This window comes from Musca autumnalis, unplaced genomic scaffold (assembly GCF_047663935.1).
Source record: "Musca autumnalis isolate F117 unplaced genomic scaffold, ASM4766393v1 scaffold_3, whole genome shotgun sequence".
NCBI classification, from domain to species: Eukaryota; Metazoa; Arthropoda; class Insecta; order Diptera; family Muscidae; genus Musca; species Musca autumnalis.
In genome coordinates, this window is record NW_027411866.1 from 76,761,652 (window position 1) to 76,905,830 (window position 144,179).

The 144,179-nt window shown below is 36.5% G+C and overlaps 1 protein-coding gene and 1 long non-coding RNA gene across 3 annotated transcripts; both read left to right on the plus strand.

Moving 5' to 3' along the window:
• Positions 1–44,476: 44,476 nt before the first annotated feature.
• Positions 44,477–97,803, plus strand: peb (zinc finger protein pebbled). Of its 2 annotated transcripts, XM_073971842.1 has the most exons (4): positions 44,477–44,649; positions 44,787–44,922; positions 90,195–91,068; positions 91,196–97,803. In XM_073971842.1, the coding sequence occupies exons 3-4, from the start codon at positions 90,283–90,285 to the stop codon at positions 96,197–96,199; spliced, it is 5,790 nt and encodes a 1,929-aa protein (XP_073827943.1). In that variant the 5' UTR covers positions 44,477–44,649; positions 44,787–44,922; positions 90,195–90,282; the 3' UTR covers positions 96,200–97,803. The 2 variants fall into 2 exon arrangements, with proteins under 2 accessions (XP_073827943.1, XP_073827942.1); XM_073971841.1 differs by lacking the exons at positions 44,477–44,649; positions 44,787–44,922 and adding an exon at positions 84,835–86,202.
• An 11,053-nt stretch (positions 97,804–108,856) lies between these two features.
• Positions 108,857–111,664, plus strand: LOC141399128 (uncharacterized). The gene is made up of 2 exons (XR_012411776.1): positions 108,857–109,170; positions 110,450–111,664. It is a non-coding gene; the product is annotated as an uncharacterized lncRNA (long non-coding RNA).
• Positions 111,665–144,179: the final 32,515 nt, after the last annotated feature.

Sequence of the window (144,179 nt, forward strand, 5' to 3'; positions counted from 1 at the left end):
AAAGAATTCAAGATTGGTTGTCAGAGTTTTCCTAGTTTCCTAGTAGAAACCAAAATTTCTATAACAGAAGTCAGACGATTGGACGCCGAAATTAGTCTATTGATAGATGCACGATTGGGCGACAGAATTTGTCATTTACATACACGCGATTGGGTTCTAGAATTTCATCATGGATAAACTCACTATTGCTCAGCATTATTTCTCTATCAAGAAAACCACTATCGGCCTTCAGAAATTCTTTGTGATAAGATCTACGATAGGACACCAAAATATCTTTAGGGAAATAACTACAATTTCTTTATGACAATAACAACGATTGGACACCTGACACCAATTGAAAAATTGAGCATATTCTGACACCGCAGCGTGATAAGAGGCCCAAAAAGAAGACACGCGCCTCGTCGTGTTTTCCTTCTAAATTCTACCCGTAAATATGAAAAATACTAGTGGATAACGCCATGATATCCAACGTACCCTCTGCATAAATCAATTCTCTATTAATCCCATTTTCCTTTCATAAATTACTCAATAAAATTGGAGTGGAAAATTTTGAACTTTTGTGAAGTAAGAAGCAAAGGAAATGTCCCCAACATTCCATGTAAACAAAAAAATGAAATGTTAAGATATTTCTAAGGTTTTATGATAATATACTCTTTCTTCACTGAATTACATAACATTCACTGTAGTTGTGAGTTATTTGATAAATGATACATCCAAAAATTTATGCGATTATTAATATATCCATTATTTTGAACATATTATTATTTTGTCAAAAAAGTTCTGAAAACAAGCGTAAATTGGTCAAGAAGTCTTACGTCATTTTAAATAAAAAATAGCAATGCAAATTTTTTCATCGGTAATATACATATGTCTAAAAAAAGTTTACATCATTGCTAAATAAGAAATTTTCGCTAACATGAACTTTCAAAATTTTTGTCATGTGGGCCCCCCCCCCCCCCCCCCCCCCCCCGAAATGAAATCCTGGCTACGTCCCTGATTCAACTCTAGATCTCACAAAAGCTGTGTAAATAACTTTTAGAGTGCAAGGATCAGTAAAGTCATTACAATTTCTCTTAATAAATGCTAACATTTTATAAGCTTTCGGAATCGATGTGAGGCACAAACGACATGGCTCAATCGAAAACAACCCCAAGATCACGAATAGTTTCAACTGTCGCCAATGTATGTTCACCAAGTTTAAAGCGGTATGAAATAGGATGATAGGATTTGTTATATGATATGTGAAAACATTTAGAGATATTTAAAGGTATTCTATTCAAAATGCACCATTTGTATAGATTATCAAGATCAGCCTGCAGATAAACTGCATCCAATAATGAATCTACTTTAGAAAAAATTTTCAGATCGTCTGCGTAAAGCAGGAAATGGGATCTGAAGAAACAAGAAGAAATATCATTAATGAACAAATTGAAGAACAAGGGACCTAATACGCTTCACTAAATGTTGCAAGATTTGTAACTGTGGATCTGCCAGTGAAAAATTCGTGTTGTTGTGGAGAAATAACCGATTTCGTTAAGAAAAACAGCCTTTTGTATACAATACGCTCAAATAACTTTGACACGCAGGATAATTTAGATACAGGCCGGTAACAAGAAACATCATGTTTATTGCCGCTTTTAAAAATGGGGGTGATTGATGCTGATTTCCAGCAGTTTAAAAAAAACACCTTCTTTGAGGGACAAATTGAAAATATGCGTGATAGCAATGCACAGACTATTGTTGAATTTTTTAAGGAGGAAATAATTAAGACCATCGTCATCAATTTTAGTGTCGTTCATCGATCCATGAACGACCCGATCGGCCCACTCCTTCTGGTACATCTCCCACAAAAGCTCGAAAATGTACGGAAAAATTGTGCGCACGATAACTCTTGGGGGAAGTAACCGATTTGGCCCATACTTTGCTCATCGTGAAACTTCTACCAGACTTAGATGAGGTTTCAATATGGACTCAATTGGTCCACCCCTTCAGGTACCTCCCACACAAAATTTCGGTAAAGTTCAGTTTAGGACCTGCACTCGAATCGCCTTAATTTTTGTTGTAGCAACTTGTAATCACTACCCCCCATACGACGGTACAAGTTTCATCAGGCGCAAGTCCATACTTCCTGAGAAAATAGCCTGAAAGTTGCAAAAAACGCCTATGACACCGTGTGTATTGGTTGGAGCGCAAGATAACTCTCGAACGGATCTACCGATTCGGTCTCAAATTTAGCCTTCGTAATATTTTGTCCAAACTTAGTTTAAGTTCTAAGATAAGCCATATCGGTCCACTCCTACATGTGCCTCCCCCACAAAAGTTTAAAAATGTTCGGAAAACTTGTGCGCACGATAACTCTTGAAGGGTGTGATCGATTTGGTCCATACGTTACACATCATAATATATCTACCAGATATAGAATAAATTTCGAGTATTTTCACTTTAAGACCTGCTCTCGAATCACTTTGATTTTTGTTGAAGCAACTTGCATTCGCTGCATCCATTAAGACGGTTAACGTTTTCTCAAAGGCAAGTCCATACCTATTTAGAAAACAGGCCGAAAGGTGTAAAAACCCCCTATGATACCACATGGATTGGCTGGAGAACAGAATAACTCTCGAACTGATCAACCGATTTGGTCCAAAATTTGGCCTTTGTCATATTTTGTCCAAACTTAGTTTCAGTTCGAAGATGGGCAATACCGGTCCACTACCTCCGGTACTTTCCCCAATATTTAAAAAAATGTCCTAATATTTTGTCAAAATTTAGTTTAACTTCTAAAATGGCCCACATTGGCCCTCTTCTTAGGGTACCTCCCCCACCCCAAAAAAAAATTTAGCCACAAAAATTCAAAAATATCCGCTTAAATTGTTCGCACGTTAAATCTCAAAGGTAGTAACCGAAACCACCGCATAAGTGCAGTTTACGGTCTGTTCGAAGATCATTTGGAAATGTATACCAATGCTGTTAGTTGTGGCCCTGTTTACAGCGATATTATGTTTTCCGTGGACAAGTACATGTTTCCTGGAATACTGGTCCAAAAATTATACGATGAGCCACTGAAATGACTAGTGGGCGCTATAGATAAGATATGATAAGATATGACTCCCAAAATAAAATCCACTTCCATAATGGATTTTGTCGGTCCATTCCTTCAAGTACCTTCCCCGCAACACGTTTGAACTTTAATCCTAATCCATATTGTTATCGGCAAGTTCAAATGACCAAAAGGCGCCAAATTTCTGAAAAGACCCTAAATACGTTCGATCCGTCCATAGATGAAAGTTTCAATTCACATAAGCTGAGGGTATATCTCTGTCGGCAAAGCCGACTGATACTTGTTTACTCGTTTATCCTAAAAAACTTATATATCTGTACCGCTAAACAGGTGGTACGAGTTGTAAGGGTTCTACCCAACAAGACCCAGGTTGGCTTAGTACAAGCCGTTCCCAACGAAGAAACGAGCAAGTGTGTTTTCTCAAAGGTCTATATGACTGCGTCTTTTAGCTAAAGGCGCATAATGAAGAAAGCAATCAGGGCGCAATCGTTGTGCAGGGGTAACAAATATCTGTATATAGTCTCTGGTGAATAGTTACCAAAGGGTAGCTCCATTTATGCAGTACCTAAGTTCCTCCCTAACAAGTTTAAAACAAGACAATTTCCACCCAAACTTCTGCAGTTCTCTTCGTTTCCCTCTCGACGTTTGTCTTTTGACACTAAGGTCCATGGTTTTTCATTTATATCGCTAAACAAAGTCGTCGTTGTTCTTGTTGCTGTTATTATTGATTATTCTTACGGACATCTTATCTCTTAGTGAGTATTGAAAGGTAAGGGGTATCACCTTCACAACACAGTACAGCACCAAAACCTGGTGGCATCGGTAAAACAAACGTCCAAGGGACAATTTCCAATTTTATAATGTGTTGGGGTTTTTACCTGATCAATTAAAGTCAACAGCAACGGACGGTTATCAGCAGCCAGCGAAGTCAACATTATTGATTGCACCCCAATTATAATTCAGTCTAATCTATATTGGCACCAACCATCAACCACCACCCAACCAATCAGCCGAGCGGCCAACACAAAATAAAGGCGGTCAAATAAAAATGCATTGGTGGAAATGTAATCATAAAGACGACTTCTCAATAAATCTCCCCAGCCCGTCATCACCACCCGATTCTCTGTTTTCGCCGTTTAAGCGATATCAACGGGAATGATGACTTCTCGAAGATTATTGTATATCTTCACGATTGAATTTCGTGCTGGTGCCTTTCAATGTGTGTGTATGTGTGAGCACAGGTTCTTAATTACGTCTTGGATTTTTCGTTCCATTTCTGGTCATTTGAACAACAGAAAGGCACGTGTAGCTACATTCAGCTTACCTCAGCATTTGTTCATTTCTAAAAATGCAACGAAACAGAAAACTGTTAGTCGAGATTGTTGGCTGGGATAGCTGGAGGAGGGTTGTAGGAGATTTGTAGTATGTGTGATAGGAAAAGCTGCTCGAAAACAGAATAACGAAAACATTTTGAAACTATTTACGAGAAATTGATACATCACGATTTGCAAATAAGCGAAAGATTGAATTTTTCTTTTGTAAAATTTTTTGTTATATCGCTCATCCTGACATTGGTAAATTGAAATAAGACGGCGTTGGGGGGAACTATAGTCATAGGTAAAGTTTAGAAGCTTAAGGAAATATTGTTAGTTCGGGGTGACGTATTCCACACTCTTAACAAAGATGGAGATGGAAGAGGAGATTTTAATGCTATGATTGGGAGGGAATATGCATTTAAGGCAACGGTCGTCATGAGACAACATCCGATCACAATAAGAGGCAGACTTCAAAGCAGATTCAAACAGCTCGATATAGATAAAGCCACATGAGTGTCGCCAAGTGAATTAACTAAATTGGTCACAATGCCACGACGGCGGGTTCTTCGATACCGGATTGACAGGGAACCACACAACAACCGTGTGCGGCCGAATATCCGGGTTTTTTTTTTTGGTCGGCGCCGCGACTTGGGGTGTGCTCAGTTTGCCACAGTCAAATTTTGGTGAGATGCAATAGATGCCGGGAGTGGGTGCATAGGGTGTTTTCTGGAATCGTCCATACGAGAGACTACGACAGGGAATTATTGCTGTATGATTCACGATTTTTGCTATGGACTCCTAGGTAAGATAGTGGAGTTCATGAGTCGGAAGAATATCATAGTCGTGGCAGTTCCACGCCTATCTGCTACCTTCCATGATCTGTATTGAACAGACTGGTGCAATAGGAAAGCTAATCCCCCAACTACACTTCTGGTGTGGTCCTTCCTCAGTGCGGTGTGAGCATCACAACTCGAGCCTGGCTATAATACATGGAATATATCGTCACCATAAATGCCGGAAGACGTAACCCACAAAAATAAAACTTTACAGGAGAAGCAAAAAACGTTATAAAATTAAAAACTGTTTTATGGAATATTAATCTTATGAAGGCGAGAATATGGGATATTATCGATCATATACGAAGGGGAACTAGTTGTGAAACCAAAATCGCTGAAGTGCTTAGTTTTGAGATCCTCCATTACAACAAAATTGGCAATATTATCCCATTTTCCGAAATGCCATTTCATGAATACCATCGTTGTTTTTGAACGTAGAAGCTTGAAATTTTGCCAGAGCATGTATTTTAGCTTTATGTATCAGATTCCACCAAAAAACGAATTTCGATTTTCATGTCGGTTACGTCTTCCGGCATTTATGGTGACGATATGAAGGTAGCAATCAGGCGTGGGACTGCCAAAGTAGAGTTGCTGAACGTATACATCCCGCCGATAAATAGCTGTACCCAAGGCTCACATTAGCCCGCTTTTGGAAGGTCATAATCGTCTGGTCTTGGGGGTGATTTTAACGTTCATCATGAGTTATGGCATTCGGTCCTCGGAAATTACCAGAGGTTTATAGTGCTGGTTGAGCGGATTGATAGCTCTACGTTTTGTACTGCCAATGAGGACGCCACTACCAGAATTAGCGGAGGATGGTACAGTACGTCTGACATAACCATCGTGTCACCTGGTCTGAAAAATGACGTCACCTAGCAACCCGTCATTTCACTTGGATTAGACCGTCTCCCCATAATTGTCTATCAGCAGACCGCCCGACTTCATCACCTCCGAACACCGCACTTTCATCTGTCATAGAACTCTAATTGGCCTAGTTTCAGAGAGTTCACTAATCACAGCTTCAGAGATTTGTACAGCCCTCTGATGGTCGGGTAGCAGAAGGGACGTTCCGAAAAATCATCAATTCTGCAGCCGCTCGCTATATACCTGCTGGTCGAGTACCCGAAGTGCGACCAAACTTCCCAGCAGAAGCGACGGGACTAGCAAATAAGCGTGATGAGCATAGTCGTGCCAACCCTAGTGACCCCAGAGTCAGGGAGCTGACACCGGAATTTAATAGGTTGGTTGGTGAGGATAAGCGGAACAAGAGGTTAAATTATATAGGCAACGATTATGTCACTTTCAAATCCGCAAAATATGGAAAATAGGACCTCATCACGTTCGGCGACGTTACACTGACCGATCCGAAGAGGTGCCCAAGTTTTTTCAATCGACAGTTTGTAGCGCATCCATGGAGTGACAGGACAAAGAGAAGATTATTACATCGTATTAGATCTCTTTCTGCCGTGGATGACCACAATAATTTACAATGGATGATGTTGCGAATGAGACAAATCCTGGAAAAGACCCAAGAAATGCAGATCGACACCTTCCATCTTTTCGTCGATTATAAAGCAGCATTCGACAGCCCTATACGTTCAAAGGTGTTCCAAGCCATGTCTGATTTTGGTATTCCTGCAAAGCTCATTCGACTTTGTAGAATGACATTAACTGAGACGAGATCCTCAGTTAAAATTGGAAAGAACCTCTCCGAAGAGTTTACTACCAAAAGAGGTTTCAGACAAGGAGACGGCCTGTCGTGTGATCTATTCAACATCCTGCTGGAAAAGGTCATACGAGACGCGAAGGTCAAAAGAAATGGAACGATATACACGAACAGCCACATGTTACTGGCTTATGCCGACGACATTGACATCATGGGTCGATCGGTAAAGGAAGTAACTGACACCTTTGCAAAAGTCGAAAGAGAATCTGCTAAAGTTGGTCTGGCAGTAAACGGCGTAAAAACCAAGTTGATGGTATCGACGCGTAATATGTCCATAAACACCGCACCATCTGTGAATGTTGGTACCTATAATTTTGAGGTTGTAAAGGACTTCGTATACCTCGGCACCGCCATAAACACAACAAATAACATCAGTTGTGAAATACGAAGAAGAATAGTGTTGGCTAACAGATGCTACTTTGGGCTGAGTAAGCAGTTTAGGAATAAAGCCACCTCTCGTCAAACAAAAATAACACTGTACAAAACACTGATACTACCCGTGCTAATGTATGGTTCCGAAGCATGGGTACTTGCTCAAGCAGATAAGGCAGTGCTTTGTGTGTTTGAGAGAAAAATTCTTCGAAAGATCTACGGGCCAATCTGTGTTGACGGCGAATATCGGCGTCGTATGAACATCGAGCTGTATCAACTATACAATGACATCAATATAGTTGAACGAATCGAGATACAACGATTGCGATGGCTAGGCCATGTTATAAGAATGAGTGATGATGAACCCGCTAAAAAGGCGTATAAATACGGGCCGCATGGAGGTTCTCGCAGATCTGGAAGGCCAAAGCTTCGTTGGAGCGAACAAGTGAAACGAGATATCACAAAGCTACATATCCCAGATTGGGAAAATACAGCAGCAAACAGAGAGGATTGGAGATTTTTTCTTAGTTCGGCTTATGGAACAAATGTTCTGTAAAAGGCCAGCTAAGTAAGTAAGTAAGTGATGTTGCGAATGTTCTCAGGATTGCGAAATCATCCAAAGCGTTATACCCTGATCTTATCTCCATGGTTATGTCGAAATAACGAAATGTGCCGGGTGTCGAGTACCTCACTAAAATTCTTAACCTGTCGCTAGCCACCCACATCGTTACCGAAGTCTGGGAAAAGGGCAGGGTGGTCGCTCTACTGCAGCCAGGCAAGGATGCCAGTAAAGATGAATCGCACAGACCAATAGCAAAGATTATTGAACCGTTAGTCCTCCCCAGCGTCAGAAATAGCTATACAGCAGGGGTTTCATAAGAAGCACTGCACGCCATCTCCACACATATTTGTCGATGGCTCAACCAGAGCAAGCCGTGGGACAAAACAGTGATGCTGGGGCTTGACTTATCAAAAGCCTTCGATACCGTCAAGCACTCCACACTGTTTGAGGACATTGAGCAGGCAACCCTCCAGCCAAGATTGAAACTATGGATAATCAATTATATGTGTAGACGCCAGTCGTACGTGGAATTCAGGAACAAGAATTCCAAGCCCCGTATAGTGAAACAGGGAGTTCCCCAAGGTGGTGTGATATCTCCGCAACTGTTTAACGTCTACCTCTCCTGTATTCCGCCGCCACCAGAGATCTGAGATCGTTACGTATGCGGATGATTGTACGATTTTTGGCGATAGGTACCTTCCTTGATGTCATTTGACATATCACATTTTTACACGCGATGAATATGCAAATATTCGCCACTAAATCTATGATCACTCTGTTCGCCACATGGAAGGCAGGGTAGTCCTGTTACTGAAACCAGGGAATGACATAAGTAAAAAAGTCACTTGAGGTCTTATTTCTCCCGTATCTTGGTTTAAGTTACCAATTGCCGTGGAATTGGGTCTGACCAACCCAGGTTGTCCAAGAGTCAGGAAACGGACATCTGAGATCAATAGGTTGGTAGACCAGTACAAATAAATCGCTTTCAGTCCCTGCCAGGAGAAACGACAGGACATCTGTCATATTTGGGTAGTAAAACGATAGGATGATGAGTTTCGCGTCGCATTATAGTTCTTCAAGCCGAAGATAAACCTACACAGTTCTCCTTTGCTGAAGTTGCAGAACTTATTCGGAAAGCAAAATCATACAAAGCCATTGGCCCAGACACTATTCTAGTCTGAACCTGGGTTGAATACTTCAACAAGCTGCTCAATTTTTAGTTCCCGAAGCTTAAACAAATGGGGAGGGTGTTCCCGCTACGGAAAGATGCAAGAAAGAGAGAATCTCAACGGCAGTAGCAAGGACACTTAAGACTTTATTCCTCCTGAGTCTTAGAGGAAGTTACCAAAATGCCAATCACCACCTAACAAGGGTGTTTCCATGTTCTTCATGATCTAGAGGGAGAGGAGCCCAGCGATACAAGTGAGAGCCACTTGATCAACAAGCGACACAAGACAGCCCCATCTTAAATCGTAATGTGAATAGTGTGCTGGGAAACTATCCATCACCCATCGCATTTGAAAAAGTCCATCACCCGTGATGGACAACAGTAGCTTATCCACTCAGTGTGATTCAGAATCGTTATTGCTCAACAACAACAAAAGTTATTTGGTTAAAAAAATTTTGCGAGAATACTATTGCAAATTGATGTCTAATAGTGTCGTCAAAATGCCGCGTCATTTGAGAAGTGTTTGAGAGTACTGTGCGCTCCATTGATGTAGATGATGCAGGTACTTAAGGTATTTGTGAAATGTGTTCAAGCGACAGATACTTGAATCCGGCACGTAGTTCAATGTGACTTTCGTTTCAAAATTAATATAGGTGGGTAACAGGTAAAGGGGAAAGGCAACCCCCCTTCATTTCCTCTCACATGGATTTCAAATCTATCTTCAATTTTTAACAAACAAAAACTGGAACAATTGAAGCATTATTCACCCTTTTCTATGATTGGAATCATGCAATAAGTAGAAGTTCTTCTTCTCAGGTTACTTATCGAACAAAAGTTTTGTTTTTGTTCATTGGCTACTCAAATCCCATGAGCTTGTTCTGATAAGATATCTGAACTACTGGCATTTGAAATTTGTTGTTCTTGTTTTTCATTTCATAATAATGATGATGATGACGATCACCGTCATCATCGTCATCATAGCTTAGTAATGATACACCACATTTTTTGTTTATTTTGAAAATTTCTTATATTTATTTTATTTTAACTATAAATGTTACCGCTTAGTTTTCGTAAGACCCCAATGACTACCGGATAGCAAATGATTTCTCAATAAAATCGATGAGAACTGAATTCAATATTTTATTTTGGGGTAGCGCAGCAAATTTTAGCCTCATTGCCACAGTCTTTGCCCCTTAATGACGGGGATTTTTTCTTAAAGTGGTCTTCGATAATATCTGTCAATTAGGCGATAGCTAACTTTGCTCTAGTTATTGTTGCTGTTTTTTTCGTTCTGCTCTTCTATTATTCATTTTTATTTTTGTTATTTGCCAAATGATTTAGAGGCATAAGGGAGGTAGAAAAGAAAACATGTTAACAATTGTCGTCATATGAATCGAACGAAGACAACTTCACTGAAAACAAAGATTTGTACGAGATTAGAAATTGATACCAAAACAAAGACAGCGAAAGAAATGAATCGAGAAAGAAATGAAATCGCGTTAAAAACGATTGCGTGATAAATGGAGTTAAAATAAGTGAGAACGCAAAAGCTATTGATGTGTGTATGGATGTTGCAAAGAGAGTGGGAGCCAGCATAAATGAAGATGAAGTAGAAGAAGCATTTTTCGTAAACAAAAGGGAAAATGTCAATGCAGAAACTAAAGCATCTGTTATTGTGAAATTCGCCAATGCAAAATCGAAGAAGAAGCTTATGGAAGCCAAATCAAAATTAAAAACATTTGATGATATGAAAGGAGTATATGTTAATGACTTCCTTAGTAGAGAATCGTTGCAATTATTAAATTACGCAAAGTCGTTGAAATCGGTAGGCTACAAATTTATCTATGCCAAACATGGTAACATTTTTGCAAAACGAGATGTTAATTCCAATGAGATACGTTTGAATAATATGAAAGAGATTAACAATATTCTATGTAAAAGAGCCGGAGCAGTATCTTACCAAAGGAAGATTGATGTAAATGAGGAAGAAATGAGCACTGATGAAGATTGTGAAGAGGATGGGCCTTTTGCGTCACCAAATTAATAAATTAATGCTCTTATATAAATATTTTGCAATGTTTTAAGTTGTTTAAATCAAATAAAAATATTATGGATTTAAATTATTTTTCAAATATAAACACATTTAATCAAAAATCATATGTATTAAATAGCAATTTTTTGAATTTATTATCTTTCAATGTCAGAAGTATTTCTTCCATAAACAAGTTCAATGAATTTAAAAGACTTATTGCTGAACTAGTTTATGTTCCTATGATCATTGCAGTCCAAGAAACATGGTTCAATAGTAAGATATCAAATATATATGCAATGGATGGGTTCAGAGGAATTCATTGTTGTAGGGGCGATTCATTTGGAGGTACAACAATTTATATAAAAGATCATATTAACTTTGAAGTTCTTAAAAATCAAAGCGATGGTTTTGTCGATGCTATATCTATATCTTTGCCAGATATAGTAATTAACAATAAACCTTTGATAATTTTTTCTGTTTACAGGTCGCAAAAGTGTACCATAAGAAGTTTTATTTCGAAGTTAGAAACATTATTATTGGAAATTAACAATTCTCCATGCATTTTTATGGGAGACTTAAATATAAATCTTTTGACTGATTCTATTCAAAGGAAATGCCTTATCGACACTTTTTCGACTGTGAATTTAGATCCTTGTCACACTCATATAACTCGTCCGTCCAGCAATTCTTGCTTGGATTGTGTTTTTAGTAACATAAATACAATGTTGTCGGTGTTTTCTATTGAAAACCATTTCGCTGACCATAATTTGATTGTTAGTACACTGAAGTTATCAGTGCCTGAATTAGTGAATGTGTATAAAAAATATAATAAAATAAATTACGATGATTTTGGGAAATTTTTGGACGCTCATCTAAATGTTGATGAGTTGAGTGCATGTTCTGAAATTAGTAAAAAACTTATAGATACTTTTTCATTGGCACTAGAGAAGAGTTCAACCAAATCTGAAAGGCATGTAAATGTTAAAAGGGAAATCAATCCGTGGATGACTGATGAGTTGGAAGGTCTAATTGAATATAAAAAGAAACTTTTATTGAAAAGAAGGCAAAATAGAGATAACATTTTTATAAATAATTCATTGAAGGAGATAAGCAAGGTTATAAAGAGATGTAGTAAGGATTTGATGAACAATTATTATAAATATAATTTAGAGAAATGCAGTGGAGATATAAAAAAGACCTGGAGGTTTCTGAACAAACAGTTAGGCAAGCAAAAATCAAGTCTACCCACCATTGTGATGGAAAATGGTGTTCGACTGATTTCTAATGAAGAAAAAGCTAATGGTTTTATTCAATACTTTTTGAATTCTATTCATAATTTACGCTCTAAAATGCTATCCTTTACAACTGATGATATAAATTTGTTTGGAACTTTGGTGCCAACAAATAAAAAATTTTATTTAGAACCGGTTTCCTCTGACGTTACAGAAAATGTCATAGAAACATTGCACAAAAATAAAGCTCCGGGTTTCGATGGAATTACCACGAAATTAATCCTAACCAGAAAACATGCTGTTGCTCATATTCTTACCTTGCTGTTCAATGTTATGCTTAATGAGTCTATATATCCCGACATATTAAAACTTCAGAAGATAACACCTATACCAAAAATTTCTAATACGCAACTAATCCAACATTTTCGTCCTATTTCTACCCTTTCTATATTCAGTAAGGTAATAGAAAAACTTATGTATACTCAGCTCACCGATTTTCTCGAGAGTAATAACGCAATGTTTGAACGCCAATATGGGTTCAAGAAGGGTACAGGAACCAATGAATGCATTGTTAATGTCATTGATTGTATATGTGGTGGATTGGATAGTGGTCATAGAGGGGTAGCAGGTGTGTTCTTTGATCTATCTAAGGCATTTGACTTAGTAGATCACGACATACTCATTAAGAAATTAAGTATCATTGGACTTTCTTCCAACACGTTAATGCTGTTTAGTAGTTATTTAGATAACAGGAAACAGTTCGTTAAAGTTGACGAGGTTATGAGCGAAATGTTACCAGTTTCATGCGGAGTTCCACAAGGTAGTGTACTCGCACCCTTATTGTTTAAAATTTACATTAACGACATTCAAAACATCAAGTTTTATGGCAAATTATTCATGTTTGCGGATGATATTAGTCTATTTTATGACTACAATTATACAACAGTGTTACAAACGCAAATAGAATATGATGCATCCATTCTGTGTGAGTATTTACGACTTAATAAACTCCTATTAAATTCAAGTAAAACTAAGTTTGTAAGATTCAGACCTTGTGCGCCTAAGATTGAAGATATTGTAAGGGTAAATATAGATGGCCATGTGATTACGGAGTCAAAGAGTGTAAACTATCTAGGATTGGACTTGAATCAAAATTTACATTGGGACAGCCACATTTACAATATTAAGTCTAAATTATCATCCGGTATTGACATATTGTATAAGTTCAAGAACAAACTAAGTACTGATATAAAAATGATGATGTATCGGTCCCTTGTTCATTCGCACCTAACATATTTGCCTATGGTATACGCTGCGAAAAGTTCAACTTCTCTTAAAGCACTTCAGGCAGCCCAGAATACTGCATTAAAAGTTGTCTTTAATCTTCACAGAAGACATTCCACCTTAGATCTTTTTAAAAACTATGCTATCAATGTACTACCAATCAAAGGTTTATATAAACAACAAATAAACATGTATGTGTTCAAGTCTATTAGGGGAATTGGTTCCCTCACAACAAGCTTTAATCGTAATATAACTATTACACATCGTATGACCAGACAATCAAGGAATTTAAGTGTCACTCGCTGTCGCTTAGAACTAACAAAACAACGCATATCATACATTGGTCCTACGGAATATAACTCTCTACCCGTTTCATTGCAAGAAATTTCAGAATTTTCACGTTTTAAGACAGAGTTGAGAAACTATCTAATTGGTAATGTAGAACTACTTCTGACATTATGAACATATTTTGTATACAATTTTAAACAAAAATCTTTAAATTGTCAATAATATAACTATATATGCTTTTGTATTCTTTAAGTTATAAACATTGTAATATAGCCAGCTTGCCTCTTACAAGCCTTAATGGCGCTGAGGCGAAATTATATTGTAAACTTTTTATATGGAATAAATAAATAAAAAAAAATAAAAAAAAAAAAAAGGTTCGAGTTTAACCCTTTATGTAAAATAAGATGGATTGAATGAGGTATGTATGTAGATGTTCGGAAGTCCCATCCCAACATAGCCAATAGCCTGATAACTGTTTTTTCCGATATATCAGAACAATTATAAAGTAATACTCAAGCCATACAAACGGCAGCAAAATCTTCTCGTAAATTCCAAAATTCTTCCCCAAGCGATCCATGATAAGTTCATCAATCCTGCTACCGAAGAGAATCGCTCAACCAGGTTGATCTGCAATTTGTACCAAAACACGAGAGAGGTAACACTGTTATTTGCACGCATAGATGGAATATTGTTGAAGCAGAGAAGGAAGAAATATAATAAATTCCAAAATTCTTCCCCAAGCGATCCATGATAAGTTCATCAATCCTGCTACCAAAGAGAATCGCTCAACCAGGTTGATCTGCAATTTGTACCAAAACACGAGAGAGGTAACACTGTTATTTGCACGCATAGATGGAATATTGTTGAAGCAGAGAACGAAGAAATATAAGGCGACGTAGTGGATGAAAGGTGCCATTCAACAGCCCTGACCGTATTTAAAATAACCAAGCCCAGGTCTAATCGTGGTCCCTCTTTTATCTTAAAAAAACATATGGTCTAATGCGTCCATCAACGCCATCAGCACCGAAGTGTGAGCACCAAGTACTCCCTACGCATTTGGGGCGGATCCTATCTAACACTGCAGCCTTTCTGTGGGTCATGCACCCGGGTGAAAATGCAAACCACAGCCACCGCGATGCTCCCAACAGGGGCCTGAACCATACTGTCGGGCTAGATCTCAAGCATCTAGGGGATCCTGACACCCGCGGTACCAGAATACAGCCTCTGGTCAGGCTCCGTTATATAAAAACCTACTACCAGTTGAATTCCAAATAGTTCGGGACCAACAGAGAAAAACTTCTACAGACTTCGTAGCCAAGACTAGTATCAGTTGGACTCAGGAGTCCGGGACTGGTGGCCCACAGAATATAGCCTCTGCCCAGCTTCGTAGCCAAAGACTACTACCAGTTGGACACAAGAGTCCGGAACTGGTGACCCACATAATAAGGTCTCTGCTAACCTCTTAGCAAAAAACTATTAACAGTGGATTCCAAAATGCCCGGGATGGTGGCCCACAGAATATAGCCTCTGCCCAGCTTCGTCGCCAACGACTACTACCAGTTAGACTGGGACTGGTGGGCCAACAGTTGGAAAATTCAACCTTCACAATGAAACATCTGACAATGGAATGAGGCTAATAGTATTCGCAGCGGCAAAAAACATGGTAGTTAGCAGTACCTGTACCACGCCCTTTTTGCATCAAAGGTATGTATCCGATTAAACGTAGCAAATAAAGTACTAACAGTCACAACACGGAATTTGGACATTTGTAAGCTGCAATCGCAACAGATAGACACCAATCCCACGACAGCAGGTTCTTTAGTACCGTATTAAGCCGGATAGATTTCGCCCAGCGGCTGCCAAACCAGCATTTAGCCTTCGCTTCTAGGTACGTTTCAACAACAGATAGACAGAGCATATTCCACTCAACTGGTTCAATTGCTTAATCAAAACACTCCTCATTCTTATAAAATATCCCTCTCCATGCAAAATCCATACATGGATATCTCCACCAAGGAACCCATGGTATGACCAGAATTGTCATGCTTCTACCGAATCAGTAGCAACTCGTAGCACACGAGCAAGTTATCGTGAGAAAAGGAGAGATGAGAGACATTTTTTTTCCACAGGAAAAAGAGAGAAATGGAAAGCGGGAATGTTAGAAAAATCGAGATGTACAGGAGGAACCAAAATAGAGTCCGAAAATTCTACCAAACAGTGAAACATAAAACTGATGGCTTTGGTACAGGCACATCCTCCTGTAGAGACCAGCAAGGTAATTTGGTATCTGATGCAGATAGTGTGCTCAGGATATGGAAGAAACATTTTTTCAAACTGTTGGTATCCAATAGAATCGAAGACGACGAAGATACCGCAGATCCAATACCAGATAATAGTATTGAATGTATGTATACTGCCCGGTCAATATGAGATAAAGACAGTAATAAACCGGCTGAAGAATAGTAAGGCAGCAGGAGCCGATGGCTTACCAACCGTGCTGTTCAAAAGCTGAGGCGACACGCTGATAAGGTGTATGCATCAGCTGGGTAGCACCATCTGACAGGAAGAACCACCATTGACTAAATATTTATCCTGCGGCAGATCATGGAAAATACACAGAAATCCAGATCGATACTTACCATCTTTTTGTCGATTATAGAATAGGTATTCCATGATATTTCAAGTCATGTCTGAATTTGGCACCCTCATCCAGCCCTCAGTTAAAATGGGAAAGAGCCTCTCAGTACCTATAGAGATTTCAGACAAAGATCCAGCCTTTCGTGTTATTACTTCAACATTCTGCTCGAAAAAGTTATTAAGTTAAGTCAAAAAGTTACTCATGCTAATGTATGGTTCCAAAACGTGGGTACATGCGTAAGCAGATAAGTCAGCGCTTGGTGTGTTTGAGAGAAAAATTCTTCGAAAGACCTACGGGCCAATATGTCTTGAAGGTGAATATCAACGTCGTATGAACCACGAGCAGTTTCGGCTATACAACGACATCTGTATAGTTAAACGCATGGAGATACAACGATTGCGTTGGCTAGACCATGTCATAAAAATGAGCGATGGTAAACCCCCCTAAAAGGTGTAAAAAACGGCAACACGCAGAATTGGAAGTCGAAGACTTCGATGGATTAAACAAGTCAACAATATATAACACTCTTTGTATATCCTCAGCCTTTAGGTTATACACTTTGATACGACCAACATTGTGCCTCATCGAAATAATGGTGTCAGATCCAGCTTTGATTTTATCGCCCCATCTAAACATGGTTAAATATTGACTTTTTATAGCAATTCGGGGCTTTATCTCTGAAATCAATGCGAATCTTCTTCTGACCTCTATTTGTAGATAAGGACAAGAATAAAATATTTGGTGAAATAGTGAACTCGAAAAACAGCATTACTGGCCTCAAATTTTATAAAATATCGAAAATTTTCATAATTTGTATACATTTCGCACCATATCTCCAAAACCGTTATTTTTCTTTATGTTTTCTTTAGGAACAATATTCGCTGGAATGTAATACACAACTCTTCAGAACATGCCATTTGTGTAAAATGCATCTATCACGTTGTTTTTAGTATATTTTTCAACGAACATTTAATAAATAAGTCAATAATGTGGTGAAATTCGAAATGAGACAATAAGCTGTTGGTGTGAACTGTGTTTGAAATACGTGTTGTAAAAGATATGATGCAAAATACTGCTGAAAAAACACGAAGTAAGCATTTTGGAGTTTCAGAATGTTCTGAAGAATTGCTGAGAACTTTATTTGGAATATTTTTGCAAAAGGTTACATGGTTCAACTCCCAATAGTTTAGCTGATACTGACCAGAATTTCAGCAATTATGTAAAATTATCTATATTTTATCGATTTTGATGCCATAGATGGAGGTTTTCTTATGTGGTCTGTTCAAAAGATAAGTTCTACTAGTTTAGGGCTACAATATTACCAAATATAGCAAGCCCAGATTCCTAATCGTTTCTGAGATAAAGGTCCGATAAATGCAAAAAACTGTAGTTTTAGCCCGGTTTAGATGAGGCCATAAAATCTTAACTGGACCTGACAGGACAAAACCCTACTAGAAGTTGTTTGAATTTTCAGTGTTGCATAGTGTAATTCGTGAACGGATCAACCGATTTGGTTCAAATTGTAGGTAAGATAGGCCATATCAGTCCACTGCTTCAATTACCTCCCCACAAAAACTCAAGAATTTTCGTTTGTTTTGTTTTTTGTTGAAGTTCAATCTCATTTCGATTGTTTGAGTGGAGTATTCCCCCATTGGCTCAACTTCATTTATTACCCTCTATTACAGAGAGTAATGTTTTTCAAAACGAACTGACAGTGTTGCAAAATTTTACTGATCGCTACCAATATCATGATTTCATCCCGGCGAAGGGAATTATCAATTGGCTTCTCAGTTTTTGAAAAACATTACTCTCTGTAATAGAGGGTAATAAATGAAGTTGAGCCAATGGGGGAATATTCCACTCAAACAATCGAAATGAGATTGAACTTCAACAAAAAACAAAACAAACAAAAAACAGCCGAGGCACGGGCGAATTGGAGCTTTGTTAAAAACAAAAAAACAAAATTCCAATAAACAACCTCACAGGCAACTGTGTTGGTGTTCTTTTCAACTCACAGAATTCGAAGAATTCTTAGTTGATACGTGCTGACATGTTGCAAAATATTTTGATTTTGGTGTTTCTTTGGAAAAGCCGAAAAGTGAGTGTGATTCTCATTCATATGGGAATACTAGACACTTAAAGAGTTCGGTTTTTCGCTAAAAAAGGCATCATTTCAAAAACTGAGAAGCCAATTGATAATTCCCTTTCGCTAAAATGGCGCGCACGGTAACTCTCGAAGAGAGTGACCGAATTGGTCATAACTTTGCACATAGTAATATGACAGCCAGCCATAGATCAGATATGGACTAACTTGGTAAACTCTTTCGTGTACTTCCCGCACAAAATACAAATTAACAGCTCGTTTCGGATCGTTTTGAAAAATTTTACAACATGTTCCTCTTGCGGGCCATGTTACGATGGCGCAATTTTTTGGACGCAAGTTCATAGTTCCTAATATAATGGCCAAAAAGCTCCAAAAAAGCCTGTAACATAACCCTCAAAGGGAGAACCGATTTGGCCCAAACGTTGCTCATCGTATTATTTCTTATATATTTGGATTATGTCCGAATATTGACTACATCGGACCACTTTTTAGGTACGTCCCCCACAAAGTTTAGAAATAGTGCAATTTAACGACTCGTCGGGGATCGTTTTAAATTTTTCTATACTTCTTGAAAATTGTCCCAAAATAATCCCTTAGACGTCAGCAGTTTTATTTTTACTTCTTTTCTTTAGGTTCGAGGCTGACGGTATATCTCTGTCCGCTCAGCTGACTGATACCTCCTTACTTGTTTGCCCTTAGAATATGTTTGCTACGATAATACTCCCACCTTCTGTGTTTGTGAACATATCGATTTATGCAGGAAGTGACCCATGGGGCCCATTTCATATGATTTCTTTGAATCATTTAATGGGTTAATGTTGTTTTATTCTATATCTGAAAAACATACATAGATACACATCAAAAGATAAGAACCAAATTCAATATCTCAAACATGTGATATTTTTTCTTCTGTCCAGAAAGAGTGAGGGAGGCAGAATTTTTTTCTATTCAATTAATTTCATTTTGAAATTAAACAATGAATAGTTTTCATTAAATCCGCATTTGCTATAATGACAAATTATATAATTACCTATAGAGAATTGAATTTTCTTTAGAATACTTTTTGGTTTTGTTTTCACCGAAGAATCGGAAACACAATTGAAATGCTACATAATTCAATTCTCAATTTTTATTCATAGCAAAATGCATCCGAACATGCTTAATTTCTTCAATTGAGACATGTTTTTAAAACAGTTCTTTTCAAAACGGCAATAGGAAGACGAAATAAGAAAGGTGCTTGTTTATTCGGAAACATTAGAGTACGCTACAATTGCCATGCATAAATAATATAATGATATAATTTAAACTTCATCTAAACATCTATTTGTCATTGGAGACTTGTTTTACCTCAGTCTCAGTATTTGATATCCTTCAAGTCTTTAAAACCACAACTCATAGCTTTTGTACATCCCCTAGTCCCAAACGGATCTCCAAACTTTAAACACCTCAACATTTTGAAAAAATGTATTGAAAGCTGAGACGAAAACATATTTTTTTAATTTTTATGGGGGAGTTGTGTTGTTCATCATTTATTATTTTTCAGACTAAATGATGCCATTACGTAGTCATTAGAGAAGACACGTAAAGTTAGATAAAAACAAATATAGAAAACGTTGAAACATGATTTGAGAACAGGTAGCTAGACGGACGGAATATTCATTATCCGTCATTAGCGAACAATTTATTTGCTTTCAAAGCTGTTATTGTTTTGTTTGCCGGTATTGCTTGCTACTGTTACTAGCGCAGGTGGCGCTTAACTAATTTTTTGTTGTTTATTCATATGTATGTAATGATTTTTTATTTATGTCTTGTTTTTTATATGTCTCACTTTACAAGTTTCTAAAAATCAACGTTTTTGTCTAAGTAAATTGTCTTAAATAATTTTGTCATTTCAAATTGTTAAACTGAGAAAATTTTGAATTGGGAAAATTTATATCAAATAATGACTTGAACTTTACATGTAGGTTTTCTAATCTTTGATAGTCCAAAACAGATCGAATACCGGCTACACCACAGATACCTTTTCCCAAAACATATGGCCTGTCGCGAATTTTTAGACCTTTCGAGCATTTATCTTAACGATTGTGAACGTTCCTAATAAGTTCTTATCTTTTCCTAATAAATTTGATTTGAATTAAAGCGCAAAAGTGTTGAACTTTTGCGGAGTAGGTACATGAACGAATGGGCCAACATAGTCTATTTTGAAAGCGGATCTTTTTTTGGGATTCATTCCCAAACATTTACAGCGCACCAGTAATTTTAGTCGGTCAGGACTAAAATTTTAACAATATCGATAGTTGTTAAAAGTTACAGAATAGGTCTACTGGTGCCACAATGGTGATATCTGACGAGCTGTGCAATGTCCTCTTATCCTCGTAGAAAAGTCTTCATTCACCGTGCAAAGTTGCTCGTGCTATCAAGTTGCTCGACCAGCGCTGTACCAGTCTGGCGAATATCTAGGCCGGAATGCCAATGCTCATAATGGACATTGAAGTCCCCAGTCACCAGACGGTTATTGCCCTCTAGAAGCATCTCTACCTCATATTCCAGGTATAGGTCACTAGAGTCAAGCTTAAGCAAGATAGGTCTATACTGAACACACTGGTGTATAAGGAAGGGCAGTCCTGGGGTTCTTCTCTTTATAGGCAGGTGCGGCTCAAAATAACTCTGAGCAAGCATTCCGGTATATATTGTCGTTCTAATCGTAAAAAAATACACGAGCAAAAACACATAATTATGTTGATTGAGATTTCCTTCATTTTAATGAAAACTGTGAATACGTATGTATGTATATGCACATATGTATGTATTTATATACATACCTGCTGGTGATCTAACACATAACTTATTTGACAGCTGAAGGTGGGTTTCCCAAAAAATAAAATTAGAACAATATATTCTGATATCTCAAAAACCTTTCATATAACTTCACATCTATTTCAAATGTTAAACATCTGTACAATTGTATGTATACAGCCATATTTTGACTACTGTTTTATCTGCACCCGTTCTTTGCTGCTGTTGTTGTTCTAACGTTCTGTTTTTGATCATTTTTATCACAAAACTGTTATCGATAAAATAATTTGTCACAACATTTTACACAGTAGAATAATTCGTAAACGAAAAAAGAACTCCTTATCTAACCCCCCGTTTACACATGCAAGTGGCAGTTCGAAAAACACAAATACACTCACACATATTCATTGCCACACCAAATAACAACCTCACTGCCGACAAAATTTTCTTGTCAGTAATCAATGTAAGTGCTTTGAAAGTAACTTCAATTTTTTTCCGAACGTCTACACATGCAAGTGTCAGTTCGAAAAAATTGAAGTTTCGACTATAATATGTATACACAACTGTCTGTAAGTTACTTGCATGTGTAATCTTTGGGTAAGGTAAATGTATGTATGTACATACATATGTATGTAGGAGGTATCAATTATAAAATTCTTTCAGTCATACAAGTAAATAATAATTAGAAATTGTCCAAAGAAACTGTTTATGATGCACACACACAAACAAACATTTGTACAGATATTTTGGATATGAACTAAGAAAAATAGTCATCGTCATCATTGCTCTTTGCCCGGATAAAATTCGGTGACAAAGTCCAAAAAGTGATTAAATTAAATAGTGTTCGTGGGTACGAAAGTGTAAACAATCGGAATGGCCGACGCCATCGGCGGGATTCTTTTTTTTAAGAATAATATGTGTTTCCCCTACCTAGATACATATATATATATGTATATTGAAAGACATTTGTTTGCTGGATCTTATTATATTGTTAGATCCGAATATAGACGCTGCAAGCAAAATATGATTCCTGTGATCATATTATTTTCCTGGTTGCAACTTTTAGTCCAGCGTTCATAAAGGAATAAACAAAAAAATTGGTAGTTTAAAGGCTATTGATACAATAAATTCATCTCCTAAAATTTGGTTCTAAATAATGTCGAAAAATAATAATTTAAACCAAACATAAATCCAAAATCAGAAGTTAACAAACTCTTTCATAAACCATTGAAACCCATTCGAAACCCTGAATTCCCAAAACAAAATGGCTGCGTAATTTATTTTCACATACCCCAGAAGAGTACAGTTCTCTCAAATGAAGCAAAAGCTGTTAATGATTTATTTCAATTTTATACCATTTATCAATTTTGTGATGTTAGACCGATGATAAATGGGCCAAGATTAAACCTATCATTTCATTTAAAATTAAAGGTAACCGTATTGTTGTTGGCGTTGTTTCTTTCATTAGAAATATCAAGCTCTTAGATTGGAATGTTCTTCGTTCATTTCCTTTGCTTCAATTGAAGTGCAATCTCTTTGTTGGTTGGCTGGTTCGTTGGCTACTTTATCATCTGATAAAGCAGAAATTTCTTTGGTGTTTAAAGTACTTAAGGTCTTGAGATTCGTTTCGATTTCTTCAATAATATTCTTTATTCAGAGTAAGACGTTTTCAGAAGAGAAGAAAAAAAAAACAAAAATGATTAGATATGAGGGACACGAAATGAATTTTTTTGGTGCGGAATAAAATGATCGTTTTTGTTTTCTTCTTCTAACTGCCTTGTTGTTTTGGAATTTAGCACGTGAAGCTCTCTAGCAAAGAAAGCTATTGACGAAGTCCAGGCAATTTATCAATGCTGCTGCTGCTACCAATGATAAGTTATCTACAAAGATTTGTCATAGCTATTTTTGGTCAGGTGGTGGTGTTGGCGATGTGGTCAATCATCTGTCGACATCTTGAAATATTTTGATGAAATAATAAACAACAAAAAACAAAGGAATTGATAATGGGTGGGGTATTTCCATGGTGGGCTTTTGGTCTTTTTTATTACATATGTATATGTATACTCCATTTATCTTTGTTACTTAGTGGCCTAATTTACTTTAATCTAAAATGTGGATAAAACTTCATGTGTGTCCATAATAAAACGTGGATCACGTTCAAACCTACAATACGAGGGGCACTAGAAAACCTTCTGGCCTAGGCAACATGTAGTGTCGCCAGGCGTCATTTGACATTTGTTTTGAAAGTTTGACTGCTTAACCTAAATAACGAAGGGAAGTACACAAATATTTAACCAACCTACCGAAACAACGCTCTGTGAGCGTCCGTATTACCCAAATACGTTGAGTCCCAAATCACATTTTAAACACAAAATCCGCGACCGAAACTTATTTAAATGTTTTCATTCGTAAAACAAATAATTTTCCTTTGCAATGAATTGTATTTAATGTTTTACTGGGCTTTTGTTTTTAAAATACAAAACACACACACATACAAACAATAACGTTCTGTCAAAGTTAAACTTTTTCAACATACAAAAAGTATACGCTCGACGTATTTCGGTAGTCCTCATAAGAGTACATGTGTTCTACTTTTTTCACCACACACGCCCTGGGTATACCGCCGTATATAGGTATGGGCCTGACAGTTTTTAGTCTAAGTCCCAATTTACATTAGGCGAGTTTACTTGTAGCAATTGTCAGTTTGTGGGTGAGAGAGGGTGTTGAGAGGCAAAGGGTTACCACCTCACCTCTCTCTCCATCAAACTGACAATTGCCGCAAGAAAACTCGCCTAATGTAAATTGGGACTTACTAGACCAGACAGTTTGTCTTCAAATACAACTCTGATTTACTAACACATACATACATTTGTCGGCCAAAATTTTTTCACAGACAGTTGGGTTAACAAATCTTTGACATTTTTGTAAAAATAAGAGAGATGATAATTGAAATTTGTTGAAAACAAAAACATATGTGAACGGAAAACAAAAAGAAATCGGTCATTTTATAACTGTTTTTGCAGTTGTCGGGACGCCTACGTCACACAGGCAAGTTTTGAAATTTTGACAATCAGAACATGAAGTCAACTGTCCTGTCATGCGTACTGAGGACAGTTTGACATATGGCCATGTGTTGGATTGTTTGGGTTCACTTTGCAAAAAAAAAATGGAATTTACTTTTGAACATTTTCGTCCCATCATTTTTCACTACTTTCGACGTGGATAATCACGGCATGAGTTCATCGATCAAATTAAATATTTGTATGTCGATAAAGGAACATCCTATAGCACAATGAAAAACTGGTTTAATGAATTCAATCGTACCCGACACTCGCCAGAAAACGAAGGTCTTGAGAGTCGTCAAAAATCGGCCTTTGGGCCAGAAAAAACATGGCGATCTTACATTATCCATTCACTCACGGCTTATTTTTTCTGGCACAACGGCCGTTTTATGGACGACCCTCACTAACTTTTTTTTGGCCACAATTGAATTCATTAAACCAGTTTTTCATAGTGCTATAGGATGGTCCTTTATCGACATACAAAGATTTAATTTGATCGATGCATCTTGTCGTGATTATCCACGTCGAAAGTTGTGAAAAATTATAGGACGAAAAAATTCACAAGTAAATTACATTTTTTTTTTTTTTTTTTGCAAAGTGATCGTATGTCAAACTGTCCTGAGTACGTTTAGCCTAAAAACTGTCAAACTTTGCAAAAACGTCAAATTGCATCTGGCAACATTGCTAGGCCAGAATCTTTTTTAGTTCCCCATCCCTTTATCCATGTCCGTCCGCCTGTCTATCAATTTGACTGTTTATAGGGCATAATAATAGGCCGTTTACATATAACCGGGTTAACCCAGTGGGTCTGGGTTTCAAATGTCATTTCCATTGTGTATACTTCAAATAAATCCTCATAAAGAAGGTTAACCCTGCAAAAAACTATAATCTAAACGCCGTAACACTCTCGGACGGATCAAGCGATTTGGTTTCAATTTTGGATCTCGTAATATTTCGACCAAACTTAGTTCAAGTTCGATGGTAGTCAATATCGGTTCAATCCTTCTGGCACCTGACTTATAAGAACGATAATAGGCAATATCGGTTCGATGATAGGCAACATCAAGTTTGATGAAAGACAATATCGGTCCAATCATGGTGTAAGAAAGAAGGTGATACAATAATAGCAACCTATGTCTTCATTTGCTGTCAAAACATATTTTTAATCAAAAATAAATAACAAATATTTCGCTTCTATAAAAAATATCTGTGTACAACATCTTTGTTTAAGCTTCGCGAATAATATTTTAATGTTTTCTTCTAACTTTTGTGGATATTTCGCGCAAAAAAAAATTTGACAGCAAATGAAGACTACAACCTAACGTCAACTATTGGATCACCTTGTTAAATTCGCCTTGGGTCCAATCCTTCGGGTACCTGACTTACGAGAACGATGACTTACGAATGGAGTATTCGATTTGGCTGGAATTTTGTACATCGTCAAATTTCTTCCAAACATGTGTACATCAATTTCAAAGATCGGGTTAAGGCCTCCACTTTACAGCGATATAATGTTTTTCGTGACAAGTTATGGTGACAATCTTATGGTGACTAAAATGGCTAGAATCCACTTCCAAAATTGACTATTTCTGTCCATTCTTTAAGGTACTTTACTACTACTTTAATCCAAATCAATTTTATTAGCCAAACCTAAGCATTCATTCGGAACGTCCACAATCGTTAAGATATATACCCCTAAAGTTTCGATATTAATGTCGGCAAGTACATACGGCTGATGGTACATCCCTATCGGCAAAGCCGACTAATGCTTTTTTACTTGTTTTCAACAAGATAAATAAGCAAAATAAGCAGAAATATCTTAAAGTTATAGATTTTATGAGCCTAGAAGTAACGGCTACCATGGTCAACATGGAGTACTTCGCATCTACCCGCATAGAGTCTTTAGTTGTCCGAGTAAGAAAATATTTCATGAGTAATTACAACAAATGTATTTTGTTAATGTTTCAATATTTGTTCAAATTTGTCCGACCCACATTCCAATCTTTATCGCACCACTACATTTGACATTTAAGAATCCGCCATAAATATTGCTTCCCCACCCAGATCGGAAAACCCCGTCGTGTTTAGTTGTAATTATTTTTCAAGTATTTGCAAAAGATGTTTCACCATGTCACGTTTCTAACTCCACACACATACCCAGAATCTTGACATTGTTTTGACTTAGTGAACTAATTTTTGACAACTCATTCAATAAACAAGAATCCACTCCTCTCAAATGAACCGACACCGACGATTATGATTAGGTGTCATTTAGTGAGAAATCATAAAACAAAAATTAACGAAAAGGGAAATTAAAACGTAAATTTAAAGACCACAACCAACACGTGTTGACTAAGCTAATCAATATTTATCTATATATTTTGCTTTTCTTTTTTAAGTTATATTCTGAAGGGGATTTTATTTTTAGGTTGTTCTTATCATCTTCATCAACAGTTAGAGTTAAAATTACTTTTAATAAAAAAACTTTGTGAAGAAATGAAAAAATCATTTTGACGTCATATGCAATTGAAGTCATAGCTTTGGAGTAACTGCATCGGCTAGGTAGAACATTTTCGTCAACTAATAAGAAACTTCCGACAACTCTTTACACCATCGTACATCATGTCTTTGTTTGTTTAAAATGTCTGTGGTAAATTTTAAAACCATGAACCACAGGATCTATAATTTTAAAGCTACTGTTCAATCACAAAAAGGGTACGAGGTCTGCACGAAAACTATCTTACCAGCCGTCATTTGTTTTTTTTTTGCATTTGACAGTTTTTAGCCTATACATACTTAGGATAGTTTGTCATATGACCTTGTGTTGTGTTGTTTACAGTGACTTGAAAAAATCAATTTGCAAAAAATAAAATTTACTTGTGAACATTTCCGTCCTATTATTTTTCACAACTTTTGACATGGATAATCTCAGAAAAAAATTAAGCCGTGCGTGAAAGGATTATGCAAGATTGTCATATTATATAACGTGAGATAGAGGCATCCTTGGACATTTCTTCCACCAACTAACATTTGATAATGCACGAACACCTGTAGTGCGATTCTCTAATTCATTTTTTGAGTTACCGACAATTGTCGGTAAAATTAAAATGCTTATAATTTTGGTAATTACCGATGTTTTTCAGAAAGTTAGCGACGAATAAAAAGCAGTCGTAAAGTTCTACCGACAGCAAGAGTGTTTTCAACTTTTATTTGAACTTTTCATTCATAATTTTGCGTTTTAATTTTACCGATTTTTGTCGGTAACTCAAAAAATGAGTTAGAGAATCGCACTACTGGCCGCAAAAACGGATTTTTCTCGTTAGATCCAGCAAAATTGGACAATCGCCCAAAAAGAAGCTCTTGTGGATTGATGTTAAGAAATTGTGAATAAAAACGATCGCGGTGCTTCAAAGGATGAACGTCACAGACGGCGAATCTTGGATCTGTGCTTAGGAGCCCGAAACAAAATAGGAGTCGACCGTTTAGGTCTTCGAAAGCGAAATAAATCCAACGAAAGTTGTTCATGGAAGAAGCACTTCGAAGCAAATCGTCGCCTGTTTCTTCTGCAAAACTGACTGTGTGGCGACTATACGGCTTGAGAAATATAGGACGGTTAATTCTGAGTGGTACCCTATAATTTGGGTCGATCGGTAAAGGTAGTAACTGATACCATTGCAAAAGTCGAAAGGGAATCTGCTAAAGTGGGTCTGGCGGTAAACGAGGGGAAGATCAAGTTGATGGTGTCTAAAGAGATCGGACCAACTGTTGACGTCTGTTCCTATAATTTTGATGTAGACTTCGCGTACCTAGGCACCGCCATAAACACAACAAACAACATCAAATGTGAAATAAAAGGAAGAATTATATTGGCAGTTTAAGAACAAAGCCACATTTCGTCAAACATAAACAACGCTTTACAAAACACTGATACTACCCGTGATGATGTATGGTTCCGAAGCCTGGGTACTTGCGCAAGCAGACAAGACAGTGCTTGGTGTGTTTGAGAGAAAAATTCTTTGAAAGATCTATGGACCAATCTGCGTTGACGGTGAATATTGACATTGTATGAACCACGAGCTGCATCTGCTATACAACGACATGCGTTTAGATAAACGTATCGAGATGCAACGATTGCGTTGGCTAGTCCATATCATAAGAATGAGCGATGATGAACCCGCTAAAAAGGCGTATAAATACCTGTCTCATGGCGGTGCACGCACAATTGGCAGGCGGCCTAAACTTAGATGGAGCAAACAAGTGGATGAATAGATGAAAAGGCGCGGTATTCCAGAAAGCGAAGCAGTAAGCAAATAGAATTGGAGATCTTTTCTTAGTTCGGCTTATTGAACAAATGTTCTGTAATGGGCCAGCTAAGTAAGTAAGTATATCAAAAAAAAAAAAAAACAAGTGGTCAACGCTTTTCGTCGCCAGAAGATGCTGTAAAAGCCTTCAAAAATCATGTTTTTGAGAGGAAAAAGTGATTCAATAATTTGTTTGAGCGCATGAAAAAGCGTATAAACCATGCTGGAGAATACTTAAGAAAACAATTAAACTATTTTTGATTGTAAATATTCGCGTTTTCATTGTTAGTTATCATTCATATGTTTTCCAATTTTCGCAAGCTATTTGGTGGCCCAACAAATTGCTGTTAATACTACGAGTTAATATCACCAGAGATAAACGATTATGCCAATCTACCCATGTGATGTAGCTTGACATTTTCTTCCAAGGTCAGTTTTCATTTCTTTCATTTCCAATTTGCTACATATCTTTGTATTTCTTTTTCATTCTGGTGCAACAATTTATTTTTTCTGACAGACAAAACATGCCAAAAACCTCCAATGCTATTGTCAACGGCAAGGCATGTGTCTCCGCTACTCATTGTTCCATTATCCATCCGTCTAATGTTTGCACTTTTTTTGTCAAAGCCATTATTTTCCAAATAATGACTAAATATGCCGTAGCTTAATTAGAAAACAAAACCTGAGATAAAATTAGTCATTTGATGCTATTGACATGATATTGACTTTTCATAGACACGAGCAAGTGCAAAAAATTCCCCCAATCCGCCTGTATCTGTTTGCCGTACGACGATGCCATCATCACACATTTTGAGAAGTATTTACTTAAGTGTTCCACATTCGACAAGATTTGCGATGTATTCATTTAATTGACATCAAATTTGGAAAAATAAAATAAATAAAAAAAATAAAAGGTTGAATATGATCTGAGTGATAAAGATGTTAGCAGGCACAGTGGTCGGGTAGAGAAAATAGTTTGAAAACGATGAAAACAACAAGTAAGGAAAAGATCAAAGTCGAGCGTGGTCGACTATATGGTACCCGACACCACTGTGAATATATAAAATATAGATTTATGGGAGCTATATCCAAATATCAAATATAATTTGACACATTTATTTCTAGACCATATACGGCCACACATTCCGAACTAAAAAAGTTTCTGGCCTAGGCAATACGCAGAGCTGCCAGACGCCATTTTACATTTCCATTGAAAAGTTTGACATTTTTGAGCATAACCGTTCTCAGTACTGTTTGACGTACGATGTACGTCCACGTGTTGAGTTGTTTAAAGTAACTTTGAAAAATCACTTTGCAAAAAAATGAAATTTAGTTGTGAACATTTTCGTCCGATCATTTTTGACAAATTTCGACATGGATAAGCACAGCAAGAGTGCATCGATGAAATTAAATCTTTGTATGTCGATAAAGGACCATGAATTCAATCGAGGCAGACACTCACTAAGAATCGATGGTCGTCCAAAAACGGCCGTTGTGCCAGAAAAAATTAAGCCGTGCGTGAACGGAAAATGCAAGATCGCCATGTTATATACCGGGAGATAGAGGCATCCTTAGGCATTTATTCCATCAAGTAAGCTTTGATATTGCATGACTGGTTTTTACTCAAATGGAAAAAATCGATGTCGGATTTTTTTAGTTTCAGATTTTAAGATTGCCAAAGTTTGACCACAGGCGGAATATGTTAACACGTGCCACAATCGAACGAGCTTTAACCAAATATAAACCGATTTAAATATAATTTGGCACATAGCGTGTATGGTGCTTCAAATACCTTAAATCGGCCGAAAATATTTAGGTGAGCTATATTCAAATCTGAACCAATTTTCACCAAAAGCAATAGCGTTCTTCCTATGGCTATCCGAAAACAAATGTTCCGCAAACGCGTCTGAACCTCGTCTTAAGCCTAAATGTTTGAACTTTTGTGAAGGAGGTACCAGAAGAAGTGGGACGACCTATTGTTGGTGACGTAGGGTTTGTACAGCTTTAGGATAATTCGAGCTTTAGGTAAAAATTATACTGTCTGAATATGAGTCGCTAGGACTATCTTCTGTAAAAACTTCAAAACTTATCTTAAACATGTCCCTCAACTAAACATTTTGAAATTTTGTGTGGGAGTCCATATTCGAACATATTTTAAGTGTGAAAGATACAATCAAAGATTAATTCAATGTCAATCACTACCTTCGATAGTTATAGTTATTGTATCCAACAATATATTTTGTGTCATTATGTTTCCTGATTAAAAATATATGGTTGAAACAACAATATATACTTTCAGATTTTTAAAATACACTATTTTGTTCTTAGAATATGATTGCTCCTACAATATCTATTCTCTGCGTGTGGTGACCGTTGATTTTTTAGGACATTATCTCACTAAGGACTTGCCTCCGAAAAAAACATACAGGTGTGAAATATGCCACGAAATACTACGGTGCAAAGTTTAAACCCAATCAGTAAATCCTTTCGAGAGTTATCCTGCACACTATTTTAGCGAAAAAATGCTAACTTTTGTAGAGGAGGTACCCAAAGTGGCACATATGGCCCACTTCGTTCAAAGAAGTATCAGTCAGCTGTGCCGACAGAGATACAGTAGTTTTGATTTTACTGCCAATCGTTTTAGTGCGAATTTGATTTTTCCGCCAAAAAACTAAAATATTTGTATTTTTGTCAATTTTTTTAAAGCAAATTACACTTTTAACTGCCAATCCTATAACTGCGAATTGTATTTAACTACGAAGAATATTTTGATAGAATAACCCAATTTCATTGAGAATTTTGTATTTACCAGCCAACAACAACATCACGTCATGCGACAGTTGCCAGTCGTTACTCGTGATAATTTTTACACAATCGATGATATTATGAGTCGGAGCTGTTTCTACGAACTTAGTTAGCTCAACTGAATTTCTTGAGTAAATCCCTAACATGGCACAATTAACCAGGTAGTGGCATCTTAAAATTTTGAATATGTTATGTCAAAACTTTCTTTATGTTGTTGGGGAAATTACAACAAAAATAATGTTTTTATAAAGGGATTTGACTTTTCATATTCGATCAGCTGGTGTGATGCCACTACCTGGTAGTTCTGCCATGATCCCTAATTAGAACAATAACAAGATTTTGAAAACATATGGTGAGCATCATTAGAAGTGGGTTGGTTTAGAAGGGCGGTTCCCCTTCAATAAATAAGCTGAAACAACAGTTAACAAAGATATAACGCTAATTTCAGATGCCTTACAGGGACTTCAGCAGAAATTTCATCACGCCATAACTCGGAAGTTTGACTCACGGCGGATCTGTCGTTCGGGATTCTTAATATACTCACCAAGGGCTTTCATCCCCAAAAGGAATTATCTCTGCCCCAGATTTTCACCTCCATTTTGTGTCACATTGTTATTTGTCTTTATCTTTGGTGGGTGAATCGGATAACTGCCAAACTACTGCAAAACTACTGTGTATTCTCAGCCTTGGACCTAAAGTAAAGAAGTAAACGCAACACTTCTGACGTTTATAGTTTTCTTTTTACCGTCCCCAACTAGGGCCGCATACACAACATGTTACCAAAAATTTAAAAACTATCCCAAACGAGTACCTGAAAGAGTGATCCATATATTCAATATTCGGACATAATCAGTGTCTGTATGATGTACCACGATGTACCACGTTTGGACCAAATCATTTTTTCCATTCGAGGGTTATCTTATGTACTACCCAGTTTAGTTGGTGCCGGCATGCTTTTATGGAGCTTTTGGGCCATTATCTCAGGATGTATGAACTAGCTCCCGAAAAAATTGCACCATCGTAACATGAAGATCTTGAAGCAAAAAAATCAAAAACGGTCAGACACGAACTATTAAACTATATTTTTCTATATTTCGGTTACTCCCTTCGTGCGCACCATTTCAGCGAAAATTTTTGAGCTTTTGTGGATTGGATACCGGAAGGAGTGGATCGATATTCGAACTTAAACTAATTTTGGAAAAAAAATATTACGATACCCAAAATTTGAACCAAATTGGTTGATCCGCTCGAGTGTTATCGTGCGCACCAGCCAGACCGACAGATGGACGGACATTACTAAATCAACTCACAATTTTGGTCGTATCAAAGTGTATATACCATTGTTAGCCTAAAGGCTGAGGGAATGAAAATATGGAAAATATCCCCTGTCAATTAATGACTTCGAGGCACTCGATGCAACTTTCGTTCAGAAACCATAACGAAATCGGCTGAAAAATATTTGAAAATTCTAATAGGAATTTATTTCCGACATTTCGCTCCGAACTTGGAGCAAAAACGCTTCCGAGTCAATCCGGTATCGAAATCTCCCTTGTCCCTTTCGGAATGTTTGTGGAACAATTATTATTATTAGTCGTGGTCCCTCGCATTTGTTTGACTCCTTTTCCAACCCTACGCTATTCCTGTAAGGAAGAAATAGCAGCCTTGTAGCTTTCAAAAACCTACGTCAGTGCTTAGATTTTACATTCTTTTTAAAGAAATAACTAGCTCCAATGATAAGCATTGTGTTTATTTCAACTGATTAGAAGATTCTTCTATTCCTCTTGCACCACTCTGTAATTCCATTTGCACGAGTCTCTAAATATTTTTTTTTTTAAATTTCAGACCACTGCACACTGGTCCCAAAATGCGACAAAAATCGAAAAATCGATACCAGCAAATCTCTGCGACAATTCAGCAAATTGTCTCTTAAAATATCATATTTGAATATACCATCACTGTTTTTGTAATTTATAACGGTATTTAACAAAACAAAACAGAAGAAGTTGACATTTACGTATGATCTCTTTAAAACTTTAAAAACATCAGTAAGGTTGTGACTTCTTACAAGGCAAGTAACTCAAAATTGAAAGTATAAAAATATTTTTTTTTTTCGAAATGGAAGTTTGTGTACAAGGTTTTCTAATTACTTTTACATAAAAATTTGTACACATTATTCGCATAAAATGTGCTGGAAATCACATTTTTATAATAATTTTTTGTGTTTTTTTTTCAAATCCTATAGATTGAAGTTGAGTTTTACTATCTTCGCCATCCTTCGCCACTCTCCAAATTTTTTGAAGAATGTTGGAAGTAGTGTCATGTTTACAAAAAATTTGGTTCCAGCTGCATATATTTGCATTTCCCTGTGTGACATTAAAAATACTGACGATGCCTCTGGTCGTTTCAGTGAATATGCCGTATTACTGTATTCTCAGTTTCTTCTTTGTTTTGTGTTTTAATTGTTTCTTTTGTTTTTTTTTTTCTTTAAAGATTTAGGCATTTTTGTTTTGGGATCTACTAATGAGTGTATTTTTTACGTACACTCTACGTATGTATAATATGAAAAACAAGTAAAAATGTAAATTTCGGTCGCACCGAACTTTATTATATCCCCTACCATGAAATATTCTGACCTCAAACGGAATAATTTGTTTCCTTTCCTGTCCCCGATATCAGTCGGAGACGTTTTTTGACCACTAAAGTGCAGTACACATTGTCAGTTTTGAATGTCGATTTTTCGCAATTATCGGTAACTGTCCAACCGTCCAGCAACCACAAACACTAGCAAGCACCCGCAAAGCTGTCAATCAAAACTGGCGATGTGTACCCAGCTTAAGAACTCCAAATAGCAAACTAAAACCATTTCGAACCGAAAATGTAGATAAAAACCTCAAAATAACTGAAATAGGGAGGTATCGTAATATGAGGGACCTAAGACCACAATTTTTGGCGCAGAAGGTTTTTGATCATTGAGAACTCCAAATAGCAAATTACAACCAATTCGGGCCGAAAATGTTGATAACATTATCAAAATACCTGAAATCGGGAGGTACCGTAATATGAGGGCTGTACCGAAACCTGGAGCTAAGACCGCAATTTTTGGCGCAGAAGGTTTTTGATCATTGAGAACTCCAAATAGAAAATTACAACCAATTCGGGCCGAAAATGTTGATAAAATCTTCAAAATATCTGAAATCGGGAGGTACCCTAATATGAGGGCTGTACCGAAAACTGGAGATAAGACCGCAATTATTGGCGCAGAAGGTTTTTGATCATTGAGAACTCCTAATGGCAAATTACAACCAATTTGGGTCGTAAATGTTGATACAATCTTCAAAATACCTGAAATCGGGAGTAACCGTAAAATGAGGGCTATACCGAAACCTGGACCTAAGACCACAATTTTTGGCGCAGAAGGTTTTTTACCATTGGAAACCCCACATACCAAAGTACGGCCAATTAGGGCCGAACATGTAGATAAAAGCTTCAAAATACCTGCACGCAGAGAAAAAATATTTTTTTAACTGGTGGTGGGCAAAATTTTATTTTGGCTAGCACCAAATAATTTTTGTGGAGCACATATTATTTTAAAGGCGATAATGTATATTGCCAATTTTGATTCTGTTCACCATATAAAACAACAACAAATAACAAAATCTTGATATATGGTAATATTTTCATAATTATCTGATGGTGAATCCAACCACAATCTGCTTAACTGTCTTCACTGCCAAAAGCAAATACATATTCTCTCATTAGTTGTTCCGTCGCTGAATAAAATGGTTGTACATTTTTTTTAATTTTCATTTGAAAGAATAATATAAATTAGTAAAAACAGATTCCAAACAAAAAATGAAATAGTTCGAGTATTTTTTGACGGTATTAATGACGACAATTTATTTGTGAATGAAGATATGAAAATGTGTAGAAAGAAAAATCAAAAAGTGACAAAAAGATATCAGTGCCTGAGTTGTGTTTCATTTTCTTTCACTTCTTAAAGAAAAATAATCTCCGAATGTTTCGTGCAAAATTTATGAATTATTTCATTTTGTAATTAATAATTAATAAAAATCGTATGCAAGTGATCGAAATAACAAAAAAAAAAAAGAATGTATGTATGTATGTATAACATAAACATCTGTTGTTGTTTCGTAATGTTCTCCAACATAAACATGTCTTCGGTATAGGTATGGAACAAACTGAGAGATAACAGAGAGAACTGCATAGTGTTTTTATAAGTGTGTTCTATATTATACTTATTTATTCTATTATATCCAAAGTGTTCTTAAATAAATAAAACTTTTTTTTTTAAAATATAGAAAAATCTTTTAATGGGCAATTAATCACCAAGGTCAGTATAATTCCAATAGAAATACTACTTATTACAGGCAACCACAACATGTTTCGGCAGCTACCACATCATTTTAAAATATTTCAAAAATTGTATTATTAAAATATGATAGAGTTTACCATATATCTATAATATATATTTTTATTTCAAAATATGGTGGCATGAATCATATTTTTTCTCTGCGTGTGAAATTGGGTGGTACCGCTACATGGGGTCTATAGGAAATGGACCCATATTGGTTATTTTTTGGCTAAACTATTTTTTACTTATTTTTAGCATATATTGAAAAAAATCAGATTGATCCGACGATTATAAATATTTTTGTCGCACCTTCCCACTGTGCACTGTGTAAGTCTGATACTCTTTCAATAGAAACGAAGTTGAGGTGTGATATCTCAATTTCAAACTCAAATAAGCATCATTAAACTGTAGAACATGTAATTTAGATTAGCATCAACATCTCATTATGTTGAAGATTGAAGATTTTATAATGAGTGATTTGGAAACAATGAGAAGTGTGATGTCAATTTAACAAATTCTAAGATAACGACTTTGCCAATTTTTTTAAGTTGATACACAACGAAAAAATTTTATTAACAAACGAAAAAATAATGTTTAGATAACTTACCCCAACTAGTAATCGACTACATCAATATTATAAACCAATAATTAAATCACACAGACCTCACATTACACGGCACTCTCAATAAATAATAATCTACTGTTTACTTTCGAGATTCCGATGCTGTCGCATTTGTCTTACAGAGTTGTGCAAATATTTATCAATTGATAGCGAACGCTACGAGAAAAGATTGCGTGAAATGTTTAGCCTATCTCTTGTTCGACTCATCTTCAGTGTCATTCATAAACATCCTTATCTCCCTTCGTTAACGAATATCAGAAGAACAGCTCTTGCAACATGACTTGGTTCGATTATTGTTTACGTAATGCATCCCATTCCCGGTAACGATCAAGGGATCGATGGATGGATCGTACCGGTTGATGTCTTTCAGTCTTGTTGCCATTTAAGTAATTTTTGTTGTATAAGGAAATTGTATTTCCTCTTGTCATATCTCCTCAGTACAATGGACATTGCTAGATATCTCGATTATCTTGAAATCGAAAAACAACACCAACAGCAATAACAAAAAATTATTAAAAGAAAGAACATCACACATGGGACGACTGGAGTGAGTGTCGCATGTTCAATGTGCAAATATTATGTACCTACGTTTGGTGTGTGTTTAATGTGCCAGCGATGCCGATCGATGTCCGCTCGGTGTATCTTCTGTCTGTCTGTTCGTCCAATATCTGTTACATTTATTTATTTAGAATGTTTTCTGTTGTTGTTCTTTCCATTTGTTTAAGAAAACAGTTTCATTGTTTTAGATCAGTCTGGAATTATAACAGACATCTCTGTACTTGGAAGTGTGTAGGTATCTTTTTCATAATCGATACTGATTGTGAAATTCCATACATTAGGGAAGAGGTGTAGTAGATATTCAAGTAACTTTGAAGTACATTTGTTCGTATGACTTATTAGAATATTTGGTTGTTGCATACTCTTGGTTGGCGTTTCAGACCATGAGAAAAGGAAAACGTTGCCCTACCAACATTAGATAAATGTCTAAAAAATTTCAAAGATGTTCACGGTGCTCTTGAACCACCTTTAAATGAAAATAGCTTACACCTGGGAAGTTTTTACGGATTCTGAAACTAAAAAGTTCATAGATGAGAAAAAATAAAAAACAAAAAAATCGCCGGAGCGCTTTTTTAATTAATCGCGATCAAAGTTCAGATATTTAGGTTTATTTTCGGTTTTCGCGATTTTGCTTGGAAACCTCAAATGGGGCTAAAGAAAATGCTGTGTTCCTAGGTTTAATCATTTTTGAGGTATAGAAGTTTAGGTCACATTCTTAGGGGTTTTTTGTTAGGTTTTCACGATTTGTTTGAAAACGGTAAGTCTTATCGAAATCTTATAGCTGTGAAAATTGTCAACAAGATTGGCTTTCGTAATTATACCATCCACCTCCATGGAGAGTATATTAAGTTTGTTTTTTCTGTTTATAACGCATTGAAATGTACATTTCCGACCCTATAAAGTTTGTATATTCTTGATCAGGTTAATGTCTGTCTCTCCGTCTGTTGTAATCACTCTAGCGTTAACAATAATTGAGCTAGAGCGCTGTATTTTTGCACCCGAGTGTTTTTTCTCCATAGGCAGGTCAAGTTCGAAGATGGGCTATATCGGCCCAACGTTTTGGTATTACCCCTATATAACGGTAACTTCCGATTTTCAATATTTTGGAGATTTTTGCTATATTTTTGACCGAACTACCTGCAATTTGACGTTTGATATTCTCAGTGGTCAAGAAACTTCTCCACTAAAAATCGTCAATATAGGACCATGTTTTGGTATAGCCCCATATAACGGTACCTCCCGAGTTTAGGTATTTTGAGAATTTTAGCTATAATTTTAACCGAACTGCCCGTAATTTGGCGTTTGAGATTCCCTTATATAAAACTTTTCTACCAAAAATTGTAAAGATAGGTAGACACTTTGATATAGTCCCATTTTGTAGATTAGATTAGATAATTTAGGCATTTGGGGTATCAATGATCGAAAAATGTTTTTAGTTAATTCTCTTTCGAGTTCAGCTGTTTAGACCTAAGAGGTACATTGAAAAATTAGGAATCCACCGAAGTCCCACAAATTTAACATTATGCTACGTTTCATAGGTGGTTAAAACCGATGATCAGGCATATTAGAATGCCATTTTTAGTGGGTGAACGAAGGCTAAGCTAGGTAACTAGTATTTATACCACAAATCATTCGAAAATTGTATATTCGAATTATTTATTTTATTTTAATGCCGTTATTTAATTCCAAACTTTTCCTATAGTCCGACTTATGGCAACCTTCCAATGATTTGTGGTATAAATACTAGTTACCAAGCTTAGCCTTCGTCCACCCACTAAAAATGACATTCTAATATGCTTGATGATCGGATTTAACCACCCGTGAAACGTAGCATAATGGTTGAATGTGTGTCTAAACAGCTCAACTAAGAGAAAGAGAATTAATTAAAAATATCACTTTAAAATGATCTTCGCCTTAATAAGGCAAAAAAATACTGTTTCCCCTTAACTTTTTTTTTTCCTTTTTTCCTAGGATGTACCATTTTTGAGTTATATAAGTTTAAGTTGGGAAATTGAAATCATGAAATCATCACGATACAGTCAGTGAATTGTCCCAATTTGAACTTCTATATCTTAAAAATGGTAAAACCTACGAAAATATGATAAAGGTCAATCTTGTAGATAATTTTAACAGTTACAATATTTTCTTTAGTTCCATTTTGATAGAGCTTGCGGTATAACAGCAAAATCCTAAACCGAAAACCTAAAAAACCACAAAAGTTTGAGGTTTGACAGCGATTTATTTAAAAATCGCTCCGGAAAATGTTGTAGCAGTGAATATTTTCTACAAGATTGTCCTGTGTGGTATTTTCGTAGGTTTTACCATTTTTAAGATATAGAAGTTCAAATTGTGACAATTCAAAAATGGTAAAACCTACGAAAATATCATGAAGGATAAATCTACTACAACATTTGCTTTAGTTCCATCTTGATAGAACTTGCGGTTTCCCAGTAAAATCGTGAAACCCTAAAAATGTGAACGTTGACCGCGATTTATTAAAAAAGCGCTTAAGCGATTTTTTCGTTTTTTGTTTTTTTTTCTCATCTATGAACATTGTAGTTTCAGAAATCGCAAAAAAATCCCAGGTATAAGCACCTTCTATTTAAAGTTGGTTGAGAAAATGACCCAGAAACCAAAAAACTCTGCTGGTACACACAAAAATGACTAGTGTGAAAGTTAACTCTCAAAGGTTTTTTTGAAAACCAAATTTACAAAAAAAGTAAAAATACAGCTGATTGTCGAATCTACCTTCTTTAAATGTGCCATGGGCCCGACCATGGCACAATTATCGTAAAATTTGGAATATGTTATGTCAAAATGTTCTTTAAAAATTTGTAGATTCTTGCAGCTTTTAACGGGCAATATTGTTTAAAAAAACAATTTTCCGAAAGAAACATTCCTGATAAATGCAACTGAAACATATAAAATTGCGATTCGACAAATCGATTCGAAGCGGTATCCATCACATACCAGATTGCTGTTGATGAGTATGTTCAGATGTATTAAATATATGTATGTATCAGTGGTTTTCTTAAAGCGTAGGATAGGGCGGCTTACGACAATTTTGAGTTATTGGTAGAACACAATTGTATTTTTGTATGCGCTCCAAAATAAAACGTTTTGGAGCTGTTTTCAAAAAGGGTGGGTATGATGATGCTTTCTTACTGCTTTCATTTAAAAATAAAATAAAACAGCGATCTTAACAAATGTCTCACAGCAAACGCCACAGCAATTCATCATTTAAGACACCTGAACAAATAAATAAATTAAATTTGATATTCTTTGCGACTCAAGTACCATTATTGCCAAATGTTGGCAATTATAATAAGTAAAATGTAGTTAAGTTCGGCCGGGCCGAACACGACCACGGATACCCCAAATGTCTAAATTATCTAATCTAATCTAAAAAATGTGTTCGGCCAGGTGAAAGGTACCACCTATGGGGCTTTTTCAAAGTGTGGACCTACTTTTACAATTTTTGGTGAAAAAGTTTTATAACTGGGTGACATAGGGGATGAATGATACCAAGCAACGGTCTTGACCGGCTTTAACATGGCAAAGCCCCTTGATCCCTCTTTCATCTCAAGTAGACACTGACCTCCCCGTGGTGTCACCTGGGGAGCTGCCTTTAACATCCGTCGAAGGTAGTAAGCTAACATGTGCCGCGCGTCCACCCATAAGAACGTTAAAAACTTGGGTTGGGTGTTGGGCCAGTAACTCAAAACACCGCCTACTATGAAAAAACAAAGAAAAAGAAGAAAAACACACCCCTCTAAAATTGACGAACCCCGCAGACGTAAAAATCCCAAACGATTACGCACTGTATTATAGCTGCCATGAAACGAAACATGAGCTAGGTGTTGAATTTATGGTAAATAGGAGGCTTAGAAATCTTGTCTCCAGCTTCACTCCTGTTGATGAATAAAAGCAAAGTTTTTTAACATAAGGCTCATCTGCGCCCATGCCCCGACCGAAGAGAAAGATGAACTGACCAAGGATATATTCTACGAGCGCATAGAGAGAGCATATGACCGCTGCCCTGGCCATGACATTAAGATTGTTCTAAAATTGGGAGAGAAAATATCTTTGGTCCCACGATCGGAAAGTTCAGCCTTCTTAAGGTAATATCCGACAACGGCTGATCGATTTTGCAGCGGCAATAAACATGGTAGTGAGCAGTACCAGATTCCAACACCTCGACATACACAAGGCCACGTGGATATCCCCAAATGGGAAAACAAGAAACCAGATTGATCATGTTGTGATAGACGGAAGACACTCGTCCAGTGTGTTAGATGTCCGATCGATTCGAGGAGCGAACATCGATTCGGACCATTTCCTTGTAGTTCGGTTAAAAATTGTAGCTTGAATCCTCAAAATACCGCAAATTGGCAGGTACCGTTATATGGGGGCAATACCAAACCATGGACCTCTATTGACTATTTTCGGTGGAGAAGTTTCGTGGCCTTTGAGAACCTCAAATGTCAAATTACAGCTAGTTCGGTTAGAAATTGTAGCTAAAATCCTCAAAATACTGAAAATCGGCAGGTACCGTTATATGAAGGCTACCAAAACTGGACCTATATTGACGATTTCTAGTGGAGAAGTTTCGTGACCACTGAGAACCTAGTTCGGTTAAAAATTGAAGCTAAAATCCTCAAAATACGGAAAATCGGGAGGTACCGTTATATGGGGGCTATACCAAATCGTGGACCCATAGTGATTGGAATATAAGTTTGTTGATCACTAAGAACCCTGAATGTCAAATTATAGCTAAATCGGTTTGAAAAGTCAAAATACATGAAATCGGGCGGTACAGTTATATGGGGGCTATACCAAAACGTGGACCGATATTGCACATCATCGAACTTGACCTGCCTTACAGCAAAAGTTGCATCTTCCCAAAATTTCAGCGTCCGTCATATGTTATGTCATATTTCTTCACAATAAGATAGAATATGACACAGACAACCTCGACGGATACATTCGAGTTCTGCGGATGATGATAACATGGAACATTTTCAAAATGAGTGTGAAAAACGTAAAAATTTCTTATAAAAACCTTGATGTTTTGTTCAATAAAATGATTTTTCCGCGAACAAGTCTGCCGTTTAAAGGTTTGGACATATGCTCCACATTTAGAGGAAGATAATCTGATATAGGTAAACATCCGCTATTTTAATACACTGAGGGACATTTTAGCACATTTTTCGAACTGAACACACCCTTTGGACTTTGTATTTTATATATGTTCTTATTTCGGCGTCAGCGACTGTTCTCAATAGTGTTATGTTTCAATAATAATGGACCAATAATGGTTATGCTCTCCATACCGGATTTTACGAATTAGTCGTTTTTTAACTGAACTCGCATATGTAAAAGCCCTGTTTTCGCGGGAAAACACAGTCATGGAAATTGAGGTTTTAGGTTGCGTCAGATTATCATATCAGATTATCTTCCTCTAAATGTGGAGCACATGTCCAAACCTTTAAACGGCAGACTTGTTCGCGGAAAAATCATTTTATTGAACAAAACATCAAGGTTTTTATAAGAAATTTTTACGTTTTTCATACTTATTTTGAAAATGTTCCATGTTATCAGCATCCGCAGCACTCGAATGTATCCGTCGAGGTTGTCTGTGCCATATTCTACCTTATTGTGAAGAAATATGACATAACTGCGCGACTCTTATTGATATTCCGAGATGTTTCAATTATCTGACACTTTAAACCCGTTTACGCTGTTATTTCGGCCTCCGCGGAATTATTTATATGGTTTTATTGGTGAAAAATGATTAGAAAGCCCAGCTTTATCGACTGAAAGAAAATTCGGCGTTAATATTTCCACAATTCGCGAAAATAAAGTGACTGTTCTATCCTGATGACCGAAATCAAATACCTATTTTTCATAGTACTATCGGAAAAATGATCAGAAAATCATTTCGCGAAAAGCTAGAAACATAATTTTTTCTGTGTTTGATCATAGGCTTTAAATCCCTACAAGATTAAAAACGTAGATTCATTCGCTTCGGGATATATAAGCTAACATTAACAGAAATTTAGGTGTTCTATTCTACTGACGTGGAGTGTATTTCTATTAATTGGCTTGTTCGGTAAATCGAATTATGGATGGGTTATCGATCCTAAATTGAAAGTGTCAGTGTTCACTTCAGCTGATAGAAACGATCGTGGAGTCTGCAGTGTTAAACCCAAGCTACATTAATAATTGAACCATGGTTAAATCTATAAGAACCATTCCTCAGTATCTTCCATTCCTTACATCGCCCATATAATTAGACATACGAATACAATCAGACATCACTCTTTGCCATAAGAGAAGTATCCATTTATCCCTGTGGAGATCTTTGTTGGAATTTCTATATTTCACATAGGCAACTCTATCTCTTGGGGATTTACCAATTTCCTTTTACCCTTGGCTTGTTTTATCAACAATAAAAAAACAATGCACTGCTCTGTTTGTTTCATCTCAATTTTGTTTGCTTTGTTTTTGCTTTTTCTCGCCATTTCCATTATCTAAATTCACAAAAGCCGAGAAGAATCATCATCAGCCATAAACAAAAGTGATAAAAACAAACAAAAAATAAACAACTACAAATACAATAAACGAATGAATCTTGTATTGACAGTTTTAATAGGGAACCGGGATGGCAATACTATGGGCACGCCAAGGGAAAAAATCCAAAATAATGTTGGTAATAAGGAAGTAGTGTTGAAACTTCTTCTTATCGCCATATTTATATAAATATAGGAACATACTAAGACAATATTCATTGAAATTTTGCTTGGCTGAAATAATGAGAAATGCTGAGGTGGGCGGTGTCCGACACACGTCCTACTGTATGTGTATCTCAATATATTTATAGTTATTCTGAGATAAGGATCCTATAGTGAATCCTATATAACTGTTAGAGTCATGTTTACATCAAATACGTTTTAGTTAAACTCGTCATTTGTATTATCACTTCAAACAAAACACTTGTACTCCTAAAACTGGTGTCCAAATCCAGTCCAAACCTACCCTTAAAATTAAAAAATGATTAATACACTGTAATATTGTAGGTTGGACATCAATGAATTATAACATCTCCGCCACAATAATTCAATCATTGTGGCGGCGTGAGATATTAAACAACATCTTTGACAACTCTACACAGCGCATCTCCGCATTATCTTCTTTATTGGCAACAGCAGAAACATCATCATCTTTAGTTACTAAAAGCTACAGCCAGCAGCAGTAACATCATCAGTTATTTATAAAAGTTTTCCTCAACTGTCGGGATGTGATAACAAATATTTTTGCCGACTCAGTTACCTTTGAAATTTTGAAATAGACAATTGTCTCTTTTACCATCAATTAAATCAAAGACATCTCCTTAGTTTGAAAATAATTTTTGAGAAGAAGAAAACTTCAGAATTCTTCTACACAACAACGAATTATAAGAATAATTGGTGTTAGAATCGTTTTAGTTGGAGTAAACATACATACATATGTTATTGGTAAATAAATTAAAAGAATTTAAGGGTATAATGGAAGCTTTCATCATCTTCGGATGAAGTTTGAAGGGGCTCTTTATTCAAGTCGAAGGACAGTTCTTAAATCATACAAATGTTTCAAATCTTCTTTTTTCTTGTAGAGGTGGCTTGGTCTATCAATATTTGAGATTCGAGCACCTGGCAGTGTCATTAATTGTGCAGAAACCAATTGCAACCCAACATGGGATACATTTATGAATATTTCGGAAGAAATCTATTCAGAGCAATTTGAACCAGGTAAGAGATTATCCTATCATTATAAATACACACATAGTATAGGTGTGATTATGTTTATATTATATTTCACAAGGCCAAAATGTGCCTCCTCGAAAGAACCCAAATATGTTTGGACGAAATACGTTTCAGACAATTTGGAAGCGATCTAGCAATGTCCGTCCGTCTGTCTGGCTGGAGCGCACGATAACTCTGGAACGAATCAACCGATTGGGTCCAAAAATAGTAATATTTTGTCCAAACTTAGTTCAAGTTCAAAGATGGACGATATCGGTTCACTCTTTCGGGTACCTCCCCCAAAATTTCAGTTCAGTGTAGTTTAAGATCTCCTGTCGAATCGTTTTGATTTTTTTTTTGCAACTGGTTGTGCCCGATGCCTTTACGAAGGTACACATTTTTTTAGGTGCAATTCCATACTTCCTGAGAAAGTGACCAAAATACCGTTAAAAATCCCTACGGCCACCATGTGCAGTTACTTATCGTATTATTTCGAAGGTGTAGCTTATCAGTCTACTCCTTCCGGTACCTTCTCCACAAAAGTTCAAAAATAATTGGTAAAATAATCGGGTGGTTAAGTCCGATCATAAGGTATATTAGAATGTTATTTTAGTGGACCCACGAAACCTAAGCTTGGAAACTAGAATTTATACGTAAATCAGTCGAAATCGTAGGTACGTAAGTAATTCCAAACTTTTCCTGTAGTCCGACTTGGCTGGTAACCCTATTTTTCGATGCATTACAACAAATACTATGGCAGTTTTTCCGCCTTCATTTGTATTTGTCCTTCTGTATCGGAAGATTTGATCATCAATATTTGTCATCAGAAGTTTTGACAAGTTGATGGTGCCTTAGAACGCTGAGACGTCGGCAACCGTGCCACCTGGTTGTCGGTGACCCAGGTTCGAATCCCAGCCTGTTGCTATGGGATGTCTGCTTGAGATATTGGCCCCGAAATTTCCCACTATTTAGGGTCACACCTTTATACACTTCTCGTATCTAAAATTTTATTATCCATACTTCTCCCGATAATGGCGCGAATGTTCCATTCGGATTGTTAGTGGAGTAAAATGCCCACTGTTCATGATAACTACGCCATAAAGGTGTACAAATTTACGCTTGAAACTTTTAAAACTTCTTTTGTCGCCTACGAAAATGCTCTTTCAAATTATATTACCTTTAGGTCCAACACTTACATATGTTGCTGTTTTTTGTGCCGCCATAGACTATGGGAATTTAGCTGTAGGCAAATTTGACTGTCTCTTTTTTACTTGTGCTTATTGGGAAAAGGATTTCGGTAGTGTATCCGTTATTAGATCTGGTCATATGTGGAGCTACTAGTATATCAACCTCATTCCGTTTTCTGAGGCTACATTTTCTGATATCTGGGCTAAAGAGTTATTATCTTTTTCAATTTTGGCATCAATATTACATATAATAATTTGTATGCCCAGATCAGGGTATAAGATATTTCTAGCCTCTCGTATTTATAATATATATTTGTATTGTTTATCCTCGGCTGGGTTGGGAAATGGTGTTGAAGGATTTAGGGATCACAATAATCTAGTCTTTTATCCGATACTGTGACATAAAACTCCAAGGGCACAACTTTCAATCCATTTTTGGGAATTATGACCGCATTTCAATAGGGACATAACGCCTAGGGGATTCAGCCGTGTTGTTTAGTTTATTAGTATGTTTTTTGTACCCTCAGCCTTTAGGATTTAGATGCTTATACAGTTTGATACAACCAAAATGGGCTTCACCGAATTAATGGTTTTAGACCCCAAAAAGACTTGGACGAAGTCCGTTTCTGACAATTTGGAGTCGATTTGGCAATATACGTCCGTCTCTCTGTTTGACTGGCTGGAGCGCACGATAAGTCTTGAACGGATCAACCGAAACTTGGCCCTCGTAATATTTGGTCCAAACATAGATCAAGTTCGAAGATGGACCATATCGGTCCACCCTTTCCCGTTCCTCCCTCATAAATAGTGCGCACGATAACTCTCGAAGGAAGTATCCTATTTGATCGTAATATTTCTACCAAACATAGATCATCTTGGAATATTGACTATATTGGTCAACTACTTAGGGTACCTCCCACACAAAAATTCAGTTCAGTACAGTTTAAGACCTCTTCTGGAATCGTTTTGATTCTTTTGCAACATGTTGTTCTCGGACCCCCTATTACGATGGTACAAGTTTTGTGGGAAAACGGCCCGAAAGCTGTAAATACCGCCTACGGCCTCAGTGTCTAGCGGCTGGTGTGCACGAAAACTTTCGAACCGGATACTGCGTTGGTCCGAACTTTGCATATCGTAATAGTTCTGTGAAACTTAGAAGATGGTTTTTCCGGTCCACTCTTTCCGGAAAAAATTTAAAGTTTAAAATTTTTCACAAAAATGGAAAGCCCGATATATCATGAACGGAGCAACCAATGTGGTCCAAACATTGGATCTTGTAATATTTGGTCCAAATTTAGTTTATGTTCGAAAATGGACGCTAAGATACCTCCCCACAAAAGTTCCAACATTATTGTTAAAGCGCAGTATAGGGTCTATTCCAGGATCCTTTTCAAATGAAGCCACTCCTTGTGGTCCCGTATACCAAAGTAAGATACATTTCTTCAGGTACCTCCACCGAAACAACTTTCATGCGTCCAAAATTCTGAAAACTCCCTACATACATAATTTTTTATCCTTTAGACACATTATCTCAGCGAAATGGCTGAAATTCGGCATTTTGTCTTCTATATGTCTATAGAATTTTCCCCCAGAAATTTGTAAGTATAGGTCCACGTTTTCATATAGCCCCCATAGAACGGTATCTCCCGATATTCGATATTTTGAAGGTTTTAGCCAAATTATCTCGGCGAATTGGCTGAAATTTGACATTAAGTCTTCGTTAGAGTTACAATACTTTCCTCCAGAAATTTTGCAATTCAGGTCTACGTTTTGATACAGCCTCCACAGAACAGTACTGTCGATTTTCGGTATTTTGAATACACAACATTATAGTAGGTCCAAAATATCCCTTGCACAAAATCAGACAGTTTAGGTCCACGTTTTGGTATACTCCCCATATAAGGCTATCGCCAAATGTACGTTTTTTTTTAAATTTTAGGCACATTTTCCTACCGACTGTTGATTGGAAATTTTGTGTTCCCAGAAGGTAGAAAACTTACTGGCAGATAACTATCTATATATGGTAAAAACCAAAAATGTTTCGCAATCGATGAATCCGAGTTTCACCCTTTCAGAATCCGCGAACTGCTAACATATTTTATATAGTATGACTGAAATTCTTTAAAATGAAGTGTTTTAGGAGGGATCCCATAATGTCGAACATTAAAAATAATTTAGGCGGAATCTGTGTTGGCATCAATGTAGAAAAATTAGTAAAAATGGGTTGAAGCCAGCAACTTTTTTATGTTCCCTTCCGATTTCTGGGTTAACCTTAAATTTTCCACGAGGAACATAATACTAGTGTATGATTTTTTGATATAGCCACTGCATCCATCCAAAATTGATGTTGACATTTTGAAGCCGGAATTTCGGGATTTTTTTAATTTTTTTAATAATCCGGACGCGCAACAAGTTAATATTTCAAACTCATAATACGATTAAGGAACTCGTGATTTTACATCGTTTAATGTATATCTCATGAGTGTGCTCCATACAGCATCCTAATAATTGGAGTCTAAAGACCAACATTTGGTGCATAAATTTTCTTAAACCTATTTTTTGCGTGTAAAATTTACAAGTGTCATTCAATTTCCTTTGAAAACACACGCCCCCCCCCCCCCCCCCCCCTTACTTTTTTAACACGACGGATCTAATGAGCCCTTCCGCGATCGAACCCATCCACTAAAATCGCGGATATAGATACCTTGAAAATAGGAAAATCAGCAAAAATATATTTTGACAAATACGCGTAATAAACCGCGATTTTCTTTAAAAAAATTTACATAAATGGAATCCTTTATACGCGATTATAATATTGTCATAACTAACAGACATACACGAGTAATATCTTACCCAAAATAGAATGTGGAGGCACATTCGCGGATCTTGAAGAATCTATTTGAAATTAGTGTACTTTTACGTATTTTTGATGGGTGATACTGAAACCGTATGCGCATCAAAATCGTATGCACATTGCGCGACTTTTATCCACTTTAAAGTTTTATGCATTGTGTCGCGGCACACTTTGGACGCTAAGTGAAGCATCGAAATATGCATAGATATTGAAAGAGATTAATTCGCTGTATCCAAAAACTGATGCGCATCAACTGATTTTAACTAATTCGCGATTAATATACTTTTTAATTTTCACATTTTTTGAATGATTGTAATTTCAATATTACTCTTAATTTCCATCCTTATGAGTTATCACAGTAAGCAATTAAGCTCTCGCGATGGTAAACCATATTTCTTGATGAAGTTTTAGCAGTTTACATTAATTTTGTATGGGATTTTAGGGAAATAGTCGGAGATCTCCCAAATATTTTTTTCTAATTTTTCAAATCAAACAAAAAATATATTTGCAACAATATTTTCCAACAATAAGTTTTTCTCTTTTGTTGTAGCTATAATATGCAATTTATGTACCCAATCTCTATAAATTTGGTTTCATATTTTTTTACACATTGTCTTGATTCCGCATATATTTTTTAATTTATTTTTTGAGGATTTTTACGGAATCTGGGACAGGATAATTTGTATTTACTTCAAGATTTTTTTGTTGTTTGCTGATTTTCCGCGAAAATAATAATAACTTTAGTAAATATATAAACATCTACGAACAGATATGGAATGCTGTTAACGATTTATCCATAAATTTACTCATAACAACAAATAATATATTTTTAAATATTTTTTCTTTAAATGAGAATAAAAACCGCTATAACATTTGCACGCAAAGTTACCTTCTTTTATTAACTTTGTATTTACTACTAGTTAATGTAATAAATAAATAAAACCGCTAAAAATTTTGCGCGCATCGTCCAATTTTGTGAACGCGAACAAATTTGAAACCAGATTTTTTCCTTAACCTCTATACCAAATATAGCAGATGTGCTCGCAAAAAAGAATTTTTAAATGGAATTGCAAAGGAATTTTGGTTTTTTTCCGTATGTATATCCAAGTTTTATTATAGCATCACAAACCGGTATTGCCAATTTAAAGTATTTCGAGTTTTTATTTTCAAATTTTCGAACAGAGATTGCTACAATTTGGTTTTGCGTTTTGTCAGAGGATTCGAAAGCTAATTTCGGAAAGTTGTAAATATGGGTCCATTTTTGGAAAGAACAACAGTGAAGTCCCATGAAAGCTCTTTTAGGTTTTTGTTACATTTTACTTCTGAAGTAAATTTAAGTCGGTAGTTTGGACTTTAATTGAATAGAAAACCTCCACGTTGAAAATGGTCAATATATAGGGATTTTCCTAGGAATAGGCCTTAACGTGTAGGAAGAGCTTAGTACTTTCATACTCGAAAGGAAATTAATTGTTATTATTTGTTTCAATACAGTTCGCGATGGAGGGTAAAAAAAGTTCGGCCGGCACTAACATTTATCGCTTTTTTACGCCGCACATTGGTTCAGAAATCGATTTCTGTCGTTACCGACTGTTAACTTCTATATGAGATTCGTAGTAATCATATTGAAACTAAGAAAACCAAAAAATTAGGTCATAATATTGGAATTTGGGTGAGTGGCGTACTCCTAAAGACGACTATTTTCCCATTTTGGAAATAAGTAATTTTTGGATATTTCTGGAGAAAATATAGCTTTTTCTATGAAACTATAGCAGGTATTGTGTTCATTCTTTTTTTTTTTTTGTTAAGTAGGAGGATTGTTGCATTTAATAACACTGTGAACCGAAATTTTGGGGCAGAGATAATTCCTTTTGGGGATAAAAGGAATATATTAAATATCCCGAAGTATATTAAGAATCCCGTGATGAAGTTTCTGCTGAAGACCCTGTAAGGCATCTGAAATCAGCGTTATATCTTTGTTAACTGTTGTTTTAGTTTATATATGGAATGACATGTCTTCAGTCAAATCGAATGAAGACTCGCTTCCTTCAATGTCCTTACCGTCCCTTTTTTTTAAGAACCGCTATAAAAGTACCACAAGATGACGTTTTTCAGCTTCCAAAGATGTCGCTCAGAAAATTTTAGGTACGTCTCTCATTGACAACTAATCGATTTTGTCGCGTTTTCATAGTCATTTTTGACATTTACCCTGTTTTGGCCTTACAGGCATAACACGGAAGTTCGACTCCCGGCGGATCTGTCCTTCGGAATTCTTAATATACTCACCAAGCGCTTTTATCCCCAAAAGGAATTATCTCTGCCCCAGATGTTCACCCCCATTTTGTGTCGCAGTGTAATTACCGTAGCGTTTATATGAAGTAAGCTATTTATTTTTTTTTTCAGGTACTAGTGAAGTTCCAGCTTATGTAGACTAGAACATTTAAGAAACAGCATGGAACAAAGTTTCGTTTTCGTTAGAGTGTCCTCTTTCTACCCGTCCGTCCTTTTGACACTTTTATAACTTTATAGAAATTACATTGGTAAAAATGTGTGTATTTTCCATACCGGTTCCCATGTTAATTATAGCTTACTTATACAAATTGACATTTTTAAATATATGTGTTATAGGTTTTATAAAAACCCAAAGAGAAATTTCTTAATTAGTAAAAAAATTTTAATTTTTTGAAAAAAGGTTGTAGAAACATTTTAATTATTTATGGTTAATATATTGGAGCATATGTGGTCTCTTCCAGAACCTGCAAGAATCCGCAAATTTTTACTACGTTAACCGTTTTTCCTTTAGAATATCGAAAAAAATAGTAAATATTTGCAGTTGTTGCACTTCTGGAACAGACATGAAAAACTCATAAACACTCATATTTTGATGGAATATACGAAGAAACTCAACATTTATTTTGACTTGTATTCCTCTGGAACTACTTAATCTAATTTCGTTTTTGATGCATTGGAAAGCTGATGGTGTTATCTGTCGAACAAAAAAGTTATAAAAATATCTCTATCCGTTTTCAATACCTGAAAATATTGTTATATGTCCATGACATATACAAGTTCTACCTCGACTTTAAAATGGTCAACACGCTGGGTAATCAGATTGTTTAATTTGAAATAGTTTTGTGCGTCTTAAATTTTATTTACAATGTAACGTATTCATGAGCCCGTGTTAAATATCTATTAAAATTTTAAAACGCACACATAAATTAGACTCTGAAGAACATTGTTAGAACAGAAGTCTAATTGAACGAAATTGTAAAAAAAAATAAATACACAAAACAAAAATAATACAATATTATTATGCAGCAAAAACAAATCACTAAACGAAATTGAAATTGAAACCGTTTCGATTTCAATGACGACGAAGACGATTCGAACACCACACACTGAACACACAACATATTGGATCTGAAATGAATTTCTAACGTGACTAAATTGAAAGGAGTTTAATACATTTAAGTAGCATAGCAATCAGCTGTTATAAAACTTGTTCAAAAAGTAATGTAATCCCATTCCACAATATCAAAGAAAACAAATATTGAGGATACAAGTGGACTCTGCTATACACTATATTGAGAAACTACATATATTTAAAGGAGTTATGGCTCAATAGTACGGATTTAACGAACCCACTGGGTTTCAAATGTCAATTCCTTTGCTTATTTATCAAATAAAAGAATCGAAACCAAAATCGTTTTTATTATTACAACATTTTTGCTATGGTGGACAATTTTTGTTTTGAAATAGAATTGACTAAATAAATAGAATCGACTAAATATTTTTCTAAAGAATAGAATTTTTTTGGTAAATCCATTAACTTTGGTTTGAAAGCATCATAGGGAAATTGGAAATTATTTTAAATGCCCAATTAAGCCGTGGTTCAGCTTAATAATGACATGTATCTACCTATTTACTTTTTTAATAGAGCCCATTTTTATATTTCCGCATAAATGTTATTAAGTGCTGTAAAGAACTGCAAGGCGGATATGTTGTTGATCTCATATGTATTATACTTGTTGATTTGGAAACCAAATATTTTGTTGTGTGACAAACTTTGATGCACAACAAACATCACGGTGCTCTTGAACCAACTTTAAATGTAAGGAGCTTACACCAGGGATATTTTTGCGGATTTTGAAACCACAATGTTCATAGATAAGACAAATAAAAACCGTTCTATGGGCCCATATCAGTTCTATCCATACACGAAGACGTGGACCTATACCGACAAATTTCTGATGGAAAGTTGTATACCCATAACAGAGACGAAATACCAAATTTCAGTTATTTCGGTTAGAGAATACGTCTAAAAGCTTCAAAATACCGAATATCGGGAGGTACCGGTCTATGGGGGCTAAATGACGTGGACCTATACTGACAAATTTCAGGTGGAAAATTGTATAACCCCAACGAAGACTAAATATCAAATTTCAGACATTTCGCTGAGATAATTTGGCTAAAACCATCAAAATACCGAAAATCGGAAGGTACAGTTCTATGGGGGCCATATCAAAACGTGCACCTACACCGACAGATTTCTGGGGGTTAGTGTGGTAGACCCAAATATCAAATTTCCGACATTTCGGTGAGAAAATGTGTGTAAACCTTTAAAATGCCGAAAATCGAGAGGTACTGTTCTATGGGGGCCATATCAAAACGTGGAACTATACTGACAATTTTTTGGGGGAAAGTTTAATAGCCCCAAAAAAGACTATATATTAAATTTCAGACATTTCGGGAATAAAATGTGGCTGAAGCCTTTAAAATACCGAAAATCGAGAGGTACCGTTCTGTGGGGGCCGTATCAAAACGTGGAACTATACTAGACAGAAGTGTTGTGGTCGCAAAGAAGACTAAATATCAAATACCAGACATTTCGGTGAGAAAATGTGGTTTAAGCCTTCAAAATAATGAAAATCGGGAGGTACAGTTATATGGGGGCTATATCGAAATGTGCATCTATATTGACAAATTTCTGGCGGATAGTGTTGAAGCCCCAAAGAAGACACAAATACCATGATTCAGAAAATTCGCTTAGGTAATGTGGCTAAAATCTTCAAAATACCGAAAATCGGGAGGTACAGTTATATGGGGACTATATCGAAAGGTGCACCTATACTGACAAATTTTTGTTGACTATATACTGACAAATATTTGTTGACTATATACTGACAAATTTTTGGGAAAAGTTTAGTAGCCCCAAAAAATACTAAAAAATACCGAAAATCGGAGGTACCGCACGGTGCTCTTGAACCAACTTTAAATGAAAGGAGCTTACACCTGGGAAGTTTTTGCGGATTCTGAAACTACAGTGTTCATAGATGAGAAAAATAAAAAAAACAAGAAAAAATCGGCGGAGAGGAGTGAAAATTCTCTCTTTATGATATTTTCGTAGATTTTACCACCTTAACTAACTTTAAATAAAAGGAAGTTTTTGCGGAAAAATCCAAAAACAAGAAAAATCCGTTGGAGGGATTTTTAATTAAATCGCGATCAAAGTTCACATTTTAAAGTTTTCGCGATTTTTCTTGGAAACCGCAAGTCCTAAAGAAATGGGGCTAAAGAACATGTTGTAGCTGGGAAAATTCTATAGAAGATTGATATGTGATTTGTTCGTAGGTTTTATCATTTTTGAGATATAGAAGTTCAGGTCACATTCTTAGGTTTTTTTTAGGTTTACACGATTTGTTTGTTTATCGAAATAGGACTAGAGAAAATCTTATAGCTGTGAAAATTCTCTACAAGATTGGCTTATGTAATTTTTTGAGATATTTCAGCTTAAGTTGGGAAGTAGCAGTCATTACATTGCTTTATAAGGAGGCGATACAGTCAATGCAAATTAACCCTCGTGTGAGTCATAAAAGGGTCTTTTTGGGTCCCTTTTTCCACAAATCTTTAAAATTTCCTATAAAATATGATCGTATCAGATCAAAATATTCTTGTTCGCCATAAAATTTTACTATAGGTCCTAGAATACATCAAAACTCTAAATTTTACCGAAACACCAACTTTTTCATCATTTATTGTGAAAATTGACCTTGAGAAAAATAAACAAATATGGACATCAATTATTAAAAAACGCGGACTTCGTTGGCGACACTAAACATTTTAAATTCGTTTCAAATACGTTTCATTACAATTACAAACAAAAAATATTTTAAACCCGTTGTTTATTTTGGCTATTATAATATTTAAAAAAAAAACAACTTAAATTATGAGAAAATTTTTTTTTTCCAAATAGGGTCACTTTGACCTGCTTTTATGCCTATGCCTACTTGTTAAACAAGAAGCGTATTTTTTCATAACTACACGCAGTGGGATCATATAAACAATATTTTACACTATTTAGTTTAAATTGATATAATAGTTTTTGGATTTTTGGCCAGGTTTTTCGGAAATTTGGCCACTGTGCATTGTGCAAAGGACAATCATGTAGAGAATTTTCACTGCTACAACATTTTTTTAGTTCCATTTAGATAGGGCTTGCGATTTCCCAGCAAAATCGTGAAACCCTAAAAAACCCTAAAAATGTGAATTTTGACTGCGATTTGTTAAAAAGCTCTCCGGCGATTTTTTTTTTTTTTTGTTTTTTTTTTTATTTTCTCATCTATGAACATTGTAGTTACAGAATCTGCAAAAACTTCCCAGGTGTAAGCCCTTTCATTTAAAGTTGGTTCAAGAGCACCGTAGCATTCAAATAACCTATGGCAAATAATAACATGTATAATTCTTTCTTTTGCTGTTTAACACTTTAATATTTGTTGTTGCAAACTTAGAAACCATTACCTCGGCATTGAAGCACCCCACCCACAACCATGCACCCAATCACCCATCTTCTTCACACTATAACCACCTTCAATGCCTATTCTTTATCCGCTTAAGCATTGCATGTCATTTCTTGTTTTACATTAATTTCCTTTTTTCAACAACAAAAAAGAAACAATAACAATAGAAATCATATTTCTGACAAACAGCAGCGTTACTGCAGCACAACTTCGTTGCCTGTTAACTGTCGGACCGACTAACTGGCTTGGCTGGCTGACTGACTGACTTTAAATGTTTGGATATTCATTCATTCATTGAATCACTTGTGTCAAGTTCAAAAAGCCAAACACTTAAAACGCTACATTTTACAATTAATTTTAGAAATTATTAAATTAATTGCAGTGCCAACAAAATCGTCATGTTCCAGGGGCGTAAGTTATAACATTGTCTTGGGAGGAAAACTTTAATATTTAAATACATACATATCGTCACCTGAAATGCCCAAAAATGTAACCCTCAACGTAACCCTTTGAGGGTTGCGTCTTTGGGCATTTCAGGAGACGATATGTATGTATGTAAGAATTATTAACACTCGTACATACATATCTGAGGTTTTCCTTTTAAAACAGCAAAAATCGCCTTATCGTCGGTGTCATGCTTAAGTGTTCCATACGCCATTTGCCTGATTCGAGAAAAACTCAAGTTAATGTTTAAGGCCATACAGGATAAAAATTGTGCAATAATCCAATACTTTAAGAGCTAAACTCATAGAATATATCAGTAGTCTATTTTAGTCAGATATCTGTGATAGTCTAGAAGTTATGGTCAATTTATATTATTGCAAAAATTTGCTGAATTGTTCCATGGAATCTTTTTTTCATGTTTTTGGCATTTTGTGTCACATGGATTTTTGGTGCGGAACAATTCGTTTTTGTCTCTTTTTGTTCCATACGCCAAACGACATGGATATGGAACTAAAAAGTTCAAAGTTGTTTTGTTCCATATGCCAGGCTTTATGGATATGGAACAAAACGACAAGATTTTTTGGGTCACAAGGGGGATATGGAACATACTGGCATCTGAATAACTCATAAACTATAAATCATAAATCTGAAATAGCATGGTTCAAAACCTTGTAAGGTACCTTTATCTCAAAATGTCAAAATAGGCGTATGGAACACTTAAGCATGACAATTCAATTGTGGTTCATCGTAGTTGTTGTTGTAGCAGTAAATCATATACATAGGTGTGTGGTCGTTTTAATACCCGACACTATAGTATGGAGGCTATATTAAGTTTCGCACGGCGCACAGTGGTTCAGATTCAAAATTCAAAAATTTTGTAACTTTTGAACGGATTGAGATATTTTCCTATTTTTATTTTTTTTTTTTGTTCGATAGATAGCACAATCAGCTTTCCGACGAGTACAGAGCGATCAGTAGGTGCAGAGGAATTCAAGGTCAAAGTTAAATTTTTGAGTTTTGTTTACTATTTTTCATTAAAATATGTGTGTTTTTGGGTTTTTTATACCTTTTGATATATTAAAAATGGTCAATAAAAAATAATAAATAAAAAAACAAACAAAAATTTGAAAAAAAAAGTTAAAACTATTTCAAAATTTTTTTTTCAAAAAATTTAAAATTTGTTCAGAAATTAAAGAAAATACTCTTTTGGTTTTCATAAAATTCATTCATACTTAAAAACTGTTGATTTGTGTAAAAAACTGTAATTAATATGGGAAACGGTATAGAAGAAACACATATTTTTACGCATGCAATTTCAATAAATTTAAAAAAGTGTTAAGCGGACGTAACGTGACGGGTACAAAAGTATATATGGACTGAAAGAGGACACTCTCGGACATCTTTCTGTGAATACGAAACCTGGTTGCTGTTGTTCCCTTAAAGTTGGATTTTCACTAGAATTTAGTACCGGAGAAAAAATAAAATAACTCACTACATGTAAATGCTACGGTAATTTATTGAAGCGTTTCTTAATGGCAACAATCCTACCTCATCGGCTTGTAGTAAATCAGCACCTGCTTCCTTATTTGTGCTCAGAACTCACCTTGATAAGGTGGTGTACACTCAAAACTGTGTTTTGGAATTGGTTCTGAGGTATCTTCATTGCCACATAGTGTTTCTTAATCATCAAATTACCCAAAATATTTAGCACTTGGACATCAAGCACCGGATATTTAAATTGTTTTCACATTTTTAATTATTTTCATTTTGCTACGCCACTGTCAAAACAAACATATGTATATATGTATGTATTTAGACATTGTTAATAGCAAATATAATTTTACGCAAAAGCTTGCCTATTTTGTTGCTCCGCATTCTGTAACAACAAACACCCTCCACACCCAAATGAAAGTAAAATGTCTATTGTTTTCCTCAGCAAAATCTCCCACAGTATAAAATTGAAGCGTAACAAAAAGCTTCAACAATTATGTTCAACTAATGGTAACAATAAATTACAACAAAAACAACAATTAAGAGTTGAACAAAAACGATTACATTTGTAAAAATTTCAATTTTCAAGTCCTTACATGAACTTTTTAACTGTAGAAAACATTACCCAGCAAAAATTCGGATCCGTTAGTCATTACGTAACCCATTACAAAGTTATGTAAACAAGCTTCTTTTCGCATTACAAGTAATCTGAAAAGTAATGGGTTACTTATTAAAAAATTTACAAGGCAAACCTACTTACTTTACTCCTCACTAAGTAATGAGGACGGTGGCACAGTGTGTGTGTGTGTGTCCGACTATAAATCCTAGGGTTGTGTGTTCAACGCTCACGTCGGCACGCGAGTTTTTGTTAATTAAAAAATAACAATTCGTGGTGCACATGTGCACTGCACATTTAAGTTCTTAAGCAACCCTTAATATTCGTGTGCGTGGCACAGTGTGTAGAGTCTTTGGCTAGAAATCAGAGGTTTCGTTGGTTCAATTCGGGCAGACAGCGAAATAAAATAAAGTAACATAAAAGTAAGAAGTGTGATGAAATTAAAAACAAATTCTCTACAACAACAGTTCTAAAAATAGAATTTTTTTCACCTTACTTTTCAACTTCTAGTGGCCACAGAATAACTAGTTATTCTAGTGGTCATAAAATAACTAGAAACTGAGTGCGACATGCCCTTGTAAAAATAATGGGGAAGAAAGGGGGTTTGTGAGTAGTTACGGCTGCCAAAAATCCCTTACAAAATCCATGATTTTGGGAGGACTTTTTTTGTTGGGTAACTTGGCCAACGGAAATATGATTGTATATATGTATATCATCAGCCCACGACTATGAAAAGACAAAAATGAATACTTGTAGTATTCCTTCAGTCCCTTCCGGAGATACTAAAACTGAAATCGTCAACGTTTTCATTTCGCCGGTCAATAGCATTTTCCACTTGCTACAAGAAGATAAAAAAATTTGTATCGTTTTTCTGTTTTGGGAGCGCAGGCCTGGACGTGGGAAAAGTCAGGACCAATTTATATGTGATAAGTTTGTTACAGCCGCATCCCCCACACTCAAACTTCAGTGAGATGCAATAGTTGCCGGTAGTGGGTATATCTCAGCCCCTAGTGAGGCATCGTCGTCTTCAGAATACGCGATTGCACTGATGCAAAATTATATCGTGTTGAGATTCATGGACAACGACAATGCCTTTTTTTCACAACGGATTTCCTTGATTGATCCTTATTCCTTTTAAAGGGGCAAATAATATCTTTCAAACTAGTTATTATTTTTTTAAATCGGTTAACAAATGGCTAAGTTATAGTGGTATAAGTCTGAAAACCCCACAAAAAAACTATAGCTGAATTTCTCACAAATTTCAAAATAAGTATTGAACAAAACAAAAAACGTTATATTTTTGAAAATTATGAGAAATTCAGTTATAGTTTTTTGTGGGGTTTTTCAGACTTAAACTGCAATAATTTAGCCATTTGTTAACCGATTTAAAAAAAATAATAACTTGTTCGAAAGATATTATTTACTCCTTTAAAAGGTATAAGGATCAATAGATATGTCCGTTTAAATTTCAAAATGTAAGAAACTACTTTTACCGTTATAAAAAATAAAACGAAGTAACCCAAATGAACTAAAGACATTGTCGTTGTCCATGAATCCCAACACGATATAATTTTGCATCAGAACGCTTGAATATTTTTCTGGTCAACTTTTGTAGCACAGTGTCATTTGTCGACATTTTTCGTAAAGTTTGCACCTTCTCAAGGCCAAAACTGCCCGAAGGAGCGTTCCAATGCTTTTGCGATGTATTAGAGAGTTGTTAATTACTGTCTTGGCTACAATTTTTGTCCTTGTTTTCGAAAATCTCAATGGTTTGGCTGTTATATGCCGAAATGTCCAAAAAACGTGGATAAAAAACTTAAAGTCAAAATCGGGAGCCTCGATTTTCACCGTAGACCTATGGTCTAGTGGACTATTTTGCTCAGTTCAATCCCTGGAATAAGAAACGCGAAGGGCCCATTAAGGTTTTCAAATCGCCCCGGCCTAGCATACACAGCACCCAAAACCAGCTGTTGTTGTTCCAATCCCCGAAAATGCATGCTTTTTGCAATTTAATTGCAATGGACTCCGACGTAATATCGAGGAAATAGTGGATTTCAGGTGTCGGAATAATATCATGGTAGCAGCGTTTTGGGAACCCAGCTTAACAACAGCTGCAGCGTACAGCGTTGTGATGGTAACAACTTGCTAAGGAATTATCGCACCAGAAGTGGAGATGGGGGATCAGCTTTTCTATTGCACCAGACCTATCTCGGTTGAGTTTGGCTCTACTGATCCGTACAGCAGTCAGGTGTGGCACTGCCAACCTGTCAACCTGTCAAACGCCGCTCTGAAAACAGCAACAGGATGCCTCTTCATGTCTTCAATGAACCATCTACAAGATTCTTCCAGTACAGCAACACTATGCCATGCTTTCGTTGCAGTACTTCCTCGGATGTTACCGTGAGATAATTTTCAGGGACACGTAGGGCAATAATCGTGGATTTTCAAAGAATGTTTTTGAGGGACAACCAGGACAATAATTTTCTAAAGTATATATTTGAGGGACAAGCAGGGTAATAATCGTGGATTTTTTAAAGAATATTTTTGAGGGACAACCAGGACAATTATCGCGTATTTTTCAAATAATATTTTTGAGGAACAACCAGGGCAAAAATCGTAGATTTTTTTATAGAATATTTTTGAGAGACAACCAGGACAATTATCCTGGATTTCTAAAGAATATTTTTGAAGGACAACCAACCATATGGTGGATATGTCTCCCCACCCAGGCACTTCAGAAGGTATCTTCATGATCTAGAAAGAGAGAACAACTAGATCAACAAGCCTATCAAGCAGTTTTAAATAGCATTCACACATGTGCAGTCGCAGATGCCATAAACAACTAACGCGTGAATGCGATTCTCCGAGGACATCCCCCATCTAACGCAGCTGAGGAGCGTCAGCTGCCACGCTCGGGATGGCGCAGCCGTCTGAATTCCTGTAGGACAAGCTACCACATTCCTACAACTGGAGATAGACCCAGTACAAGATTAAGCGGAAAAGCGAACATAGGAACATTAGACTGACCCAAATTTTTTTTTTAAACTCCTACCCCTATTTTTTTCCGTTTGATCCAAAAATCTTATATATGAAATGGCTATCGGTTAACGTTAACCCGTTGCACCCGAGCTATCTTTATTTCCATAGTAATTGTTATGGGACCAAACGTGCATTTTTACGGAAATTCTCTAAAGGCTGCAATAATGGTCCAATCGATGAAAAACCTTTGTTGTGGCTATATATACATAGCTATTTTTGGGTCGCCCTAATGTCCATACATATCAAATACTGTTACAACAACATTAAATGATTGATTTCAATGATTTTTTCCTCCTACTGTTCTCAAATAATTTAGAAACCATTTATTCCCAATTGCACGATGAATTTCGAGAATATTAAGAGTCGCCTATAAGAAAATTACAATGATGCAAAAATTATGCCAGGTAGACAGACACTATTACACTTACTTTCGCCATTGTGTGTCTGGCTTTCCGTCTGGACCATCATCATCATCTTGAACAACAGCTCACAAAACGGACATCCGCCACTCTTATCTTACTTTAAAAGTCAATTTTTGCAAAATCCCACTTCATAAATCGAAACCAAATCCCTGTAAATCCTTTGCTAAGCAGGTATGAATAATCGGGTGTTAATTGTTTGTTAATTTTGTTAAATGCAATACAAACAGACAAGGATACGCTCTCACTCACACACACAGGGACACACAAAAGAAAGAAAAAATGACCAGTCGGCGGCGCTTATTTGGCTAACAAAAGATTTCAACATCGAGATGATCAGAAGTGTCTGCCTACCAGAGGAAAATAATTAAAGAAAACAACACAACGCACACACACACAAATTATTACATCGTTAGTCATGTTAGGTTAGTAGCAGTTGTTGTTGTGGCAAATTGGCCATAAATATTTTGCCAAGTTAATTCCGATATAATGGGATTTTTGTAAATTCCCAACTAAATATCATTCACACACACAGCAAATACTTGGACTTCCTTCTCTCTCTTTCTGCCAGCCACCTAAAAATACCTGAAAATTCGGAAGTTGCCCTCATCTCATGTTGCAAGATTTTCAGTGTGGTGTGCCAATATTCAGGCCGCAACCATTAAGTGAAAGTGTTTCCTTCACTGTTTAGGTAGATTTATGTATTTTTGTGTCCTGCAGTCAAACCGATTTGTTTGTTGATCTTTTGGTTTTGTGAATTAATCGTTTTATGACCTGTGGTTGTTTTTCCCTCTCTCGCCGCCACTCATTTTCACTAATCTTCGCCGGGCAAATCCCAGACGTGGAAATAAGAAATTATTTGAAAAAAAAAACTGTCTTCCATAAGAATATTTCCGTTAACGTGAAAATTTGGATAATTTTTGGGAAATATCTCTGTTAATGGCAATATTTTCTTATTGCCATCGATCGACAAGATGTTGTTTGTTTGTCGACTTGGCCAATAAGCAAAGAAGAGGGATTGTTTGATATGTAAATATGTGTGTGTTTGTCTTATCATCATCATTAGATATTGGGTATTTGAAAACAAAAATAGCAAGTCTTCTCGTCCAATAAGTAAAACATGAATTTTTCGGGAATTTTCAAATGTTCGAAGAAGTTAATGGATTTCGTATGGAAGGGAAAACAAATATACATACATACTATGGCATTGTGGGTAATTGAGGTTGTTGTTTTTATAGAAAGTATCATGTGTCCTATTCTATGTACCGGATTGACCCCAGAAAACATGATCTCTTTCAAGGGTCGTCACCTCAGCAAGTACATGTTGGTGTTCGTCTTTATTTATGTATATTTTTGGAAGCGGAAAGCATGCTCCTCATACTTCGTGCCGGGGTAGAGAGTATCCCCAGACCATGATTTTGCTCCGTTTGTCTCCGCCTCATCCACTATAGCTTGGTTGTTGTTGTTGTTGTAAACAATTGCGAAAACGGCAAAGGGGATGAGATTTCCCGAAGAACCGAACACTGCTAAACCAACGAAACAGAAAACCGAACATTGGTGGCGCCGAAACAGAAAACCTGTAAGGAAAGGATCAATGTCGGGCGAGGCCGACTATATGGTACTCTACACCATCACGATTTCAATAGAATTTAGAGACATTTTTTCTAGACAAGATTTCGTCAAATTTTCTAAATTTCATCAAAATTTCTGAACAATTTTGTGTTAGGTGAACCAACCTCGCCTATATAGGCCCAATATTGATGAAATTTGAAATGTGTGACGGAATTTTCTCTAATGAAATCGGGCGAAAATATATGTGGGAGCTATATCCAAATCTGAACCGATTTCAATTTAATTTGGCAAATCTTTTTTAGAGCAAATTCCGTCACACATTTCAAATTTCATCAATATTGGGCCTACTTTGGCGAGGCGAACATACTTATGGGAGCTATATCCAAATCTAACCCGATTTTTACCAAATGCAACAGCAACAGCGTTCTTAAAATAAAAAATATTTTCAAACATTTTCAGCTGAATCGGATAATAAATGCGACCTATACGTTGCGAACAAAAATACATGAACAGACGGACGGACATGCATAAATCGAATCAAAATCGAAATTGGTGCATCTGGTTTCCTTTTACATGTTACACAAAGACATAATACCTCTTTCCACAATGTGGTGTAGGGTATAAAGTGCATCCCACCTGCAAATATGCCGAGTAAACTTTGTCAAGACCCCCTCAAGCAGTTCTGTCCGACCACTGAAACCCTGAAATGGCTGGGGACTCCGAACAGAAATCCCGCAAATTCCAGAATATGGAAATGGTAGAGGTTCGTCAGAAAGCCATCGAAGAAGTGGTCAACGACTAATTGGAAAACTTCCTTTAAGTTCAAGCAGTTCAGTCCGACCACTGAATCTCTGAAATGACTGGGGACTTCGAACAGAAATCCCGCAAATTCCAGAAGATGGAAATGGTAGAGGTTCGTCAGAAAGCCATCGAAGAAGTGATCAACGACTAATTGGAACACTTCCTTTAAGTTCATGAACTAATAAAAATAACCAGCTGTAAACTTAACGGGGACCTCTTAATATACCACTTGGGGCCCCATGCGAACTCGGCCACTCTCGGGAGGTAGTCAGCAGTAGGCAACTCCTTGGGAATATGGCAAACTAAAGTTGGTGAGGAAGGACGAAATCTCTCACCTGAAAGCGGAAGTGTACGTCAATGGGTATGACTGCAAACTCAACACGGAGCTCATGCTCAAAGTCTTTGGCAAACAAAATGAGGCTTTGGCAGTGGAGAGATGTGAAGTCATCTACAGGAAGGAGAAAGAGGAGGGCACTCTCCTTGTTGTTGTTGCAACAGTATTTAATATGTTTACATCTTCTTTTTTTCTTAATGTGACTCTGCTTCTGCTCTGGTGACTGCTTCGATGAGATGTAACCACAGATCTACTGGAGTTATATGAGTAGGTTTGACAGGGCAGTTGAAAATGTGTAGTGTGTCGTGCGGACCTGTGCCGCTTGCTGGGGAGATGTTTTGCACGTTGTCATCGATAGTAATCAGACGGCTGCACCATACCGAGCTTACGTGAGCCAAAACTACTCTGGTTTTTCGTGGTAGCTGCGATAGGTGGGGAATATTCTCCGAAGCTGCGATAGATGGGGAATATTCTCTGAGGACCGCATTCTCATGGTAGTTGTTTTAACCTGCTCGATATGCTTGTTGATCTAGGGATTCTCTCTTGCAACGTTGGACCTCTCTTTCTAGATCATGAAGACCTCTCCGGACATGCCTGGGGTCCTTTCCACTATATGGAGATTAGGATGGTATTACCCGAGCAGGTACTCCAACCAAAGCATAACATTGTGTAGCTGCGCCGCACAGTGGATCCACTTGTATGAAGAAAGAGGCCAAAAATATTTAGAGTGTAAAAATCAAGCCAATGCGCAGCTTTGTGCTGCTGCGAAGAGTGTTTTAAGAAACCACGAGCGTAACATCCTCCCCCCTTTCCCCTCTGGACGGGGTATACGGTAAGCATTGTTTTATGCTGTTAATACAAAATGACATGAACAAAGGTCCCGATTATCTTATGATGCAAAAATAGGCTTGGGGAAACAAAACCAATCTCCAAAACAACATAAAATCCAACCAATTTAGCGGATTGAAAAAATCAACATTTGTGTCTGAAAATTGATAAAATTTTTAAATAGAAAAAAAAAAAATAATATCCAAAAGACTAAGTTCATGGTGATTAGTAGAAAGAATTCGCACACGGACACATCATTAAATATACATAACTCTACTATTGAAAGAGTAAAATGTTTTAAATACTTAGGCGTTCTAATTAATGAGGAATGGGACAACAGCAAAGAAATTAAATGCAGAATAGAGATGGCAAAGGACGCGTTTTCCAAATATAAAAAAGTGTTAACACGCCATAACATAAACATTGAAACGAAGACAAGATTCGTTAAAAATTATATTTGGTCAGTATTGCTATATGCAGTTGAAATTTGGACCAGTCACGGAGGCCATAGGAGCCTATCGTATAAATACCGTGCTCAGAGATCCCTACCATCCGTGGCACCGTAAGAACAACAGCTGCCTAGACAAACGAGAGTTGTTTTAGGGTTGGTGTAGCCGCTTCTATTCTTACGTAATGCAGAACATTTGCCCAGCATCCAATAACGGCCACATCATACGCATTGGGATGAGATCCCTATCCATTTTCACCACCTTAATTTTACCAAGAAGTTGTAATATTGCAAAGTATCTTCCCGACCGTGGTGGATTCCCAGGCCAGGGATGCACTCATTTATAAGAGAGAAGTCTCCCTTGTCCCTTTTGGGATGTTTGTGGAACAGTTATTATTATCTTCCTGATAGCAGTAGAGTTCTTGATCCACCTCCTTGTAAGGTGTGGGCCAAGAGTTAATCCTTGACCATTTTCTCAATGGTTGTCTTTTTGAAACCTACCAGACCCTCTACTGATGTCGATTACTGCATAACACATCCGATCCTAACTATGCACATCGTAATATTTGTTCTAGACACATATCAGGTTCTAATATGAACTTGATCGGCCCAATCTTTCGGGCACCTGCCTCACAAATATTTATACCCAAAAATGTGCCTCATCAAAATAACATACTTGGGGTCTAGTATGTTTGGACGAAATTCGTTTCAGATCATTTGGAGTCGATTTGGCCATGTCCGTCCCTCTGTCTGTCCGTCTGGCTGGCTGGTGCACACTATAACCCTCGAACGGATCAACCGATTCGAACCAAATTAAGGGTATCATAATATTTTGTCCAAACTTAGTTTAAGTTCGAAGATGGACCATACAGTCCACTCCTTCGGGTATCTCCAACACAAAAGTTCACAATTTTTTCATAATATGGCGTGAACGATAACTCTCGAAGGGAGCAATCGATTCGGTCCAAAATTTGCAGATAGAGATCGGGTTCGAATATGGACTATATCGGTCCACTCCTTCGGGCACCTCCCACACAAAATTCAGACAAAGTAAAGTTCAGGAGCTCTTCTCGAATCGTTTTGAATTTTTTCTGTAGGTTGCCCTTGGGGCTCCCTTTACGACGGTACAATTTTACAATTGACCTAAAAGCTCCAAGAAACCCTAACGGCACAAACCAAAATGGAAAATCCGCAAAATAACTCTCGCAGGGAATACCTGATTGGTGAACACTTTGCACATGGTATTATTTCATCCAGTCATGTATCAGGTTGCAATATGGACCATATCGGTCCATTCCTTCGGAAACCTCCCAACCGAAATTCGGCATCGTTTTGATTTTTATACCCTCCACCATAATATGGAGGGTATAATTAAACTTGTCATTCCATTTGTAACACATCGAAATATTCATCGGAGATCCTATAAAGTATATATATTCATGATCAGGGTAAAATTCTAAGTCGATATAACCATCTCCGTCAGTCCGTCCGCCCGTCTGTTGAAATACATTTTTAAGATAGAGCTTTGTAATTTGGTATAGAAGTTTCAGTTACTCCTAGGATGCTTGGTATTGCAAATGGGCTATATTGGTCCACGTTTTGATAAAGCCCACATAGAACGGTAGCACGCGATTTTCGGTATTTTTAAGGTTTTAGCTTCATTAGCACACCGAAATGACTGGTACTTAGTCTTCGTTGGGGGTATAAAACTTTCCTCCAGAATTTTGTCGGTATAGGTCCACGTCTTCATATAGCCCCCATTCAACGGGACCTCCGGATTTTCGGTATTTTAAAAGTTTTTGCCTCAATATTCCTCCGTAATGGCTAAAGTTTGGGATTTAGTCTTTGCTGGAGATATAAAACTTTCCACCAGAATTTTGTCGCTTTCCCCCGGACCACATCCAGTAATTCTACTTCCTGTCCCAAATAATATACATATGTATTTGATGATTAACAAAAATGTGGGTCCTCTACAGCTGTCATATTCTATCTCCTCCTGTTGAATAGAACCTTATCAGGTGCTGATGTTGCTGTTATTGTTAGTGTTCTAATTTCTTAGAACATTTTGATAATTTCCCGCATATGGAACGTACCACGATTACCTGTTGGAAAAGCTATTTCCATTACAACAACATCTCGAATACCAACAAACTGAATCATTATTATAGTCACTACGTCTGGACGCATGTGTTCTTCACTGGCTGACAGACTGACTACTTAATTTCTTCTTTAAAATGTTGTTGTTGTTACATCATTACTATTGTTGTTGTTGATTCCTCTTTATGTTTTAATGTTTTCTTTTCAGTTTTCGTTTTTTCTATAAGGTTATCACCATAAGAAGACGCGTCACAGTTGACCGATCACCTTGATCGTTCGTTCGTTTCTTTATTTCATTCTCTTTTTCATGTTCACTGTTCGGTTCTTTCTTAAGTCCGTCTGTCCATCCGCCCGTCAGTCTTTTGATGATGGTTTTCTTCCTTATTTCCTTCCATGTAATGTAACATTCGAAGGCCGGGTAGTAGTAATGCTGGCAAGGTGTGCACACCTTTACGACAATCATTTATTGGTGTTGTTGCTGCTGCTTCTGCCTTTGTATCTCAAGAAGAATGCACGAATGTCGTCTAGGGGCATTGCCTCTGTAAGTGACAATAGGAAGTTCATAAAAAAGGGTCGTTTGGCCTTTCAGCGTTGGTGATGTTGTCCATAAAACACACACACATACATACACCTTTCTAAATCGAACGCATTTACATGCCAAAGAAGATGAAAAAGAAGACGAAGCCATGCACAGCCCTTACTAATTTTTTTCTTCACCAACGTCGAAAAAATGCAACAGACGCATAGATCGACCGCCGAATGTTTTTTTGGTAACGTCTGCTGTCCAACATTTTCCTTTTCTTCTATTCTCTGGACTATCCAAAATTCATTTTTTATCACCACAACCTAAACTTCTTTTATCGTCATCTGCTACAACCGAACAACATTCTAGGCTGTTGGTTGCGTCGCTGTTGATTATGTCCAGATGCAAATTAGTTGCACGCAGTTTCAGACGCTCAGCCACTCAGTTATTCCGTCTTAACCACCAAGAAACTATGCAGTCTGTCTCTGGAGTTTTGCTTGAATGATCCACAATGCTGTTGTTGTTGTTTCAATTGCCCTTAATCTATTTAATTATGCAAGAGTCGTTGGTTAGATTGTGTAGAGGGTGTGCTATTGCTGCTGGTACGACGGGGACCAGAAGATAAAGGAAACATTCCTTTGTAAGGTAAAAGTCCATTTCAAGGTATTAAATTTAGGAAGAAGTTTAAAATCGAAATATGTGCCTCATCGAAAAAATGGTTTTAGACCCCAAGTTTGTTTGGACGAAATGTGTTTCAGAAAATTTGGAGTTCATTTAGACATGTCTGTCCGTCTGTCTGTATGGCTGACTGGAGCGCACGATAACTCTCGAACGGATCAACCGATTCGGTCCAAAATTTGTCTTTCGTAATATTTTGTCCAAACTTAGTTTAAGTTCGAAGATGGGTTATATCGTCCACTCCTTCCGGTACCTCCCCCACAAAAGTTCGGAAAATTTGTGCGCACGATAACTCTTGAAGAAATTAACCGATGTGGTCCATACTTTGCAAGTCGTGTAATTTCTACCAGACTCATATGATATTCCAATATGCACTCAATCGGTCCACTCCTTCGGGTACTTCCAACACAAAATTTCGGAAAAAATTCAGTTTAGGACCTGCTTTGATTGTTGTTGCAGCTACTTGTATTCACTGCCCCCATCAGACGGTATAAGTTTGATTAGGGGCAAGTCCATACTTCCTGAGAAAATAGCCTGAAAGGTACAAAAACCCCCTATGACACCGTGTGTAGTGGTTGGAGCGAAAGATAACTCTCGAACGGATCTGCCGATTCTGTCCAAAATGTTGCCCTCGTAATATTTTGTGCAAACTTAGTTTAAGTTCGAAGATAAGCCATATCGGTCCACTCCTTCAGGTACCTCCCCCACAAAAGTTAAAAAATGTTCGAAAAAATTGTGCGCACGATAACACTATGCAACGTTTTGCAAAAATCTCCCAAATAAAGTTCTCAACAATTCTTTAGAACATTCTGAAACTCTAAAATGCTTACTTCATGTTGTTTCAGCGGTATTTTGCATCATATCTTTTACACCACGTATTTCAAACACAGTTCACACCAACAGTTTATTCTCGCATTTCGGATTTCACTACATTATTGACATTTTTATTAAATCGTCGTTGAAAAATGTACTGGAAACAACGGCATAGAGGCATTTTACAACAATGACATGTTCTGAAGAGTTGTGTATTACATTCCAGGGAATATTTTTCCAAAAGAAAAAATTAACGGTTTTGGAGATACGGTGCGAAATGTATAAAAATTGTGGAATTTTTGCATATATTTAGAATGTGAGGCAATAAATGTAGTTTTTCGAGTTCATAATTTCTCCAAATATTTTATTCTTGTCCTTATCTACAAATTTGCTTCAGAGATCAGAAGAAGATTCGCATTGGTTTCAGAGATATAGCCCCGAATTTCTTTAAAAACTCAATATTTAACCATAAAATCCGAGCTGGATCTGACACAACAAAACCCAACTAGGTTTTCTTGTTGTTTGGGTCTGTACTTTCAAAAAATCCTCACTTCGAATTGTTTGCACAAGATCACCTTAAAAATGTTGCACAGTGTAACTCTTGATGGGAGTGATCGATTTGGTCCATTCTTTACATATCCTAATATATCTACCAGATATAAATCAGGTTCGAATATGGACTATATTTGTACACTCCTTCGGGTACCTCCCACACAAAATTTTGTATAAATTCACTTTAAGACCTGCTCTCGAATCACTTTAGTTTTTGTTGAAGCAACTTGCATTCGCTGCCTCAATTTCGACAGTAAAAGTTATTTCTGGGGCAAGTCCATACTTATTGAAAAACAATCCGAAAGTTGTAAAAAAAAACGCCTATGGCACCATACATACCCAGCGAAAAGTTTGCCTCCAAAGAGGCAGTTAAATGATATGTACAAGTGATTTGGAAGTGCATCAAATTATGCATTTTCACTCATGATTTTTACAAGGGAGTGACCCCGGAAAGAGGCACTCCATTGCACCGCATTTTAACTGACCCTTTGGCATTGCATTTTAACTGAACCTTTGGCACTGCATTTTAACTGACCCTTTGGCATTGCATTTTAACTGACCCTTTGGGGTAGAATAGGAGGCAGTCCAGAGCACGTGTTTTGAATAACAATATAAAATGCATTTATTATTTGTGTAAAACAAAAATATTAATAACTTTATTAAATTAACATAAATTATGAAAATTCTCTATTGAATTCAATAGCAAACATGTGTGTTCCTTCGCTCTTTATTTAATCCAAGCTTAAGTGCTTTTGCTTCTTCTGCTAAATGGGTTTGATATTGTGTTCCCATCACCAGTTAAGATTTCGACATGTACTCCAACATCACCCCATTGGGAAATTTTCTTCTCGTGAGTTACCGGAAAAATGTTCACAAATTAAATATTATTTAGTTTGTATTAACAAATGTTTGGAAATGTTAACGCGATTATCTCTTTTATTCCGCTGCCTGTAGAGATGTATAAACTGATTTATGTACTACACGTAGGGATCTCTAACAACTGCTAATAAAATGTAGTGAACGGAGTGCCTTTTTCACGACTCCGTTTGCACTGCATCCGGATGCTGTTAAACTGTGAGGAATTGGAGTGCCTTTTTCACGACTCCGTTGAACTGCCTCCGGATGTTGTTAAAATGTGACGAATGGATGTGATTCTTTGGATTGCATCCAAATGCGGTTAAAATGTGAGGAATGGAGTGCCTTTTTCACGACACCGTTTGAACTGCATAAAAACATGCCGTGAAAGAACTAGTCTACATTGCACTACTTCCAATTTATTTTGCTGGGTATGTATGTAGTGGCTGGAGAGCTCGAACCGAATACTGCGTTCGTCCACACTTTGGATATTGTAATATTTATTCGAACATAAGATGAAATTCGATGGTGCTGCTTATAGGTCCACTCCTTCCGGTACCTCCCCCACAAAAGTTCGAAAATATTCGCTAAAATTGTACGCGCGATTTCTCATAGACGTGGCAATCGATTTGGTCCAAACTTTGGATCTCTAACTATAGTCGAAACTTAGTTTATGTTCAAATTTGGGCCCTATCTGTCCAATCCTTGTGGTACCACCCACACAAATATTCAACATTTTTGTGTGGTTAAGGGTCTGTTTGAGGATCCTTTGGATATTTTTACCGAAGGTTTCCCTAGTGGCCCTGTTTACAGCTATATTATGTTTTTTGTAGGCTATTGTGATTTTTGAGCTTTAATCCTATCCATACTTTTGTGGGTTCATACGCCCAAAATTTTGAAAAACCCCCTAAATACATAAGTTTTTTTGGGAAAAAAGTATTTCAATCCCCACAGGCTGAGGGTATATCTCTGTCGGCAAAGCCGACTGATACTTTTTTACTTGTTCTTTTGTCGCTATCCCAAAAAAGTAAAGTATTTTGCCCGGTTTACAATTAAATTGGAAACCTTTAAAATAAACGCTAAAAATGTAAACAAATAGGTTCTACTATTAATACATATGCATATAAATTTCTAATATTATTTTCATAACAATAATTATACCTAGATCCCTTTAATGAAGACACTATTTACAAGTGAATTCCTAAAATGTACATATTCATTTTTATGCATTTTTCCAATTTTAGTCAGTTCTATAAGGACTAATATTCCTCATAGAATCACATCTATTCAACCAATAAATAAAATATTTATTTAACTCATTTGTCGATCTTTGATCCTATTTTAAGATTTATAACAGTTTCGAATGAATGACCATTACATCCCCTTTATAAGGGTTAAAGGTTTATTAACCTTGGACATAATCCACTCTGCAAATATTCAGATTTGTGTATTAAATATCAAGAGTTAGAAAGAGTTGAGGGTTAATAGAACAAAAATGTTGGGTAAAAAATATCTAAAAATTTTACGAAAAATTCTACAAAATTAACTTCAAAATAAGAAGTCATGAAACTTGTTTTGACAATCTAGGTTAAAGATTGAAATGGGGTAATAATTATATTTTGTAACCTTTTTAACCACCGAGATGAGTTTTTAATCAACTAGGATAATTGTATTGGTTGGCGATAATTATAAATATTTATATATTTCGTGGACACTTTCTCTCTCCAACGTGAAAAGTGTAGTTTTTTTTATTTTCCTCAGAACCAAATAACTTCGGAAATAATTGCCAGAAGTCACATTTAAAATGTATTGGTTTTTGTAAAAAAACTCGGTGTTTTTCCTGGTATTCTCCATTGTTTTGAAATCAGTTTATACACGGGTGTTACTGAATTAACATCTAAAAAATATGGAAGAAAGAATTTAAGAAGTCCTCCAATTCATTAGTATGCAATTAACGTAAGTATGGTTTAGGTCTTCCCCCCATCCCCATGTTTCGTTTATTTCGTTATTTTTTTTATAAGAAACGGAAGTGCGACCTTTATGACCTTATCCCAAAACATCAATATTTATTTACTATGTGACGATGATGATGATGGTCTGACTGTACGTGTGTGCATGTAGTAGATAGAAGGTTATTAAATTAGGCCACACATCTAGCTGAAGGGTATTCATTGGATAGTAATGTTGTCAGACATTGCGAGCATGCATTAGACCAGCTTTATAAATACGATACATTGGTATAATATGTATGACTGTGTAGAAGCTCTTCCGATCGCGACAAATTCACTGATGAAAATATGAAGAAACTTGGAATCGGCATCAGAACAGAAAACAACGGTTTATAAGTCAATACTTATAGTTGGTTTTCAATAAAATATTATCCTTACTATTAAATACCCGGATACTCACAAAAAATGTAAGATTAAATTGATCATACAAATTGGGTCCAGCTTTCCAAATATGCAATTATTACTTTTTACTTTACTCAGTATTCTATTCTTCGTGTCCGACTTGCACACATAGGGTCTGTGCGATGACAAATCTGCTCAGCAAAAATACGTTTAAAATTTTGTTTAAATGAAAACTGTTGAGATTCGTCCCTTACCAACGAAATGGTATGGGAAATACTGATATCAATAGGTCTTTGACAAAGGTAAAATTATAGTAGACAAAGTGGTTTCAGGTCAGTAGTGAATGTTGAGTTTGGCAAGTTGTCTTATGCAAAACTTACTTCTGGACGCCAAGAGGACATCACATGCAACTTCTGATATAATCAAGACACCACTAACAGACAAAAATAAATGACACGGTGAAAAATCAACAAACGATAGTATTTAGAAGCTGTATTGCTGTCAGTAAAGGCCTCTCATAGATGACGAAGATGGAATCGGGCAGAGAAGCCTTGTGAGAAAACTAGAGAAAATATATCTCTATTTGATTCTGGGAGCCAAGTCGATCAAACAACTCTTCTCTCCAAAACCGGGGATGTGAGGATAATAACCATAACGTCTGATCAACCACATTTGTTGTGATTAAGGACTTCGGTCCGAAAACTTCAGTCCCGAAAATGACAAAATAACAAGACTCGAGGAATGAACAACAAAATAGTATATTAAGGAGCGTTGGTTTTTTTCATGAAGAAGCATGTTCGAGAGATCGCGAAGAAGCTAACGTCCAAAGAAATCAATGGTGTATCAATTTTTTTGGTTCATCTTCTTCGTATAGACAAGACCTCTCGACGGTTCTATATAGCGGCTCTATAGTATAGACCAGAAAACTTTCATATCGGTGCATTGAGTTATTTTTTTAAATGGATTTATGAGTACATTCCCCACCAAATTTAGACGATCTATGTGGAATATCACAATCCTTTAACAATTTACGACGTTTACTACATATTGTACGTTTACAAAATTCGACTTTCAATAAACCTAAAACTTTGTAACGCGGATGGTCAGTATTCTCTCTGACCGCATCCCTCGTTAAATTACAATATATTTTGGGAGTGGGTGCACTTAAAGCATAGTACACACGGTACAACAAAACTGACAGTCAACGTACTTTTCGGTAATTTTCTGGCAAATAAAAACTTTTTGTTAGCTAAAAATGATTGAAATACAACATTTAAGGTATAATTTAGTGATTAGGAAAGTAATTATTCAGCTAGACTTTGATATTAACGAAATAGACCTCGATGACTGTCAGTTTTGTTGGACCGTGTGTACTATGCTTAAGAGCCTGATCCGGACTCGCCGTGTGGTGGACTATAGCGATATGATCTATGTATGTCGAATCATTATGTCCGAACATAGGCCCCATTGAGTTACCTTCGTTGTACAATTACGAGACACCCTCTCAATCCCAAAACAGCAACAACAGACACAGCACCTAACTCCACATTAAGCTGTTCTGACTCTGAGGTTTTTTCAAAGAAGTCGTGGCCTTCAAGAGTCAGAAGCAAAAAGTCAAGAAAATACAGGATCCATGGGAAGTGTAACTTTCAAGGGTGATGAACTTAACGTGTAATTCCTGGCGACAAATAACTGTACATTACGAACTGTGACATTTCGTTCTTGGTAATGACCAGTAAAGTGAAACAGAGGAGTTTCTCAAGGAGGGGTGATATCTCCTTACTCATGCGAACGACGGCAGGATCTAGACAGTTTAATCAGCGAGCACAGGTGCAAGGCGATGGAACTGTATTCTGACCGCACAGCACTCAAAAGAGCGAAAACCATATATAACCATCGTGTCACCTGGACTGACAGAACATCAACTACAATCGTCTACATTAGCGTACCCAACTATGGTAAGCAGAAGTGTTTTCAGGGACATTACACTGTTCTAATCGCTTGACATATTTCAGCTTGTCTCACTTTAGACCAAATTTCCTCGCAGAAGAGGCGGGACTAACGTAAAAGTGCGATGTGCTTCGCCAAACCATCCCTAATGACCTCGGGCCAGGGAACTAACACTGAAAGAGCAGGTTGGTTGTTGGTCAATGACCATAAGCGAAATAGGATATAGACCAGCTGAAGTGTTACAACGTTGGAGAGGGAAAAAGTCATCTTTAGGAAAGGTTAAGTCGGTCTCGTACCTTGGAAAAAAAAGATTTTGTTTTCTCTGAAAGGTCACACCTTGGGCAATTTTTGTGTTGAAAAATATTGCACAGTGTTCTGGCAAATTGCTGCCTACGAAACACTGTTTTTACCACAGCAGTTTGCGGTGCCCACTGTAGCTCGAGAATGAATAAACCGATCAGTATATGTTTGTATGGGATCATTAAGAACCTAATAATCTTATCCTTAAGCGAAACGGAATTAAACAAGTAAAAAAGTATCAGTCGGCTTTGCCGACAGAGATATACCCTCAGCCTATGTGAATTGAAACTTTCATCTACGGACAGATCGAATCTATTTAGGGTCTCTTCAGAATTTTGTGGCTCTTTCTGCACATTTGAACTTGCCGACAAAAATGTGTATTAGGATTAAACTTCAAAAGTGTTGCGGAGGATGTTCTTACAGGAACGGACCGACATAGTCCATTATGGAAGTGGATCTTATTTTGGGAGTCATATCTTTTCGATAGATATCACAGTGAGTCATCGCATAAATTTTGTCCACGGAAGACATAACATCGCTGTAAACAGGACCACAACGAACCGCATCGGTATACATTTCCAAAGGATCTTCAACCAGACCTTAAACAGCACTTCGACACAAACGTTTAACTTTTGTGGGGGAGGTACCCTAAGGGCCGATATTGGCCATTTTAGAGGACCGAAAATGTCCCATTTTTGATGTTAAACTAAATTTGGACAAAATATTAGGAAATCCAAAGTTTGGACCAAATTGGTTGCCCCGTTCATTTTAGTGACATTTTTTTAAATATTTTAAATATTGGGAGGGGAGAACTGGAAGTTGTGGACCGGTATTGCCCATCTTCCAACTGAATCTAAGTTTGGACAAAATATGACGAAATCCAAATTTGGACCAAATCGCTTGATCAGTTCGAGAGTTATCATGCTCTCCATCCACTATATATGGTGTCATAGGGGTATTTTATAGACTTGCCCCTGAAAAAAACTTTTACCATCGTAATTGAGGCAACAAATTCAAGTTACTTCAACAAAAATCAAAGTGATTCGAGAGCAGGTGCTAAAGTGAACTTATCAGAAATGTTGTGTTGGAGGTACCCGAAGGAGTGGACAAATTTAGTCCATATTCGAACATGATCTATGTATATCTGGTACATATATTAGAACTAAATCGATCGGGTTTTCCAAACATTTTTGAACTTTTGTGGGGGAGGTATTACGAAGACCACATTTTGCACTGAATCGACACATCCGTTCGAGAGTTGTCTTGCGCTCCAACCACTACACATGGTGCCATAGGGGGTTTTGGCACCCTTCAGGCTATTTTCTCAGTCCGAACATTTTCGAACTTTTGTGGGGGAGGTACCGGAAGGAGTGGACCGATATAACCCATCTTCGAACTTAAACTAAGTTTGGACAAAATATTATTGGATTATCGTGCGCTCCAGTCAGCTAAACAGACGGACGGATGGACGGTCATTGCTAAATCAACTCAAAATTGTCTGAAACGGATTTCGTCCAAACATACTTGGGATCTAAAACCATTATTTCGATGAGGCATATTTTGCCCGTATGAAAGTGTATATACCCTCGTTAACATAAATACTGAGGGTAAATATTCATTCAAAAAAATAGTAAACTGTCAAAGTCAAAATATCGTTTTTGACTAAAAAAACGATCGTTTTTTACCATAAATCCGTCAAAAAAAATTAAAAGTCTCTTGCTTAAGGACGCTTAAGCTTTTTATGTGTATAATAATCCCACAAAAACATATGAAGATCGGATCATCCGATTTCGAGCTACAGTGGACACTGCATTCAAAAATGCAATTTCGAAAAAAAACGCGTTTAAAACTTCGATATTACATACAATTCACAATGAATTTTTCTTTTCTAACGCTCACCGTGGTGCAATGGTGTGCACACCCGCCTTGCACTCAGAAGGTCATGGGTTTGATTCCCCAGCTGAATACCCCTCAGTAATGTTGGCGACATTTCCAGAGTATTTCAGCCATGTAAAACTTATCTACAAGTGGTATCTCAGGACACGCCGTTCGGACTCGGCGATAAACTGTAGGTCCCATATCATTGAGCTAATATGAATCGTGGTGCACTCATTGATATGTGAGAAGTCTCCCTTGTCCCGCCTGGGATGTTTGTGGAACAATTATATTATTATTTTTTCTATTGTATTTAACACCTCGAAACCAAATCGACTTCGTGGTTCATCCTGCTTACATATATTAACGCTAACGAAGATCTAGATAATTTATCAATTAAATTAATTAATACAGAAAGTACCTCTTCTTCACTTTCAACTACAACGGGCTGGACACTAATGACATGTTTGTAACATACAAAATGGAGAGAGAGTTAGTTATCCCCCACCTTGCCACTAAGTATCCAATGGATACCCCGAAAGAAAAAAAACATGTGATACATACTAAAAAATAAAACATGCAGGTACATACACAGTTATCTCCAGGTGTAAACGCTCTCTCACTCGTCCATTCCCTTTATCACTCTTAGTTACTACTCTACTAGAATAATAAAATATTCTTCTTAAATACCTAGGTAGGGATTTTCTATTTCTCAAAAAATGCTGCAACTACTGCTGGTGGTGGTGCTAGTTTTTCTTTGGCCAGCCATTTTCCACTAACTTAGGTGAATAGAATAGAATGGGGACATACATAGCTACAGCAGCTAGCTGCTGCTGCCAGTATCAATAGCAGCAACAAATCCAACATAAATAAAAATCTCTGTTCGTCTTCGTTCCTCTTCATTGGCTAAACAACTTTTGTCGTTGTTGTTGTTGCTTTAGCTACAAATGTTACAGCAACAACAAGAACAACCAGTCCAATCTTCTTAGAGATTTTGTATTAATCTCTTCAAGTAGCCCAGCCTGCCAAGCAGCCAATGCTACTTCTTCTCTTGTTTGTTTATTCTTGTTGTTATTTCTGCTGCTGCAGAGCTGTTATATGTTTCTATTGTTGTTGTTGTTTCCCCCACTTTATTGTAAAATGAATAATCAATAAGGGGAAAACCATTGCCATGCCATCAGGTTTTTTAACAGTGAGTCCAAAACTGGTTTTCTAATGGGAGGTGTGTGTATGGGTCACGTTGTCTCGCATGCTTTGACTTTTTAGAATTTTGAGTAGATTATTATGTTCTGTAATGTCTGTACTAAAAGGAATGGAGGTTAATTTCAGTTTGTAGAACCTCAAACTAATCATTGAACATTCCATTAGTGATCTGTGAAAAATCTCGAAATGTATTTATGGCTTTCGCCATTGCAACATCTTGGATAGACTCGAATTCTGACTGCGCTTACGAAATTCTCCTTATCTCCCAACAGTCGACCCTGTTAGAAAGCCCGCTTAGCGTCCAAGATCTTCCCTCTACGAGCCCTAACCACTAATAATTCGTACACCAGGTATTTTTTCACTATTCAACATGAAATTTAATTGACATCAAATGTATGTCTAAAGAGAATAGATTTTCATAAATTTTTGTGGGATTAGTTTTTTAGACACATTAATGAACGGGTAAATTTTGTTCATCGATTGGAAAATAATTGTGGCCTGTAGCTCGATTTTCAGACAATTCGCTTTTGGCCTCCATACGAAATACTATGAAAAATAAAGAGCAACCAGAGGGCACGGGTTATCGTTAACCGATCGTCATAAATTTCTGTAGAAATCGTGTTTCAGCCACAAAAATGAACTGGTAGGGGGTTTCCGGCGATTGGACCACAATTGCGGCCTTTAGAGAATTTTCGTGAAAGTGCACCTTTGGCCCCATACAAATTACTATAGAAACAAAGATCGCTCGATTGGCACGGGTTAACGTTAACCGATCGCCGATAAATTTCATATATAAGGTTTTTGGATCAAATGGAAACAAATTTAGAGGGTAGGAATTCCAAAATAAGATTAAAATTGTTTTTTGGGCCGCCCTAATATACAGTTGCATTCAAAATAATAGGAGCGCCCATACAAAAAAAGAAATATGTCAAAAAATATGGTTAAACTTACCCATTTTGGTTTATTTTAAATTTGTGTAACATTGTTTGCATCCCAACAGTTAATTCATCAGCAGTAATGGGACAATCTGCTTTAAATTATTTACTGTTCACAGATTTTCATAAATTTTTGTGGGATTAGTTTTTTAGACACATTAATGAACGGGTAAATTTTGTTCATCAATTGGAAAATAATTGTGGCCTGTAGCTCGATTTTCAGACAATTCGCTTTTGGCCTCCATACGAAATACTATGAAAAATAAAGAGCAACCAGAGGGCATGGGTTATCGTTAACCGATCGTCATAAATTTCTGTAGAAATCGTGTTTCAGCCACAAAAATGAACTGGTAGGGGGTTTCCGGCGATTGGACCACAATTGCGGCCTTTAGAGAATTTTCGTGAAAGTGCACCTTTGGCCCCATACAAATTACTATAGAAACAAAGATCGCTCGATTGGCACGGGTTAACGTTAACCGATCGCCGATAAATTTCATATATAAGGTTTTTGGATCAAATGGAAACAAATTTAGAGGGTAGGAATTCCAAAATAAAATTAAAATTGTTTTTTGGGCCGCCCTAATATACAGTTGCATTCAAAATAATAGGAGCGCCCATACAAAAAAAGAAATATGTCAAAAAATATGGTTAAACTTACCCATTTTGGTTTATTTTAAATTTGTGTAACATTGTTTGCATCCCAACAGTTAATTCATCAGCAGAAATGGGACAATCTGCTTTAAATTATTTACTGTTCACACCAACATTATAAATCGTGTTTAAAGTTTTTGTCCAAAAAAATAGGAGTGTGGAAGAAATAGGACGATAAAAATAATTTTAGTTGAGTTTAGGATCAGAATTGTCAATATTTTAGCTAACAGTAGTAAATCCAATAGATTTTATGAGATTTGATTGTTGTTTGAAAACAAAAGTCCTTTGGAGGTAGCCAAAAACAGGCGATTGTCCTTGCAGAAATTTTTTCCATAAATTGAGCACTTATTGGGCAACTCAATGGATTTTGTAGACAAAAGCTTTAACGATTAGATTTGTTTGATGCTATGGATGTTATCTCTAACAATATATAATGATTGGTATCCATAAATTTGTGTATTTTGATCCTTGATCCAAGTTTAAGACAGTTTACATTACCCCTTAAGGTAAGGTTCGGCCAAAAAAAAGCGTATCTATAAGGAATTTATTTCCCAACCAAATAATATTTGGAAGTCCTTAGGGTGCTAACAGTGTGTATGCAATTACTTTTGCTTCTATTCAAAAAATGTTTAAAACGTGAACGGTTGAAATGTACTTTGAACCATTTAGTGATAGGCAGGCTGGGATTACACAATGGTTGGTATACGCCGTAATATATTTTTCAATATAAACTTACGTTTTTCACTCAAAACTACTTCATTTATGTTAGTTTATTAAAAAACTGTTTATTATACGATGCAAAACCTAATAAAAATAATCTTAGGTCAACTTCATAAGTTTGTCTTTAAAGTTTCCTTCTCAACAAAGCGTTTTGAAAAATGTCTCATATGTGCCAATCATCCAAATATTCAAAAATGAATCATATAATCAATTCTGCGTGCTGTTAAGATGCTAAGGACCTCAAAACATCACTTGATTGAGAAATCAATGCCTTATAGATATGTTTTTATAACCGATCCTTATGTAAAGAATTAATGGAAACCGGCTTTAACTTGGCTCAAGGATCAAAATGCACGAATTTCCGGGATACCGATCATTATATATTGTTCGAGATAACAGCCAGAGAATCAAAAAACTCTAAACACTAAAGTTCTGTCTACAAAATCGATTGAGTTACCCAAAAAGTGCTCAATTTATGGAAAAAATCGCTGCAAGGACAATCACCTGTTTTAGGCTACCTCCAAAAGAACTTTTGTTTTCAAACAGTCATCAAATCTCATAAAATCTATTGGATTCCCTACTGTCAACTAAAGTATAGACAATTTTGATCTTAAACTCAACTAAAAATATTTTTATTGTCCTTTTTCTTCTGCACTCCTATTTTTTTGAACAACAAATTTGAAGGCGATTTATAATGTTGGTGTAAACAGTAAATAATTTAAAGCAGATTGTCCCATTTTTGCTGATGAATTAACTGTTGGGATGCAGACAATGTTAAATAAATTCAAAATAAACCAAAATGGGCAAGTTTAACCGTGTTTATTCGACCATTCCCTTGGTGTGAATGAACACTCCTATTATTTTGAACACAGCTGTACATACTTTAATAACACTTTGTTGAAATAAGCTCTGTGTACGAATTAATTGTGGTTAGGGCTCGTATATACGGGCTATACGGCTGAAATTTTGTACACATGTGTATTTGGTCTGAACTTAGATCAAGTTCGAAGATGGGCTATATCGGTCCACGTTTTGGTATAGCCCCCATATAACGGTACCGTTCGATTTCAGATATATACAATTTATTTTGGACGCCATACCAACATGCCATACCAACATGCCCAAACCAAAAATATTTCCTATTTGTGCGGGAACATAATTCTTAGTTTTTTTGAACGTCTAACCCGTTGTTTACCATCACTTCCAATCAAATTTATTTTCGGTTCATCTTCCTATAAGATATATCGCCATCATCTCCCGGATATCGGTTTTGTGAGATTTTGCGAATTTTTTACCATTTTGCCGATGACGTTTGGATAATAATGAGACTTTCCTGGAAGATCTCCCTGACAGATCTCCCTGTTTTTCAACTAGACTGCGACCTCTCGAGCCCCAGATCACTCCTAATTCTTCGCGCAAAATGAAATGGATCCCGAGTTGATTATAACTTGGTGTGGTTGTTGTTGTAGCCCCTACAAGGTTTCCACGTATGTACATACATATGTATGTGGTTGGGAGAGAAGAGAAAAAGTAAAAGAAAAGCAAGAGAAAGATTTTGAAAAATTAGAGACAGTGACATTTATGAGAGCACTTCCAATCTAAGAAAGATTGCAGCTTAGATTGGATGTGTCCATAGCGCCACAGGTGTTAGATCTGTGACCTTGTTTCATTTGGGGCATTGGTTTGAAATTTCAGGATTTAATAGACTTAGGTACCGACATGAGTTGAGATAATGTGTATCTCGCTTCTCTTGGCAATTGTTTTTACTCGTCATTAATAGATTGGGGGTCTACCTCCAAGTGTTGTACACTGAAGTAGTGTGAAGTTGTTTGGAGGACTTTTGAATTGTTCTTTCGCAATTCGGATTCAGTTGGGGGAGTGTTTTTATCTTTGCGAAAATCATACCTAATAGGGGTTGATCTCTCAGAGGGGGGTTGAATATGTGTTGTAGTTAGGATGGTTCGTTTAATTTGTATTGTTTCGTTAAGAGGGTTCAGTGCCGTCTAAAATTTAGCATCTTGCATTCATGGTGCCAGTGCTCCTCTGGGGCTTTGGAATGGCAGCCTGTTGCTATCCTCAGCGCACAGTTTGTGGAGCGTTTGTGTGGGCGTTTGCTATTTAGTCCTTCTGCGATTTTCTTAGAGATCTCGCAGAGGGCTGTTGTCGTACTTCTCCCTGAGCGGAAGCCATGTGTTCAGCGAGTTTGAAATGCTCTGCGAAGGGAGTAAAATAGCCTCTAGCATTTTTATAACGGCGGATAAGAGAGTAATGAGACGGTAGGATGATCCTAAATGGGCAGGTTTCCCAGGTTTTGCGAGTGGTATATTTTTTCTCTGTTTTCCATATGTCAGGGATCCCTAAGGCCTGTAAACACAGGTTGCAGGTGTGTTTAAGGAATCGGATGTCGTGTGGTCCTGTGTTTTTTTTTTATCATTTTGGTCGCTAGGCTGTTCGGGCCAATAGCAGTGGAGACTTTAGCTACTTTGGTGGAGTTGGTTACTGCTTCTTTCTCCCTGGTCGGAAGCCGTGTGGGTGTTCAGCGAGTTTGAAATGCTCTGTGAGGTAAGGGAGTAATGTAGCCTCTAGAATTCTTATGACGGGGGATGATCCTAAATGGGCAAGATTCTCAGGTTTTGAGAGGAGTTTTATTTTTCACGGTTTTCCATATGTCAGGAATCTTTAAGGTCATTATGCACAGGATGAAGATGTGTGTAAGGAATCGGATTCCCTGTGGTCCTATGTTTTTTAGCAGTTTGGTCGTTAGATCGTCCTTTAGCTGCTTTGATGAAATTGGTTACTGCTTCTGGCGTATCACCTATTGCTGTAGTTTTTCGGGGTTTGCTTCGCGACAAATAATGATTTTTTTTATTTTATTGCGTTGAAAACAAAATGTTATCATCTACCAATTAAATTTTAAATACATAGATATGTAGATAAATTGTCTTTTACAAGAGTAGTACCCTATTTTTTATTCAGACTCTCTTGCTAGGAAATTAATTCCGATCATTATATGAAGTAAAAGTCTCGTTCCGTGGAGCCATTATTCAGATATTTTACAAACTTTTAGGCCAACCAAACTCCATATTATCCACCTCACGTAGTCTCGTAGAGTGTATGTAATTACGTGTACAATGTGTAGATGTGTGTGATTTGTCATTTAAAGGCAATAAGAAAAATCCATTAGATACGCATTTACAGACATGCGTATGAAGATGATGTTGTAATGATGACGATGTAGGGTCGCCGTCACCTCTGCTGCCGATGGTGATGATGCCTATGGCAACAAAAACAAAAAAACGCACACTCACTCATGCACACCCATTAAACTTCCTTCCAATAGAAAAAAGTTTCTTCATATCCCGCGAGATGTTTCTTGAGAATGAATAACAGCAGCAACAACAACACACTACCAAGAAAAACTATCTGCAAGATACTTTCTCATGAAACCACCACCAACCAGCATTTCCTACCAATACACTCTCACCACATCTCATTTAGATTTTTATTGTAGTAGTGAGAGATGAGGACGGACTCTTGCTCTCTTTGATTCGATTGCTTTGGGTTTCTTTCGGTTTCGTTTAACATCTTGATTATTGCTCTGCCCAGTGCAGAGCGAGTATCTGTGTGTGGTTGTGTGGATTAAATGGGGGTATGTATTGTGGTTTGCTGGCTCTGTCACTCATTTGTGAGCACCACCGCGCCACCAAACAAACACCCAATCATTTCAGACTGCTGCTATCCTCTTGGGAGATAATATTACACTGTTGTTGCTGTTGTTCTCCTCATCTGTTCTGTTGAGGATGTGTGTGCAGCAAAGGTGATAAAGGTGCTGTGCTGCTCTTGTTGTTGCTGCTGCTGCCGCTGCACTAATGACAGAGGGATTAAATTCAAAGATTACTTGTGTGGTGTTTGGAAAAATATTTCTTTAAATACAACTCCATATCAGCAGACCAAACTCAGTCGAGTTTCATCTGTCAAACACTAAAGGATAACTCAAACCAAAAAATAATTTCAAAACTAAGAACATAACTGTTTATAAAACAGCAAGAATAAAATTAATTTACTTATAAGGCAATACCACACACTCTCTGTGAAGAAAAAACAAATTACTCTTTTAGTTTAAGTCTAAAGAATATTAAAAAAAAAACAAAAAATACTCTCTGCAAACCTCCAAGAAACGAAAATTCAAATTTCGGTAGCCAGCAACTGAAACACCTCTTAAAAATAAAAAAAACAACAACAACACCAAATACTAAGAATAATACATCGTGTAACGGATACGTTGTTCAACAAACTCATTTAGTGCTGAGAGCAGATTTTTTCAACTACCACAAACAACAAGAACGTCGTTCGTTGTGCCACCATCCGTCCGCCGCAGCCATAGCGCGTCGTAACCTAAGTTCAGTTTGGATTTTAACAAGACCAATCATTAAGTGTGTGCTCGCGTACGGAGATACATCATAGAAACGGAAGAAACAAAGAAAAAATATCCGCAGCACGAAACCAAGAAAACGCTCCATACACTAAACTTAAAGAAAATTAACTTAAAAAAAGAATTACAAAAATAAGAAGAGCATCATTTCTAAGAAAATTAAAGAGCTCAAGAAAAATTATTTGAAAAAAAAGATTGCTCACAACGAATAATAGGAAGAAAGATAAAATTAAAAATAAGGGTGCAATAGTTATTAAGTGAAAAATAATAAAGATATCTATTTGAATAACAAAAATTTTTGAAAATAAATTTATGGTGCATTGTTTTAAAACACTACCTCCCACTCACCAAACAAATGTCATAATTAAATTATAACAAATTTGTGAAAAATTAATAAATAATAAACAATAATGTTGAAAGCCCAACTACAACAAGCGAATTTTGGATAATTTAAAACAAGTTCAAAAAATATTTTTGAAAAAAAATCTATTGTGGATTAACAAAAAATTGGAAAATTAAAAAAGGTAAATAAATTTTTGTGTTGACAAAATAAGAAAAGTCAAAAAAATCAATTTTATTTCAAAATAAAAATTGAAAGTGATTGAATAAAAAAAACTAAACTAAAATAAATTGATAATAATTATTTACAATCAATTAAATTATAATATAATAATTGTGTTCTGTCTGCCATTCGACCTGCCTTACTTTTGGATTTAATATTTATTTTTTACCTATAACAAATTTGGGTAAGCATTTTTTCTGTTTTTTCAAGAGGCAAAGTGTAGTATTGTTTATTGTGGTCTTAGATAAAGTACCGCTGGAAAAAAATTGTTTTTGTTTTTAATAATTATTTTTGTATTCTTATTATAATAGAAATATTTTAATAGGAATTTAGAAATATTTCAGTACGATTTTTTTTAACTCACATTTATTATTTTTTCGATTTATAAAAAAATAAAAATTTCCATTAAACCATTAGAAAATAAAAAATATTTTATACCTATAGGCATTAAAAATATTTCAATACGATTTTCGAACTAAGTAGTTTTACAACGTAAACTATTATTTTTTAATTTATTGAAAAATATAGATTTCCATTAAAAAAATATTTAATATGATTTGTCGATATTAAAAATATTTCAATAAAATGTATACAATCTCAATCATTTTTTTTTTTCAATTTATTAAAAAATCAATAAAGTTGGTATACGAAAAGTAAATTTATAATTTTTAGGGCCATTATTACATGTGTTCTTTTACTATGTGATGGATTTGAAAACGCAAAATAAAATTAGTTGGAGTCTTTAATTTAATTTTTAATTTTTACATTGAAAGTTAATGCCAAGAAGCTTCTCCTTGAAATTCAATCATCATTTTAACTTTAAGTTAAACGGAACGCTATAAATCTGTTCGGTAAATCCCAACTGTAACTAAAGACGACTTATAATAATGGGCGTTGATCATTTAAAGGTAAAGTTCTCTTTAAAATTTTTTAAAAAATTTTAACAAATTTATTGTGAACCAGGAAACTAAAAATTCCCCTTCGATAAGTTTTTAAAAGTCATTTTTATCTGCATGAATTTCAAAATTTCTCAAAGAAATTGAATTGGATTCCAACTTAGTCCACATTAAAATAAAATATCCACCTCAAATGCAATTTTATATAATTTTCAAAATTTCGGCAAAATAATTTTAACAAAAATAAAAAAATGTCTCTTTGGAGAAAATTAAAAGAAAAATCAAAAACTTCATCATATAATCATAAAATTTATTTTTAACCCATTCAGCGCCGAGAATTTTTTCGCTAGAAAACTTAAAAATTTATATGAAAATTATATTTTTAGAACTTTTCAAGCTTTTTTCAATAATTATATTTTTGCAACCATTTTTTTGTGGCGTTCAAACGACCAGTAGCTTTGTGTCGATTAAAATTTTGACAATTAATTTGAACAAAAAATATAAATGATCACTTTGGAGAAAAGTAAAAAATATTAAAACTTCAAATTCAAACACTTTATCATATAAACATCATTCAACATAAAAAATATTCACTTTGGGAAATTTAAATGAGATAAAGCTAATGATAAACTAATTTTAAGTAAAAATGTCCCTTACGGGAGAAATTCTGCGTGGTAGTTAAAAAAAAACCAAAAATATGTAAATCAAGAATTCCCATAGAAAATTCGAAAAATTTGAAATACCTATTAGGTGGCAAACTGAAAACATCATAAGGGCGCAAGTTGCGGAATAGCAATAATGTAATCGAGCTGTGATATGGATTTTTAGATCGTGTTAATTGTCTTATATATCATGTATGTAAAATTAGTATAAAATAAATGTATCGTGACTTAAAAAGTCGACAAATATGTGACGAAACGTCGGGATGAACAAGCAATACATTTCAACATAATTTGCTCTCTTTGATACCTAAGACGATTCAAATTCGTTCGAATTATTACCGAACTCCTATTGTTGTAGAAATTGTCTGTTTGATTGAAAACAAAAAATATTTTTCAAAAAAAAGAAATTTGTTAGTAGTTCGAACGAATTTGTATTCGAATCGTCTTAGTGAAACAGGCCATAAGGCTTAAGTAATTGCAATCGAGCTGGGATACTCGTTCTTAAGTCGTGTTAATTGTCTTATATGTTTCACTATTATAAAATTAATGTATCAATCAATTTCAGGCCTTATAAATTAGAATAATGTAATCGATTATCAAATTTTATATTTTAATCTGATAAACGTAATATTCAAACCTAATTCGCTTCAATCTCCTCGAAATTTGTTGGAATTGGTTTTTAGCAGGATTCAATACGCTAATTTTTTATTAATGCTCAAAATTTATTTTAACTAGGGAATCTTAAAAATATGAATGTTTTGTAAAAATTATGGACTCTCAAAGTCAACACTTTTAACAAAAACATTTTTTACAAAAATTAAAAAATCCAGTATTTTTATATATTTAACAAGCCCAAAAATATATGAAGATCAGCTCAATCGTTTTCGAATTACAGTTGGCACCGACATCTCGAAATCTCAATTTAGAAAATATGGGATCAAAATCAAAACAACTTAAACATTTTAAATGTAGAGAAAATGGAGGGCAAACGATATACATTAGAATACAACAGAGGATATCAAAATCGATAAACACACAAAAAGACAAAGAAGAAGATAATACTAAGCTTCAGTATTCAATTGCGGTAATGTCATTTAATTTTTTTAGTTACCAGAATTTCAAATAAAAACGCTCTTGATAAAGTTTTTATTGAAATAAACCACTTTATTAAGAAACTATATACTATCAGCTTTTAAAAATCTTAAATGGGTTAAATATTGCAGGAATTACAGCATATTTCGTAAAACAAGTAATTGAAACTCCATTACCACCTTAATTGGTACTCGGAAACGGTAAGAGAATACTATTCTCTCTCTTTCTAAAAATACTAAGCATCTCATTCAATCTATCTCACTGAACCTGCCTCCCAAGCCATTGAGAACAATTACACCAGCATTTGTTTTCCAATCGGAAATGAAAATGCCGACGGCAATTCAAATTCTCTACAATACAAAATCGGTATTTCTTGGGTAGAGATGAGAGCAGCCGTTGTTTAACTGCAATGTATTCTACAAATTCTGTCTAATAATTTACTAGATACAGTTCGGCAATAACCACAACAGGCTCTTCATTTGTCGGAAAAAGTGTGAGATCAAGGAGGAGAAAAACTCTCCGCAATTGGGAATCACAAATGTGATGAGTATTGGTTTTTGGAGAAATGAACTCTTATTAGAATTTTTTCACAGAATAGTAGCTCTCTCTTCTATTTGCAATAACTCGCAACAATGGTCATTGTTCGGGGGAGAAACGAACTCTTATACGAATTATTAACCATTCTTCTTGGATTTTATGGACTTTGTTATCGAATTTCTACCTCTTTATGTTGTATGTATTTTTTTTCTAAAACCAAGTGTGCTTTGTTGTTTTCCCTCTCAAAGTGATGATGAGTACCTACACCCAATGTGATTCATGCGGTATCAAACGGTTATTGATAACCAGCCAAAAAAAAAATGAAACAGAAAATCCCTTAGTAATGATTAATGACAAAAATAGAGTAAATAATAAAAACAATAACAACAAAAATAACGTTATTATAACAACAACACGTATAATGTTTTCCGAAAAAAAAAATATTGGTATGAATTTCAAATAAAGGTTGGGTTACTTTTTTGAAGAGACAAATTTCTTTGGACTTTTTAACGGATGTTGTACAACGGACATTTAAGAGGGAGGGGAATATTATACGGAATTTAAGTATCAATAATAATATAAATATATTACAAATAAATAAAATTTGTTGTATTTACCTTGTTTATTTTATTTATCTCCAAATCTACTCCACCTACTTTGCCCGAAAAAGAAAAAAACAGAAAAAAACATTTACCCAAAATCTTGTAGGGAAAAAATCTTCGACATAAATTTCAAAATTCTAATTTTCATTTATTTCATTATTTCAGCTACAACTCAAATCTCAGCAACGAAATTTGAAAAATAATTTCAATTTTTCCGCCGAATCGAAAAAGAAACTCAAATTTGTATCACAAAATGTTGGCCACACACCACCACAACACAAGCCCCTCGTCGGCCACCAACGAAACCGCTGCTCATCCTGCTGCAATTAAAATGGAAAGACGTGATTCTGCCACTTCGGAATCATCGTTGGAACACCTAGACTTGGGTCGTACACCAAAGAAACTACAAACTGCCACCTCCACACCATTGGTGGTCAGTGATAAACAGCATATAATGACAACGGCCACTGAGGATGCCGCAACCCCTGCCATTGCCGCCTCAAATACCCAAAGATATTTACAACACAAAATGCAAGATTCCGATGAGGCCAATGACTATGATGATGAGGAATCCGCCGATGAGAAACCTCAACAGCAACGTCAACACACCACACATCACAAACGCCGTTTGGCTTCGAGGAATATTTTAGATAAACGCACAAGTGTTCACATTGAATATAACGCGGATAATCCCAATTCGTTGCGTAAAAAGTTCCGTTTCAATCTCAGCGCCATAGATCACAGCAATGAATCGGGATTTGTTGATGCCAGTAGCAGTCAGTTATTGAATAACAGTTCAGCGGCAGCAGTTGCAAATGGCAATAAATCAAACAGCTCCTCGGCAGCCTCCACACCGCCCCATCAACAAAGTACGGGAGGAAATTCTAGTGCGGATTCAGCTCCAGGGGAAGACATGAAATATGTTTGTCCCATCTGTGATGTTGTTTCGGCGACGCCACACCAATTCACCAATCACATACGTTGTCACAATTATACCTCAGGGAATACGGAAAATTTCACCTGCCGTATTTGCTCAAAGGTGAGTATTGGTTGCCCATTTGCTTGAATACCACAGATACCAAAACTATTTCCCAGCTAAACTTGTCCTCCCTAAAATATATTTCTAATTTATTTTTCTTTAACATTTTTTCTTTCTCCTCCTATAGGTTCTCTCATCTGCCTCATCATTGGATCGTCACGTTTTGGTGCACACCGGTGAACGACCATTCAACTGTAAATATTGTCATCTCACTTTTACCACAAATGGCAACATGCATCGCCACATGCGCACTCACAAACAGCATCAGCATACCCATCATCGCCGCAACTCGAATGGAACAAAGTTCAACTCCAAGACAAACACCACAACGCCTGCTGCTGCTAATGCCTCAACAACAACTCCATCATTAAACAATGGAGCACAATTAAATGAAGGCGTTAAATTATCAACAGCTTTGGTAGCTGCAGCTACCGCTGCCGCCTCCTCTGCTACAACAACACCAAATGATAATCACACTGAAACGTCAGCGATTAATGCCAGCACAACAGGTGCTAATGACAAGCGATTAAATGGTAACGCTGAAACATCAGCCATAGAAAGTTATGAAAGTGATGGCGGCTGTTCAACAGATACATCCACGGGTCACAACAACAATAATAACAACAATGATTTGAAAATTAACAATAACAATTATAAACGTAAGCTAAGTAATGATAATGATGATCATGATCTCGAACAAAGACAGCGTGAAATTCGTCCAAGCCCAGAAGAATTGCTAAAGCAACATCTCAAAGCTTTGGCCAATTCTGTAAACGCTGCCACCGCAGCCGCCGTCAACCCCATTACCCCTGCCAACCACACAAATGGTGAAAAATCATCCAACAACAACGAATCCTTAATCTGTCCCATTTGCAATGATGATGAATTCAACACTGTCACCGCCCTGGATCAACACATGGATGCAAAACATCCAGAAATACCAGCTAAATGTACAAATTGTGAGGTTATCTTCAGGACCCATCATCAGCTTAGCATGCATCCCTGTACCGCTGACATTAAGGCTGAGAGAGAACATTTTAGCCCCAGACCACAACATTCACGAGCAAATTCCCCCGACAACTGTGCACAAGTGGACCCAAACACCCACGATGACCAAGAGGACACACCGCCTGCCAGCGAAGAGGAACAACAAAGAAGACGCGAAGAACTGTTCCGGCACTTGCAATTAAAAAATATGATGGCCCAAGCCAATGCCTCCTCTCCCCACTCCTCACATCATAACAACCTGGAATTAACCGAAGATGATATCAAATCGGAACCCTCTGGCGGTCATGATTCCAAAGATTTAGCAGATATTCAATCAATTTTGAATATGACCTCATCTTCGAATACTTCGAATTTCTTAAAGAACTTCGAACAATCTGTCAACACCCCATCCTCGCAATTCAGTTATGATCGTGATGAGGAGGAGGCTCAGGATGTTTTCACAGCGGAATTCCGTAAAATGAAATTGCGTGGTGAATTCCCCTGCAAACTTTGCACTGCAGTGTTTCCCAATTTGAGGGCCTTGAAAGGCCACAATCGTGTCCACCTGAGTGAAGTTGGTCCAGCCGGACCATTCCGTTGCAACATGTGCCCCTATTCGATTTGTGACAAAGCGGCCTTGGTACGCCACATGAGAACCCACAACGGTGATCGCCCCTATGAATGTGCCGTCTGCAATTATGCCTTTACCACCAAGGCCAATTGTGAGCGGCATTTGCGTAATCGCCATGCCAAGACAACACGGGAAGAGGTCAAACGTGCCATTATCTATCATCCCTCAGAGGATTCCAGCTGTGATGATCCCAATAAGAAACAACATCTCTTCTCGTCGCCTGAAATTGATGATGACAGCGAATACTATCACCATCAGCCCCATCCCAAGGATCGCTCAACCCCCGTCTCACATCTCAAAGAAATGTTGACATCGGGTGGTGAAGCAAAACCTGTTAAAATTCAGGTTAAGAACCTCAATGAATTGTTGGACAAATCATCTGCCTCATCAGGTTATGGTGGTGATAGTTACAATGACAAACGCGCAGTGGACACCTCATCCTCTGCTCCCATTGACATGAGCATGGATGTTTTGGATTTGAGCAAAAAGCCCAGTAACACTCAAACAAACGCACAAAATCCCCCAGAACCCAAGGTTGCCTTGGATGCTCCATTGCCTTTGCTACAAAAAGAAGATGTAGCTCCATCATCGGTGTTACCCACCGCTGCGGCTCCTGCTGAAGAACCCAACAAGCCTGCAGATTTGTCGTCATTGGAAAAGCAACAATTCATGATGGGTCATCAACCCTGGCTCAATGATCCTGCTCAATACTTACAACAACTGTATAGAATACAGCTGTTGTTCCCCCAACTGAACCCATTCCTAATGCCCAATTCACCTTTCATGCCGAACAATTTGGGAGATTTCCAGAAATTGGCACCCTTCTTTAGAACCATGTTGGGCGCCACTGGGGCCGCCGCTCCTCCATTGCCAACACCAGCTGATTTGGAGAAAATCATGAATCCTGCAGCAGCGGTGGCTGCTGCCATGCCACCAATCAGTCCAATGATGTCGGAAAAATCCAATACAGCTCCAATGGCCTCACCCAAGCCTGGACTATTGTCACCCAATCCCAGTCACTTGAACATACCGCGCCATGTGGTCAATGCCTCTTCAATGACCGGTGGACAACCTCCACACTTGCCACCTACCATGTTGTCCAATGGTCCCGTTAAAATGGTCCTTAAGAATGGTGTATTTATGCCAAAGCAAAAACAACGTCGCTACAGAACTGAACGTCCCTTTGCCTGTGAACACTGTTCCGCTCGCTTTACCCTGCGCTCAAATATGGAACGCCATGTCAAGCAGCAACATCCCCAATATTATGCTCAGCGTCAACGTAGTGGTCATCACGTTATGCGGGGACGTGGTGCAAGCAGTGCAGCCAACATGAATGGTATTACCCATTTACAGGCAGCAGTAGCAGCCCAGTCCCACTATGGCGCCAATGCCAACAACCACTCACCCATATCCGATCAAGTAAAGTATGCCATATTAGCACAACAACTGAAGGCACGTAAAGATCCTGATTTGTTGCAACAGGCCTTGGTGCATGGCTCGAATAGTGTTGCCAACTCAAATATGTTTTTGGGTGGCCTTAACACCGCAAATGGCAACCCTGCTGCTGGCTTTGCCAACTACAACTCCGCTCAACAACATCTAAGTCAAAATGGTACCCCCAATGGTTCAATGGAAGATGATGAACCCAAACTCATTATCGATGAGGATGATGAAGGTGATGAAGATGAGGGCGATGATGTCGAAGAGATCCATGATGACCAGGACTACGATTATGATCACAGTGATATACAGTTAATGGAAAAAGATCATGGATTGGAGGAGGAAGAAGACAACAATCGCGGTGATGTGGATGAACATCAGCTGCCCACCACGGTTGAAGAAGTTAAACTCAGACATGAGGAAGCTGTGGCAGAACCAAAAGACGCTGCCAAAAAGGTGGCCGAGTCCATTTTAGAGCAAGCCATCAAGGCGGCACCCAAACCCAGCACAGAAGTTGTACCAAACAGCACCCTGAAATCCATGATTGCTCAAGCCCCAGCTGTGGGTAAGTCACTCAAAGATGTTGCCAGTTCTGCATTCAAAGATGAGTCACAGGATTTGGTGCCTGTGGCAAAATTGGTGGACAATGCCACCAGCAATTCCATGTCATTTAACAACTACTTCCGTCCCGGAGACGCTGCCAATCACATGGATCAAAGTGATGAAGAGGGTCTCGTGGCCTCCGGCAGTGCCAGTGAAAGCAACAATTCGGGAGCAGAAGATGCTGCCAGTGGTGTTCCCACCAAGAAAAAGTCGGCATATAGTTTGGCGCCCAATCGTGTATCCTGCCCCTATTGTCAACGTATGTTCCCCTGGTCTAGCTCCCTAAGGCGTCACATCTTAACTCATACTGGCCAAAAACCCTTCAAGTGCTCACATTGCCCTCTCCTCTTTACCACAAAGAGTAACTGTGATCGTCATTTGTTGCGCAAACATGGTAATGTAGAGTCGGCGGTTTCTGTATATGTACCCGATGAAGATGTCAATGAACCCATACCTTTGCCCAAGTCAGTGGAAGAAATCGAAAGGCAACAAAGGGAACGTGAAGAGGAAGAAAAACGTCGCATGGCTGAGGAGAGGGAGAAGGAACAAAGAGAGAAGGAGCAGCGTGAGAAGGAATTGCAGTTGGAGAGCGAAAGACAACAACGCCAGGCCCTGCTCAAACAATTGGCAGCGGTACAACAGTTTAATCAGTATCAATTGAAAGCTGAAACTTCAGCGGGTATTTCTTCATCCGAATTGCCCTACAAATGTCATTTGTGTGAGAGTTCTTTCGCCGAGCGTAGCCAGTGTTTGGAACACATTAAATGTTATCACTTGCAAGAATATGAATTGCTGTTGTCCAAGGGGGCCATTGATAACGAAGCTGAGGCTGCTCAAATACAATGCAATGAAGAGGAAGAACGCTTGCGGGCCTGTGAGGAGGCCAATAAGGGTGGCAAGTATCCCGATTACAGCAATCGCAAAGTGATTTGTGCTTTTTGTATGCGCCGCTTCTGGTCCACTGAAGATTTGCGCCGCCATATGCGTACCCATTCTGGTGAACGGCCGTTCCAGTGTGAAATTTGTCTACGCAAGTTTACCCTCAAGCATAGCATGCTGCGTCACATGAAGAAACATAATGGCGGTTTGAATGTAAATGGTTCTTCACATGGCATGGACGGTTTAAATAATGGCAATAGCTGCTCCGATTATTCGGATGATGAACAAGGTGGTGGCCCTACTGGTCCTCCTCCCCCACCCGCAATGACAAACGCCAATATTAATGCCTTGTTTATGGGTTCCATGAGTTCCAAGATCCAGGAATTGCTGAGCAAAGCCAACGAATGGGGCAACAACAGTAGTGCGGTACTGAGAGAACGTAAACAAAACATGGCCGATGATAACGGCGCCATCATGCCTCCGCAATCGGACTTAATTGGTAATCTGCTGGGTATCAGTGACCAGGGTATTTTAAATAAACTAATGTCATCGCCGGATGAGGCAGCCAAGCTGTTGGGAGTTGAAAAATAAGCAGGAGGAAAAGGCTAGACCCAAAATATTTGGGGTTTCCCTCTCCCTGTATCTCTCACTTTTAGATAACCATGTTCTCTAGTCATTTGTGACCACAAGTTCTCTTTGGCGTAGTTTGGTGGGCGCTACACTCACTTATCCTCTCACGCCCTTTACTTTCACTCTCTCTCGCTGGGTTGGAACTGACTTCAGTTAATCCCAGACACGGAGGAGGTAAAATCATCCTTAAACATACTATTCCTTTTGCAAACTTTAAATTAAAGTTTTTATTTCATTTACTACAAAAAACACAAACAAAAAAGACAAGACATAACAACAACAAAAACCAAAGCTTACTCTTATAAATATTTTTTTAATTATTTTTTTCATAGATTTTAAAATATTTTTTTTATAATTTTTAGCTTATAAGGTTTAGTAATAGTTAGGATTAGTTTCTAATCGTAAATTTTTAGTCATAACAAAACAACAACAAAAACGCAAATGTTGTGAACAATATGTTGATATCAAAACAATGAAAAATCGGTGCAACCGCTTTAATAGTATATAGAACAAGACTTCAGAACTATGTGAAATCATTTTTCCTAAACTTCTCTAGCATTCCTAACCCCCACCCCTCTAATACAAAATGAAGACTACGAAGTACTTAAAGAAAACTCTATGCCTTGTAAAACCTAACCTTAATGTAATTTTTCATTCTCTCTCCCTATCTCTATAAAACTTATACGCTCTCTCCCCTTTTTAGATATTAGGTTAGTTTTGTAAGTTTTAGTTTAAAAAAAAATCTTGTACATTTTTCTAATTGGAGGCCTTCTGGAACCGCTATGTGGCTTATTACATTTATAGACAAACAACCAAAATAAAAATACATATAGATAACTACATTTATAGACTAGACATAGGAAATAGATCTATGTAACTCTTAATTATATATAGAAATTTGCAAATTCACACACATTAAATATTGGTAGTGCAAAAACAAACAACACAATTCTATTTTAAATAAATTATCATTAAAAAATAGAAACAAATACAAAATGTTTAACAGTGGGGAGGGCAAAGGGTCACCTGGAAGTCACGGCACCACAACTGGGTCCAATACAACATGGCAACTCAATAATATTCTATACTCCCAAGCTTTTTCCCTCCCCTGACTATTTTCACAAAACACAAACCTCCTCCTATTTTCTTGAGGGAAATTCTCATTCCCCCCATTATTTGTACTTATTGTAATTTATATAAAAACTATTTTTTCAAAATTTGTTAATATATTTTTTTAACTATTTTATTTGGACATTTTTATTGAATTTGTTTTAATTTTATTTGAATGAAAAAAAAACACCAATAATTATACAGCAATAACCAAAGCATTTTTTGAGTGTATGTAGTAGTTTTTAAATTGCAACAACAACAAATTACATATTTATAAACAAATAAAAATATTTGAATTATTAAACATAATTATAATTATGAACAAAAACACTACTATTGTACTTTTAAAAAATTGTAATTGTATTTGAAATGAAAAAACAACAAACAAAACAAACTTATACAACAAATATGAATAAATTGATATTCAATAAACAAAAAATTTTAAAAATAAAAAATGTTGCTTATTTTTTTATGCAGGGTGTCATTTAAGTTTTTAAGTCGAAAGACGAGGAAACAAAGCTGGGGCCTAATTATTTGATTCGATATCGAGTTGTTTCGAACCGAGTACTCAAAGTTGGAATGACAACATTCGTAATCGAGTAAAATTATCGAGTTATTGAGCATAAATTTCCGAGAAATTACTCGTAGCTAAATTGCCTATCGTAAACCAACAAAATGAAATACTTCCTAATGTATTTTTGTATAAAATGTAACCATTTTTGATAGTGTTAGTTTTGTAGAAGAAAAATAAAATTAGTAAAAAAGTCTCAGCATTTTTTTTAACACAAAATACAAGAAAAATTGAGAAAAGTCCTTTGCACTCGTTTGAGAAATAGTAATAAAATTAGAATTAAAAAATATATATGCAAATTTATTCATTATCCAAAATTTACTGTTTGCAGTCTTTAAAAATAATTTAAAAAAGTAACTCTTTTGCCAGACATTGAAAATACAACATGAAAAATTTGTAACTTTTAGGAGAGAGAGGAGGTGAAGGAGCTCCCTTTCTCCCTTCTTACCCATAAACTCAAAACATTTTCATGCAAATTTTCATAGTCTGGCACAAGAGTAAGCATTTCCGCAAACAATTTTTTAGTATTTTAATTTTAATATTATAGGTGAACAACATTTAATAGAATACATGCGCCGGAAATACTCTCTCAGAGAGGTTAAGCAAACAACCTACCAAATTCTCTCTCATTCTATTACAACAATGTCAAAAAGGTTTTGTAAACATAGATAATTTTCTTAGCACTACTTCATTTCGAAATTATTATTTAATATATTGTTCTACAAATTCCACAAATATTTACATTTGTTCATTCATAATTTTGGTTTTTAGTTTTTGTTTTAAAATAAACACATTTTTTGGCGTCTACCTTCATAATATTCCCTGAAGAACACACAGGTTTCTATAGTTCGATTACCGGTTACTATCGGAAAAATCGATAACATTGCTTGAACGTTTTCATGCCGATTTTTTATCGTGTCGAAAACTTATACATGAGCACGTAATTAGGCCCCTGTCCTGTAGTGGGATTCTGTAACTCATTTTAGCTGTTATCGATAATTGTCGGTAAAATTAAAATGCTTATAATTTCGATAATTAACGAAAATTTTCGGTAAGTTAACGATGAATAAAAAGTAGTCGCTAGCCTCTACCGACACAAACAGTGATGCCAACTTTTCTTTATGTTTTTAGTCATAATTTTGCGATTTAATTTTACCGATTTTTGTCGGTAACAGCAAAAATGAGTTACAGAATCCCACTACTGACTTCAATCATATCATCGCAAAGTGTGGCCATATTCAATATCTTGTGCCAAAAATGCAAAAACATTTTTCGAAAATTCCCAAAAATTTTACATGAAGGATAGCTAAGAGAGAAAAACATTTTTTATTCAATAAAATTCTAAAGAAGACGTTGACCGAATCTCAAATTTCATAGCCCTATCTCTATCCGTTTACAAAATATTATTATTGCGTGTGCGTTATTATTATTGCGTGTGCGTTATTCAAAACAACTACAAAACAGGGTATTTTATGGTTCACTTTGATTTTAATCGCAAATTGTCAAATCGTGTACATACCTCCCAGGAACATGTTTGGATCCAAACAAGTAGTTTAATCACTTGTGCAAGTGGTGCCTGCAGTGCAGCCTTTACACATTAATGCATGATTTTTACAAGAGTGTGCGCGGCTAGAATGCAGTAAATTTTGCTTCTACGGCACTTTCTTTGCGTGTAATTAAATATAAAGATACTAGCAAAATTCCCGCTACTTCGTATCAAAGATGTAAATATACTAAGATAGGAAAAGTCAATTGTGAAAAATTAACTGTAGGTGGAATTAACCTCTGTTGCTACGATATCATAACAACATTCTGTTAAACGAAAACTGTTACTCATTGGAATATTGACAAGAAAAACATTAAAACTCAAATTTTACGGCGTTGACTTTTGTTTTTTTTATTAAATAAAACAAGTAAGAAAAGCGTTAAGTTCGGTCGGGCCGAACTTTTTATACCCTCCACCACAAATTTCAGCCATTTCGGTGGATTAATGTGGCCACAACCTTCAAAATACCGAAATTCTGAAGGTACCGTTCTATGGGGGCTATATGATGGCGTGGATCTATACCTACAAATTTCTGGGGGAAAGTTTTATACGCCTAAAGAAGACTAAACACCAAATTTCAGCCATCTCGGTGTGATAATGAGGCTAAAACGTTCAAAATATCGAAAATCGGGAGATATTGTATTATGGGGGCTATATCAACACGTGGACCTATATAAACATTTTATGGTAGAAATGTTTCTTAGCCTCTGGAAACACAAAATAGAAAGTTACAACCGATTCTTTGGTCAAATGGGTCTAATACATTCAAAATATATTAAAATGACGCGTACTTTATAAGGGGCCTTATGTGGGGGCTATACCAAAACGTGGACCTATATAACCCAACTTTGGTAGGAATGTTTTCTGGCCTCTGAAGACACAAAGTACCAAATTAAAACCAATTCGGTGGTCAAATGGGTCTAATACATTCAAAATATATTAAAATGACGCGTACTTTATATGGGGCCTTATATGGGAGCTATACCAAAACGTGGACCTATATAACCCAGCTTTGGTAGGAAAATTTGTTGGCTTCTGGAGATACAAAGTACCAAATTAAAACCAATTCGGTGGTAAAATGGGCCAAATATCTTAAAAATTCCTTAAAACGACGACGCGTCACGCGTCATTTTGTATGGGGGCTATACGAAAGCGTGGACCTACATAGCCCGCTTTCAATACCAAAAGTCCTACGTAAATATAACATATTTTCCCAAAATTTCATCAACCTACGTCAATCCGTTCGGACGCTAGAGTGATTTCCACAGACGGACAGACGGACGGACATGGCTATATCGATGTAGAATTGCACGCTGATCAAGAATATATATACTTTGTGGGGTCTACAATGATTATTTCGAGTAGTTACAAACGTAGTGACAAACTTAATATACCCCCATCCTATGGTGGAGGGTATAAAAATAAAAAAAAGTAAAGAAACAAATTTTAGCCACAAAACACGACGTTTATGTTTTCTGTCGCGAGAAATGGGAATCAAAAACGATTGGCATTGCTGTTATCAATTCCAGTGAGTTGTGTAGCCATTTGAAACCAAAATGTGGAACTATTAGCATATGTTTTTGGAAAATGCATTTCTTCTAGTTTTTATTTCTCTACGTTTTCGTTCGTATGCGAAAAAGGGATATATACAAATAAACAATATTTAATATGAAAATGCATGGTAGAACAAGAAAAGGTAGCAGCAATACCCAGCTGACTGAAATGGGCTGTAATGTTAGTGTCAAATTCCATACGACATTTTATATATTTATTTCAATGTTCGATGTATATTAGGGATATATATTTTTTGAAGAACAAATTTATTCAGCAGAAAAAAATCTATTTCCCATAAAGACTCCTTCATATCATTGACATGTAACCTCCTCCAGGTCCGAACGACATGCCGCACACTAAAACACCACTTATAGAGGCGGTAAAATATTTGTTATTATGTGTGGTATTTTGTTAAACTTGAAAAGAATAAAGCCCTAATAAACATGTGCTATTTTGTTTTCAAAAGCAAACGATTGAAACAGCTTATATTTTTTCAATGAATTACCAGCGACCCCAAACATTTTTGCAAGAATTCTACTTTCTGCGAGAAATTATGCATTTAGTGGAATGATATGGAAACATTTAAATTGAAAATCTAACGAGTTTTCATTCATGTTTTTCAAAATATTCAATCAAATGTGAAAAATTATTAGTTTTTTTAAATTCCAATAATTTATAGACATTTCAAAGACGTATAGCAATAAAGACCCGAACAAATGCATTTTCCAAAAACATATGCTAATAGTTCCACATTTTGGTTACAGATGGCTACACAACTCACTGGAATTGATAACAGCAATGTCAATCGTTTTTGATTCCCATTTCTCGCGGCAGAAAACATTAACGTCGTGTTTTGTGGTTGAAATTTATTTCTTCACTATTTCTTATTTTTTATTTAATAAAAAAACAAAAGTCAACGCCGTAAAATTTGAGTTTTAATGTTTTTCTTGTCAATATTCCAATGAGTAACAGTTTTCGTTTAACAGAATGTTGCTATGATATCGTAGCAACAGAGGTTAACTCCACCTACAGTTAATTTTTAACAATTGACTTTTCCTATCTTATAATATTGACATCTTTGGACATTTCCTTATTTTGTACATGTACGTTGACACTAACGTTTACAAACAAAAACAAATTTCTATGTGGTTGTTGTTGAGTTGTATTTGTTGTAGTATTTACTTTACCTGGTTTGTTCTACCATGATGAAAATGGTGGACACTGAATTGTTGATGTACTAATTCCTATTTTAATTGATAATTAATTTCATTTTAGTAGTGTTCGTATAACTTTAGTTCGCATTTCCAAAAAATTATCTTATCGCACCCCTACACATCAACAGTGTATTTTTGAAGAAGTAGCTGTAATTTCGGAATTTGTGATATGAAAATGGAGAAAACCCATATTCAAAAAATGTTACTGTATGCGCACGCTTTGACATGGATGACCTCTATATAACAGTTAAACTTTTTGAGACATTTTAATTTAGGCCTTTTTGTTTTCGTGTAAAACAATAGTCGCATAGATCCACGTTTGCAAATGTACTTTCTAAAACGTTCAGAATAAAAAATAAACTATTTTGTTCAACGTATCTTTGACTTTTTGATTTCAGTGCACTATTTAGAAACCGCCTTCGCGTTAACATGAAAGCAATAGTACATTTTTTAAAATCCATGGTATTACATGTAGAAACATTTCATACATTTAAAAGGCGGATTTTCATAAATATTCTGATACAATCTCAACAGTGATCCTCATGACAAAATCCATTTATCGGTTCACTCAATGCCAGTGCTTCAATATTTGGTATTATTAAAACAGCCTGTTTCTGTATGTCGAAAGACGAATGTGTGCGAAAGGAACACGTCCAAACTCTTGTGTGGTTTTCAAATTTGTTTTTTGTTTTGAAGCAAAAACAAAGGTAAAATTATTTCGAAAACTAAAGTTCGGGCGTGTTTCATTCGCACATTCTTCTTTCGACATACAGAAACTGGCTGTTAATACTTCTAGTACACTTTTTGTACTACATACCACCTCTTACAGTGAACCTGACAAATAAATAATAAATCAGAATTCCAGTTCTATTCCTTAGCCCTATACCAAATTTATTGCACCTTCGCACACTAATTGCATAATTCCAGCTTAACCCAACACCAAATTTAGTACCATTCTGTACTTTTCGTATTTAAAACACAAACTGAATAATTCAATCACTAGCGATCTCTATGCCTTATTTCAGAATTTGTATGCATTTCAAAAACTCCTTATCTAAACACCAACATAGACCCTAATACAAAAATTCGAAACCAAATATAGTACATATAATAGGTATAAGTTTGAAAAACTACATACCTATATCCAAAACTATATCCAAACCGCGATACTCATTTGCAGCTCTATCTGTTCTCACAAAACCAATTATAGCAGTGTTTAGTACTTTTCGTATACATAGTAAGAATTTCAAAAACCTCCTCCTTATCTCCACTCTAAACGTCAACTATTATCCTAATAACGAATTTCACAATTTCAGCTCTACCCCTTTACACAATAAAAATTTGAACTAAATTCTGTGGCATTTAGTACGTCGGTGCTCCAACAGTAATCATTGTTCCCAATTTCCGGATTCCTCCTCTATCTTCTTCTTTATTTACTCATCCGTTATCCGTATATAAGTGATCGTACAATTCATCTTTTTTTAATATTTATCGCATTTTAATTATTATCTTATTGTATAGTGGTTGTCAGCTCTCTGTGTTTTGCAGCATTCAGCAGATCGGTTTCGTTGGTATAACCTGTCCAGTCCATGATATTTTTGAGCCAGGATGTTTCTTTCCTTCCTCTAGCTGGCCTTCCTTCAATTTTTCCCTTCAGAATTGCTTGTAAAATTATGTATTTGTTGTTCCTTAATACATGTCCCAGATACGCTATTTTGCGCCTTTTTATAGTTGTTATTAATTGCCGGCTTATATTTATCCTTCTTAGTACTTCGTCATTAGAAATTTTCGCAGTCCATGGTATTTTCAGTACTCGCCGGTAAATCCATATTTCAAAGGATTCCAATTTTCTTTCATCAGAGGATTTGAGCGTCCAAACTTCTGTTCCATATAACAGCACCGACCAAACATAACATTTTATAAAACGTATTTTTGTTGTTATATTTATGTCATGACTTTTCAGGGTTTTACTATATTTACAGAAAGCATCTCGCGCCATCTCTATTCGACTTTTTATTTCTTTCGAGGGATCCCATTTGTCGTTTATTAACATCCCAAGATATTTAAAGGTTCTCACTCTTTCTATTTGTGTCTCACTCTTTCTATTCCTCCTCTATCCATTCACCCAAATCCAAATTGTAGCAAATTTAGTACTTTTCGTACCCATAAATAAGAAATTCAAAAAACTATCTTAATTATAAAGTCCTTCAGTAATCTTAATTCTAAATTTCAGGATCCGACCTCTATCCGTTCACCCAAAACTAAATTGTACAAAATTAGTACCATTGAGTACTATTCGCACGCAATCAGAACGAATTTCCAAAACTACTTCAGTCCTATACTCCAACAGTAAGCTTGTTTCCAAATTTCAGAATTCCATCTCTATCCGTTCAATCAATTCCAAATAGTACAAAATTTAGTGCATTTTAAGTACGAATTTTCCAAAATACCTCCATATCTCAACCCTACACTTCATCAGTAATATTTTTCAAAATGTGAGGATTCCAACTCCATCCATTCTCCAAAATCAGAATTGTACCAAATGTAGTACCATTTAGTAGTTTTAGTACACATATGTAAGTACGAAATTTGAGAACCACCTCCATATTTCAATTCTCAACTCCAACAGTAATCTTAATTATAAATTTCAAGATTCTCCTCTATCCATTAACCTAAATCCAAATTGTATCAAACTTAGTACCGTTTAGTACTTTTCATACACATAAGTACGAATTTCCAAAACTACCTCAACCTTACACTCCAACTGTAAACATTTTTCGATATTTTAGGTTTCCTACTCTATCCGTTCGCCCAAATCCAAATTGTACTTAATACTTTTCGTACACATAAGAACGAATTTCCAAAGCTGTCTCCATAACTCAATCCTACACCTCAACAGTAATCTTAATTCCAAATTTAAGTTTTCCAGCTCTATTCGTTCAACTAATTTCAAATTGTACCAAATTTAGTACCTCTTAGTACTTTTCTTACATACAGGTACGAATTTCTACAACTATCTCAATCCTGTACTCCAACAGTAATCATTATTTAAAATTTAAGGATTCCAACTCTATTCATTCATCCAGATCCAAATTGTAGCATATTTAGTACCGTTTAGAACTTTTCGTACACATAAGTACGAATTTCAAAAACTACCTCAATCCTGTACTCCAACAGTAATCATTATTCCAAAGTTTAGGTTTCCAGCTCTATCCGTTCACCCAAATCCAAATTGTACCAAATTTAGTACTTTTCGTACACATAAGTACGAATTACCAAAACCACCCTCATATTTCAATCCTACACTTCAACAGTAAACTTAATTTCAGGTTTCTAGCTCTATCCGTTCACCCAAATCCAAATTGTACTAAATTTAGTACCATTTAGTACTCTTCGTACACATGAGTACGAATTTACAAAACATACCATTTAGTACTCTTCGTACACATGAGTACGAATTTACAAAACAATTTCCTTTTATAAACACTACTTCCCAATCTGGAAATCAAGGTTGGGAAGTGGTGTTTATACCAAGATTCTATCTATAGCCTTTCAAAATATACAATTGGTACTAAATTTAATAACTTTTAGTACTTTTCGTACACTTATAGGTCGAATTTCCAAAAACCATTTGGTACATCTTTCCAACTCTCCATCAGCGGCCCTCATTCCAAATTTAAGAATTATAGCTCTTCTCGTTTGCCTAATACAAAGGGTACCATACTTAGTACCTTTTAGTACCCTTCTGGTTCGAATTTCCAAAAAACAGCCTTATCTCACCCCTACACACCAACAACAACCCACACTAAAAATTTCAAGCTTCTAGCTTCAGCCGTTTCGTCTGGGCGATGATCTGTCAGTCAGATACTCACTCACTCATCACCAACCTCTTTTTTACATAGATAGATAGATTATTTATCATTTATTCTTTATTATTTAGAATTTATCATTTGTTATTGATTACACTGGTCAACACGACTTTTGTTTCAACCGAAGTTGTTGTTGTTTCTAAATGAAATCGGCGAGTTATTTTCAAATCCGGTATCGGTTTTTCTCCATCAGCTCTTGTTCTTGAGATATAGCTCAAAATCGGTTTTTATGAGTTCCCAGCAAAAAGTTTGCCTCCAAAGAGGCAGTTAAATGATATGTACAAGTGATCTGGAAGTGCATCAAATTATGCATTTTCACTCATGATTTTTACAAGAGCGTGACTACGGAAAGAGGCACTCCATTGCACTGCATTTTAACTGACCCTTTGGCACTGCATTTTAACTGACCCTTTGGCACTGCATTTTAACTGACCCTTTGGCATTGCATTTTAACTAACCCTTTGGGGTAGAAAGGGGGCTGTCCAAAGCACGTGTTTTGATACAGGCATTCTGCGGAAATTGTGCAAGCCATTACAAAATATGCCAGAACAAATAAAATGCATTATTTGTGTAAAACAAAAATATTAAGAACTTTATTACATTAACACAAATTATGAAAATTCTCCATCAATCGCAAACATGCGTGTTTCCTCCGCTCTCCATTTGTTCCAAGCTGAACAGTTTTTGTTTCATTTGCTAAATGGGTTGTCTTCCCATCACCAGTTAAGATTTCGACATGTACTCCAACAGCACTCCATTCGGAAATTTTCTTCTGTTGAGTTACCGGAAAAATGTTCACAAATGAAATATTATTCAGTTTGTATTAACAAATGTTTGAAAATATTAACACGCTTATCTCTTATTGGAAAATTTATGTCGCTGCCTGTAGAGATGTACAAACTGATTAATGTACATGTAGGGATCTCTAACAACTGCTAATAATATGTAGCGAACGGAGTGCCTTTTTCACGACTCCGTTTGGACTGCATCCGGATGCTGTTAAATTGTGAGGAATTGGAGTGCCTTTTTCACGACTCCGTTGAACTGCCTCCGGATGTTGTTAAAATGTGACAAATGGATGTGATTCTTTGGATTGCATCCAAATGCGGTTAAAATGTGAGGACTGGAGTGCCTTTTTCACGACTCGGTTGAACTGCATCAAAACATGCCGTGACAGAACTAGTTCACATCGTCAAGAAGACTGCTAAAGGGATATCATTTACCAGTGATATCATTACCACATAAGCTACTTACTTTTCCTTAACAATCTTCATGATGACTTTTAGGTTATGACCGAATCATGGGCGCCATGAACTTTATATTATATATGTGAATACTGGACCCTACAGTAGACACCCTAAGCATATCCGGTATGCCATATGAAGATCCTATGGCTTCCCCCGATGACGTAATCACAGCTTAAAGTACTCAAAATATGCAATTTTTACAAGGTCCGTCGTATGTTTTCTATATTTGTTGATATATACTCACTATAATAATTTCAAAAACTGTTTTTATCGAACGCACAACATCTCTTTAATATATTAGTGGCGAAAAACCCACAAAAAATATTTGTTAGTATCCGGAAACAACGAAATTCTGGGTAAAACTCGTAAAAACCGATTTTGAGCTTTATCTCAAGAACAAGAGCTGATTGAGAAAAACCGAGATCGGATTTGAAAATAACTCGCCGATTTCATTTAGAAACAACAACAACAACTTCGGTTGAAACATTCAACTTTTTCAATTTTGTTGAGCAGTGTTATTTATTATTTACGTTCACCCAAGATCAATTTGCAAAAATTTAGTACTTTTCATACTAATAAGTACGAATTTTCAAAACTACCTCACTCCAACACTGCAAGCAGTGTGACCAGATTTAAAAAAAATTTTGCGGCTAAATCAGCATTAAAATAATGCTAAAAAATGCTAAATGATATATTAAAATGCCAAAAAATAATGCTAAATTTAAAAACGTTATTTTTAAATAAAATATACTCTCCACCACAGAATAGAATGCATATTAAGTTTGTTTTTCCGTTTTTAGCGCATTGAAGTAATCATTTGCAACCCTATAATTCTTAGTTGAACTATGCATGTCCGTCCGTCTGTGATAATCACTCAGGCGTCCAAAAAAATGAGATAGGACACTGAATTTTTGGAAAGATGCGTCGTTTGTTTCCAGGCAGGATAAGTTCGAAGATGGACTATATCGGTCCATGTTTTGATACAGGCCCCATAAAACGTTACCGGCCAATTTCAGGTATCTTTCTGTTTTTGGCTACATTTCTAAGCTGAATTAGCTATGCTTTGGTATTTAAAGTTCCAACAACCTTCTACACCAATAAGTGTGGACGTAGAGTCCACGTTTTGGAATAGTCCCCATATAACGTTACTACCCGACTTCTGGTATTTTGACGTTTTTAGCTACATCTTCAGACCGAATTAGTTATAGTTGGTATTTAGGGTTCCTTGTGGACAACATAACGTATCTACCAAAAATTGTGGAATACCCATGTTGAAGTGTCTTCAACAACTAGTTTAAGATAGTTATCTAAGAAATACTTGAATTTCCGTTACATATTTTGAATGCAAACTTTGAACTATAATTGTCGCTTAAAATTTCATCTGGTAACCTTTGATACTTTGAGCTTTCACTCAGTATGCAAAGGCTATCATTCTTCCATTTTTTAATTCCGTTTGTTTCACTATTTATGCTAAAAAAGAAAATGTCTAACAAAACCAAACTAACTCACTTGTACCAAAACCGCACAGACGACAACACGTGTGACTAAACAATAAACTCTGCCGCATTTTTTATCAACACTTATTGAAACACGAAGTCTTTTATTTTGCCCGCTCACCCGCTACTCTTTACAAGTGAGGGAGTTGTCCACCGCTAAACCGCATCAACTAAAGAAGATACAGTCCACTCCAGGCCAACTCAATCTCATTTGTACATGGTCCTATCGAGCCTACAAGGAATTTGAAGGAAGACCACTCATCATTGGATTACGTCCACCGCTACTGATTTCAAATCTTTGAGGCACTACATTCAAATGAAAAGGGTATGTAAAGTGTTGTTATATGTGAGCATTCAGGGGTTTCTCGTATGTGTTGTTTGAATTTCAAAAAAAAAAATCAAACAATTCGATTCCATCAATAAGTGCAAAAGCTCCGGTCAAGTCGCAAGAAAAACAAAGCATCTACAACAAACAAAGCTATCTACAAAAATTACATTCAGATTTACATATGTACATACATACATAAATATGTAATCTGCCCACAACAAAGACAACCAAAATTCCGCAACAACACCTTGAAGAAGGAAGCAGATAACCATTTTCATAATTGCCTAAAGGTTGTTCAACTTTGCCATTTGTATCAGTTCTTTTCCATCTCCTTTATTATCTTTAATTTCTTGTTGCTTAGCAAAGTACTAATTGGTACCTTACGTGGTCCATTCCTTTACTTTGTTGTTCCGCAAATCAATCGCTGCTACCTTCATACAGTGAGTATTTACCAACAACCGCAAAGAGAAGTAATTTCAAATATAAAATTGTCTTCTCTTTACGAGACAAACAAAATAACTTGCTGGAGTGTTACAACAAAACTATTGCCATAAGCAAAGTAACAAACAATCTGTACAAAACATTTGACGGAACTGTTGATCACCTAAAGTTCTCTTTCGCTAAATACAATTTGCATGACTTTACCTGGCATTTCATTCCGCCCCATGCCCCACATATGGGTGGCCTCTGGGAAGCCGGGGTAAAGAGCATGAAAACACACTTAACAAAAGTAGCTGGAAATCTGAAATTTACTTATGAAGAGTTTTCTACATTGTTGATCCGAATCGAAAGCATTCTGAATTCTCGTCCACTATCTCCTTTGACTGAAGAACCCAACGAGTTACTACCCTTAACTCCTGGCCACCTATTAAGAGGGGCGCCACTTGTTGCAATTCCCGAACAATTTTCCGACAACATGTCACTAATGAACCGATGGCAAAGATTAAAAACTGTCCAACTCCACTTTGCCAAAAGGTGGAAAAACGAGTATTTAACAGAACTTCAACGTAGGTATAAGTGGAAAACCACTCAACGAGATTTATCTCCTGACGACTTTGTTGTCATCAAAGACGACAATCTTCCTCCGACCGAGTGGCGGCTTGGACGAGTAGTTAAAGTGTTCACGGGCAAAGATTCCAGAGTTCGTGTGGCAGAAATACGCACACAAAATGGAATCATTACTCGCCCCCTTGTTAAGCTCTGTCTTCTGCCAAAGTGCTAATCGAATAACCCGCTCACATATTTAATATAATCATATGTTCCACAATGTTTCTAGCGTTCCCAAATGCCGCATATGCCAAGAAAGGCATTTCATCAAATTTTGTCCCATCTTTTCCAACATGAGTGTCTTGAAGAGAAGAGCCGAGGCACAGCAGAAAGGATTCTGCTTCAATTGTTTATGTACTGCACACACTCGTGAGTGGTGTCCAAGTCGTAGGACGTGCATGGTCTGCCAACAGAATCATCATACGATGCTCCATGTCGACGTCAGCCGCAACCCCAAAACTGGCAAAACTCAACGGTCACCATCCCCCAATGGCCGCCCGAAGTCCACGCCTCCAAAATCAAGTCATCAACGGGAAATGCCATCAGCACCACACACAAAGGCTTCCACTTCTAATACTGCCCAGCGACGTCGGTCCAAAGTCAGTGATCGACTGAGCACCCGCTCTAAAAGACATGTTTTCCTGCCAACCGCACTAGCTAAAGTAATCACAACAGAAGGATGCGACAAAGTACGGTTGTTGATGAATTCTGGGGCAACGCAAACCTTGATATCTATGAATCTGGTGAAGCGAATCGATTTACCAATCACTCAGAGAGCGGGGAAAACGTTCGCCACCATCAATTTGCTATCCTTCCACGATCATACTGTCAAGATACAAATTTCGGCCGAAGTACGAAACCAGTTAGACACCTCGTTCGTAAACTCCACCACCGACAAGCGCTTGCAGTCCATATACAATCATTTCACAGATTTGGCAGACCCCCACTATTTTAATCCAATCAATATCGAAATCATTTTGGCCAACGACCATATCGCCAAAATACTAAAAGCTGGCTTAACACAAACCGCCTCCACCATGCCCATTGCCCAGAGCACAGTCTTTGGTTGGATGATATCCGGAGTCTGTGAATATTAAGTTGCCTCCAAGCAAGAGGGCCCGGCATGTTGAAGTGTCTTCAACAACTAGTTTAAGATAGTTATCTAAGAAATACTTGAATTTCCGTTACATATTTTGAATGCAAACTTTGAACTATAATTGTCGCTTAAAATTTCATCTGGTAACCTTTGATACTTTGAGCTTTCACTCAGTATGCAAAGGCTATCATTCTTCCATTTTTTAATTCCGTTTGTTTCACTATTTATGCTAAAAAAGAAAATGTCTAACAAAACCAAACTAACTCACTTGTACCAAAACCGCACAGACGACAACACGTCTGACTAAACAATAAACTCTGCCGCATTTTTTATCAACACTTATTGAAACACGAAGTCTTTTATTTTGCCCGCTCACCCGCTACTCTTTACAAGTGAGGGAGTTGTCCACCGCTAAACCGCATCAACTAAAGAAGATACAGTCCACTCCAGGCCAACTCAATCTCATTTGTACAACCCCCATATAACGAAACCATTTTCGGTATCTTTTATGTTTTTGGCTACATTTTCAGACCGAATTAGTTGTAACTTAAAATTTGGGGTTGTCAGCAAACTTCTCCATTAAAAATTGTGGATATAGGTCAAGGTTTTGGAATAGGTCCATAAAAGGTACCGGCTGATATAAGTTATTTTGGGCGTGCTTTGGGTTCAAAGTGGTTAAACAACTTCTTCACCATAAATCACCATATAACGGCACCATCGGTTTCATTTTTTTTAATTTTTTAAACTTAACGTTTTTTACTTATTTTATTTTATTTGCTTATTTACATTTTCATACCTTTAAATCAGTGCTGAACAATTTGCTATTAGGTTTTATTAAACCCATTTTAATTTTTAAATTTGTTCCAAGGATGCTTTTTCTCCTCATTAGAGTCTGTCTACTACCTTAAAATACGACTATGTACTTCGTACATAAAATGAAAGGTAATGACAGAATCTAATGCTAGAATCTAATCGCTAGAGTTATTAAAACTAACACCAACGATAGGATCACGTCCTACTCGTCAAACCCTTTGTACAAAGCAGGGACGTACGCAGGGGGGGGCACGGGGGGCCCGGGCCCCCCCCGAAATGGTTTGGTCCGACAAAATTTTTTGAGCTACTTTAACAAATTATTACAATTTTTTCTCTAAAATAATTTTTGTTTTTGAAATTTCCAATGAAAACTGTTATTGTTCTGAAGGTTCTGTACTGAAAATGTACTTTTCAACAAGTTGTCTGAAGAAATATTTAAATTTTTTTGTTTGAATACGCTCTTTTAGAGAAACTTCCAGTAAAACTGAATTCCTTCCTTATGCCAGGCCTGTGTTTTGAAATTCGTATTCAAAAGGATTACAAATTCATTATTGTGCGGATTAGAAGTACATAAAATGAAGTGCCTATTGGGCAATATGTACGACATATCAAGGGTTATCTGTGGAGTATATCTCGAAAACCAATTAGAAAATTGATTTACTGCCTTAATCAAAATTTTGTATTCCTATCTTATATTAACTTATTGCTAAATAGTGGGGGAAAATAATAGAGAAAAATTTATTGTTGTGCATCCTAAAGTGATAATATCTGCTATAAATAGCATGCGCATCTGAATTTTTTCCTATCAGTAACAAATTTGTAGCTGAAAACAACCGTAAACGAAATTAAAGCTCAAGCTATTGTATTAAAATCTGCTGTTATTCGTATTGTATATGACGGTGCTTTTGAACCAACTTCAAACGAATAAAGCTTACACCTGGGTTCATAGATGAAAAAAAAAATAAAAAAAACAATTTTTAGGGTTTTTCAGGTTTTGACCGTTTTGCTGGAAAACCACAAGCCCTATCCAAATGGGACTAAAGAAAATGTTGTAGCAGTGAAAATTATTGTTCTTTTATGATATTTTCCTATGGTTTACTATTTTTGAGATATAGAAATTAAAATTGGGACAATTCACTGACTGTATCGTCTCCTTATAAAACAATGTCATGACTGCAATTTCCCAACTTAAATTTATATATATCTCAAAAATGGTACAACCGAGGAAAAAATTACGAATCCCAATCTTGTAGAGAATTTTCACAGCTATAAGATTTTCTGTAATCCCATTCAGATAAGACTTACTGTTTTGAGCAAATCGTGAAAACCTAACAAAAACCTAAAAATGTGACCGGAACTTCTATATCTCGAAAATGATAAATCCCTTAGTCCCATTTCGATAGGACTTGCGGTTTCCAAGCAAAGTCGCGAAAACCTAAAAATGTGAACTTTGACCGCTATTTACTTAAAAATCCCTCCAGCGATTTTTTTGTTTGTGGATTTTTTCATCTATGAACATTGCTGTTTCAGAATCCACAAGAACTTCCCAGTTTAACGTTGGTTCAAGACCTCCGTGAAATTGTACCCTCAGCTGTTAGGCTCATGATAAAAATATAACCCGCGTTACAATTTGGAGACGATTTATCCCAGTTCGTCCGTCCGTCAGTCTGTATGGCTCGAGCCCATTATAACTTTCGAACAGATCAACAGATTTTGTCGAAAATTTGGATCTCGCAATATTTTGTTAAAATTTCCTTTGGACACTTCCCCAGCCAGACTTAAAAATGTTTCCCTAAAATCTTGAGCAAAGTCCAATTCGATTTTTTTTTGGGACATAGAGTAGGTTCGAATATGGGTCGACTCACTTGAGGTCTTGTTTACAGCGATATTGTATTTTTCGTGGGTGGGTCAATGGTTATATCAGGATTGGTCCAAAAGCTCTAAATTTTACGCCGACCAACTAATTTGACTTCCAAAATTAGGTCCACTTCCAAAATGGACTATATCAGTCGATTCTTTCTGGTATCGTCTGTACAAAAGTGCACAACTTTTGCGCTTTCATCGAAGTCACATTTTTGATCATAATGGCAACAATCGAGAAGTTGTACACTCCAAATATTTTAAAGATATTGTCGGAAAGTTTAAACGTCCAAAAAAAGAAGACAAAATTCTGAAACTTCCTGGCTATACAATTTACAGAGCAAAAATTGGCTATGTAGCCCGTATCCGATGTGTCTATATATAAAAGACGCAACTAACACAGGCTGAGGGTATATCTCTGTAGGGAAACCCGACTGTTACTTTTTCTTGTTTTCCAGAAATCAAAAGTTATGCATTTTTATAAGTTTGTCTCTGCTGTGCCGACAGAAGTGATCGGTTGTTGGAAACCATTGATGTATCAGATGGAGTTTTTCGACTCAACCTATTTTTTCAGGATTTAGCTAAAATGTTGCCGAGCTTGTTTTAGAGATATTTTTTAGATCATGTTTTTGCGAAGTCTCAAACAGTACTACGAGTTGGATTCGGAGCCTATGAGTCGTAGATTGCATCGCCCAGCTTCTGTAACTTTCTGAATGTTTAGTTGGCTTTCATTGACTCTATCACTTCTGGTAAATTAGTAAAGCTTTGGTGTTTTTATGCACTTAAAGAGTATTATTTTCTTACAATAATAAAAAACGTTTTTAATGGCACTGAAATTAGTGTGTAATATATGTACTTTAAAGAAGAAACGGCGTTATGTTCTGGTCGAACTGTTTATATCCTCCAAACACTGTATACTCGTATATCTATTCGACATATTCGCACTTTTTGCATGGAAGTTCTTCCACAAAAAGGATTTCCAAAATCCAAATTTTTAAAAATTGTGCTAATAGACTCAACAAACTGTCCAAACTGTCCTGAGTATGCTTAGGCTAAAAACTGACAAACTTTCCAAAATATGTCAAATAACTCCTGGCGACACTGCGTGTTGCCTATGCCAGAAGGTTTTTAGTGCCCCTCGTACATAAAATCATCAAAAAAACCTTTAAACTAGCTTTACGTAACGATACATAACATTTTTAATTTTCATGATTTTTGGTCAAGTTGGGCCCCCCCCGAAATGAAATCCTGCGTACGTCCCTGGTACAAAGGTAATACCGTTCCACGAAACTTAAATCAATAAAAATACAGTCAACTGCGATTAGTAAAAATACTTTCACATCGTGTTTTATTTTTCTCTAATTTTCTTTTCATATTGCTACGCAAACAAGTGCAAAGATGAACAACTTCGTTGTTTTGAGCTATTCAAACAGTTGTTCTATCAAATTCAACCAACATTTATCAGATTTGTTTTTATAAAAACTACTAACACTTCTCAGATTTCGTGGATAGAATAATGCTAAATTAATAATTGAAAAATGCTAAGAAAAATGCTAAATGCTAAATCGAAATTTTGCGGCTAAATACAAAAAATTAATGCTAAATTTAGCTGCAAAAATGCTAAAATGGTCACACTGACTGCAAGAGTAATCTTAATTCCAAACTTCACTTCCATTCGTGTACCAAATTTAATGCCATTTAGTACTTTTTGTAGAAATCAGTACAAATTTCCAAAGCTTTCTCAATTCTTTACTCCAACAGTAATTTTAATTCCGAATTTCAGGATCCCAACCCTATCCGTTCATACAAATCCAAATTGTACCATATTTAGTACCATTTAGTACTTTTCGTACCCATAAGTATAAATATCCAAAAATACTTCAATAGTGTACTCCAACAGTAACTTTTTAAATCCAAAATTCAATAGTACTGCTTTATCCGTTCACACAAATTTAAATTGTACCAAATTTGGTACAATTTAGTACACATAACTCCGAATTTCCAAAACTACCTCCATATCTCAATCCCACTCTCTTTAATACACATTTCAGTGTTCCGGAACACAAACATTAAAAAATATTTTAGTGATACTGTTCCGGAGCACAACGATAAGCGTAGTGTACCACATATACTAAAAACGTTGGGTACCGCAGTCGGAAAACCAAAAATCGTAGTGTTCCGCAGTCGAAACACTAAAAATCGTAGTGTTCCGACTGCCGGATCACTAAAAATCGAAACAATGGAACAATAAAAATCGTAGTGTTCGGCTGCGGAGTACTAAAAATCGTAGTTTTCCGACTGCCGGAGTACTAAAAATCGTAGTGTTCCGACTGCCGGATCATTAAAAATCGTAGTGATCCGACTGTCGGATTACTAAAAATTTTAGTGTTCCGATTGCACGTGGTACACTACGATTTTTAGTGCTCCGACAGTCGGAACACTACGATTTTTAGTACTCCGCAGCCGAACACTACGATTTTTATTGTTCCATTGTTTCGATTTTTAGTGATCCGGCAGTCGGAACACTACGATTTTTAGTGTTTCGCAGACGAACACTACGATTTTTAGTGCTCCATTGTCCAAAAACCAAATCAGATGTGTTTTACATTTTCTTTTAATTTTTATTTATCAAAAAAATATATATAAAATATTTAATTTCCACGGAAATCATAATAAATTCATGTATGGTTCATTACCTTATAGTTTCAAAACGTGGTACAAAACGATTTTGAATGCTCCGGCAGTCGGAACACGACGATTTCTGTGCTTCATTCCACAAAAACTAAATATTGTTTTTTTTTATAGTTTTGACCAAATTTTGCAATGTGTTTAACTAATTTAAACATACATGGATGTAATAGTTTATCTTAATTTTTATTTGATCAAATTTAACCAAATATTCCATTTTCCTAAGAAAACATAATACCTTTGTTATTTTTTAGTGTTTCAACACGTGGTGCACTATGATTTTTAGTGCTCCGCAGTCGGAGCACTAAAATTGTTAGTGCTCCGCAGTCGGAACACTAAAATTTTTAGTGCTCCGCAGTCGGAGCACTACGATTTTTAGTGCTCCGGCATGCGGTACACTACGATTATCGTTGTGTTCCGGTACAGTATCACTAAAATATTTTTTAGTGTTTGTGTTCCGGAGCGGTACACTATCGTTGTGTACCTATCCACCTTGGTACGGTACAGAACGGTACGGTACGATACCATAGTGTTTATTTTTGAACACTGGCAGCAGGTGACTATGATGCCGGAACTCTAGTTCCCAACGCAAGGTGGAACATCTCCCTATATGGCACCAGTTATTGCAGCCAACGGATGTTATGTTCCACCTGATTGCAATCCGACAAACTGTATAGTACCATTGAACTTTCTGGGCCGCTGGTTGAGAATGGACGGAATTTTTCAGGAGTGTAAGAGCTCACTTGGGTGCCACCGTGGTGCAATGGTATGCACGCCCGCCTTGCACGCAGAAGGTCGGGGGTTTGATTCCTCGGCCAAGCAACATCAAACATTTTTCAACGGTGGCAAAATATCCCTCAGTAATGTTGGCGACATTTCCTGAGTATTTCAGCCTTGAACAACTTCTCCACAAGTGGTGTCTTAAGACACGCCGTTCGGACTCGGCGATAAACAGTAGGTCCCATATCATTGAGCTAAATATGAATCGGGGTGCACTCATTGATATGAGAGAAGTCTCCCTTGTTGTGGAACAATGTTTTTTTTTTTTGTTGTGTAAGAGCTCACATTGAAATTATGTGACCTATGGAATTATTATGAGACCTGAGTATCTCCTCAGGTGACACTTACTTACTTAGCTGGCCCATTACAGAACATTTGTTCCATAAGCCGAACTAAGAAAAGATATCCAATTCTCTCTGTTTACTGCTTCGCTTTCTGGAATACCGCGCCTTTTTATTTCTTCATCCACTTGTTTGCTCCATCTAAGCTTAGGCCTGCCAATTCTGCGTGCACCGCCATGTGGCACGTATTTATATGCCTTTTAAGCTCATTCTTATGATATGGCCTAGCCTCGATACGTTTATCTATACTGATGTCGTAGGTATAGCAGATACAGCTCGAGGTTCATACGACGTCGATATTCACCGTCAACGCAGATTGGTCCATTGATTTTTCGAAGAATTTTTCTCTCAAATAGATCAAGCACTACCTTGCGCAAGTACACAGGCTTCGGAACCATACATCAGTATCAGTGTTTTTTAAGCGTTGTATTTGTTTGACAAGATGTGGTTTTGTATTTAAACTGTTTAGTTAAGCCAAAGTAGCATCTGTTGACCAATACAATTCTTCTCTTTATTTCACAACTGATGTTGTTTGTTGTGTTCATGGCGGTGCCGATATAGACAAAGTCTTTTTCTACCTCAAAATTATAGGAACCAACTTCCACTGTTGGTCCGAGCCACCATCAACTTTGTCTTTTCGCCGTTTACCGCCAGACCCATTTTTGATGATTCTCCTTCGACTTTCTTAAATGTATCAGTTACTTCCTTCAGTTACTGGTCGTTCCATGATGTCAATGTCATCAGCATAAGCAAGTAACATGTGGCTGTCACAAGAACAGGTCACAAGAAAGGCCATCACCTTGTCTGAAACCTCTTTTGGTACAGTATTGTTCGGAAAGGTCCTTTCCTATTTAGTGTCAGCTAAAGTCATCTTACAAAGCTGAATGAGCTTTGCGGGGATACCAAATTCAGACATGGCTTGGAATACCTTTGGACGTAGGGGGCTGACGAAGGCTGCCTTATAATCGACCAAAAGTTTGTAGGTGTCGATCTGCATCTCTTGGGTCTTCTCCAGAATTTGCGCAGGGTAAATATCAGGTCAATGGTGGACTTGCCAGGCCTAAAGCCGCATTGGTATGGTCCAATTATTTCATTGACCATAGGCTTTAGTAGTTCGCATAATATCCCTGACACTATCTTGTAGGCAATACGGAGAAGGCCCCTATTGTGAGAGCATACAGTCTTATCTCCTTTCTTGTGGACGGGACACAGGATACTCAGGTTTCCAATAGTCGGGTACGGGTTCTTTTTGCCAGATGGTGCTAACTAGCTGATGTATACACGATATCAGCGTGTCGCCTCCGGTTTTGAACAGCTCGGCTGCTAGGCCATCGGCTCCTGCTGCGGTATGCATTCAATACCATCTTCTGGTATTGGATCTGTGGTATCATGGTCGTCTTCGCTATATTGGATACCAATAGTTTGGAATAATGTTCTTTCCATATCCTGAGCACATTATCTGTATCAGTTATCAAATAACCTTGCTGGTTTCCACAGGAGGATGCACCTGTACCAAAGCCATCAGTTTGATGTTTTACTCTTTGGTAGAACTTCCGGACTTCATTCCGGCTCCTATACATCTCGATTTTTTCATACTTCCGCTTTTTCATTGCGTTGCTACTTGATTGTAGCAATTTTTCTCCTTGGTAGCAGCACGATACTCCTGGTCATACCATGGGTTCCTTGATGGTGGTCTCTGGTATCCAAGTATGAATTTTGCTGCTGTTTGCATGGAGTGGGCAATACTTTGCCATTGTGCTGATATGTTATCGGGACGAGGAGTGCTTTCATTAAGCAATTGGGCTAGTTGAGTGGAATATGCTGTGGCTATCTGTTGTGATTGCATCTTACCGATGTCTATCTTTCGCGTTGTGCATGTTCGTACTTTATTCGCTACCTTTAACCGGGTACATACCTTTGATGCAACAAGGTGGGTGTCCGAGTCTATATTTGCTCCTCGGACGAACGTACATCCAACACGCTCGATGAATGTCTTCCATCTATCACAACATGATCTGATCCGAAGACAGCCAGGTGCCCTTATGAATGTCAAGATGCTTAAATCTGGTGCTGCTAACTACCATGTTTTTTGCCTCTGCAAAGTCTATCAGCCTCATACCGTTGTCAGATGTATCACAGTGGAGACTGAACTTCCCGACTGTTGGGCCAAAGATATTCTCCGTCTAAAATAATTTTAATGTCATATACTATAGTGCGTCGCCTTAAGGTGTTGCTGTTACGCCTTTCCCAATCCATCGTATTTCCTGTATGGCAGTAATGTTGGCATGGTACTTTTCAAGTACATCTGCCAATGCGTAAACTGCACCTTCTGTATAAAGAGTGCGAATATTCCATGTGCAGATTCGCAGATCATGGACCTTAAATCGTTTGCGGGGTTCGCCAACTTTGGAGGGGTTTGTTTTTCTTTACTTTCGTTTTTTCATAGTAGGCTGCTTTTTCTAAGGGAGGGTTACTAACCCGACGCCCAGACCCATTTTTACACCCTACACAACTAGGTGGGGAGGGTAAAAAAGTTTGTAACGCATCGAAATAATGGTCGTATACCCATACTTATATATACCAAAATGAATGTCGACGAGCTGTGTCGATCTGGCTATGTGTGTCCGTCCGTCCGTCTTTCCATCTAAACGATGTAATCACACTACAGGTCGGGATTTGATCGGATCATCACGAAATTTTGGGGGTTATATGGAGGTCTCACAGAGAAAGAAGCCTATTGATGTTGGTGATGATCGGATTATATTCAGAGGTCGGAATGCGCAAAAAACTTACTTAGAGAACATTCAACGTTTTATTCATATGCTCCGCTTCTATTAGACGAATTCCAAAAGGAAAGCTCGTCAATGGATGAGGAAAATATCACCTTTATTATGATGCTAAATAGATTGGCGCACATCCCACTTTCACATTTTTATACCCTCCACCACAATATGGAGGGTATAATTAAATTTGTCATTACATTTGTAACACATCGACATATTCATCGGAGACCCAATAAAGTATATCTATTCTTGATCATATCATGATATAACCATGTCCGTCCGACCGTCTGTTAAAATCAAGATACAGCTCGAAATTTTTAAGATAGAAATCTGTAATTTGGTATAGAAGTTTATATTACTCCTAGGATGTTTGGTATTGCAAATGGGCTATATCAGTCAACGTTTTGATATAGCCCCCATAGTCCCTATTTACATTAGGGAATTTTTCTTGCGGCAATTGTCAGTTTGTAGATGAAAGAGGGCTTTGAGAGGCAAAGGGTTACCATATGCCTCACCCCCCTCTCCATCAAACTGACAATTGCCGCAAGGAAAATTGCCTAATGTAAATATGGACATAGAACGGACATAGTTCGGTGTTTTGAAGGTTTTAGCTTCATTATCACACCGAAATGGCTGAAATTTGGTACTTAGTCTTCGTAGGGGGTATAAAACTCTTCCCCAGAATTTTGTCGGTATAGCCCACGCCTTCATATAGCCCCCATAGAACGATACCTCCCGATTTTCGGCATTTTGAAGGTTGTGGCCTCAATATTCCACAGAAATGGCTAAAATTTGGTATTTAGACTTGATTTGGAGCATAAAACTTTCCATATGAAAATTTTCGGTATAGGTTATCTATCGCCTTAATATAGCCCCCATAGACCGGTACTTCCCGATGTTCGGTATTTTGAAGGTTGTGGGCACAATAATCCACCGAAATGGCTGATATCTGGTATTTAGTATTAGTTGGTCGTATAAAACTTTCCCTCCGAAATTTCTCCGTACAGGTCCACGCCTTCATACAGCGCCCATAGAACGGTACCTCCCAATTTCATAAACGAAAGGAAACTAATTGTTTGGCTTTAAGCCCATACACTATCAAATTGGCTTGTCCAGCCGATGAACTCCTTCTGTACATGCGTGCTTGATAAGTGTGTAGCAAAGCATTGAAACAGTTTGCAATCGAAATCTTCAAATTTTTCTCTAAAAATTAATGAACTATTTTTACAGTGTTTTTTTTATTACAGTGTTTTATTTAACTTGCCTTGGTGTGTGTTTAGTTCAAATCTGGTAACTCATTTTTAACACAGTTGCAGTTGACCAATCGAACTAAAACTTTGCATACTTTTCAAATTTGGATGACAATACACGAATATGAAATCAAAACCAATATTGGTCCATTTTTGAACTGTTTTACAGTGTTTTATCTAATTTGCTTTTCAAATCCGGTAACTAATTTTTCACACAGTTGCAGTTGACCAATCGAACTTAAAACTTGCACACATTTCAGATTTGGATGACAATACATGAATTTGAAATCAAAACCAATATTAGTCCATTCTTACAGTGTTTTTACGGTGTCTAACTTAACCCCCTTTTCAAATCTGGTAACTGATTTTTAAAACGGTTGCAGTTGACCAATCGAAGTAAAACTTTGCACACTTTTTAGATTTAGGTGACAATACGTGAATATGAAACTAAAATCAATATGGGCCCATTTTTCCTATAGCCACCATATAACGGTACCACCCGTTTTCCGGTATTTTGCTTTTCAAATCTGGTAACTCATTTTTCACACAGATGCAGTTGACCTATCGAACTAAAAGTTTTGCAAACTTTTCAGATTTTGATGACAATACATGAATATGAAATCAAAACCAATATTGGTCCATTTTTACGGTGTTGTACAGTGTTCAATTTTACATGCTTTTCAAATCTGGTAACTCATTTTTAACACAGTTGTAATTGACCATGCGAACTAAAACTTTGCACACTTTTCAGATATGGATGACAATCCATGAATATGAAATTAGAACAAAGATTGGTCCATTTTACAGTGTTTTAACGGTGTTTTATTTAACTTGCATTTCAACTCTTGTAACTCGTTTTCCACACAGTTGCAGTTGACCAATCGAACTGAAACTTTGCACACTTTTCAGATTTGGATGACAATACATGAATATGGGCCAAATTTTTCCTACAGTCCCCATATAGCGGTGCCACCCGATTTCAGGTATTTTGTGGATTTTATCTTCATTTTTGCCCGATTTAGCTGTCATTTGGCATTTCCAATGATACAGACATTTCCCCATCAAAAATTGTGAACATAGATCCAGGTTTTGGTATAGCCCCCTTATAGGGGTACCACCCGATTCCAAGTAGTATGAGAATTTTATCTTAATTTTGAGACCGAATTGGCTGTAATTTGGCATTTGGAGTCCCCAATGGTACAGAAACTTCTCCAACAAAAATTGTTGACATAGGTCCAGGTTTTGATATAGCCCCCATATAGTGGTACCACCCGATTTCAAGTGTTTTAAGGATTTTATCTTCATTTTTAGCCAGAATTGGATGTATCTTCGCGTTTGGAGGCCCTAATGGTACAGAAACTTCCCCACCAAAAATTATGGACATAAGTCCAGGTTTTGGTATAGACTTCATATAACGGTACTACACGATTTCAGGCATTTGAAAATTTTTATCCAAATTTTCGGCCAAATTGACTGTAATTTTATTCTCAGTGGTAAAAAAATGTATTTACTAAAAAGTTAAAAATAAAATATAATTTAAAAAATTAAGTTTCAGTTTTTTATTTAGAAATGCACTTAAAACTAGAAAATAATTTGTCGCTTAGCCTCAATAAATATATTCTTTTTCATGATGGAATCTCTCAAATAAAACGCTTGCATTTAAATTATAAATGGTGGCAAAATTAAACTGCAAGCGTTTTATTTGAGAGATTCCACCATGAAAAAGAATATATTTATTGAGGCTAAGCGACAAATTATTTTCTAGTTTTAAGTGCATTTCTAAATAAAACACTGAAACTTAATTTTTTAAATTATATTTTATTTTGAAAATCAAAACTATTTTGATTTTCCCCAATCCATAAAATTCACACAAATATTTACATCAAAATTTGATAGTGTATGGGCCGCTTTACTTCAATACAACTCGTAGTGGAGGGTAGAGTTGTGCCAAAGGAACTATATGGAACTATATAGTTCACTTCGCAGTTCCAATGGCCCACATTTTTTCTTTGAACAAACTGCGTATACTTAACAGCACACGTTATATTTCATGATGTTACTCATACGTTTTGGAACTAGTACAAGGAACTAGGAACTAGATTACCCAACTCTAGTGGAGGGTATAACGAGTTCGGCCGGGCCGAACTTAACGCCGTTCTTAATTGTTTGTACAAATTTTTGAAATTTTTAAAATTTTTGTAAAAAAGAAGTGAGATGATTTATAATTGAAATGTGTTGAAAACAAAAGAATGTGAACAATAAAAAATAATTAAAAAATTAATTTTCAGTGTTTTATTTATAATTACACTAAAATCTAAAAAATAATTCTTCTTCAGAATGGAATCTCTCAAATAAAACGCTTGCAATTACATTACAAATGGCGACCATATTAAACGGCAAGCGTTTTATTTGAGAGATTCCATCCTGAAGAAGAATTATTTTTTAGATTTTAGTGTAATTATAAATAAAACACTGTAAATATATTTTTCATTTCAAATATGTATTTATAGAACAAGAATCCAGCCCCTGGACTTGTCCATGTGAGGGACTATGTTGGTGCATGCTTCGTGAACACAGCCTCCAATGACTATTCGTCATCAAAATACGCGACTCCCGCACACGCAGAACTTAACACCAGCCGTTGCTTTTTCAATCCCCGAAAATGATTCTTTTTGCACTCCACTAATTTTAAAATTTGGTTCACAAAATCTATGTACTAAGTACCACAGACTTGGGTAGCTGTAAACACCATATGATCACTATTTACTTCCAAACAAAATTAAATCTATATTTATTACATCCAAAGCAACTTTAAAAATTTATTTTAGAACGATTTATTTTATTTTAGAACGATAAATTACTTTAAATATTAACATTTTGGAGCATAATACAAGCTATTTATTTTAGTAAAATAAGGACAAAAATACATATTTCCAACAATTATCGGTTTTAAACCTTCCCATGGACAAAACTACTTGACAAATCAATACCATAATTCAAATTCCTTCAAGTTGAAATGTATACTATAAATTTTTATCAATAAATTTGTATTCCGAAGTACTTGATTTTGATAAACCAAGCTTAACAACTGCAGCTTATAGCGTTGTGATGGTTTCAACGTACTGAGGAAGGATCACAGCGGTAGTGTAGGTAGGGGATTAGTTTTCCCTTTGCACCAGTCTGTTCAATTCAGATCTATTTCGCTTGAGCCTGGCTTTAATGACCCGTATATGGCCCGCTCGATTTCATTACGTCATCACCAAATTTCCCAGCAGAGGCGACGGGATTACATGATGAGCTTCGTAAGACCAACCCCAGTGACCCTAGAGTCAAGGAGCTGACACTGGAAGTTAACAGGTTGGTCGGTGAACATAAGCGCAACACGTGGCTAAATCAACTGCCCAACCCTTCCGACATTATCACTACTGCAGCCGCTCCACCTGCCTGTTGAATACCAGAAGTGATACCAAATTTCCCAGCAGAATAGGCGAGACTGTCAAATGAACTTGATGAGCTTCGTCGGGCCGTGGTTAGTGACCCCAGAGTCAGGGGGGTGACTCTGAAAGTTAACGGGCTTGATCGGTGAGCATTAGCGAAATAATTAACCAGATTATGTGAAGATTTGCAACATTGTGGGCAACGGTTAAGTCACTCTCGAACCCTGGAAAAAGGTATATAGGACGTTTGGCGACGTTACGCTGAATGATCGGAAAGGGTGCGCAAGTTATTTTAATCGACAGTTTGTCGATCACTCCAAATTCCATTTTTTCGCCGGATCAAAGAAGCTTGAGTCTTTAATCCTCCCCAGTGTCAGAAATAGCTGTCCAGTTGCCAATCACCAGCTTGGGTTCCGTAAGCAGCACAGCATCAATTATATGTGTGGACGTCAGTCGTACGTCCAGTTCAAGAACAATAAGTACAAGCGCCGTAGAGTGAAACAGGAAGTTCCCCAAGGTGGAGTGATATCTCCGAAACTGTTTAACCTCTACCTCTCCTGTATTCCACCCCCTCCAAGCGGCATTGAGATTTTAACGTATGCAGACATGTCCAGAAAAGACAAGAGAGGACCCCTAGATAAAAAATCCTATCAAACAGGAGAACATCACCCTGTCAATGGTGTTACTGATTTCTCAGTGAACACGAATGCTCACCATACATCCAAGTATTAGCAGACCTATGCTCCGTAGCTTCTTCAACATCTTCAGCGTGAACTCGATTGGTGCGTCGGCGTCCTCACTACGGTATGTATATCAGTATATCAAATTCAAGATTAAAGGTCAGTTGCGTCCTCGATCCATCCGTGCTGTGCTGCTAGATAGAAGGATTAATCTTGTCTCCATTAAAGGTGGACTTTCGATATCTACTCGTAAAATATGATGTTTTCGTCTTATTGGTACTTAGCACCTCTCCCCTCGAATTCTTCTGTATTATCGGTGGCAATCTTTACAACAAATCATATGACCGCCATTCTTCGAAAAGAATTTAGATTTCTCAAACGTTTCATCCGAAGACCGACATTATGCTTCTCCGCTAACTTCAGTATCCTGTCCAAGTCCATAGAAGTAGGAGGTAATAAGATAATGTCATTAACTGTTAGCATATAGGTGTCAACAGTTTTCAGTTAATGAGTCAATGCATTGACTTTGCCCTGATCCACAACATCTGAGATGAGGATTGCCCTGAAACGAGTCTCTATTAGCAACCAATGACTATCACTGATACACCCATTGAGATCAGCCTTGTCAATGATGGCAACCCTCTGATCATTCAAATTAGCAATGTCCGTCTTTCTGTCTGGCTGGCTGGAGCGCACGATAACTGTCGAACTGATCAACCGATTTGGTATAAATTTTGGGTATCGTAATATTTTGGTCATATCTTTGCATATGATAATAGCATGTTCCCACGAGCGTTTTCATTCACAGTAATATACTTCATCTTTTCTCACTTTTTGTTTCTCGTTTTTTTTTACGGAAATTTTAACAAAAAAAAAACACATATAATACACATTAAATGAACAGGAAAAACAATAGCCTTTCCTTTGACAGTCAGTTTTTGTAACAAAAAAATTCCGATTCGTTCGTGTATTTCACTCACAAAAATACATTTTGGTTTTTGTAATAAAATATCTGTTGTCAGTGAGTGAAAAATACGAAAGAGCTTTTTACTTTCGTTTCCTTTTGGTTTTTTTAAGAATAAACCTTACGTTATTTACAAACGAAAACATCAAAAATAAACGAAACTGAAAGACCTATCGTTTTTGGAATAAACTGTGAAGAAATCGATTTGTTTTCAACGATTTTTTAGTGGGAGCACATTACATCATGGCGAACATGGAAAATTCAGAGGAAATAAATAAAAAGAGATGGTACGTGGGGGTTTTGTGTTGATATATGTTGTGCAGACTATAATTTTGGATCTTTCAGCAATAAACGAACAACCCACGCACAGTTTGAGAGATTGGTAGAACTAATGGAGCGTTATCCTCATCTGGCGACAGGAACCCCAATGTTCGGTTCAAATAGATCCCAAGTCGGAAAAAATTGGGATGATGTTGCATCGTCCCTAAATTCGTTAGGACCTCCGGAAAGAAATGCCAGTGAATGGAGGAAGGCATGTATCTAATCGAAATTCACTAACTATAATACTCATTTTTGTATGATTTGCAGACATGGGCTGATCTAAAGAGCCGAACAAAGCAAAATATTGCAGAAAACAAAAAGTTTATTAATGCAACTGGAGGTGGACCATGCCGTATAAAGGCATTATCACCGCTAGAAGTACAAATTGAAAGGATTTGTAATTTATCAAAAGCAGCTGCTCCTGGGGGAAATCCTTTTGGACTCGAAAGAAGTGTTTCGAACGATATATCAATAGATTTGGATTTGGATGAATGTACAACAGATAATTTTGGGATCTCATCAAATATGATTGAGACGAGTAAAAACCAAAGCACGACAAATCCCACAATGGATAAATCAAGTTCCATAAGTAAACCCCAAACCATGACAAATCCCACAATGGATAAATCTAGTTCCATAAGTGAACCCTAAACCATGACAAATCCCACAATGGATAAATCAAGTTCCATAAGTAAACCCCAAACCATGACAAATCCCACAATGGATAAATCAGTTTCCAATTCACCTGAAGAGAAAGACAAACAGACAGAAGTAAGACGTGGGAGAAAAAGATCATATACTGATACCAGCATCAAGGAAGAGGAGCAATTAAATCTATTACGACAACAAGTAGCTTCGCAAGAGAAGATTTTGAATGCGATCGAAAGACAAGCAGATACGGCGAAAATAGTTGCAGAGCAAATGAAATTGCAGACAGAAATTTTACGCGAATTTGCCGAATCTTTTAAAATCATAGCAAAAACAATTGAAAATATATGTCGCAATTTGGAATGAATTTATTATTATCATGTTAGCTTCTTTTACATTCTTCCTCTTTACCATATGTATATGTACCAAAATATTTCTTCCATATACATAATAAATCAATACCCGTTAATTGAATCTACTTTATAGTCGCTAGTAAAAAAACTACAAACATATGTTAGGAAGATTCTATGGACACACTGCTCATCGACTTTTTGGAAATTATTGCGACCGCGACGCAGTGGATAACATGTCCCACATACACCCTAAAGAACTGCAGCAAGATCAAATTTTTAGTAATATCAAATATGTATGTTCGTCATGGATTTGGAACTCGATTCAAGTTCACAAATGAGTCGCCGAGTCGGAATGGTGTTTAGAATATAGTGGTGTTTGAATTATAGAAGTTTAGCATACATACATACAGACTCATTTAGTAAATCCTAAGAGAAAATTTCTGATCTGAATGATCTACCATTCAACGAATATGCAAAATAAAAAACAATTTCATATGTATATATAATACATATTTTATTTATCTTAAGTTGATAGCTATTCTTTCTCTTATGGATGCTGCATATGACGATCCATCTGTTGGATCTGTGTTTGATGTATCCTCATTACTACTGCTATCCAAATATTCACTATTTTCGGACAACACCCAATTATTTTTATAAAAAATGCACATATTATGCAGTGCGCAGACGGCATTTACAAAAGAAAAGCCCTCGTGATCCAATAATGCACCTAAAGCGATTCTTTAAAACACCAAAACACCGTTCAATCGCATTTCTTACTTTTGCATGTCTCTCATTGAACTTCTTTTGGTGCAACTCAATTGGGTTGGAATAGGGTACCATCATATATGGCATTAGTTTATAACCGGAATCGCCTATAAAGTAGAAAAGTAAATAGATATATATTTTTATTAAGACAGTATTCAGTTCTCTGCAAAACTTACCCAAAAGCCATGTGTTCCTCTTACCATCCAAGAATTGAGAATTGAGGTAATGATTCACAGCGCTATTTTTCCAAATAAAGCAGTCATGGTTGGCGCCTGGGTTTCTTGCGTCTACATACCTTATCGTCAGGTTATGGTCACATATCTGAAAACTGAAGATTGTACTTTAAAAAGAAGCAAGTCAACGTAAAAACACAACTTACCGCCATTACGTCCACGCTGTAGTAACCTTTGTAATTATAGTATAGGTGTTTTTCAGCATCCCCAGGAGATTTTATTCGCACATGTGTGCCGTCTACGCAGCCTATTATCCCAGGGATGCCTCCTTTTTTATAAAATTCTTCCTTTATTTTACTCTCCTCTTCCTGTGATCGTGGCATTTGTATCCATTTTGCACAAATATACCTCTCAAATATATCCAGACATTCGGATATGATCATAGAAACTTTAGATTTTGACATATCGGCCGACTTCTCATTCCCAATTGAAAACTGGTATGCTCCTGTTGCAGTAAAGGTCAAAAAAACTCCCAACTTATCTTGTACCGGAATATAACTACTCCGGCAAGCCCTCTTCATTCTCATTTCCATTTCTGCTAAAATAATAAGGAATACTTCCTTGTTTACGCGAAAATTAGAAACGAATCTGAAAAATAGATATTTCAATAAAAATATGTAAAGATGTATGTATTTATGAAATATTCTTACCTCTCATCTGGAATGTCCAAAATATTTGTGGCATCACGTATTTTTCTTCGCGGAATTATTTCATTTCCGTTTTCAAAATATAATGCTATTGTGCCAAACATTTTCTTTTCCAATTGTTTTTCTTTTTTCAGTAATATATAACGAATAATGAAAGTTTTGTTTGAATTGTCAAATGTTATTACACGAAAGCTTTTATATATTTTACGTGAACCAAATTTTAGTCACTTTCGTTTTAAAACGAATATTTCGGGTGAGAATCAAAAAAAGTTACAAAAACAGGGGGTGAATGTATGTTTTTTATTTTATTACACACTTTTCATTCATATTTTCCAACAATTCTGAAAATGTTGCTATTTTCAATATATTTTTATGTATTTCTATTTTCAAAATGAAGGAGAGAGACATGTCAAAACAATATTTGTGTATACAGATTTTCAGATTTCTTTCCTAATGGGCAAGAAGTGTGAGTGGAATTAGAAAGGAAATACAACCCTCTTCCACCTGCGCCTATAAAAACGTTTAGTTCATTACTGCTAAACCTAAATAACGACGGGACGTACACAAATATTTCACCAACCTACCAAAACAACGCTCTCTGAGCGTCCGTATTACCCAAATACGTTGAGTCCCAAATCACATTTAAAACACAAAATCCGCGACCGAAACTTACTTAAATGTTTTCATTCGTAAAACAAATAATTTTCCTTTGTAATGAATTGTATTTCATGTTTTGCTGGGCTTTTGTTTTTAAAATACAAAACACACACACATACAAACAATAACTTTCTGTCAAAGTTAAACGTTTTCAACTTACAAAAAGTATACGCTCGACGTATTTCGGTAGTCCTCATAAGAATACATGTGTTCTACTTTTTTCACCACACACGCCCTGGGTATACCGCCGTATATAGGTATGGGCCTTACTTTTCATTCATCATTTTCTTTTTTTCTGAAAATGTTTGTGTTTTTAATAAATTTTGAATTTAGACATGTCATAATTTATTTTTTCGGTAAATTCTCTCATTTGTTAGGGATGGAACATATTTATTCGTCGTTCAGAGAGTATTTTAATTTGAACAACGTAGAAAAATCGTCGTTGGTTCACAAAATGTTGTATGGGGAAATAAGTACCCAGCAAAATTTGAAGGAAGGGGTTCCATGCGATGACGTGATTTCATGGCATATTTTGCATTGGTTCAAACGAAGTCGTGAAAGATCCGACCTTTTCATTAGTATTTGAACCAATGCAAAGGAAGTCGTGAAAGATCCGATCTTTTCATCAGTATTTGAACCCATTCCATCGATCCAATAGAGATGAATTTTGTGTTTTTATTTACCCAGCGTTTACACATGCCAGTGACAGTTCGAAAAATTCAATACATACACAATATTTTACTACCACAATTACATTTTTTGTATTGTCGACTCCACTGGCACTAGATTTTTCATACCAGTAAAATTTTGAACTGGCTGCCAGTGATATGTCGAAAATGAAAAAAGAGTTGCCGAGACTATTTTTTAATCCATGTACATTTTTGTTTCTTTTAAGAATGCAAAAATGTAATGCATATTTTCAAAAAGGTTATGAAATACAAATAATACATCTCGGTAGCTGCAATATATTAATGGTAAATAAATATAGGTTGGAAAATAATTTCCCCTCTGGGATTTTACAATATTGAAAAGACGGCAATACCAGATCCATTATGTTTATGATTGAAAACAATCTTTTTAAAACGAAATAAAATAAGAATAATAAAATATATTGTAAATTGTGTTTTCAATCAGAAATATAATGCAATTTTGTGTGTTATATGCGGCTTAAAATAATTTTGAAATTGAACTTGCACTGGCATGTGTAAACACACAAGAAAACTGCATGCCAGTCGAACACTTTTTCGGCATTTTCGAGTATAATACATGTAATCAACTGGCACTAATTTACTGGCATGTGTAACTGCAGCGTTATAAACATTTTTTAAATATATAAGATTAATTATTTACAATAGGTTTGATGTTGTCGGAGACTCAAAATCACAACCAAAGTTGTTAAAACTCTCGTCGTAATGAAAATGTCATTGCAAAGGGTTGGTGAAAATGACATGCCAAAGCATTGGTGAAAATGACATGTCAAAGAATTGGTGTAAATGACATGCATTGGATCCAAAAATGAATAGCATCTTTTGGGGTCCATGATCATATAAAATTCATCGATGAAGATGCTAAAAAGATGAAATGCCAGATCACTCTCATCCATGATTGAATAGCATCTTTTGCATCGAACATTTTGCTGGGTAATTTATTCGTAGTTATGGGTCGAACAATGATAATACTGTCAAAGAGGGTGGCATGAAACCAATGATACAATATCCCAGCAAAATTTGAAGGAAGGGGTTCTTTGCGATGACGTGATTTCATGGCATCTTTTGTATTGGTTCAAAGGAAGTCGCGAAAGATCAGATCTTTTCATTAGCACTTGAACCCATGCTAAGGATGTCGTGAAAGATCCGATCTTTTCATCAACATTTGAACCCATGCAAAGGAAGTCGTGAAAGATCCGATCTTTTCATCAACATTTGAACACATTCCATCGATCCAATAGTTATGAATTTTGTATTTTTATTTATACACAAATTTTTATAATATGTAAGATTATTTATTTACAATGTCGGAGACTCGAAATCACAACCAACGTTGTTAAAACTCTCGTCGTAATCATGATGTCATTGCAAAGGATTGGTGAAAATGACATGTCAAAGCATTGGTGTAAATGGCATGCTTTGGATCCAAAAATGAATAGCATCTTTTGGGGTCCACGCTCATATAAAATTCACGCTCATATAAAAAGATGACATGCCAGATCACTTCACCCATGATTGAATGACATCTTTGTCATCGAACATTTTGCTGGGATTTAATATAGAATTTCCAAACCCAGGATCTCAAATTTTACAATTTTGAGCCCAAGTTGTTTCCCAATACCTATGGTATTACATGGTAGAACAAAGAAGGTGGAGTAAATACTACGACAAATACAACTCAACAACAACCACATAGAAATTTGTTTTTGTTTGTAATGTTAGTGTCACCGGTACATGTAAAAAAAAGGAAATCTCTATAAATTATTGGAATTTATAAAACTAATATTTTTTCACATTTGATTGAATATTTTGAAAAACATGAATGAAAATTCGTCACATTTTCAATTTGAAAGTATCCATATGATTCCACTAAATGGATAATTTCTCACAGAAAGTAGAATTCTTGCAAACATTTTGGGGTCGCTAAAAATTCATTGAAAAAGAGAAGTTGTTTCAAACTTTTGTTTTTGAAATCAAAGAAGCACATACTTATTAGGGCTTTATTTTTTTTAAATTTAACAACATATTTACAAATATTTTACCGCTTCTAAAGCGGTGTTATAGTGTGAGGCACGTTGTTCGGAAATGGAAGAGGTTACATATCATTGATATGAAGAAGTCTTTACGGGTAATTGTTATTTTCTGAATGATATATTTTTCCTCAAAAAATATATATCCCTAATATATATCGAAAATAGGAATAAATACATAAAATGTCGTATGGAATTTGACACTAACATTACAGCCCAGTTCAGTCAGCTGGGTGTTGCTGTTACCTTATATTGTTCTACCTGTATAAAAGCGATCAAAAACCATGTTTGGGAGGTGCCTCAATCGGAGTGGAAAAAGTGCTTCCACAATTGGTTTGAGCGCCTACAAATTCGAATTTTCATTGTTAGGCCAGAAACTTTTCTAGTTCCCCTCGTAAGGATGGAATATTTTCAGGCATAAATCAGCAGTAGTGGAATTCTGTAACTCATTTTCCGAGTTACCGACAAATATCGGTAAAATTAAAATGCTTATAATTTCGGTAATTAACGAAAATATTCGGCAAGTTAACAACCAAAATAAAGCTGTTGCTAAATCCTACCGATAGCAACAGTGCTGTCGACTTTTATCGATACTTTTCATTCGTAATTTTGCGTTTAAACGTTACCAATTTTTGTCGATAACTCAAAAAATGAGTTACAGAATTCCACAACAAGTTTGAATATGGACTCAATCGGTATACTCCTTCGTGCACCTCCCACACAAAGTTATGAAAAATTACAGTTTAACAGCTTGTCTCGGGTCGTTTTGAAACAAGTTCTTCTTGCAGGCCCTGTTATGATGGGTCTAAGGATATTGACTCAAAGGCTCAAAAAAATCCTGTAAACGTCAGAAGTATTGTGTTTATTTCTTTTCTTTCGGTTCGAGGCTGAGGGTATATCTCTGTCGGCACAGCTGACTGATACTTTCTAACTTGTTGTTACCTAATTTATGTACCGACTTCACTGTAAAATTATGATCTTCGGTACGATTTCTTGTCCATTGCTTTCTAGGCTTTGGCATTCAGTCATGTGAAACTTCTCTACACATGGTGTCGTAAAACACGTCGGTCGTGCTCGGTGTTAAACAGTAGGTCCCATATCATTGAACTAATATGAATCGGGATGCACTTATTGATATGAGAGAACTCTTCGTTGTCCCTTCTGGGATGTTTGTGGAACACGAATATTAAAGACACTGCCGTCTACACACATTACTGCGCTGCGGCAGGCGGAACCGCAGCCAACACAACCCAACTCGAAGTTCAGCTCTCAATTACTAGCCATAAAAAAGTTCGCGCTCGAACTGTCCATTTTCAACTTCATCACCTTACCCAAAAACACCAAAGACCTACTGGTGAGAAGCCGCCCAGACCTACGGGGATGATTGCCCCAGATGACCTTCTGGTAGCAATCATTTATAACACTGATCCTGAAGGTAGGATCAATGATGATCACTGGCTCCTGGTAGAAAGTTTTCTGAAGAGGGTCATAACTTCCTATGACGTGGATGAAAGAAAGATCGCATTGAGCAGGGCAGCTGTATAGAAGAAAGGTGAATGACTTTGATACACATTGGGAGAATTCCAGCTACGACATGGGTTCCAAATCCAGATTCCCATGTGTTGAAACTGATCCGAAAGCAAAAAATCGCATCCAGATCGATAGTTGGAAGATGGTCAATTCCTTACAGGATCCCTGCAAATTCGGAGCTCCGGAACCCTTCCAGCTCCAGTTTCCCCCAGCAGTTTTAGCAGTATTCACAGGGGAAGCAATCTCACTAGCTGGCGCTTGCAACATCTGTGCCTGCCCCTTAAGCTTCTCCGACCTTAGGGGGAACCACCTTGGTGGAGTCCGACCTTGTCGTTGTCGACAGGTTGAGAACGCATCTTGACGTGAGGATACTTCCTTTCAAAGCCCTTCAAGCGAAGCGAAATTTCAACCTTATCTCACGGAATTCTCACCTGTGAGATTTCTCCTGGCGATTTGTCGAGCTAAAATTCACAGCCCTTTTGTAGCCGTGTCTGTCCTTTCTCTGCCGGGCCTTACTACTGTAGGTGATGGGAAGAACCGCTCTGTCGGCAAATACCGACATTCCATTCCCTGAGTTGGTGATACTTGATCATCTGGGTTTTTCTTCCTAGAGCAACTGAAGAGGACACCACCATGTTTGATTGAGATGGGATGAACGTAGTGTCGATCTCATCATCCGATAGAGGGTTATAGTTGCTCCCTAGGGAGATTAGCAATTCCCCGATCTGCGTTTTAATGGAGCTACTTTCGGCGTCCAGAGTCGGTGTGGAGCTTGGGATCGGTTTTGGTGGAGTTATGGCTAGGGAATTTGGTTGGAAAATTATTGTTGTAAAAGTATTTATATGTGTGTATGTTCGTTTTTCTGTCTTGCGCGGTGTCATCGGTCCTTTCCTTTAAAGGAATTCAAACGGCTGCACCATCCCGAGCCTAGTTGAGCCAAAACTACTCTGGTTTGTCGTAGCAGTTGACGCTCCTTAGCCGCGATAGATGGGGGATGTTCTTCGAGGACGGCATTCACACAATAGTTGTTTATGGTAAAAGCGACGGCGTCCGTTGGAATGCTATTTAAACCTGCTTGGACCTCTCTTTCTAAATCATGAAGAATCCTCTTGATATGCCTGGGTGGGGGAATCCTCTCCACAACATGGTAATTAGATTGGCTCTTATAACAACACCCGAGTAAGTACTACAATGAAAGCATATCACTGTGTTGCTGTACTGGAATAATCTTTGTTTCCTCATGTAGATAGACAAGTTTGAATATTTTTCTTATATTCCCGCGCCACATAGCTTAGCACAAACCGACCTATCGCGTTACATGTGGTCAATAAGATTTCTTTATCTGCACCCCAAGTGCTGCCGGCTAGGGACTTAAGACATCTCAGATTGTCGCAGATAACTGTGGCAGGAGTGGATGGCAGGAACATTCTGTCGAATGTGACCCCTGAATTTAAGGGTGATTGGTGGTCGGAATTCTGCTGCCATCCGATCATGACATTCAACTCAGTGCTCACCTCTGCAGTGCATGTAGCGAAAAGAGTGAAAGCAGATTTAGTGGTGGATATTTGCATATTCCTCGCGTGGAAAAAGATGGAAAGATCAGTCAAATAGAAGTTCGGCCTTTCACAATTGTCATCAGGGATCGTACAGTCATCCGCATACGTTATGATCTCAATGCCGTCTGGGAGGGGTTGAAATACAGGAGAGATAGAGGTTAAACAGTTCCGGAGATAACACTCCACCTTAGGGAATTCCCTGCCTCACTAGAACAAATATGAGATATGACTTTTTGGAAGCAAAGTGTTCAAAAATTGTATGAACAATTTTCGGGGTCGGCCCCCAGAAAGTGACTTAACCCTTGTCCACAATTCACTTATTCCGGCTCCAATGTTGTAAATCTTCAATCGATTTAACAACTGGTTTCGCTAATGTTCAGCGACCAAACTGTTAACTTCCAGTATCAGCTCCCTGAATCTTGGGGTCACGTTGGCACAACGAAACTCATCAAGCTAATTTGTTAATCCCGTCGCCTCTGCCGTTTTGTCTCACTTCGGGTATTCGACCAGCAGATATATGGCGAGCGGCTGCAGGAGAGATGATGTCTCGAAACGTCCTTTCTGCTTCAACAACATCCTAAGGGTTGGGCAGATCTCTGAAGCGGTGATTTAGGAACTCTCAGAAAGTCGGCTAATTAGCTTGGTGAAATTATTTGCATTGTGACCCTATTATTTAAGCTGGATATTTCATTAATTCATATAAATCTACACTGTATTAATAAGATTGTTATCTTGTTGTGTAGACAATAATAAAAAATAAAATAACTAAATAAAAAAATTACCTTGATATTCTTCCGACTCATGAAGTTCACTATTTCCTCGATCTTATCTCGAAGTCCGTTGCGATTAAATTGCAAAAAAGATGCATTTTCTGGAATTGGAACAACCACTGCTGTTGCTGTTGGGGGGGAACTGCTTGGGAGTTTTCTAATCAGACGTCGACGACTCGCTGAGTTGGCAGCCGCTGTCCGGAACGCAGATGCTGTTTGGTTCTGGGTCAATCGGGTACGAGAGAACCCGCTGCCGTGGATTTGTTGCGGCATTGTCGACATCATCTTCTTCATCTTCTCCATTCGGACCATGCGGGAGGGATTTTAATTGGGGTATCCTTTATGCTAAAGAGCAACTTGTTTGCCAGTCTCCCCAGTGCACTGTGTTGACACTTACGTGGGATGATATGAGAAAATCGAACTGAAATTTGTATCAATGTGTCTTAATGACCTTAAAATACTCTAACAAAAATATTGCAGTCCTAGGTCGAAATTTTCGCGCCGGGAAGACATGATTTTTTGTTAATATTTTACAATTTCGCTATGGTAATATGGGACACCTTTCCCTTCCGGTTGGTAGTGTCCTTAACAATTTCGTTGAACTGTGGTACTTCGTCTTTACTGGTATCCTTGCCTGCCCTTAGTAGTACTTCTGCAAGTATTCGGGAACGATGAGGGTGGTTATTGACAACTAGATACATTTTTTATGACACTCGACTCATCATCTAGCGGGAATACGATGTTTTCGGTGTTCTGCCGTAGATGTTCGGGAACAAGATGGGTTCGGCGTTCGAGTTCGGAACACGAGCTGTTCGGTGTTAGGCTGTAGATCTTCGGGAACACGATGGATTCCAAGTTCGGTTATTAGTCTAAGACTACGGTTTAGTTTCTACAATGAGCTATTCATTTTTAATGCGGATTTCTGAATTTCTGACCCGAAGTTCTTGTGGAACAGCTGACACGAAGGTTCTGTAGAACTACTGACACAAATGTCCTGTACATGAGAATTATTTGTTGTAGACAATGCCAATGCTTACTGTAACATTGCACTAAACTGCAATTCTTCCTTTCCTAACATGTTTTTTCAATGCGGGCAGGTAATTTTGATGTATGATTTAGTGTTGTTGAAGGGACTGTTCCCGTATGATTGGCCCTCTTTTTGGTAGTGGTTGTTTTATTATGTACGTGATCATAATGTCATATTACAGATTGAATTGATCGCCCCATGGAGTTGTTGAATTGCCGCAGATCAAAATTGCCATTATTGTAATCCGGAATGTACGATTTAGCTTTATAGTTTTGGTATCCTTTGAGATCACCTCACGAAATCTTACCGCTGCGTTTACTGCTCCCTGAAGCTTATCTAATAATTAAGTTATGTTTAAAGATGCGACCCTATCGAGTAATATAGGGACTGCTTCACTCGGATACAATTGGTGGATTGTGTTCATCCTGGATTGAAGATGATAATAAAATATTTCATGGTTATTGCTAATATGAGTATATACATAAGTGTCTTCATCCACCCTGGGTCAATCTCTGTAAATTGTCAGACTGTTAAGAGAGAATTACCTTCCCTCCCTGCTTGGAATTATACTTAGGGTACTCGTGCTATTACAATCGCCCGATTCAAGCTGACTATTAATTATGACTCAAGGATCAATTTAAAGCAGCCTCGGTAGTGCTTTTAATTATTCTGGTGATAATAATTGAGGCGAACTTTTGCAAACCTGATAGTTTGGATAGTAGTGCCTTATTTCCAAGTTTTCCATAAGCCGAGACCAGCATAAGTCGAAATGGGCAGAACCATGGTTACATAAATCAGTGTATGACTTGTAGTCTGATTTTCTTAATTTCTACCAATGCAAACCTTCTTATCTAACGCAAGCTTCGACAAGTAAGAAAATATTAGTCAGCTGTGCTGACGAAGAAATAACCTGATATATATATATATATATATATATATATATATATATATATATATATATATAGAATATATTGATTTTAAATCATGAGTTTGCTTTAAAATCTGTAGGTACCGCAATGTGGGGCTATACCAAATCATTCACATATACCAAAAATTTGTAGTAACAAATTCATAAAGGACTCGAAATATTAAATTACGTTAAACTATGTTTGGAAGAAATTTTTGAAAAAGCTTTGGAGCTATCTTGCATAATAGCCATTTTAGCATGTGCCGGCAGCGTTTTGCAGCTTTTGGGTCATTATCCCAGGAAGTATTGAGTTACTCCGGAAAAAAGTGTACCGTTGTAAATGAGGCCGCTAGAACAACCTATTGAAAAAATAATCTTAAACTTAAATTTTTTCCGAATTTTGTGTCAATAGTCCACATTCCAAACTGATACTTGAATGCGTAAAAAACCAATCAGAATTATCTTGAGGATTTGCATTTTGGTTGGTGCAGTCAGGGATTCTTGTACTTACTTAGCTGGCCCATTACAGAACATTTGTTCTATAGGCCGAACTAAGAAAAGATCTCCAATTCTCTCTATTTGTTGCTTCGCTTTCTGGAATACCGCGCCTTTTCATCTCATCATCCACTTGTTTGCGCCATCTATTCCTTGGCCTGCCAATTCTGCGTGCACCGCCAAGCGGTCCGTGTTTATACACCTTTTTAGCGGGGTCATCATCGCTCATTCTTATGATATGGCCTAGCCAACGCAATCGCTGCATCTCGATACGTTTAACTATATTGATGTCGTTGTACAGCAGATACAGCTCGTGGTTCATGCGACGTCGATATTCACCGTCAACGCAGATTGGTCCGTAGATCTTTCGAAGAATTTTTCTCTCAAACACACCAAGCACTGCCATGTCCGCTTGCGCAAGTACCCAGGCTTCGGGCCATACATCAGCACGGGTAGTATCAGTGTATTGTAGAGCGTTATTTTTGTTTGACGAGATGTGGCTTTGTTTTTGAACTGCTTACTTAAACCAAAGTAGCATCTGTTGGCCAATACAATTCTTTATTTTTATTTCACAACTGATGTCGTTTGTTGTGTTTACGGAGTAGACGAAGTCTTTTACTACCTCAATATTATAGGAACCAACTTCCACAGTCGGTCCGAGCTCAATGGACGCATTGCGCGTCGACACCATCAACTTGGTCTTCTCACCGTTTACCGCCAGACCCACTTTAGCAGATTCTCCTTCGACCTTCATAAAGGTATCAGTTACTTCTTTTACTGATCGGCCTATGATGTCTATATCATCAGCATAAGTCAGTAACATGTGGCTATTGGTGTAGATTGTGCCACTTCTTTTGACGCTTGCCTCTCGTATAACCTTTTCCAGCAGGATGTTAAAGAGATCACACGAAAGGCTGTCTCCTTGTCTGAAACCTCTTTTGGTACCAAACTCTTCGGAGAGGTTCTTTCCTATTTTAACTGAGGACCTCGTGTCAGGTTAATTCATTTTGCAACGACGGATGAACTTTGCGGGGATACCAAATTCAGACATGGCTTGGAATACCTTTGAACGCAGCGGGCTGTCGACAAAAAGGTGGTAAGTGTCGATCTGCATCTCTTGGGTCTTCTCCAGGATTTGCCGCAGGGTAAATATCTGGTCAATGGTGGACTTTTTTTTATTTTTTTTTTTTATTTTTATTTAATTCATAAAAAATTCATTACAGTTTATTATGTTGCCCCAGCGTCTTTAAGACTTTATAGGGGCTAATTGGTTTACAAAAGCTTATACGAACGGTATTATTTTAAAATTTCAAAAAATATTAAAAATCAAGAAGGAAAAAATATTCAAATTACATCAGAAGCATTAAGATCTCACTTGATAAAAATAATTTTAATTCTTTTTTTAATGTTGAAATCCTTGAAATAGCCGTAATTCGATTGGGAACATGGTTAAATTCCAAGCAACCATTGTGTTCTATACGCTGTTTTGATACTTCTAATCTGCATCTTTTAATCCGTAAGTTTGAAGAGTTCCTTGTATTAATTAAGTTTTGGTTAACATCAAACTGAATTGACTGTGGACCAATATTATTAATGGCTTTGTACATATATGTGAGGAGTTGTAACTTATAAATTCCATACAGGGGTAAGATATTTCTCGCTGTATCTCTGTAAAGTTCATAAGTAGGGTATAGACGAGGCAGGTTAAACACAATTTTAAGAGCTTTGTTTTGGCATCTTTGTAATGACTTCAAGTGAATCGTTTTCTTATAGGCGTATACTAGTGCCAAGTAGTTTAGGTGAGTTTGGACTAAAGAGTTGTATAGAAGAAGTTTTGTTTTTACGTCATATTTGTATCTAAACTTATGTAGAATTCCTATAGCTGGAGAAATTTTCTTTTTTAAATCATCGATATGTATATCCCACGTTAAATTCTTTTGTAAATGTATGCCCAAATATTTAAGAGATTGGCTTTCAAAAATAGGTTCATCCCCAATTTCAATATAAAACGTTGACTGTTGTTGTGCACATCGTAGACGGAATCGAATGATTTTCGTTTTGTTAGAGTTGATAACAAGTCGATTTAGACGGCAGTATTCCATAATAACATCAGCATCATGTTCCATTTGACATTTCAATACCATTTCATGATTATACGGATATAGTAGTGCTATATCGTCGGCGTACATAATAAGTTTCCCATATAGTTTCAAACTGGATATATCATTCAAGAAAATTGTAAACAATAAGGGGCCCAATACACTTCCCTGTGGTACACCGTGTTCAACAAATCCAACATTTCCTTTAACGCCATTAATTTCCACAAATTGTTTCCTGTTTCTTAAATAGCTTTCCAGTAATTTCAATTCTCTTCCTTGAATTCCATAAAATGGTAGTTTTTCTATGAGTATAGAATGATCAACCAGGTCAAACGCCTTTGATAGGTCGTAAAACGCTGCTCCCACTCCTCCAAAGTTTGAATCCAAACTTTCACAAATTTCATTAATGAAGTATACAATCGCTTCTTGTGTGCCACTTCGTTTTCTAAATCCGAATTGGTTAGGACACATTTGCCTTGTCGGTTCTAAAAAAGTTGATAATTGGTGACATAACATCTTTTCGTACACTTTATCAATTAAAGGCAGCAGGGCTATTGGTCGGAAATCGCTAACACTACTTGAATTTGACGACTTGGGAATTGGTACAATTTTAGCAGTTTTTAATACTTCCGGCTAAATTGAGGTTTGTATCATTTTGTTGAATATAAACGCTAAATGACCACTTAAATAATCGTTTGAAGACTTCAAAACTTTGCCGGTAATTCCGTCATAACCTGGACTTTTGTTAACATCAATATTTGCTATTAATTCCGCAACTTCATCCTTGTTTACATCAACCATAGAAAATCGAAGCGATGTTTGCTTTATACTATTAAAATGATTGAAAGTGTCTGTATTTGTATGTGTCAGTTTACTTTTTAAATCTCTAGGAACATTTAAAAAGTAATTATTGAAGGTATTGCATTTGACCGTATCATCATTGATAATTTCATCCCTGTCATTTCTCAAATGAATTTGGTGTCCTTCATTTCTTCCCAGACATTTGTTTAAAAATTGCCATCATTTCCGAGGATTTTGGCTACATGTTTCAAGATTCGAGCTCATATATAAATTCATACTCGTCTGACTAGCAATCTTTATTATACGACTAATTTGTTTTAACGTATATTCAGTTTTTGGATCCCTACCATTTTTTCTTCTTTTCGCCAGCAGTTTGGATTTAAAATTTCTTATCATTTTCCCAGGGCGTTATCTTTGTTTTTGAATTTACTTCTATTCTTTGGATTGTTGTGTTTTCTTTAATAATATCAGAGATTTTTGATGTAATATTCTGCATGTCATATGAAGGATTTCCGCAACAAGAGAAATTCGTAGCAAATCTATTTATATCTGTAGCTATATTATTATAGTTATATCGTTTATGAAAACTGGTCGTTGTTTGGATATTTTTCAGCTTACTTTTCATTTTACACCATATTATGTTATGATCTGACAAGTCACATTCAATAGCATTCACATGCAATATGTTATCTCCATTGCTATAGACGTGGTCTATCGACTTCATACTACTTGGGCGTGTTACGAGCGTATGACATGATTCATAACCTACAGAAGACAAAACCGACAAAATATCCGAAGAGCAACGTGGATTGATGAGATCTATATTAGCATCCCCAACTACAACAGATGCTGTACGACAGCGACCACACAGTACATTTTCCAGATAAATTGGAAAAGTTGATATATGACATTTTGGATATCGATAGAAAGTTGTAATTTTTAATGGCACCCCATTTATTGAGAATCCATCTATCGATATACGTATAGCTTCCACATTGCGGATATTTTGGCAGAGTTCTACTGTATATGTTAAATTTTTCCGCACATGTATGGACACTCCACCATAACCATCTTCTCGGCAGCAGTGTATAGCGTTATATTCTGGTATATTATACAACTGTACTAAGTTACATTGGAACCATGTTTCCTGAATAGCTATTACATATGGCAGGACTGGAAATTCTGTTATCATAATTTTAAATTTATTAAATTTGCTAATAGACGATATACTTCTGATGTTTACAGATAAGATATTAAAATTTAATGTACAATTTCTCATAAAATTTCCAGAAAATTAATCTATAGTTTTAAAATAGTTTTTATTTGACATTATTATTTGATATATTTAATAAAAACACTAATTATATTTTCCAAAGACTTGATCTAGTATCTTTGTTCATCAGGCGATAAAAATGCCGCTTGTTCATCGATTTCATTGTCATCAATATCTTCATCAGAGGGATATACAATACGCTTAGACCTTCTCCCATTTAAATTAGTTGTTGTGGCTTCCAATAACAATTCATCAACATCCTCTTTACGGAAAATTATTTTCGGTTTATTTATGGCACTTTTCTTTGCAAAAATTTGATTTCCTCTGGTGAATACATAATTCTACCCAACAGTTTTCAGAGATTTAGCGTAGTTGAAAAGCTCAAACGATTCTTTGCTTAATAAATCATTGATGTATACATGTTTAGTATTATCATTATTTTTAA

What these genes read in the sequence shown, in the direction of transcription:
- peb (XM_073971842.1), top strand. Translation starts at nt 90,283, where the DNA reads ATGTTGGCCACACACCACCACAACACAAGCCCCTCGTCGGCCACCAAC. An exon ending in CCTGCCGTATTTGCTCAAAG is followed by an intron (nt 91,069 to 91,195) that starts GTGAGTATTGGT and finishes CTCCTCCTATAG; the next exon opens with GTTCTCTCATCTGCCTCATC.